Genomic DNA, 144,179 nt, shown 5'->3' with positions numbered 1-144,179 from the left:
AACGAAACCATGATTTTTAAATAAAAAACAAACAAACAAAAAAAGAAAGCTATAGAACAAAGCTAATTTGGATTTAGATACATGGTATCTAGGAGAAAACTGAAGACATCAAATCACAGCAAAGAAATAAAAGGAAACAGAAAAAGTTAATTAAAGATGGTGAGAGGATAACTGAGTTATTTCCAACTAACCTCACAGAAGTCGGATTGCACGAATTTGTGACCAATCCAGACAATACCAAATGCTTCTATTAATCAACACCATTTTACAGCTGGGGAATAATCTGGTATACGTGGAAGAGTTATTGCCCATATTTGTAGGAGGGGACAAAGTTCTGTTTTTAAAATGCACCCAACAAGCAAACCACCCCCTGAACACACAGAGCCAAATTCCCTCACAGCCAACTTCTCACCATCATTTATCATATTTGGCTTCACGTTTATCAATCTGTTCTGGAACACATTTGACCTGGCTTTGATTGTGCATTTAAAGGCGATCTGTTTTGACGGGGGCTCCCCAGCTGGGCTGGAAGATTTCCTGGCATCCGGCCATGCAAAACCATGCAAACAGGCAGCATCTCTACATATCTGCTTACAGAACTGCAGCAAATGTTTTACAATGTAAAAGAGGAAAAGGGTAAGGTGGGTGGGGGAAATCCTTAGGGAAGATTTCTCTTATGTGTTTGATGGCTTCCAGTAGAGTTTGTGGGGACTGCTGTTGATTAGAGCAATTTTGAAGAGTAATTAATTTCTGTTACCCACTGCACTTAGCTAGAAAAACAAGCCTGGGGTTCAAGGTTTTCTGAAATTCACCCAAAATATCCATCAATCTTATCTCTTCTCAAATACTAATATAAATCTCTTTCAGTCACATTGGTTTATTTAATTTCACCTTCACACACCGTAATCTAAAGGAGGCACCCTGTTCACGCAGGAAGTACCCATCTGCCACATGCTCTGGCTCTTTAAATTCTACCTGTTCTGTAAGAGTTGCTTCCTCCCTGAAGTCCTCCAGACCTTAGCCTATTTGTCCTGCCCATATTTCTAAGGCACTGAGGGGAGGAAACAAATGATCAGTGCTTTATCAATCCTCCAATGTATTATTGTCAAAATGTATTGACTAAACTGCTACTAAGAGCCAAGCCCTAACTGGGGGCTAGGATGTGTCCTGCTGAGCAATGTAGAGCAGACTTCCCCCTTTTTTTAAAAGATTTATTTATTTATGCATACAAGAACTGGAGCGTAGGCCAGAGATGGGGGGTATGTGTGTGAGAGGATTCACCAGAGACAGTGGGGAGCAGAACAGGCAAATGTACTGAAACACACTGCTGAGGGGAGCAGCAGGTGAGACAGGAGAGGTCTGCTGCGCCATGTGGGTCAGCTCCCTGGCTGGGGATTGAACTCGTGCTACAGTGGCTTCCAATAGCTTCAAAGTGCTGAGACAACCCCTTGTGCCACCAGAGAGGCACCCTGAGACTTGCCCTCCTGAGGCTCAGACCAGCAGGAGATACCCATCCATCCAAACTATAGCTTTTTCCCCCTCTGGTGTCTAAGTTATACCTCTTATGTACACTTAATATTGACATTTTTTTTATTTATGATGCATGTCTATTCTGCCCAACTAGAATTAAAATCTTCAATAAAAATTTAAAATTAATTTTAAAAAACTCTTCACTGACTATGGCTGTGATATACCACAAATACAGGTTATTTTTAATCATCCCCCAAATCCTGTAATTCTGGCTTTATTCACCTCCTCTGTACATGAGGGATCCAAGGTCCAAGAAAACCAATGCTGGCCCTGGCTGCCAGTCCAGAAACAAGCACGACCTTAGTACTTACTGTGTGACTTACTAAAAGGGTTCGAAAGAAGAGGTGATAATATTCTGCAACTTACAGCTATACAATAACACCCATGGAAATTTAAAAATACAAGTTGTTAAAGACTGTAATCAAAAAAACAACTGGAGAAAATTCATTGTTTCTTCCTCTCCCCAAGCCCCAATATTTTTTAGAAGATTAACTTTTCTTCATTTCACTAAGTTCTCCATTTTTTAATATACAAGTACACACTTTGAATCCCTTTTGCTATATTTTTCCAAGATGATTCAAGAAAGTCCACTGACTACATGCAGTAATTCAGGAAAAAAAATGCAATATATTTTGAGAGCAACAGCTTCATAGGAATGTATCCAGAAATGGCTGTTATGGGCACTTCAAAACACAGAGCATGTCACTTGATAGTGCAAGGTTGTGTAAAAGGACCTATTCTTTTATCTTTATATTGGTGTTTACGGACTACTTAGGAATTAGAAGAAATCACTTCTTAAACCTAGTAAGTGCCTTTCCCTTTATGTTGGAGTTTGAGTGGGTATTAGCCATCTACGTTGTTAAAAAGGAGAATTCTAAAAACTGTGTTGGGTTTCAGGCATTTTCAGAAAAAAATAAATCAGCTGGTACCTTCCTGGTGGTGCAGTGGTTAAAGTCTCAGTGCTATCAAGCTACCACCAGCCACTGCTGCATGAGTTCGATCCCTAGCCAGGGAGCTAACCTACATGGCACAACAGACCTCTCCTGACTCTCCTGCTGCTCCCTCAGCAGTGTATTTCAGTAGATCAACCTGTTCTGCTCCCCACTTTTTCTCTAGTGAATCTTCTCACCTCCCCACCACGCCCACACCTCTGGACTATACCCAGTTCTTGTACGCATAAATAAATAAAAATAACATCTTAAAAAAAATAAATCAGCTGTTTATAATACAATGTAGACATATCAAGTTTTATTTGCATGGATGTTTCCCTGTGGCTATTGTTCATGGTTTTCAGTCCTGAAACAATCAACAACTAGCTGGTTAGAGTACTAAGTCTCTTTCCTAAGTTAGTGGGGCAAGATGGAACTTCACCAGATTTAAGTTAAAATGGGAAATGTGAGTTTGAGAGGCAAGAAGCAGAGTGTAAAGATAGGGAATAATGTACTCCTTCACTTTTCCTCTAAATGGAAAAAAAAAAAGTCAAATTTAAATTTGGCAGGCATTATACCTAGAGAAGAGAAGTGGAAGAGAGAAGACATACCAAAGTAAAGAAAACAGGAGGAAAGGCCTCATTTTCCTCCTTTGTAAAATAGGTGTAATGAGAATACCCACTTCAGGACCATACCATCACATGCAAAACTCAAGAATCCCCACCACTCACATCAGGACCGACCAAACTGTGGCCCCAACTTACCTCACAGGGTTCCTGCAAAGACTCAATAGAAGTTATGCTGAATGGGGCCTCCCCGGTGGCGCAGTGGTTGAGCGCTGGGTTGCGAAGCTGCCCGCGGCCTCTGCACACATGGCGCGCAGACCTCTCTTGCCGCCTGCTGCTCCCCTCAGCAGTGTACTTCGGTCCTTCTGCCTGCTCTGCTCCCCACTCTGGCTCTGGTGAATTCTCTCACCCTCCCGCGCTTCTGACTGTACCCAGTGCATGTGTAAACAAAACAAACAAACAAATAAATAAATAAAACATGCCTCTATTAAAAAAAAAAAAAAAGTTATGCTGAATGTTTGAACAGTGCCAGGAAGAGAATTAATGTTCAACAACTGCTGGTTATTTTCTCTCCCCAGTTACTTCTTCCTACTGCTTGGATGCAGAGTGACCAGTTTCCCATTTCATTCTCCAAGATTCTCAGCAATTCCATTTGTTACCAAAGCCATAATTCTCCAAAACCTCTTGGAGGTTCTAGATCAATGAGAACTTTCCATAGAAAAGTCAAATTCCTACTTCTAATTATCTTCTACCAAAGCCGCTGCCAATTGCTTGTCCATGGAATTAGAGCAATCATCTATCTAGACCAGAGTCCAAATTGAAAGGTACTAGTTATATTCAACTATTGAGAACCTGAAATGGGGTGAGTCCAAACTGAGATGTTAGTATAAAATATACATCAGATTTCAAAGGCTTAGCATGAAAGGAGAATGTAAAACATCTCATTAATAATTTTTCAAATTGATTTACTTTTAAAGTGATTACTCAAGATAATACTGGGGTGTCTTCCTATTTTCTTGAATGTACCTACTGGAAAATAAAAATTGCAGATATACCTCACATTCTGTTTGTATTGGACAACACTGGAATAAACACTTTTTTTAAAGGATAGACTAAATTAACACTTTGAGGCATTTGCTAAAAACATTTGTATCCTCTCCCTCTATTTTTACCATTAACTGAACTCCCCATTCTTGTCCTATCAGTCAGGACATGTCTGGCTCAGCCTTCACCCACTCTCAAATTCCCGAAAGGACTGCCACCCAGGGCTCTCCTGTGCTGATGGTTCAGCAGAATCACCCACACATGGAGCTTTTCAGAATACCCAGAGACAGAGCTCAGCTTTTAAACCTACTATAAATAAAGTATTGCTTCAAGGCCAAGTACCCCATAGGCTAATATTTGAGTGAACATAGTAGCATAGTAGAAAAATATACCAGGGCCTTCCCGGTGGCTCAGCGGGTTGAGCGCAGCACTGTGAAGCTGTCCACAGCCTCTGCAGCGCAGGTTCAATTCCCTGCCAGCCAGAGAGATACCCACATAGTGCGGCAGACCTCTCCTGTCTCACCCGCAGCTCCCCTCAGTAGTGCTTTCAGTCCGTCTACCTGTTCTGCTCCCCACTCTATCTCTGGTGAATTCTCTCACCGTCCCACGCCTCCAGCCTGTACCCCAGTTCTTGTATAAATAAATAAATCTTTAAAAAAAAAAAAGGAAAAATATAGCAGTCAATCAACATACTTTGTGGTACTCCTTCACAGTAATGGAAGAAAGAGCATGTTTACCACAAGAGAAACCATACCTATGGTGGAAAAATCACAAAAGCAATAACAAACTAAGCTTACTTCCTATGCCTTCAGGTCAAAGTTTACTGAACTTGTAAATACCTAGACTTTGTTATCTTTTTTAGGGTAAAGCAAGATAACTTAAATATCAAGATGGTACATATATTTATGAATGTAGAGTTGATGATGTTGCAAGTGGTTAGTTTTCTTTCCCATCAAATATTGACTTCTTAAAACTGTTTGTTTTCCTTTCCTTTAAGTATCTGTCTTTTCCCTCATTATACATCCCAGGGAACTGCTCATTGATTTTACACTGGTGACTACAGAGGATGGTTTGGAACAAGTCCTTTTACAATTGAGAATCAGCCAAAAACTTGTTGTTTTAGAATATCTGTTTGATTTCCTAAGCCAGACATAGCTGGTAATTTATAACAGAGCCTGTTGGAAGAATGCCTACATGAGCTTACAAGATAGGGGAGATTGAAAGACTAACTGCCTCCCAACGTCACAACTAAAGGAAGCTTTGGCATTTAAGAATGTCTCTGCTAAGAAGAAAAGGTAAAGATGATCCAACATGCAAAGTTCCAAAGGGGAAAATCAATATTTTCTCAACCTAAAATTCTCATCTGTTTGTCAATGATTGCTCAACACCTAACACACAATCTGGAACATCATTGCTGTGTATGTAATAACTGTCAGATACTGAGTTAATTCATAAATAAGTTAACTACTTCTGAGAAACACTGACTGATACTATAATAAACTTGGAACATGAATATCATTAAGACTAAAAAAACAGGGGTGGATTTTTACAACTATTTAGATACAATCACCATTTATACTGCTCTGTCATTACAAAAGAGTCTAGTTTAGTAAAATGTATTATAATGTATTATTATAAGTTAATAGTGTGGATGTGACTAAGAAAGTTGGATTTGGCATTAGCTGAAGCATGACAGTAGGCAAATAATTTGATCTCACTTAACTTCATTTTCCCAATGATAATACATTAATTCCACAATCAGAAAAATCCTAATTTTAATTATTATTGATTGATCAGTTAATAAATTTTAATTACATGTGCCTAGGTAAAGGGCTGGGTACCTATTCTTAAAAAGAACATCAAATATGGTTAGAATTATATATAGTAAGAAATACATATGATTCATTTCTATTACCTATGGTAAGAAATACAGTACGAGATTTTAAAAGATATAATTAGTTGAAAAATAAGATATTAACCAGAAATAAAGTCAGCATTTGAAAAACAGAAAAGAAAAAAATGTAAAGGGAATGGGACCAAGTATGAAACACATTTCAAGAACTGTAAATGGTAAACCTAGATATTATAAGAAATCACATATGGAAATTACCTAATATTTTTCCTGGAAGATTCTTTGGTCAGATTTTTCTTCTGTGTGCCTGGCACACTTCATCAGCTGATACAGAAACATAGGGAGATTTTATAGACCATAGGATGCTTCAAGATCTGGACAAAGAGGCCTGTCACATCTCTATTATCAGAATGGACCAATGAACGTTGAGAGAAAAGAAAAAGATCCAGGGCTTCACTGAAGTTCAGACATGGACAGAGTCAGAGGAACAACAGGGCGCCTGAGCTAGTCAAATGAGTGAAGGAGTGTGGCGGACTGAACTGAGGGAGAGTGGGCTGGTCTGGTGTTTGAAGGAGGTAAGATGTCCAGGTTCAGCTGAGATGACCTTGATCCTGATTTAGCTTTCCTGAGTCAGCAAAGAATAAAAGTAGTGGCGGGTACCCTACCATGGCGATACTGATGGAGAGAATTCTAACGTCAGCACAATTTAAAGAATAAATTATTATTTAAAAATAAAAATAAGTAATGCATCTAGATGACCTGCGTGAGTAAATGTCTATGTGTATGGAGTGTGTGTGTGTGAATATATACTTTCTTCTCTTTTAAAAATAAAAAGAGAACAACCATGAATTCTAGTTAAAAATGGTAAGCAGAAGTGCTCCCTCCCAAAATCTGTTAAAACAACCATAAGTGGAATTTTTTTTTTTATTTCAAAGACTAAATTCATGGTATCAACAATAATGGGAAAGGGGAGGCTTTAAAAATTTCAATTGGGGGCCTCCCTGTTGTTGCAGGCGGTTGAGCACCGTGCTGTGAAGCTGGCCGTAGCCTCTGCAGCACGGGTTTGATCCCAGCCAGCCAGCGAGAATCCCACAGGCACAGCAGACCTCTCCTGTCTCACCCGCTGCTCCCCTCAGCAGTGTTTTTCCTCAGTCTGTCTGTTCTGTTCCCCGCTTTGTCTCTGGTGAATCCTCTCACCTTCCCGCGTATCTGGCCTGTACCCCAGTTCTTGTATAAATAAATAAATCTTTTAAAAAAATTAAATTGGGAAAAGCAAAAGGACTTGTACTAACTTACAGCAAACTTGAGAAAACTGAATGCTAAACCAATAGTGAAAGGCTGAGAACAAAACCTGGTTTGTTGCTCCCAGAAAAGGTTTCAGATGGATGGATGGCTTCAGACTTCATTGGAAAATAATAAACTGGAAAGTCAGTTGAAAGCGTGTTTGTTTTAAGGAACAGACACTTCTCAGGGCCTCCCTGGTGGCACAAGAGGTTAAGACACAACCGATGAAGCTGTGTGCAGCCACTGCAGCACAAGTTCAATCCCCAGCCAGGGAGCTACCCATATGGTGCAGCTGACCTCTCCTGTCTCGCCCGCTGCTCCCCTCAGCAGTGTATTTCAGTCATTCTGCCTGTTCTGTTCCCCACTCTGTCTCTGGTGAATCCTCTCACCCCTACCTATAGCTCTGGCCTGTACCCCAGTTCTTGTATGCATAAATATATAAATCTTAAAAAAAAAAAAAAAGATACTTCTCAGATCCTTTCCTCAATTCCATATAGATGGGCAAATTCCCTTTCTTTTACGCCGAAAACTATAAAATAGCAGGTCTCTCAATAGGAGAATGTCAGATACTCAATAAATCTGAAGATGCATAGTCAACATGAAAAATTTAAGTGAAAATTCACATACTTAAAATTTTAGAATTTTGACACTATTCCCTGCAGGCTCATAAGACCAGTTGATTGTTAGTTACAGAAGCAAGACTAGTACCCTCCATGAAGGAGACTGGAAGATTTCTTCACTGAGCATTCTATCAGGCCAATGGAAAAGTGCTAAAGTTATTAATTTGTAGCTTCTTCAAGAAAATGATCAAGGGAGCTCAATTTTCAGTGAAGCTGACAGCTGATACACTTGTACATATAGTACCGCTAATCAGCTTTCCAATGGCTCTTCCTCAATATGATTAGCTAACCAAGGCTCACTCTGACACTGGAGAGTTCTTTACCTGAAAGAATAAGGCCAAAGTCTGTAGAAAGAAACATAAAGTTGAAAAAAACTAAGCCATGCTACAAGGGAGGAAAACTATAAAAATTATATTCTCAGAAAGATAAAAGGAGGTATTTCATGTGCATACAAGAATGGGATTAAAGCTTTTATAATGTAGCAATATAACAAACTAAAAATTCAATAGATGTTTAGAAGACAAAAAATCAAGAAAATCTTTCAAAAAGTAAAGAAAAAAAAAGATGAGGCGATGGAACACAAAATTGTGAAAATGAGGGAAAAAAGTCCCTAGCAGCCCCAGCAGCTAAAAGGTTTTGGTCTTTCAGAGGTGGAAAAAGTGAAATAGAAATGAAATGAGGAAGGGGAGTAAATTATAAAATAAATAATCCTAAGAAAAGTTTCTAGCCCTAAGAGGTATGTTTTCAGCATAAAAAAGCCTATGAAAAAGTGGTCAGCGTAGTGGGTAAATGTAAACCCACATTTAAGGCACATTTTATTTATTGTTTTTTATATTTACAAGCTTTTCTCTTTTTAATTAATATTTTATTTTATATAATTCTTACATCATTTTTCATTTTTGCACACTGTATGCATTTTCATTTGTATATCCCCCATACAATTGCACCCCCCCTGATTTTGACCCTAGTCCTTCCTCTCCCCTTCCCTCCCCCCTCCCCCATAGTGTGTCTCTGGTTTATAGTTGCTTGTTGATTTTGATTTTTACTTTGTATTGATTAAGTCTTTTTCCTGGTCCCTTATTTAGGTTTTCTAAATTCCTGCTATGAGTGAGACCATCCGGTATTTTTCTTTTTCTTTCTGACTTATTTCGCTGAGCATGATCCCATCCAGCTCCATCCATGTTGCTGCAAACTGCATATGTTTATCTTTTTTGATTGCTGAGTAATATTCCATGGTGTATATGTACCACATCTTCTTGATCTAGTCATCTATTTTTGGTCATTTGGGTTGTTTCCAAAGCTTAGCTGCTGTAAATAGTCCTGCTATAAACATAGGGGTACAGGTGCCCTTTGGAATTAATGTTTCTGAAAGGCACATTTTAAAAGCTGGAGACAAAGTGAAAATTTTGAAGCATCCAAAAAATGCAAACCAAAATGAGAATTCACAAATAAAACTTAGCTTCCAAAATGAGAATTCTCAACCACAACACACATAACTAGAAGAAAATAGATCAATGAATTCAAAATGCTGAGGGAATGATTTACAATTTAAACTTCTACACTCAAACTCTCAGTGTACTCTGATAGTTACAACAATTTTGAGATATTCAATGTGACCAATAACTTACTTTCCATGCACATTTTCTCAGGAAGCTACTGGAAAACAGGCTCTATTAGTAAAAGAGAAAACAAAAAGGAGGGTATGGTCTATAGAAAACTCCCAGTCTAAGGAAGGGAAGTTCCAGGACACATTCTGTATTGCAGAAGAGAAAAAAAGACAGGAGCAGATCGGAATAGGTCAGAGGACTCCCCTTATCTCACCCCCCAAAAAATGAAGTTGAATGACTACCAACGGTCTTTGTACTATGAGAAGATTTCAACAATTGGGATAAATTTAGACTGCCATAAGTACACAAAAATTTAAACAAATAAAACTAAGAGACAATTATCAATTTTAGTAAAACCAAAATCTGTAGGAAAGAAAATGTAACTATGTTCTTCTACATAGTTTATTCATGAAAATCTTTTATAAAATATCCATAACAGGGCCTCCCCAGTGGTGCAGCAGTTGAGCACTGGGTTGCGAAGCTTCCCGCAGCCTCTGTGGTGCTGGTTCAATCCCTGGCTGCTCCCCGGCCACCAGAGGAGGGTCCCGCATGGCGCGCAGACCTCTCCTGCCGCCCGCTGCTCCCCTCAGCAGTGTACTTCAGTCCTTCTGCCTGCTCTGCTCCTCGCTCTGGCTCTGGTGAATTCTCTCACCTTCCCGCGCTTCTGACTATACCCAGTGCTTGTATAAATAAATAAATCTTTGAAAAAAAAAAATCATTGCCCTAGTGTTGAGAGGAGACAGACACAGAGGCTGAGCCTTCAGGGAAGGTGGGCTGTCCCACCAGGCTTGGGAAGCACAGCTCAGAAATCACTAATCACAGCCCAAAAATCACAACCCAGAGAGAACAATTGCTAAAGAGAGGCAGTACCTTACAAAATGATTTTACAAAATGATTTTAAATAACTAAGTCACTTCCTACAGCCTCTACCACCACTAGTACTAGAAGAAGGGTGAACTTTTTGCTAATCAATCAAGCTGGGCTGTATTCAAAGTGTGAGAGAAAATAACATCAGCAACAGTATGATTAAAGACTTTATAGGTAGTTGTAAGAAATCAGGGTAGAAACGTACAGGCATGACCTATGAATATACAAATATATATTTTCCCAAATAAAATATATTTAAAAAATTACAAATGGATGTTGTAAGTAACTGACTTCTTGAGGAATGGTCTGATGGACAGATGGTAAAATCTAGACAACTTAAAATATTTCTCCCACAAAATTGCTAAATGTTGACTGTTCCCATTCTTGACCTCGTACATGACATATCTAAGGAGAAACAGTGCATATAACTAACAAACTATAGCATAGTAACAAAGAGTCCAAATCTTAGAAGTTATCAGACTGAGGGCCTCCCCAGGGGTGCAACAGGTTGAGTGCAGCACTGTGAAGTTGTCCACAGTCCCTGAAGCACAGGTTCGATTCCCAGCCTGCCAGGGAGAAACCAACATGGCACGGCAGACCTCTCCTGTCACTCCTGTTGCTCCCCTCAGCAGTGCTTTTAGTCAGTCTGCCTGCTCTGCTCCCCGCTCTGTTTCTGGTGAATCTTGTCACCCTCCCGCGCCTCTGGCCTGTACCCCAGCTGTTGAATAAATAAAAAATAAATCTTTAAAAAAAAAAGTTATCAGACTGAGGTTCAATGTCAGCTTCACTACTTCCTTACTGTATGACCTTACAAAATGTTCTTTAACCTCTCTTTGCTTGCTCTTGTGAAAAATGATATAGTAATACCAATACCAAAAAGTTAGATTGCTTTAAGAATTATGGGGAAATGTATGTAAATCACATAGCACTGTGTCTAGCATACAGAAAATGTTAAATAAATAATATCAGGGGAGGGTTAGATAAAAGCAGAGGCAAGGGAACTAATGCGTATTATGCTCATAGTTCTAGAAATACTATATGTGCTTTTATTTAAACTTCACAATTCAGCCAAGGTCACAAAGATGGTATCTGATAGATTTTGGATTTGAATATAGGCCTATCTGACTTCAAAGATCCTGTACTTTTCACTAAAATTGTCTAACCTGAATTCTGTTAGTGTATCATCAAAGTTAATCTACAGGATCAAAATCCCTTCTCTCTTTCTGATCTACACACATCACTTAGAAAGGAAGAGACCTTTGAGGACATGGCACAGCTGAGAAAAAATGTTTGATCACAAGAATGAAACAAGCAAAGCCCCAGATAATTTGGCCTTACAGAGAGGATCTAACAGAGGGGACCCCCAAGTACCAGGTGAGCTCACCCAGATGCCAAGGGAGTGGGGAAGATGAAGAGGAATGAGGAGAAAATAGAAGAGACATTTCAAAGGATGAAGATGAATTACATAAGCAGCCCTATCCAAATTCACACAGTTCTCATGCCAAATATTTAAATTTGGAGTCACATTAGAAGTCTTAATATTTTATTATTAGTGGATCAAACATTGAAAGTTCATTCTAATTAATTAATACTTAGGGATAATAGTCATGTTCACTGCCTTCCCTCAGTTCTGTAGAGATTGAAAGAAGACAAATATATTCTCTACTTCAGGGAATTTACCAGTTGGTGCTTCTAATAAAACAATCTCAGATAAAAACCACGTTTAACAACATACCACAATGTTTAAGAAGCATGTGATGAGTGGTGCCCAATATCTAAGAAATGAACTCAGAAACCATAATATGTCTACAAGTGGATGAACAAGAGAATGTTACACTTGAATTAAACCTTAAAAATTGATTTGAAATAAAGGGGGAGGCAGGATTTTGAAGGAGGCAAAGTCATGGGAACGCCACAGTATTATGGAAGGGCAAAAATTTGATTTGGTTGGAAATGAGGAACTAGGCTGAAAAGCTATAAAATATAAGCCTGGGATAACAACTTGTTGCTCAGTGATAGACAAGCTTGAGTATCAGGTTATGATATTTGAGTTTTACCTTCTAACAGGAAGGAGTCATTTAAGGTTTGGGTTTTGTTTGTTGTCTTTGTCAAGAAATGATGATCAAAACTCGATTCCTTATCTCTCTTCCCAGTTTGATCTACATCTACAGATTCAGTGTGCAATCCCAATATAAATCCCATGAAACTTTTTTTTTGTATAAATTGACAAGTTGGGGCCTCCCTGATGGTGGAAGGGGTTAAGTCTCAGCATTATGAAGCCATCTATAGCCACTTCAGCATGAGTTCCATCCCCCAGCCAGGAAGATGACCCACATGGCATGGCAGACTTCTCCTGCCTTGCCCGCTGCTCCCCTCAGCAGTGTATTTCAGTGGATCTATGTGCCTATTCTGCTCTCCACTCTGTCTCTGCTGAATCCTTTATCTGCCCTCCCTCCCCGCATCTCTGGTCTACACCCCAGCTCTTTTATGCATAAATAAATCTTTAAAAAAAAGAAATTGACAAGTTGATTCCAACATTTATTTACAAAGGCATAGAATCAGCCAATTTTGAGAAAGAATAAAATCAGGGGTCTCACTACCTAAAAGCAAAATTTACTCTAAAGTTATAGGAATTGAGATGATAGTGAATTATCAAAGTAATAAACACAGATCAGTCAAAAAGAATAAAAAACCCAGAAATAGATTACACAAGTATAGTCAATTGATTTTTGGCAAAGGTTCAAAGGCAATTCAATAGAGAAACCTTTTCAACAAATGGTGGTAGAATAACTGAATATACATATAGGGGGAAAAAAGCACTTTGATCCATACCTCACATATTTCTACAACATAACTTAAAATCATCATGCACCTAAAGTGAACATGTAAAATATGAAACTCTTCTAGAAGAAATCTACATTACATTGGGTTTGACAGAGCTTTTTGATTCAACACTAAAAGCACATTCCATGAAAGAAGACATTGATTGGACTCTCAAAATTTTAAACTTTTTCTTTGTGAAAAAAAACTATTAATAGAATAAAAAGAAAACCCCATGGAATAGGGGAAAAATGTAAGTCACACATCTAATAAAAGTCTTATATAGAGAATAGACAAGCACTCCCAAAACTCAAAACATTTGAATAGACACTTTACCAATGAAGATAGATGGATGGCAAATAAACACATGAAAGGGCCTCCCCCGGTGGCGCAGCGGTTGAGCGCTGGGTTGCGAAGCTGCCCACAGCCTCTGCAGCGCTGGTTCGATCCCCGGCTGCTCCCCGGCCACTGGAGGAGGGTCCCACATGGCGTGCAGACCTCTCCTGCTGCCCGCTGCTCCCCTCAGCAGTGTACTTCGATCCTTCTGCCTGCTCTGCTCCCCGCTCTGGCTCTGGTGAATTCTCTCACCTTCCCACACTTCTGGCTATACCCAGTGCTTGTATAAATAAATAAATAAATCTTAAAAAAAAAAAAATTAAAAAAAAAAATAAACACATGAAAGTATTATCAATCATTAGCTTTATTTTTTTAAAAAGATTTATTTATTTATTTATACAAGCACTGGGTACAGTCAGAAGCACATGAGGGTGAAAGAATTCACCAGAGCCAGAACGGGGAACAGAACAGGCAGAAGGACCGAAGTACACTGCTGAAGGGAGCAGAAGGCGAGACAGGAGAGGTCTGCGCGTCATGTGGGACCCTCGCTCAGCAGCCAGGAATCCAACCGGTGCTGCAGAGGCTGCAGGCAGCTTTGCAACCCAGCGCTCAACCCCTGAGCCATCGGGAAGGCCCTCAATCATTAGTTTTAAAGGAAAAGTAAATTAGAAAACACAATGAGATGCTATACATGACTATTAGAATGGTTTAAAATTTTTAAATCTGAGACATCAAACGCAGACAAGGAATTCAAAGTGGTACAGACATTTTGGAAACTAGTTTGTAAAAGTTTCTTTTAAAGTTCAGCATCTGGGGCCTCCCTGGTGGCCCAAGGGGTTAAGACACAACCTATGAAACCTGCCCCAGCCACTGCTGCATAAGTTCAATCCCCAGGCAGGGAGCCACCCACATGGCTCAGTAGACTTCTGACTGGCCTGCTGTTTCCCTCAGCAGTGTATTTCAGTCCATCTGCCTGTTCTGTTCCCTACTCTGTGTCTGGTGAATCCTCTTACCCCCCACAACTCTGGCCTGTAGCCCAGTTCTTGTATGCATAAATAAATAAATTTTAAAAAATAAACTAAAAAAAATAATAATAAAGTTCTGCATCCACCTAACAGGTGATTCAGTAATCCCACTACTAGGTATTTACCCATGTGAATTAAAATGTGAATGTTTACACGCTTTGTTCATGATTGCCCAAACTAGACAGAACCTAGATAAACAACTTCACACAAGAAATAACTATTGAGTCATGCAACAAGTGTGAAACAAGGTATTTCACCAGTGAGAGGAGACAGATCCCAAAGGCAACATATTCTCTGATATCAGGAAAAGGGAAAACTATTATGATATGAAATATATCAGCGGTTTCCAGGGTGGGTTGACTACAAAGAGCTTAAGAAAACTATAAAGAAAATGAAACTATTCCGTATGTTACATGACTATACATTTGCCAAAATCCATAACTACACAGGAAATGGGATTTAGCCATATGCCAAAAACAAATACTCCAATTCCATGCTGATTTTAATTCTTCAAAGTAGAAATATGCTAATTATCATCAAAGAATAAAATAAAAAATTACCAAAGCTGATTTGTTTCTTTCCAGGTCAAATATGTAGGTCCCCCTCACAACCTCTGCTCTTGTTTTCATCCTTCCTCTTTATCAACGCAGAGGGAAAAGTCAGACACATTGAACTCTACCCATAGTTCCACCGAATCTCTCTGTCTGCCGAAAGGCTGGGTTGCTACGCGTTCCTACGTACTTTGGGTCACACTGGTTTCCAATGAGGCGCTTAAAAGGTCACAAGAAAAAATAAAAAATAAGGGCTCTAGACAGTCATTGAATATTTTTTTCAAGATTTATTTATTTATTTATACAAGCACTGGGTACAGTCAGAAGTGAGGGAGGGTGAGAGAATTCACCAGAGCCAGAGCGGAGAGCAGAGCAGGCAGAAGGACCGAAGTACACTGCTGAGGGGAGCAGCGGGCGGCAGGAGAGGTCTGCGCACCATGTGGGACCCTCCTCCAGTGGCCGGGGAGCAGCCGGGGATCGAACCAGCGCCGCAGAGGCCGTGGGCAGCTTCGCAACCCAGCGCTCAACCGCTGCGCTACCGTGGAGGCCCGTCATTAATTTTCTTAACTTTGATTCACCCAGTTTCTTCCCAACTTAGAATTTTTTCATACATGAACTTTCCTTGGAATTTTAGTAAAATATACTTTTAGAAACAGTATCATGTTGGAACACATTTTTGTACTTTGGATAATATTTTTAAAAATTTATTTGGATTCAGAAAAATTTCAGGTCTTCAGGAATCTGAGAGGCTGGGAGGAACTGTTTTTACAGTTGATTTGGCGACCACGTGATATTCATGAAGCCTATTTATAGACATATAACCCTTAAAAAGCCCCAGCGAGCAATTACAACTTGAAGAACCCAATCCAAGCAACTGAAACTCATTTCAAAATAACTCAAGTTTTTAACTTAATATTTCACTGCCAAGAAATACCAAATGTAGTCCCGGCAATATTTTTTTGAAATCTCCCTCCCTCCCTTTGCACCGCATGTATAGACTAAAACTCCTTCCACCTACCTCTCAGCAGCTCCGGGAAAAGCTCCTCCAAGCCGCGCCGCCGCACATCTGCTTCACCCCAGTCTGTCCAAGAAGTCTGGCGAGGAGAACTTCCTTCCTGGGAAAGGAGAGACGTGGGAAGCAATCAGCAGGCCCAAGACAGTCACCTTGAGGCAGAGAAAGGGACCCCGAGGTCATCCTCAGCGGTGTTCCTAATTCCTGCGTGAACTGGAAAGGGCATTGCCTTTCAGCACAGGCATTTGAGTTGTAAATGATCCGCCAATCAACCTTAGGGTTATTGAGGCCCTCGGTGCTTATTGACTGCAGGGGCAGGAATGGACACAGTGCAGGTTCTCTAGGACCCCAGAGACGCGGTAAAAGAGAGAGTCCTAGAGAGTGCTTGGTAGCTTTTGCAGGCTTTTATTGGGATTTACCAGGTACATGGCAGGCAGGGGTGCTGGGGGGCCAGGAGGCCTGCCAGCCTCTATGCTCTCCTGTGTTCTCTGCTTCTCTTTCACTGTCATTCTCTCTGCTTCACTTGTGGCTCTGCTCTCCTGTTCTTCTGTTTGTTCTCTGCTTCTCTACTCTACTGGCATCACCGTGATGCCGCTCATATAAGCCCAGCCTTAACCCAGGTGAATTCCAGCTACATAGGCCCACACCCTACTCCAGGTGCCCGCCATCAGGCATGCATTCAGGACCGCAAGGATCCATCATCAATCCTAAGGCAGGAGGGCAGAAAAGCCTGAGAATCACTTACCCTGCACTGACCAATTGTGATAGTACGGTCAATTTTAAGCAGAGAGAGGATACAATCTTACTCAAAGTTTGGTCAGCAAATTCTGAGAGGCTAAGTGAGGTGGTTTTTTTGTTTGTTTGTTTTAAGATTTATTTATTAAAAAGAGATTTATTTATGCATACAAGAGCTGGGGTACAGGCTAGAGATGCGGTAGTGGGGATGGTGAGAGGCATCACCAGAGACAGAGCGGGGAACAAAACAGGCAGACTAACTGAAATACACCGCTAAGGAAAGCAGTGGGCGAGTCTGGAGAGGTCTGCTGCACCATGTGTGTTGCTCCCTGGCCATCAGGGATTGAACTCGGGGTGCAGAGGCTGCCGATTGCTTCAAAGTGCCATGCTTAACCCCTTGCGCCACCAGGGAGGCCCAAGGCTAAGTGAGGTTTTAAGGGAGGGGTGGGTGGGAAAGTGATCTAAGGAAAACATCTGTGTAACCAACACTCCTGCAGATCCACTTAGGTAGACAGTGGTGGGCTGCTGGCCGCTGACTCAGCACTTGTTGTGAGCCTGGTCCAGATGGCAAGTTCAGGCCCAACCAGTGTCTGTTTGTTATTATTAGACTAAGACTGTCTGAGGAAAAAATGGCTGTCACAGAGCTTTGGTCTTCTAGAGCTCATGCAGCTCCAGATTCCTTGGCAAACTCTAACACAGAACTATCCCGGGACTTGAAAAATGGTCACACGGCTTTATTCATAATTGCCAAACTAGAAGGAACCCTGATAAACAAGCAGGTAAAGGGATTCCCAGCTTGGGAAATATGGTTCCCAGCTTGATGGAGTTGCACACAGCAACCCATCACAGGATTTAGTAGTGAATGGGAGCGGGGAAGTGGAGAGTTTTCTCCTTTTTCATTGAAAACTGCATTCACTTGATTCAGACTTTACAAGTTTGGGGGGATTCCCACTCAGTGTCAGGCATCATGCCAGTATTTTCTCTCACATGGATGCACTTCTTTATTCCCATCACAGTACATGCTACTTTCCCCATTTCTGCTGACTCCAGTGAGAAAAATATAAAGAGGAACTTGGGCAGATCTGGAACTTAACTGACAAGATGTAAACAGTAACAAAGCTGGAGACAATGTTGTATAATGGCTAGGAGAGACTGCTTCAGAATTTCTGGGTCCAATTCCAAGGTCCTGTCACAAGAAATCTAATTGATCTTAGAGGGAATGCTTAATTCCTCCATTCCTCAGCTTTGTCATTGCAAATATCTGATAATACCCACTTAACATGGGGTGTTGTAATGATTATATGTGATAATATATGTATAACACCCCTGTTAAAAAAAAAATAGAAAGTTCAATTTATGAACTACTGAAAAAATGTTAGTGAGATTCCTGCTTGTGTCTATAAATATAATTTTTTAAAATATTCTATTGCTGAAATTCAGGAATTTTTTTATTTATGTCCTATATTTTTAATGTATGCTTTCTCTTTTTCATTATTAAGCAAAGGTTTATATCTATCATTATTTAATAACATGCAGATAAATAAGTTACATATATCAATCCTAAAATCTAAGATAATTCATGTTAAAGTTATCATTTGAAAAAGAATACATAGGTTAGAACTGAATTCAGTCCAAATGACAGAATTAAAAAAATTTAAATATTTGTGTTAAAGGAAAAATAGGTTGCATTTTAATCACCTAAAAATTAAAATAGGACAGTCTACTTTCTTTCATATTTTAAATCTATTGTATATGTTTGCACAAAGTTCCTTTTAACTTCAGCTTCATGATCTGTATCTTTGCCTAAGTTAATACCAACACATTAGGCTTTCTCTTCATTATTTCCTGATAATCAATAGCAATCTCCTGCTGTTGATTTTACCATTGCAGCTATTTGTCCTAAATGGGACAATCATTCATTTTGCTACAGTAAGTAAGATCCTAGGGCTCTCTAACCATGCCGCCATGGCACTTGGCATTGACTTTCAGTTGTCCAGTTTTAACTCTCTTCTGATATATTATTTTCTGCTATCCTCACTATAGTTTAATATAGGTCTCTTGCTAATTTACAAGAAGTTTAAAAAGGCATATCCTGGAGAGAAAATATACTTTGTTTCACATAAATTAGATGAATTTTATTTCATGCTGAGTATTAGTTCTCCATTATGGTCCAAGTAATTTTGATCAATACTATTAGTATTTGGCATGTGCTTTTTGCCTGGTGTTCAGTACAAATTAGGTAGAAGGTTTTTTTAAAACTTCTCTAGTCTTCTTTTTGTCACATGAAGACATAGGATTATCGATTGATTCTGTATAGCTCATTTTAAATCAATGATTTATTTTTATCTATTCACATTGCTCAGCAAAGTGCAAATAAGATTTAAGCTATTCTTGGTCCTCCATTTCAAGGAAGGACAAGTGGGCATATGCCCACCCATTACATCTTGTATTACAAATCACGTGAGTCCTAATCAAGGGGTGCCCCAATCTAAGAGTAAACGAGTGAGTCCCTAGCAGTGATATCCTCAAAGAATGTAGGTGCTCAGCTAGCATGTGTCAGTATGTGCTAAAATAGATGCCATACTGGACAATTTGCTGAAGTGCACACTTTCTGAGGCAATTTCCTAGTTGGCCAGTAGAGAGCGCTCACGATATTTCAATAAATAGACGGCTTCTTGGGGCGATGATTAGTCTGCCAGGGAAACATTAGACAAGTTCGTTTAGATCAATAGAAGAGGGAGATAAATGCCACCGAATGCTTAAAAATTGGGATTTTTAAAAAAATCAAATCCCAGTGCCCTCTTTACATATATCTGTAATTTATCAGGGTGGGAAAATTAACCCATTTGTTTTCTAATAATTTCTGTTTGAAGTCAAGCAAGGTACCCCTTGTTTGATACAGACTGAAATAAAACATGAAAGCAGCACTTGAATGGTAATGCTGAGGTCCAAAGAGACCACAAAGTGAAACATGCCAGTTTCATTTTGCAAAATGACTCAAAATGCAATGCCTTGTAGTTCAAAAGTCGCATGTATCTCAGTATGCAATGTTTAAATAACTGAGAACTGTAAACAAAAATTGAATCATTATTGCTTGGGGTTGGTGGAGAGTACCTTAGCTTGGTTAACCTACCAGTATGTGTAACTGCTGCTGTTTTGGTAAGTGATGGCTTCCCTGGTGTATAAGGAGCAATTCCTGTCTCTCTAAAGGTAAGAAGTGGAAGAGAGCTGCTTCTGTGATTTGAACCATTTCAACCTCATGTCCCAACCTCTATTCATCTGATACAGCAAGTATGGGTCTGCATTAAACAAAGTGATGGGTATTACGGTGCTGTCCAAGTAGATACAGAAAGCAGAGTATGAGAAGTCAAGAGATGAGAGTCATTCAAGGACCTGTCAAAAAAAAGAAAAAAAATGGAGGCACTAGAGCAAGGAAAGACCTCATCAAGGGAAAAAGGCATCTGAAAAAGAGTCAGTGAAAAACCTGAAGAGACAACTTCACATTTCTTCTACAGAAATTGGTGGTGGTAGGAAGGTGATCAGGTTCTTATAAAAGTAAGGGCCTAAGAGATAGATTATCATCTAATGTTCTCCAGCACCCAACTTCAAGTCTTCTATAGCTATAGCCCCAGCTACTTCAATACTTCAATAGATTTATAAACTTAAGATGGCTGACCCAATGTCCTGCTCAAAAATTTCTTCATTTAGCTTCAAATTGCCTGAAACTGCCTTAAATGATTAAATGTCTTATTCATGTGAGACATTAAATACCTTTTTGTGTTGTTGTTTGACTGGGTTGAGTTGTATTTTGGGCATTTGCAGCCAAAAGGGACTTAGTAATGCACAGGGCAGAGAGGGGATCCATGCCAACCTCTTTCATCCCAGATTTCTATGGTTCCATGCTCAAATTGGAAAATTTCTGTAAGATTCCCAAAGACAGTGTTTTATAAATGTGAATTTCCTTCTCTGATCCTGTCTTACTCATTGTGGATGAGACAGTAGACAGAGTTCCACTCTCCCCCAGAGTAAGTCAAGCGCAGGAGAAAGGGCGACTGGCCCCAGAATTTGGTCTTCTTTCCCATCGCCTGGCTGTGTGACTTTGGGCACACCACCTGTCCTCTCTGGGCCTCAGTTTCTTAATCTGTAGACTGAGATATTAAGCAAGATGTTCTAACCTCTGTGTCTCTGTTCTCCTTTCCAAACATGAAACAGCACCTGAAGCAGGATAAATGGCGCTCATCATGTTGGATACATAAGGAGAAAAGGTAATTACTCAGTCAAACAATAAAGCACATATGGCCAATGCATGGAAACATACATGGAAAGAAAATAACATGTTTATAAAAATCAGTCTGACTTGGCAAAGATGTAACATTAGCCCTCAGGCAGGAGCCCTCTTCTGCCTATTCAGTCATGAGTGATGTTCTCTTCACTCAGATGTCCTTGCCTCAGGAGACACGCTGGGAACCCCAGGCTCCTCTCTTCCTCTCCCGCTGGCCTCTCCTCTTGGCAGCTGACAGTGGCATCATCCATGGACACAGGCCTAGCAGAGTTTTCTAGCATTCACATGAAGAGAAGGTGAAGAGAATATTGCAGACATCAATGGTAGGGGAGATGACAATTTCACTACAGAGTAACTCTTTGATTTGTGTTTGAACCTGGAACATCTGATAAGTTTATGTGGTAAAACTTTATAAATCCTATAATCATGCCTGAGTATTTACAAGGAAAAAGTCCAGTTCTCTTATGAAAGTTCCTATTCAATCAAAGTGTAAAAGGCTCTAATAACATTATGTTAAAGCGTCAGTGTATTCTGTCTTAATCATTAATTATGGTGCTACACTTCTATAGGGATGGAAGGGACAAGGAGAAAAGTAGGAGAAAAAGGGAAGTTTTGGTAGAACAGCTGTTCTCAAGCACTGCTGTATGGTGAAATATCCTGGAAGAAAAACATTCAGACCAAGCCCACTTTTGCAGATATTAAGATCTCCAGTGAATCTGGGTGCAATCAGGGCTGAAATTCAATACAAAACAGCATCATATTCTAATTAATAATAATTCAAGAATATTCGATTACTGAACAAGAGTGGTGACACACCAAAAAAAAAAAAAAAAAAATTTAAGAATCGCTACCAAACAGCCCACCAGCCTTTTGTTACAGAGGACTAAGAGGTTCAAAGCTTCTCTGAGAATTCCCTCTATCCTAGGGGTTAAATAGTGCCATGCTCTTGAGTTCAGAATCTCACATCTCTGAGAGCTGCAGAGTAGTCACGTGCCATGCAATTCTTACATCTCACCTTCTAAAATTACTGGCAGATCGGTGCTGCAGGCTCAGTACAGTCAAGCCTCTTTTCTTGATAATAAGATAGACTGTGGGGCTTCTAGTATCCATAGATCATTTCCACAACTCTTAGTAGCTAAAGGTTCATTCATTCACTACATCAAAACTTTTATAACTACTGGCCAGTTGAAAAATACCTGGCCAAGCTGAGTGATGAATTGGAAAGAGCGCCGAAATAAGAACCTAAGGGCCTTGAATCAAGTTTCAGATTTGCCCACATTCCCTCAGATGACCTGAAGCTAGTCGTGTAACCTTTTGAGCTTCCATTTCCTTAAACGTAAAGTGAGAAAGTTGGTTAATGTCTAATATTCTCAGAAACTCTGAAGTGCTATACTGTATATTATAGTCTTATCTACTTTCGGATAACGATGCTGATGCTAATAAGCAGTAAGGGTGAGGAAGTAAGTAGAGAGAAGCATAAGAAAAAAACAAATGGTACAAACAAGTCACAATCTGACAAGCTTGGTCTCATAGCAATGAAAATATTACTATAAGTTACCTTTTAAAAAGGTTATGGTGGTGGGGCCTCCCCGGTGGCGCAGCGGTTGAGCGCTGGGTTGCAAAGCTGCCTGCAGCCTCTGCAGCGCCGGTTCGATCCCCGGCTGCTCCCCGGCCACCGGAGGAGGGTCCCACATGGTGTGCAGACCTCTCCTGCCGCCCACTGCTCCCCTCAGCAGTGTACTTCGGTCCTTCTGCCTGCTCTGCTCCCCGCTCTGGCTCTGGTGAATTCTCTCACCCTCCCACGCTTCTGACTGTACCCAGTATAAATAAATAAATTTAAAAAAAAAAAAAGCATACTTCTGTACTTTTAAAAAAAAAAAAGGTTATGGTGGCATCATATGGCAGTAAATTAGGTACCTTCCACTTTCTGCTTCTTGTCTACATAAAAAGATCATTTTCACTCCCCTTATACTGAAAAAACCACCCTTGCAAAATAAGAGTCATGATCAGATTCTCTAGTTGTTAAATTGCCTCTAAGAAAGTATGATGTTGGGGTCTCCCTGGTGGTGCAGGTGGTTGAGCTCTGCACTGTGAAGTTGTCCACAGCCTCTGCAGCGCAGGTTCCATCCTGGCCAGCGACAATCCCACATGGCGAAGCAGACCTCTCCTGTCTCACCTGCTGCTCCCCTCAGCAGTGTATTTCTTCAGTCTGCCTGTTCTGTTCCCCACTCTGTCTCTGATGAATCCTCTCACCCTCCCGTGCATCTGGCCTGTACCCCAGTTCTTATATAAATAAATAAATCTTTCAAAAAAAAAGAAAGTAGTGATGTTTAAAACATTTTTTTCTAATATGCCAGGAAAATGTTAAAGTATTCTAACCTCAAGTCCAATTCACTGTTCCTTTATAAAAGCTCTCACAACCGGGCCTCCCCTGGTGGCACAGCGGTTGAGCACTGGGTTGCTGCCCGCAGCCTCTGCAGAGCTGGTTCTATCCCCGGCTGTTGGCGAGGGTCCCACATGGAGCGCAGACCTCTCCTGCTGCCTGCTGCTCCCCTCAGCAGTGTATTGTCAGTCTGCCTATTCTGCTCCCTGCTCTGGCTCTGGTGGATTCTCTCACCCTCCCGTGCTACTGACTGTACCCAGTGCTTGTATAAATCAATCAATCAATCTTTAAAAAAAAAAAAGCTCTCACAACCACTTCTCTCCATTTCCCATTCTTTACAATTACAATGGCCATCTTCTGATGCAACCTTCTTCTCAAGTCCATCCTGTGTGTGTTACCACTGCATCTCTCAATATATTTATGCCTCTTGATGTAGGACTTTTCTACTCCAAAAAAAAGTTTTGAATCTCCTTTCTCCCTGCAGATCCAATCTAAATTGTTTAGCTTGGCATTCCCAGTTCTCTACAATCTATCCCATAACCTACCTTTCCTCTCACTTTCCTGAACACATTTCACCCATTCAGTCTGGTGTATGTGTTGCCCATCCTGCGACTGCGTCACATGAAGTCCCTCCACTTCGCTTTTGTTCATGCTGGCCCTTCCATGTGGAATGACTTTCCCCACACATACTAGTTAATCTTGGTCATTCTCAGAAGAAGCTGAGCCAGCTTACATTTCATTTCTTCCCAAAAGACTCATTTTGGACAAACAGTGATTTTTCCTTTTCCAATTATAGGAGGCAGCACTTATACTTTCCTGAATAATCTACTGTGTTTTGTTTGTTGCATGTTTCCTGGTTATACTGTATGTTCCGAAGAACAGCATCGGTGTATCAAAGGCTTCTGTCTTTCTGCCTATCTTTCCCTTCTTTCTCCTTTCCTTCCTTTAACTTTCTTATATGATGTAGTAAAATATGGGGAATGCAGTACATCATCAGTAATCATTTTATAAATAAACACAGTAATATCAGGCTTTTGTCAATAAGGTCAGTTGGTATTGCCTTACACAGTCTGATCCCTGGCACACAAATTCTCTTGTGTCCCTTAGTTTTTAGCTTGGAATTCAACACCCCTAACCACGCACGTTTCTTTGTGAAAGTGGTTAGTACTACTAGGATACAAAGCCAACTTTAGGATCCACTTTAAAATATTATGTATAAGTTTCCCAAAACCGTGGAAAAGGCTAAGAAATATGAATACATTGAAGGAACAGAGTGAAGTATTCCAGTAATTAAATCACTTAATCACTTATTTTGATTGTATGTTAAGTCATGCACTCCTCATTTAGAAAGTTAGTGATAACAGAATTAGAAACTACTAAGTCAAGAAGGGACTTTACCTTATGGTTTTATAAATGAGTCAGCTGAGACTCAGGCAGAAACACTGAGTCTAAATATGGTAGTGCATCTTGCAAAGATGTTTGCCTTCCTTCCTCTTCTAACAGCACCTCTCCAAAGAGGGGTTCCTCTATGTCTGTCAAACCCTTCTCCATGAAGTCCTTCTCATTTCCCAAAGCTTGTCTGTGACTAAAATGCAGCCCTATCCGGCAACTTAAAGTTGAACAAGGACAACAAGCCATCGTGATCTCTTCTAAATTTTTGAAATTATTCTGGGATAGAATAACATTCTAGAAAGGGGCTCTAAGCTTTGGTTAGGAGAATTTTTGTGGAGGTGAGGAGTAGAGTGTGTGCCCACTAGATTTAGACATGCAGATAGTCATTTTGCTTGTTTTAAAGTCTGTTGCAAGGAATAGGAAGAGTCTGAGGACAAGTGGAAGAAGTGGGATAAGGCCAGTGCATCATGTGTCATAGAGCCCTAAGACTCCATACCCCCCCCCCAAAAAAAAAAAAAAAACCGCAACAGATATGGTAAGGGCTTAAAGGCTATGTGGCCCTGACTTGCTTCTCTCCCATCATATAGGGAATGGAATTGTATTAGAAAGATACCCCATGGGCAGGCTGATGGACAACAGGCTCTTAAAGTCAGCTGAGATCCTGGAACTCTCTGGAATAACCTCCCTTCCCATCTGAATGATCATGGCACCTAGTGAAATGAAGGGCAAGGCTTTGTGGCCACCCAAGTTGAGTCCTCCTGCACTTGGGACCTAGGAATGAAGCTGCTCTGCTTCAAATGTCATCCTGGGCCATTCCTTTCTATATCAGGTTGGGAGGTAGTAAGAGGAGAAGGAAACATTTATTTCTCTAAAAACTTCAGCCAAAACCTCAGTTTTGGCTGTGCTTTATTTTTAAAGGTTGCAAATCAATCATAATACTAGTCCCTGGCCTCCACATGTGGTTCTTCTGAGAGAGCTTTGCTTTGCGTTTCTGAAAGAAAGAACTAGCCTCGCCTTGCTCTTCTGTTGAAGCAGCTGCCTGGAGCATCATCCCTGGAGAATTAACTTTACCTCTCTGAACATTAGATTTCCCATCTGTTCAATAAAGGAGTTGATGGACGATGTCTAAATTCACCGAAGATGTGGGAATCTGCGAATTCCGTTGCCCTTTGACGTTTCCACTTGTGCGTCCAGCACAGAGGGTTAAAGGCTAAGAATCTCTGTAACCGAGTCGTGCTAACATCGGGGTGAGGCTCTAGAGCTGCAGGTTTGCAGTCTCATCTCGCCCAGCCTGGAGGAACCCCTTCTCCAAGACTTCCCCACTGGGAAGCTGCAGCCGGTCTCCTTTGTTTATTCCTGTCCTCCCAGGTAGAAGGTGCCTGCAGCTCGCTCACTCGGTCTACCGGACCCTGAACTGTTTATCCCACCCATGAACCCCAGTAAGAGGGGATGGCTACTTAGCTCGGTCTCTCTTCTGCCTTTACCCCTAAACATCCTTCTCTATTTTCTCTATTTCCTCTACTTTCAACCGCCAGAAACCCTTCCAGTCTTGCTAGCTGCACTTTGCACCCCCGGCTCCGGCATGGCGAACTAGGCTGCGCGGCGGAGCAGGGCACTCTCCCAGGGGTCCGGGGCGCCTACCCCGCCCCCTCTCGAACCCAGCCTTTCCGGGTCGCAGACCCCGCACGCGGGACCCCACGGTCCCCACCACCACTCAAGCTCCCGGCGCACTCCTCCCTGCATCCACACGGACAGACACCCTCCCCACTCCCCCGGCGAATCCAGTGAGGGTCAGCGAGCGCGCTCCTGGCCCAGCCGAGCCACCCGACAGGCCCGCTGCTGGGCGGGGACGGAGGAGCCGCCGGTCCCCGCGGGGCTCCGGGGCGCGCTCAGTTCTGCGGGGCGGTTGCGAGGCGGAGCCAGATCGCTGAAGCCACCGGGCGCGGGAACCCGGCACCCAAGCGCCGGAGCCGCGGCCTCTGGCCCGCGGGCGCCCCCCGCACCCTGCCTCACTCCGACGCTGGGACACAGGAGCCCCGCGCGCCCGGGAGCGCAAGGCTGCGTGCGGGAGCTCGGGCGGCCCCGCGCGCGCCTTTCCAGCCCTCTCCGAGGAGGGGCGCGCTGGGACCCTAGAGGCACCTCCCGTCCGCCCGCCCTCCCCCATCCCCGCCCGCGCGGCGCGGTGCGGCGCTCGGATCCCGGGAGCGAAGCGCCGCGCTGTGTCCCTGGCGTCCTCAGTCCTGCCCCCCGAAGTGGAGATGCGCGAGAGGCAGGCGAGGGCGCGCAGCTCGTGAGACGCCGCGCCAGCCGGCACCATGCGCCTGCGGCCGCTGCCCCTCGTCGTGGTCCCCGGCTTGCTGCAGCTGGTGAGTGCCCGGCCCGCCGCGCCGCCCCGCGCGCCCCGGACGGGTTTCGGCGGGAAAGCGGCGCGGGGAGACCACTAGGAAGCGGTGCTTGGGGGCTGCTTGGGACGTGGGGCTGGGGGCGCGCGGAGTTTGGTGTTACCTTGGGGGGAAAGCGCCGGGGGGATGGAATAGACGGGACCTTAGGGCGAGGGAGGCGTAGCAAGGGCCGGGACTTGAGGATTGGGGTAAAGTGGGCAGAAAGTCTGCGGGAAGAAGGCACTGGAGAAGAAAGAGGTGCACTGAGAAACGATCGGGCACGGGACGGAGGTGGAGGGGTAGGATGAGGATGGGCAGAAAGCCCTGACTCAAGCCCAGAGTTTGAGGGGCTGCTGGTTTTTATTTTTCACGTGGTGTTTTGCCCAGATGCCAACAGACACTTCCAAACCGCAGCATCGTGCACCCTCGTTCGCACGGCCAGCTAGTGTCGGCTAGCTAGGAGAAACTTAGGCAAAAGACCGATTTTAGGGGCAGATTGGAATTTTCTTCGTTTTCCATCTGGCGCTGGCGCCTGGGATGGGATTTTTTGCAGGTGGGGGCCGCAGAATGTAACTTTCGCGCTCAACTCTGCTCAGGAGCCCCCTCTCCGGCATCTCTAAGGAGTGTGTTCCCCAAGACCTCGCTGATTTGGACCTTTCTGGGGGCGCTGAGGAATATGAAGGGTATTGGAAGGTGGTTCGGGGTTCTCCGGCGAGACTCTAGGCGACTGTCTTCGCGTCGTAACTGTTCTCTTTTTACCTGCATGACGCCACGCTCTGCCCCTGACATAGATCTAGATACTCTGTAATGCACGTTGTGCATCGCTAGTTATATTTGAAGGAACTCCAAAGGAAGATCTTCAAGCAGACAACTTTCAAAAATTATAGAAGGGGACTGCTTTGGCTCAGTCCTCCTCTGTGATGGATTTCTCTTGCTCTCTTGACACCTAGTGATACTGTGCTATTAAGAGGGCTTTTAATGGATGCCAACATTTCTTATGTTTGGTCCTCATACTGTAGAGGGACCGGTTAGCTTTGCGCTGGCTGTTAAAACTAAATTAAAGAACCTAAGTTTAATACTTAGAGAGTGATGGTATCTTCAGTCCCTTCTCTCTCCCTACTCCCCGTCCTTTCATTCTATCCTTTACTTTTAGAGGGAAAAATCTAGTAAGTTATGAAAGTTCCCCTATGATATGTATATAATAGAGGCAGAGTACTTTGCAAGTTTTGCACATTTGAAGAGACTGTAAAAGGTCTTGTGAAGAGGAGAGGGCACAGAAAGGCCTGTTCATCCTGATTAGATCAGAGGTTAGCTTCACCTGCACAGCCTTAACTAGAATTCTTCGTTGGCATCAAGAAGAAAATGCAGTGATGCTCCAAATGTCCTTGAATGAGCCAGCACTGGCTACAATACTGCCTGTTAAAGTAATATTTACATCTGTGGCATTATGCATGCAAAATAATCAATATGCAAAATACTACTATCACTTGCTTTTTAAAATGTTAAATCTGAACTCCAATAATACGTGATCTGGCAAAGCAGTATTTGTATGGCGTATGTAAGTAAATTTCTAAAAGCCTAAGATATCAGGTACAGTACTTAAGTAGCGGACCGTCAATACCTTCTTCAATTTCTTAGTTCATTAATTTAACTTTGCACTCAGTGATCATGATGTGTGTCTGTTTCATAAGCATTGTGTTATACTCTTAAAGATGAGGAGATATATTTGGGCAGCTATAGGGGAAAGTCCCTATCAACTACTGTATTGAAAATGTTTGTTTGTTTTCACACCAGCATAGTCAATAGGAAATACATCTTGAAGGGATTATATGCCCTGCTTAAGAGCCAGATTCTAATATTACAGTATGGATTGATTGATTAGTTTTTAAGGAAGCTTATGTCAAATTCTAATCCGTTTTTGGATTGTGCTTGGGTTGTAATGTTTTTTTCCTGGAGCACTTTATCATGGTAAGTGAGGTGGGGAGCTGCAGCTGTGTGATAAGCACACATTCCTTTCACTGCCATCCTTTTGGACAATAAAAAACTGTTTACATTCTCCACATTCTGAGAGCTGTTTCCAATCAGGATGTAAAAGAAAATAGAGTGGCTGAGCTGGGTTGATCTAAATTAAAACATCCCCCAACCCCACCATGAATCCAGCCTAGCAGTATGAAAAAGGACAGATCATAATTTGGTCCTTCAGATTGTTCACTGTTTTGTCCCATGTTTTTCAGCTGATATTGAACTTCTTTGTTAAATCCCAACAGCAAGTAGATTAAATTTTTTCTACATCTGAAAACTAGCCTTAATTTTCTGTTAGTATGTTCTTGGCAGAACTACCCTTAGTGAGGTACAGGGGCAAGGTTGGGGATAGTTGAAATTGGGTTCTACTTTTCCATCTGCACTGCCAGCATGAACAATATACCTTTTAAATGCTAAATACATTTAATGAGTAGTGGATTCATTTGGGGATATTGCAATTTTATTTATAAGAAAATTGCCTGTTTCATCTAAAAGCCATTACAGGGAGTTGGGCCCAAATAAGTCACTGACAACATAATACTGGTTCATATTGGAATGTTTTTACTTATTTTTGTAAAATTTCAACTTTTAAGAAAGCAATAAACTGAGTTGATAAATATTGCAAATATGTTACCTAGCTTAGCCCAATTTTCCTGGCCTGTGTCCAGTTTTTATAACAAGACAGGTTGCCATCACTAATTAATAGAATTACTAGGCATTTGCAGAATTTAAATATCAATCCTGAATGTATTATTTTCTTTGAAATTCTTATTCAGTAACATATTCTTCATAAAATTTCCAACAGCATATTATTTCTTTTCTGACATCTAAAGCAGAGAAAATTAGCATTTGAAATTAATATGATAATAAAATGAGTGCTGTTTCATGACATGGCACAAGGTAAAGACTTTGCCTGTTGACAACTTTGTACAGATTTGCATGATAATTTGTAACTCTAATAAGTGTGAATTTTGCCTTTAAGTAAAATGCAAATTGTGAAAAGATTAAATAGAAATTTAAATGCATGATTAGCTTGAGTTTAAGAAAACCTAGCAATGATTTTTCAAATAAGTTTTTTATACATTTCAACTTGTTTTTCAGTGATATAATGATGAGTTTCTCAAGTAAAATATATATTAAAAGTGCTGTAAGTTTGCAAATTTTTGAAATCCCATAAAATCAGAATATTTGTGACACCAGGTGTTTTAACTTTAAGTCCTTCCTCATTGTATATTATTGATCCACATGAACTAATTAAGGATATTTTTTCCTTTAAAAATTTAATGATTTTATTATTTGTTTAATGTGATAATCATAACATATATTTATTCCAGGTTCTGTATTTACAAGAACTGATAACTCATGACTGTCCTCCATTCAAAAATCATAATTTCCCTCATAGAGTTTGATCAATAAACATCAAAACAGTATTTCCCAGTGAAGGATCAATATCCCTCTGTTGGCTGGATGACAACACGGAGGAGAAAAAAATCCATTGTATCATTGTTATGATGTAGATTTGGCCAGGCTTTAAAAATTAACTCATTATAAGCATCTTTATCTTAGACACTTTTACAAATTTGAATTAGGATTAGACAATTAAGTTCTTTATTCCAATCACTCACCTTCCAGTGAAAGTTGTGTTCCCTTGGCCTAGTCTGAGATGATATTATTTGCGTCAGTTTTAAATACAGTCCAAAGAGGAAACGGACTCTTCTTGGGAACTAATTTTTAGCTTAATAGATTTCCAAATGGGATAGAAAAGCTTTCTTAATTGTTGTTCTGTATTTATTTTACTTAAAGTCTTTATTTTTTTTCTGATTAATGGTTGAAATGCTAAATAAGTTAGAAAGCTTTTTTTAAAAAACATTTAAAGGTTTTATTTACACTGTCAGGTTAAAATGTGTGGCTCTTGCAAATTGAAAGAATTAAGAAATGTTGATTTTCCTAGTACATTGCCCTCCTTTTCTCTATTAAAGAACTAATCAATATATTTTGGATGATTTAGTAATTTAGTAATAACAATCAAAGATAAATGTAAATATGTCACAGGTTTGTGATTTTACAAAAGCTTTAGGACTATTTCTTAGTGTTTACATATTCTGCAAACTCCTTTACCTGAAGCTTTGCTGGGTAAGATTTGAAAAAAGAATTATAGCTACACATTCAAGTACCTACAGATAGGACTGTGTCAGCACTTCTGTAAAGAATCTCATTTCTATCTTAGCCATAAGCATTACTGCCGGTTAGAAGTTGGCATTTAATATCTTGATTTGGGAGTCAATTATTTTAAAGCTGCTTTAAAAAATTGGCTCAAATGATCTTCAGCACACATCCATGCAAGGTGACTCTCTAGGTATCCTTGCAGTATACAGGGTGATGATTTAACTAATTAATTTCTATGTTATTCTTTTACAGTGGCATAATAAATAACCCTTTTCAAATAACCTATTTATTGCACCACTCTAAGATTTTGTAACACTATTTTATCATGTTTTTTTTTTAATTGTGCCAAATTCATATGCCCTAGTCAGTGTTTTTATAAGTATTTACTAACAAGCCATTTGAATTTTTTATTATTTATGATATGACAGATGGTGTTGATGACAACTCCATTCTTCATTTCAAAATCCTACTCAATAAAAAGATTGTAAGCAATTTACACTATGAATTTTCATATTATACAAAGATTCTAAGATATAATTGATTATAAACTTCTGTTTTATATTTAATTTGTGAAACTCTAGATAAAGACTTAGGGGAAAAACCTAGATAAAAGTAACTGTATGGTTCACTGTTCTGTGAGATCAGTATGTAAGAATTATTTCTTTATAGAATTTCTATTAAAAATGAAAGTTCCATTATTCATATCCAAAACCTATAAGATTTTCTTTTTTTCTAGCCATATCACTTAATAAATCAAAAGAATTGTCTTTAAAATTGCCGTTCCTGTAGATTTTGCTGTTCTTAGATTGGTGGACCTAAGTAAGAGTAGTGGGAAATTTTATAAACTCAAAGTAGTGGGAAATTTTATAAACTCAAAGTGCATTGACAATAATGCTATGTTAGATTTGTATACACTTACCTGTTTTCAAGTTTCTTTTGTACAGTTTATGTCATTTTATTTTCCCAGGAAGACTAGGAGATAGAGGGAGACATTTTAAGTATTTTCATTTGTACTGAAAAGAATAACAAATTTGGTGTTAGAAGACTTGGGTTATATTTCTAAATAATTTGCACATTTAACAAATCTTTACTTTTAGTAAAACTAGGCAAAGGGAATTAATTGATAGAAACTTATTTAACACATGCAAATAACAAAATCAATAAACTTTAAAACGGTACATTTAGAGGTTTTTTTAATCTCTAGACGATTTTTAAGTTGTAAACTAATATCTAGTCCTTGCTTTAATTTAAATAAAAGTAAATTAACTTTAATTAAATTCTGATTTTTAAGGTAAGCAGCATTATAGTTTCATATTATACTTCAACCCAAAAACTAGCATCTAACAATGTACTTCTTAATGGAATGAATCCAGCCTACTTAAATCTGGAACACTTTCAACTAATTAGGAGTTCATATGTAAATGAAAGAAAAATTTTTTAAGAAAACCAACAAAAAATTGACATCTGAGACCTATCAAAGTGAAGAACATTGTTAATGCAGACAAGCCATTTGAAACAGACCGACCAGTCCTGGAGTTTGAGCCAGCCGTACCTTAGACAAGGTAGATGTCTCTAGAAACCAACCTTGTCTTTGTGATGTTGCTGGTTTTCGTCAGATAAACTAATCCTGAGGTCATAAATAAACACTTGTGTGATTATATTTATTCAAGAATATGCAAGATTGTTATTTTCAAGCATTGTCATTATACACAATTAAAAAATCTCATCGATTATATCTCAAGCTATATGCCTATTCTGCTTATTCACTCAAAACAGTAAATTGTCTAAATTATTTGAAGTGAGAGACCATATGTGTAACTTGAGTGACTGTTAAAAATCTATGTGACTTCTATTCCATAATTCAAAATATTTGGTTCGTGCAGACTTACCACTGAAAGTTGTTGATCAACAATCTACAACATATTTTGAATGGATTACACATATAATAATAGAATAGGAACTCTAAGGAAGCATTTAACATATGATTACTACATTTGGTAGTAATGATAACAATAATTTTTATTAATTAAGTTTGGGATTGGGAGAATCCAAACAAGATCGTTGGTATCGGAATAAAGAAAGTGACTATACACGCGAAAAGGAAGTGTTTTCAAGGACAGTTTTTCCATACTTGTGAGTTCATCTGTTGCTCCTGTGCTTCCACCATTCATGGAGTCAGATGAAGTTATCACTTTCCTCTTTTTGATGTCTGCTGTCTTAGTGCTCAGGAAAGTGACTACGTGGTTTACAAAATTCTTTCACATATGTGATCTTATGGGTTCATCTCCACATTCTACAGTTAAATAGAATAGTTACTGCATCCATTTTACAGACGAAGAAACAAAAACACTGAAGGCTTCAGGGATTATAGACCTCACGAGACTTGACTTGTCCACCTAGTCCAGCTCTTAGGTAATGGATGTGTCCAGTTGTAGCAGAAGTTTGTGAGCTCCAGCGTGGATATCAGAAACATGGACTGGAAAGGTCCCACTCTGCTCAGCAACCTGAGGTAGACACCTTCCAGCAGGAAAGTTTAAGTTGTTTGTCATAAAGTTAAGTAGGTTATACAGAACATATGGATTCTAAGATCATAGCCGTTAATTGGCAGTTCTATTTAGAATCTAGCCTCATAAAATTTATGTTTGCCAAGTTGCCAAATGCTCCAACTTTTCTGCAACTGCAGGGTCAAGTTGAAGACCCAGTATTGTGGCTCCAGGTAGGATTAGAGGAGGATTGAGAGTTTCTCTAATTTCTCCAGAGTTCATGTACCACTTCAGATTGCAAAGATGAATAAGGAGAAAAGAAAGGCCTTAATTCCTATTAAAGCCACTTAATTCTGGCTTTTCCATAAACAGGTTGGGAATATGAGATGGTGCCAGTGTGGGGGGAGGCTGTCTAGTAGGTGCTCACACTTGAACTTGATGTATTCATATGTGATTTTGCTTTACTAGTAGTATATTTACACTTTCATCCCCCTTTCTTTTATGAAAATATGTATTTTGTTATAAGGGTAAAATATTGTAATCAATGTAGTTGACTCTCCATCCAGATCCCTTTGGATCTGTTTTTTCATGTTTCTGTGGCCTCCTCCCTACCTGGTACCCATTCTAACCTTTGGCATCTGTTACTGTCCTTCAGAGATTGCCCCAGGTGTTGGCTGCCCCTTGCCAGAAGGCACTCAGAGCCAGGTGCAGTTCTCGAACAACCCTCCCCCCAACCTGGTTGGTCTTTACAAATGACAGATGCCAGAGTGTGTGGAGTCTGGGCCCTTGCTGTCCTAGTGCCCCAGCGGGATCAGGCTGACATTCCTCTCTGTGGGACTCTGCCTTTGATCACAATTCCAGGGCTCCCCCATCCTCTCACCTGCTGCCCCCACTCCCTTACCAGACTTCCCTAGAAGCACTTCCTTATAAATCACTTGCGCCCAAATCCTTGTCTCAGTATCTTCTTCTCAGAAACTCAACCTAATATCTCTGTTTAAAATGTTTTTAATATTTAGAAATTTTTACATTTCACTCTTCCCTGCTTTCTGCCTACTTACAATAAGGGATAATCACAACTGAGTGTTTAATACATATCTTTCTAGAAAGTTCTATGTTACATATTTGGCTATATGTGATATTAAACACAGCATAATATTAATGTTGTGAAACTTACTTTTTAACACAGGAATATGTTGTGGGAAGTCTTATACACTGTGGAACAACTTATATTTTTGAGTATTCATAGGATTTCATGACTTTGATAGTCAACACCTTTGTTAAGTATGTTGAGACTTTTAATGTATTTATCAGTATACCTATAAAATAAATTCCTAGAGATAAAAATGCTAGTTCAATGCTGGGAATGTACAAAATGAATTTTTATAAATATAGATTTTTCTGTAAATGACTATAACGGAATTTATTCACTCAGTATATGTGCATGCCTGTCTCCCTGTTGGGTATTGCTTTGGGCTTTTTTAAAATTTGCCAACCTATTATAGGAAAACACCTCATTGTTTTTAAAATGTCTTTTATGTTAACTTATTTAGAAGGAAGTGAAATAAATGTATTTTCATATTTAATAACCATTCATATTGCTTATTTTGTGATTTCCCTTTTTGTAGATTGATAACTTCCATTTTCAATTATTTTTCTATAATCTTTAAATTTGTATAGTTTCTTTTTTATATTGCCCTTTGAGAGTTTTTTTTTTATTATTCCTGGGTATTTTATACATTATGGGATTGTTGTGGATACCATTTCTATGCCTAACACTTTTTTTCATTTTTTAAATTTAGTTTTTGGAGATTTCTCCCCTCAGATGTGGTCACCGTAGTTCTCCCACCACCAAAACACTCACCATCCATCACCATATTCCCTTGTGCTCTCCCTCCACTGTGGACACCCCTCCAAAGCTCCCCTACTATCTCTCCTCCTGGGTGCTTCATATCTATGGTCAGCTTTCAAGATTTGTCTTTGTCTGACCCTTTGTTTGGTTTTTCTATATTTCACATATAAGTGAAACCATCCAATATTTATCTTTTTCCTTTTGACTTATTTCACTTATCTGTGCTGTGCCTAACATTTAATTTTTTTTTGATGGATTATAAGAAAAGTTATTTTAGTGTGTTTATGTTTGTATCACTTCTACTTCTAAGCTGGATTATTAGCTATAGTAATTTTAAACTTGATTTTTGTATAGAAAATCATATCTGTAAAAAATCTTATATTTGGCTTGCTCTATTGCGTATTTATGCTTATTAAATTAAAATATCTCCTTGTGCATGGGACAGAACCTTTAGATTATTGCTGAAGAACAATGTGAAAGTGAGTGTGTAATGCTCATATCCAACTTTCATGTAAACTTTAATGTTTGCTTTTAGTATCAGATGAATAATCTATCAAATTAAGAACATACTTTTTTTAAAAAGATTTATTTATTTATTTATACAAGCATTGGGTACAGTCAGAAGCATGGGAGAGTGAGAGAATTCACAGGGCCAGAGCGGAGAACGGAACAGGCAGATTGACGTAATATACTGCTGAGGGGAGCAGCAGGCACAGCGAGATAGCCCTGTGCGCCATGTGGGACTCTTGCCAGCGGCCAGGGATCGAACTGGCACTGTAGAGGCTGTGAGCAGCTTCGCAGCACAGCGCTCAACTGCTGCGCCACCAGGGGATGCCCAAGAATATACTCTTATATTCCACTTTAAAATAAATTTATGTGGAGACTAGAGGTTGATTTCAGATGTTTTAATCATTACTCAAAATGATCACTTATTAAAAATGTTAACCAGCTTATGTTTCTTATGTATGAATAGGTTCCCTAATAGTGAGCTAATTAAACAAATCTGAGTTATCTGTATTTTAATATACTAATATATTTGTTTTTATGTTATTAATGTTTTATTTAGGATCTCTGTACTTGTAAGTGAAATATAGCAGAAATGAAACATACCCAGTTTTGCATCAGTATTACTAAAGTATTAAAAGTAGAAAGACATTTATTTTTTTCCCTCTCATTTCCGGAAGAAGTTAAAATAGTTGAAAATGGGATTTCCCTTGGAGTTTTGTTGGGAATCATTTTAATCTGTTTGAGTCTTTTTGTTTTAGGAAAGGAATTTTTATAAGCTATCCATTTATACAGATTTTTTCCTTCAACCACTATTGAATCTTTTTTTTTAATTTTAAAAGAAAATAATGGGGCCTCCCCTGTGGCACAGCGGTTGAGCACCACGCTGCAAAGCTGTCTGCATCCTCTGCAGCGCCGGTTCGATTCCCTGCTGGCCAAGGCGAACCCCACATGGCGCAGCATACCTCTCCGGCCTTGCCTGCTGCTCCCCTCAGCAGTGTCTTTGGTCTGTCTGCCTGTTCTGCTCCCCGCTCTGGCTCTTGTGAATTCTCTCTCCCTCCCACGCTTCTGACCTGTAACCCAGTTCTTGTATAAAATAAATAAATCTTTTTTTTTTTTATAGAGGCATGTTTTATTTATTTGTTTGTTTTTTTTTGTTGTTGTTTATACATGCACTGGGTACAGTCAGAAGCACGGGAGGGTGAGAGAATTCACCAGAGCCAGAGCGAGGAGCAGAGCAGGCAGAAGGACCGAAGTACACTGCTGAGGGGAGCAGCGGGTGGTAGGAGAGATCTGCGCGCCATGTGGGACCCTCCTTCAGTGGCTGGGGAGCAGCCAGGGATCGAACCGGTGCCGCGGAGGCTTCGGGCAGCTTCGCAACCCAGCACTCAACCGCTGAGCCACCGGGAAGGCCCTAAAATAAATAAATCTTAAAAAAAAAAAAGAAAATTACGCATTTTGAGCATCTTCAAATTTATTTAGCATTAAAATTTTATATCTATTACCTTAATTTTAAAGAATCTACTTTATGCCTTTAATTTATGCCCTACTAGCCCACCAGCCCAATTTGTATTAATTGTTATGAAATGGTAGCAGCTAGGGAACTGTGTTCCTTTTCTATCTAGGTCTACCCCTGTAAATAGTAGCCTTCTGGAGCAGATTCCATAGTTGATCTCTTAAGCGATCCAAGATGAAATGAAGCCTTGGGTCCGGGAGAGAGTGTCCAGAACACCCCTGTCCCTTCTACCACCTTAGTGCCTACTTGCATTCCAGCCCCACCTTTGCTGAGGTTAGTGGTGGGGAGAAATAAGCTCGTAGGGTACCCCAGCTTACTGCTCAGGTATTCTTCTCATTGGCTTTTGGTCACAGGCTTCAGCACACTTGACTTTTTCTTTATTCTTATTCACTTTTCCTTATATTTTCTAAAGATTCTCAAATGTTGTGACCTCTTGGCATCCTTTCCTCTCAGCATTCATTTTTGTTTTTGTATTCTTAATTCCATGGGAATTTGGGAGAAAGGCAAGGTAAATACACTCATTCAGCCTTCCTCATTGCAACTGAAAATGTTATAGTCATTTTTGGCCCATGTTTCTTCATGTCCTACCATATCCATTCAGTCAAAAAATCCTATGAAATTTCATTCCAAATATCTATGTAAACTGTCTCTTTTTGCCTACTCCCTGCCATTTTATCACTTGGAAGCTGTAGCAGCCCCTTAGCTGGTCTGCCATATTTCAGTATGCGCCTTCTTAAAATCCATTTCACATATCACAGAATCTTCTTTCTTAAGTTCTCCTTTGATTTACTATGCCACTCCATTATTAAGAATGAAATTTTATTTTTCTTAACACATTGAGTTTAAATTCCTCTTCCAGCTTTCCAGTCTTAAATCTCTTATCCAATATTCATTGCATACTCTTAACTACACCCAGATCTTTGTCCTCAAAGCTCCATGATTATGTCAAATAAAGGAAAACATAGGTTTTATCAGACTGAGTTGGATACCTCTGCTTTTTCCAGCATCCAGAAAAGCTAGTAAGTCTACTCAATTTAAGTCCCTTTCCACATAAAATCACAGTAATTATAGCTATCTCACTGGGTTATGATGATGATATACAAAAATGTAAAGTGCCTAACACTACTTAAACAAATGCCAGTTTTCTTTTCTACCTGCAATAGGTTAGGTTCTTTGTGTGCAAGCAACAGAAACTGAGTCTGACCTGCTTAAGCAGAGAAGAAATTCATGAAAACAAGGCAGTTCACAGGAAAGATTGGAAAACCTGGCATACTGGCAATAGAATCAAAGATCTAGTTATCAGGAAAGTATCAGCTAGCCAAGATGATGAATAAATGCCCACTTCTTCTTTTCATCTAGTCCTTGTGTTAAGTCTTTCATTTAAGATGTCATGTTTGGTTGAAAGAGCACGGTTGACTTGGGTCACATGCTTTGTCTTGAGAAGGATGGATGGTTTTGATGAACAGTTCCATTCATAGTAGAGAATCAGTACTAATGTTGCAATCAGCAATTCCACTGAAAAATAGTCCTATTAGAGGAGGTCCAAACATCATAGTGAACTTCTATTTCAGCCCTTTATATTAATCAACATGATCTTTCACTCATCAATAGATGTAAACCAGATCACAAGTCACTTAAGAGAAATATTAGCAAAAATAAAAACTAAAAAAGGAGAAGAAAAAAGAAGGAAACAGAATTTGTCTTGGAGGAAATGACTAATACAGATGACAGACAGCAATTTTAAAAATTCCTAATTAGTATTCTCAAAGAGTTAAGAAAATATTGCACTCAGAAAATACAAGCAAGCCATTATAAATAAAGTTCAACTGGATAACAGAAAAGAAGTCTTGGAAATGAGATATATAACTGAAAATTAAAAAAAGTCAGGGAAAAGAGCAGGGTAAAGGCTTTGCTGGTGAGCTGTCAAAGGTTAAGTCAAGAAAATCTCCCAATGGGAACCAGGGAAAGGGAGAATGTCCTATTCATTTTCAGATGTTTAGCACCATCCCATCCCTTTACCATCTGGGTGCCACTAACACCCTCACCTGGTTGTGATCATCAAAAATGTCTCCAGATGTTGACAGATGTTCCCTGGAAAGCAAACACACTCCAATTAAGAACCACCCACCTTATAGGGAATTCCTGGCTGTGTAGATGAACCAACTGACTTCTTTGCCTTTCCCAGTTAAAGGCTTTCCTTCGGCACTGTTGGAGCTAGGCGGGGGAGGCGGTCAGCATTTTTGCAGAAGCCTGGTTTCTTTTGCATATACCTAGTTTCTTCTTAACACTTTTCCCCATGTCTGGTGGATGTCTTGATGTCAGTTGGCAATTTTTTAAACGCCAACTCTGTCAAGCATGCACATCTCTATTTGACTAATTTTCCTTTTAAGAGAAATGAATGTTGAGTGAACCCTCCCACCCTATATCCCATACCCAAATAAGATTTCCCTCTCTGGGAGAAATTCACAAATTTCATTTTGCTTCAGATAGAGGACTGATGCAGAAAATTTTGGTAAAGTGTTATATTTTCCATATTTTTAAACGCTGTAGTGAGAAAAAATAGTTTGTAGAAGACAGCAAATAAAGTGAAAATTACAATTATAGATGAAAATTAGATAATAAAAATGTGAGCTAAATCATACTTGATGCGTGTATTTGTTAGAGTTAAAATGTAGTAGGAATACATTCTTCAAAGGGTTTATCACAAACCCAGGTTTTATTAAGAATGTTGAAACTGGAGAGCAGCACTTTTGAGTGCAAAATTTGATCCAGTGTTTCTGAAATTTCAAAAAGTAACTTTAAACTATTCAATTCGACTCTTGAGGGCTAGATTCTATTTCCTTTATAGAAAAAATGGGAATTTTCAAAACTTATTGAAACATAAACTGAGTTACTCTATTTTTATAAATGGTCTGAACACTTTCTTCTACATTATAATGCATTTTTAATTAAGTTTCTCCTTTAAGGCAATTCTCATATTAATAAAAAAAAAATGTATCTAAGAAGGTATGCTGTGAGTGTTGCTTCTTCTCCCCCAGAGGTGAACATAGTAATAAAAAAGTAAACAGAATCCTGGTGGTGCTAACATTTGAAATGCATTTTAATGAAACGGTGGCTATGCATAAATCATTATCTTAATTATTTCAATAAAGTCAGAAGCACAGTGGACTGCAGTAGGGCTGCCACTCCATGTCTTTATTTGTATTGAGGGTGAGCCTCGGCCTCCCCGTCACATACAAAGTGACATCTTATCAATCAATAGCAGGAACATGTCTTGTCTCTGCAGTAAAAGTTATAGACCTGAGGTATGCTGTTGTCACTCTCTGTCCTCCTGCCTAAACAAATCATTATTTACTGATATACTCTTTAGCTTCCGTCAAAGATTAATGTAGAAAATAGCGATAGGAAAACATTTTGGGTGTACATATTCCTATTTTCATTCTTTCCCTCTTTCAACAGTTGAAGTGTCTACTGTAGGTATGGCACTATGCTAAGCATTTCCTTAGAATGTATTCCTAGAAGCAAAAATCTTTTCCCTGATATATCAAGAATCCTTATTTAAAAATGAGAATTTCAATTCAGTGTTTCCTTTTTAAATTTCCTACCAGGAAGAACAGCGTTAATTTATGCTCAGTTGCAAAATGTATCTTCCAAAACCCAATTTTCTTAAAGTTTTCTTTCCCGTTATGTAGTTCTTGATCTTGTTTTCTTTTACAAATCGTCACATAATTATTTTTTTATCATATACCTTGCAAGTACTTTCTTGAAAGTATTTGAAGTAGACTAAAACTTTCTTTGCCAGATGTTTCACCATCACTGTCCTAATGTGCCTTTAACACTAATTTTGTGGAGTCATTTCAAGTCTGTGCATATGAATTTTCTCTAAAAATTTCCTTCTGAGAATTGAGGTGATTCCCAAATGCTGGTCCATGAACCAGCTGCAACAGCCATGTTAAGAAGGTTTTCAGAGCCTTCGGGCATGTTATATCAGTGTCTCTGGGCTGGGGCCAAACCACCAGGTGATGCTGGGGCCCAGCCAGATTCTGGAACCCCTAGACCAGATGGTCTCTTAGATGTCCTTTGGCTTTATAAATTTATGATATTGGAGTTCTGGCCCCTGATGGGTGGAATATAAGCCAGTTCCTGGGGAAAGAACTGCAGATATGCTGATTAAATTACCAGTGACAGGAGGAAGAAACCCAGTCATGAGGGCTTTCCCAGCTTTTGCAAATCTATCCTCCAAAGATGTGTTAAGAGCTTGTCTCCGAGTTCTGCACACTCTTTGCACACCTTTGTTGTGACATTTTTTTATGGCATTGTAATTGAAGTACACATCTTTGTATAATCCACTTAATCATAGTGAAATCCATAGGCACAGCGGACTTAATGTTAACTTCTGTATCATCACAGTCAGCCTCATGGTAGGAATGCTATAAATGCTCAAATGAATGAACTATTGAGAGAAAAATAGTCAATAACTCCGATAGGCTATTCTTCAAAGCCAGTAGAAAAGTACTCTGTGACAGATTGCTAGGAAGAAGTTTGGGTGATTTATTAAATCTAAGTCCTGCGTCTGCTGGTTCAGTGTCACCGGCCTCCTTTAAAGTATACCTAAAACCCTTTGTGTTGATACACTACATTTATATAGAACAAGGCCCTTAAATTTTCTCTTAATAGGGTAGTAAGGATCATTTGGTATAAGATTTCTACACTTCAGGTAAGCACCATGTTAAAATAGACTCTCATATGTTTTGTCTGAGTCTCAGAACTAAGTCTGTGTACTTCTATTACAAAAAAAGAAGAACATTCACATTGGACAAGGGACTGGTTAAGTCCATATTTTTTACCCTTTTAGAAGTAAACACAGATAGCCGCAAATATAAAATTTGATGTTTATTCATAAACATCTACTTTATAAGGCTTTCTATCTCTTCCTGTAATTATTGACTCATGTTTGTAATACAGTATGCTATGGAAGTGTCCTTTTTAATATATTGATACTAATGTAATTAGATAAATAAATAATTAAAATAGAAAAATATTTATTTCTAGCTTAGAGGCAGTTTTTGACAGAAAATTATCCTGAGAATAAGGATATAGACATTCAAACAATTTAAAAATTTCAGTCAAGATTTCCGACCTAGTTTTTAATTCTGATATTTTAGTGTTTTCCTATATTGATTTCTTTATTTAATTAATTTTGTGAAGTAATAGGCTTAAATTGCTGATATTTTTATTTTAAGGGCACTTTTTAGTATAATTTTTTTTTTTAATAGAGGCATGTTTTATTTATTTATTTGTTTGTTTGTTTTTGTTTATACATGCACTGGGTACAGTCAGAAGTGCGGGAGGGTGAGAGAATTCACCAGAGCCAGAGCGGGGAGCAGAGCAGGCAGAAGGACCGAAACACACTGCTGAGGGGAGCAGCGGGTGGCAGGAGAGGTCTGCATGCCATGTGGGACCCTCCTCCGGTGGCAGGGATACAGCCGGGATCGAACCGGTGCCGCAGAGGCCGCGGGCAGCTTCGCAACCCAGTGCTCAACCGCTGCGCCACCAGGGAGGCCCTTAGTATAATTTTAATTTACTATCTTTTAAAATAATACTCACCATGTATCAGAATTTTGTTTATTTATTTTTACAAGCACTGGGTACAGTCAGAAGCGCGGGAGGGTGAGAGAATTCACCAGAGCCAGAGCGGAGAGCAGAACAGGCCGACTGACGAAGTAATCTGCTGAGGGGAGCAGCGGGCGGCAGGAGAGGTCTGCGCGCCATGTGGGACTCTCACCCAGGGCAGGGGATCGAACTGGAGTTGCAGAGGCTGTGGGCAGCTTTATAACCCAGCGATCAACCGCTGCGCCACCGGGGAGCCCCTAGAATTTTTTTATTGCTGATTAATGTCATTATTTCCTGGTTGAGAATTTTTTAATTTCAAGACCTGATATGGTTTTCATCATGTTTCCTACCTCTAAGCACTCTAACTTTTTGTAACAATGAGATATGCCCAAATTCTCCCTCCTTATTTGTAAATAGATGTAATATATAAAAAAAAAAAAGTACATTTGATGCAACTTATATAAGTAAACATAGTCTGACCTCAGGAGCCAAGAGTGATTCTGTAGAGAATGGTGCCTCTTCTTATACTAAACAAGCAAATTTCCAGCAGATAAAGGAACAGATTTCCATTCAGTTGAAGTGTATTACCTGCACACAGTTAAAGCTGAAGTGGTACATAGCTCCCTTCCATTTGATAAAATATCCTCTGTTTATGCCCTTCTTCCCTATTTAGGCCATCAGAGAAGATACTCACATTTTCATCCAGGAAAAAAACTTTCTTCTGTGTTCTATTTTTTTTAAGATTTATTTATTTATGCATATAAGAACTGGGGTATAGGCCAGAGAGGTGCTGAAGGGGGAGAGGTGAGAGGATTCACCAGAGACAGAGTGGAAAACAGAACAGGCAGACTGGCTGAAATACACTTCTGAGGGGAGCAGCGGGCGAGTCAGGAGAGGTCTGCCATGCCATGTGGGTAGCTCCCTGGTGGGCCAGGGGATTGAGCTCATGCTGCAGAGGCCATGGATCGCTTCACAGTGCTGTGCTTAACTCCTTGCGCCACCAGGGAGGCCCTCTTCTGTGTTCTTAATGAAAAGAATATTAGGGTATACGAAGCATACATGTTGTACAACATTTAAGGTAGTAGACCAAATTTGACAGGGTGAAAAAATGTGACCCAATAATTAAACAAATTCTTTCCATAATATTTGGTTTTAATGATTACTTGTTTCATTTTTGAATTTATAGTGGGAAAATGTAGAACCAAAGCAACTGTATCCAAGTTGTTATTAAGTGAAATGCCTGCAATGAAAGTATTTTATGTGTGCATGCAGGGAGTAAAAACTATCATCTTTGAATGTCATTAGTGAAAAAATTGAGGATTTTTACTAATTCTGGGTTGCTAGAGGTTTCCAGGTAAAATGTGAATCATGGGGGAGAGATGAGCCAGTATCGGTGTGAAATCTGGTTGTTCCTTTGGTGATGGAACAAATTTAATAGTTTGTGGATTTTATTGATGGTATAAAAATGTAGTTTAAGGCTCTCAACTCCAGATATATCAGAGATAAGCTAAAGGGTATGCTATAAAAGAAGCAAAAACCATGAATCTGTACTCACATCTGCTCCCTACTACCCCTTCAGATACACTCTCAGCTCTGACTGAATCTTCTAAATGTGTTTTACAACAAACCCTCCTACTAAGCACTTTTTCTAGGGACCCAGGTTGCCCTGGCTGCTTCCTCTTCTCTATATACCATAATTCTCTAATCCAAGCAAGAAACTTAATTTCAGTTTTACCTGGCCCTTACACTACTCTGGATTTTAACCAGCCTAATTTAGGATTTTCACCTTTGTCACTCAGTCCTCTCTGAAATATGAGACCTTTTGTGGCTTAGCAATACTCTCACGAGACCCTCTTTGAACACTTAGACTTAGATATCCTTTAAATGGTGAAGTTCAGACACCTGGCTTTTAATTTTCTAAATCTCAAAGCCGCTAGGTTTCTCACCAACTGAATCTGCTAGCCTTCCTTTTTATCTTCAGATAATACATATATTTGAATGCATATGATAAAATGTATTTTGCTTTAGATACATACTTCAAAGTCGTTGAAAGTTAAATATTCTCATATCTGCAAGCAGCCGGATGTAAGCACTTTATTTATCCCAACTTTATTTTAGTGAACTTTGGAGGTGGAGGAAGATGTACTTGGGTATTAAGCCCAAGCCAGGATCCTCCTTTCTCAGCTTCAAATGGCACAGGAAACCCCCTTCAGATTTCCAACATGCTTTCTCAGAATAGCACTCATTTCTGTGCCACAGAGCATGCTTCAGCTTCTTGCTGAAAACCAACAGGAGGCACAGCAGATGTATTAGTAAATCATAGAAATTTCAAAACTATAAAGAAATATAGCTGACACTGTTGAAAGTCTCTGATGCATAATGGGAAGGAATGTGCTGTGGCCTCTTACACTGGGGACTTGGCCAGGAACCTGACTGCCCGCATCGCCCCCATTGCAGGAGAGGAGGAAGATCTGTAATACATATCAAAAAAAAAAAAAAAAAAATTTGGGCCTCCCCGGTGGTGCAGTGGTTGAGCGCTGGGCTGAGAAGCTGCCCGCAGCCTCTGTAGCGCCAGTTCGATACCCGGCCACCTGGCGAGGGTCCCACATGGCGCGCAGACCTCTCCTGCCGCCCGCTGCTCCCCTCAGCAGTGTACTTCGGTCCTTCTGCCTGGTCTGCTTTGCTCCCCGCTCTGGTGAATTCTCTCAACCTCCCGCGCTTCTGACTGTACCCAGTGCTTGTATAAATAAATAAATCTTCAAATAAATAAACAAACAAACAAACAAATAAATAAATAAATTCTATGGCAGTTAGCAGGGGAAACCAAAGAACATTTGGGAGACTTCTCTGGTGAAAGAATTAATTGAGATAATTGAGGTTAAGCAGAACACAGGCAGAAAAGACTGAGCAGGATAGGTTTAAATGGAGTAGTGGGTTAAGGCAGATGTTAGCAGTAGGTCAGACAGGATGACAAAAGCTTTGGACCTTTGTGGGTCTTTGAGCTTTTGGTAGAGTTAACAAGTTAACACCAGCACCCTAACAAGGCCCGTAGGATAGATGTTTAACTTGAAGTGCATTAATCAGTGGATGCTTATACCTGCAGAGCCTGATTATTCAGCTGACTACCCTTGTCCTGGATCTGTGGTTGGCAAAGGGTTCCTGTAAAGAATTGAAATCATTGTTCTTCCACCAGCATTGGGCTTCAGAAGAAGGTCCATATTTGATCTCACTGTGAACTCAGCCAGTCTGTGCACTCGGTCCATGAGTCTGCTATATTAACCTAAGAAAGTAGTTCTCAATTTTCGCTATGCAACCACCTGGAAAGATTGCTAAAAATGCAGGTTTTTCGGCTGCTGCCTGGAGATAGATGCCAGGTGTTTAAGGTAGGACCTGGGAGCCTAAATTTTAACAGCATCTAAAGGGCTTCTGAAAATATTCCTCTGGGGACAGTCTGGTTTTTAATGACAGAGCATTATGTAAGGGTCCTGATGGCATTATTCCTCCAAAGCAGCAACGCTTTGTGTAGTGGATGAGATGTGGTTACCCATATTCTCTATATATAACGTTTCAGGATTTCACGATTGGTGAGCTTGTTGCTACCAGATAGTTCTTTCGGTTTCAAAGGGTCAGGCTGAGTGACCTTAAAAACTTGATGGGATATTTAATATATGGACAGACTAAGAATCCCAGCAGGAAAAAAAAGGAGGAAGGCATATGAATGAATTTATTATTACCCAGTAGTAATTGGGAAGCAGATAACCCATTTAATTTACTGCCGTGTCACCTAGATATATGGCTATTTTTCCAGTGCAGAATTGTGCTTGTTAATTTTCTCTGTTGTCTTTGAGAATAAGCACATTGTAGGTGAGTTTTAACTTTTTAATGTGGAAAAAAATACACTGGACGGGGATAGGAAGTTGAAGCCTTTTTCAGAATGATTGTTAATTTAAACACTTTGTGAAAGAGTACTGGTATAGACATCAGTGGCAGGCTGTCACTATGAACATCTATAGCCTCTCGGTTTTTTGTGAAGTTCTAGCTCAGGATGACTTCTAAGACGTAAGGATGGCCAATGACATATGAATGGAAATTTACTGAATGCTGGTCTCAGGAACCTTGTTCTTTTTAAAATTAAAACAAGGATAAATTTCACTAGAAAAAATTTTGCCCTTTGGCACTTTGTCCCTTTTCTATTTTTTTTTTTTAACCTGGATGATAGACTTAGGGCTCAGAGGTGTGGCAGCCACTCTGTAGACATGAGGCAGCAAGCATGGACAGAGGGCCACATCTTGAGGATGGCAGAGAATAATGATGGTAAAAACTTGGTCCCTTATTGCTTTTTCGAGCCTCTGGTCAGCCCTAGTCGGCCTGCCTCAGAACTCCTTGTCTCGGTCCAGTCGGATCAAGAAGATGTGGTACATATACACCATGGAATATTACTCAGCATTCAAAAAGATAAACACATGCAATTTGCAGCAACATGGATGGCGCTAGAAGGGATCATGCTCAGCTAAATAAGCCAGAGAGAAAAAGAAAAATACCGGATGGTCTCACTCATAGCAGGAATCTAGAAAACTTAAATAAGGGACCAGGAAAATGAATAACTATAAGAAAGTGAAAATCAAAATCAACAAACAACTATGAACCAGAGACACTCTATGGGGGTTGAGGGGCGGGGAGGTGAGGGATTAGGGTCAAAATAAGGGGGTTGCAATTGTATGGGGAATATAAAAATAAAATTTATAAAAAAAAACAAAATAAGGAACAAATGTAGATACTAATTTGAAAATAAATAAATAAATAAGAGTATGGGGAAAAAAAAAAGAACTCTTTGTCTCAAGTGCCTGTCAGTTTAAGCCAGCTAAACTTAAAGCCTACCTATTAAGCTTTTGTTATTTGAAACCACGTACTGTCCTGACCCAGGATAATAAAACATTTTGTGAAATATGCCACCTTTATCAAAACACTCACTATTAAAGATAGTTGTGAATCATTATGAATGGGACATGTTGGTTTAAAATAGGGGGAAATGAAAGAAAGAGTGTCCTTTTAAAACCTGCATCAGAGTTTTATGGGGTTCAGAAGGAGTGACAGGAGTTTTAGATGGCAGTCTATTCCTCCAGTAGCACGCATGGTCATAAATTACTTTATAACTGAGATGGTGACCACAGAACATCCAGGAAATGAGATGGCAACTTTTGGATCTCTCAGAGTAGCCAAAGGAAACACTTACCTTAGAATGTGGATGTCAGAATTGAACCACTTCTCATCCCCTTACAATGGGAGACTGGGGATGGAATGTTTTGAAACAACTGGTGTAGACAGTGTCTGATGACTTCAGAATTCTCGGTCATCAGAGAATTCTGTAAACCAGTAAGGGATGGCAATCCACAAAGCCCGTCTCTCATAAAAAGTGTTTCAAGTTTGAGAACTTGTAAATATAAACATAAGACTTTATAAACTTAGCACTTTTGATAGTGATACAAGGCATGCTTCAGCCAGAAGACTTATGTCAGGAGTTCACGATCAGGGGGAAACATGAGTCAGCCACATAAACAGTATTGTGCTGAGAACTCTGCATTGGAGGACAAGAAACCTACCTTGAAAATTGAACTCTTTTTGTTGACTAGCTGTGTGACTGAGGAAGACTCAGTATCACTAAACCTCAAAGTTCTTCCCTGTAAATGAATCTCAGTGTTCTCTCCTGCAAATAGTATATGAACTTTAAAATTATGCTCAGTCCTACAATTCTATGATTCTATAGTAATTTCACAAAGATAAAGGAATACAGTCCTTTGGGTCAGAACAGATTGCTAGCAAAGGCCTCACAGGACCCTGGATAGCTCTTTGGTAATCATATTTAATATTATTATACATAGAATCCAGGTGATAACTATTTAAAATCACTGACAAGCTTTTTTCAAAAGAGGTCCAGGTTATTCAATTATGACTTCTCATTTTTCTTGAATTATCTGTCTTACACAGACTTTGACTTCTTTTATGAGATTTAGGTGATGATAGAAATTTCCCTAAAAACTTGACTCTATCTGAGATTCATTCATCCTTGCACTTCTCTCTTCTCTCCTCACACAGTTTATTGAAAGTAGCATTCCCGTCTCTCAGCTACGGGGCTGAGGGAGAGAGTTCAGGAATGTTGTGGGGTGGGGTGGAGTGTGTGTGTATGAAAACCAGGTTCAACTGGAGAAGCAAAACAAGTGGATAATCAGATAGTGAAATAAACACAAAGAGAGATACATAGACACACATATAAACACACACACATAAGCATGTCTATAAATAGATGTATACACATCCACATGTATAGATCAATGATATTTATCTATGTGTGTTCATTTGTATACATAAATGGATTTATCATGAGGATGGGACCTTATACAGTTTGAGGACTGGTTAAGCAGTGTCTGTTGTCTCTGCCTCTGTTGCTGGAACTTGAAGTCCAGGGAATAGGCTATCAGGATCACAAGCAGGCTAGAACTGACAAGCATGAGCAACAGTCCCACAGGGTGGACTGAAACCTCCATCTGCTCTTGTTAACTCTGACTTTGGTTGTGTGTCACAGACTTTGGTTGTGTTGTAAGCATGCACACACCATGCCAAGGAATCAAGAGGGGTCCTCAGAAAGGTGGGATGACCACAGGCCCACGAGCTGCTTCATGTCAATGCAGTGGACCACCAACTTCATTGTGAATTACGGAATGGCTGTTTCCTGCCTTCCAAATTTTGCAAGAATCTCTCTTGTGGCCCACCTAACCTAACATAAAATAATGAAATTCTAAGGAATGTAGTTCAGCCTAGTGGAACCCGTTACATAGCCAACACGGAGGGGAATATGAGGAAGTGTAAACCATGTTTCTTCTCCCATAAGTCATTGTAGCCTCCTTAGGTTAATATAAATCTCTCTGTAATGTGCTTGGCATAATTCTTGTAAACTGTCAGTTCCCGTTCGCAGGTAGTTTGTGTTATGGTGGATTTAAACCAGTCTCATTCTTTCCCGTTAAAGTCATAGGCTTAGAGATGGTCACACTTCCATAAAATGGTCATGAAGACAATGTATTACAACACTTTGTTTAGTGTGAGAGTTTAGTTTTTAAAACAGGTGGATCACATACCTTCCGAATATTGCTGCCTTTTCATAGTCCCAAAATTAACTTAATAATGTAATGAATTACCTTTAACCCATTTAACTGCTTTGGCAGCCAAAAGAAAAGTGCTTTTGATTTTCTCTGTCAAACATTCTCTTCCATTCTATGGAACACTGAGAGTCTGAGGCCATGAGATATATTTCTGAGCACAATTAGAGCTGCTATAATCTAGTCAGTTTCCTTTTGTACCCAACAATTCAATTAAATCAGACTTACTTGTTACTGTGATTCTGTAATTTAACTAAATAATATTGTGAATTGATGAAAATTGATTCTAAAGAGATTTTTATTTATAAAAATTCAGTTAAGATTCAATAAAGGCTAAATATTTCTTTTTAAATCACCACAAAATTAGGTATGGGCAAGGCAACTGGAAATAAAGGCAAAAAATTTTCCTTTAAATCAAAGTAGATTCTACACCCAGATGGTTTTGTAAGTATGCTCATTTTGGGGGTACTTAAAGGGATTCACACTGGAAATCTTAGAGAAAAAGTGTATGTTGTAAGAAATTTGACACATAAGTCCTATCAGTGGGCCCCTTATCAGAGAAAGATGGCATATTTGCATTTTGAGTATATTAAAGTGTTTATATTAGAAACATAGCTAGTACAATACAACAAAAAAGAAATAAATGTTCATATTAGAAAGATATGAATAATGCTATCTTTATTCATAGATGGCATGATTATATAATGAAAAAATAAAATGAACCATAAGCCTAAATATAAAATGAAAAGTATAAATATTACAGAGGAAAATATGGGAGAAAATCGAGGTGACCATGAGTTTGTTGCTGACTGTTAAATACAAAATTCAAAGAACAATTTATGAAAGAAAAAATCAAATGCTTCAACTTCATTAAAATTAAAAACTGTTTAGAATAGACAGGTCATTGACTGAGAAAATATATGCTGAGTGCGTGACTGCTAAGGTATATGTATCCAAAATATAAAAAATTCTTAAAACTCAACTCAAAAATAATTTAAAAATAGGCAAAGGGTCTGACCCTCGTTATAGGAGACATAGAGATGGCAAGTTACAGTAAGAAAAAGATGCTCAGTGTAATTTGTAATTAGGGAATTGCTAATTCCTGGGAGTAGATTTGTCACTTTGCGGTCGGAATTGGAGGAGGTCAGAATGATCCATGTGGTACTGGAATAGAGTTGGAGACATTAGTATGAATTCATATGTATAGATATGGATGGTTGAGCATAGAAATATGTATTTTGAAACCTTTGCAGATGTCAGATTATGTGCATGCATATATATCCTTGCTCTGCCAGTGAGAGGGTCTAGAAGCAACCACACCCTGGTAGCATTATGCACACATAACCAGATCTTAGGGTTTTTTTTCCCCAAAGATTTATTTCATTTATTTATGCATACAAGAACTGGGATGTAGGCTAGAGGTGCAGAGGTTGAGAGGATTCACCAGAGACAAAATGGGGAGCAGAACAGACACTGAAATACACTGCTGAGGGGAGCAGCAGGTGAGACAGGAGAGGTCAGCTGCACCATGTGGGTCAGCTCCCTGGCTGGGGATCGAAATCATGCTGCAGTGGCTGGCCATAGCTTAATAGTGCTGAGACTTAACCCCTGTGCCTTAGGGAGACCTCAGATCTTAGCTTCTAATACATTTTTTCCACTAAAAGGAACCAGGGTTCCTTGGAGTAATGATTGATTGTAGAACTAGGGTGGAAAATATACAGTGTGCATCTGGAACATCTTGTAGTGCCAAAGAATAAAAGAAAGTGCTGAAAAACAAATCTTCAATGATGTGTATGTTAAAAGGAAGCAAGAACAACTGAAAGAACTTCCAGTGGTCGAAGCTGGACAATGTGAACTACAAGATAGTGCTGGATTATAATCCAAAGTTTAAAACAAATATTTATGAGTCCCAATTGACATAAATTATTGAATAAACAAACCTCTTCTGCAGGAGAATTCCAAATGATGTATATAGATACTCCCATGCAGAAAAGGCAGCACAGCTCTCTACTCTTTAACCTGGGACTGTACATGGTAACTTCCTTCCAAACAGTACTGTTTGTGAAGGGAAGAATTAATTGTAGCAGAGAAACCTAGCAAACACTATCTCAGTTTAGTCTCATAGATTTGCTCCTAAAAACACTGTCTAACCGTGAGAAATCCCAATGGAGGAGTTTCCACAAAACACCTTACCAAACCTGCTCAGATCATCAAAAACAAAGCAAAGGAGAAACTGTTAGAGCCCACAGGAGCTGAAGGAGCGTTGAACACTAAATGTATCTTGTATCCTGCTGGGATCCTAGAATAGAAAAGGACATTAGGGGAAAACCAAGGAAATCCAAACAGAGTATGAACTTTGTTTAATATGGTGTGTCAATATTGATTTATTTTACAGCAAATACACCACACTGATGTAAGGTGGTGGTAACAATAGGGAAATTTAGGTAGAGAGTCAATGGGGACTCTGTAGTGTCTTCATGATTTTTGTAAATTTCACGCTGTCCTAAAATAAAAAGGTTATTTAAGAAACATTTACAGTGTGCATGATGTGTAATGTATAGGTCTCAGATATAGATGCCTCTTTGGCACTGGCCCAGTGCCATGCCTCATGTCATCAGCTAAGAGGCCTTCTCCTGAACCCACTGCTATTAATTCAGGATGCCTTGCTTTTATAATCTCATCCAGTCCCTAACACAACCCCAGGATAGTGTTTTTCTTCAAATTTTTGAGTAAGGAGGCTGATGCTGGAAGAAAACCCTGAGGGGTTAGGGTTAGGGGTGGGAAGAGGAGCTGGAGGGGGAGTGTACCAGAATTCCATTATCTAGTAAACAAGATTTGAGTGGAAAAGAAATCATATGTGGGCTTTTTTTCCTTTACATTTCATTTTCACATTGTTACATACAGGAAGCCTTTAAAACCTATAGTTAGCTAGAATTAAATCATTCTTTATTGCTCTATTTTCAAAATTTATTTTTTAATCCCTCTAGGCCTTCGATTTTTCAGTTTAATATATCTTTGAGACCAAACCCAAAAGTAATTTAGGCATCTCAAATATTAGCGTAGTTCTCTCCCTACTATCTAAGTGATGCCTGATACTAGATTTAGCATTGTGTATTTCATGTTGAATATTAAATTTAATGTTTCATATGACAATTTAAATTCTGTATTCCTCACAACCCTCCAAATAAATATTGAAGATACCCTGGAAAGAGAAAAATAGTGAAATTAATTTGAAAAATTCTGAAGACAATTATGAGAGGATTAGTAAATATATTAAATAAAAAGTTAAACTTGCAATAATTCATTATAAAAGCTGCCACTATTTTATCTGATGGCCAGTAAAAACAAGGAAATGTGATTAAATCAGATGGCTCCATTGAAGTGGGAATATACCAGTTTCCCAGAAAGGCAAGACTATTCCTTATACCATATTCTGAAGGAATTAATTATTTAGGCTATTTCAAGGGGGGTGAAATTGTTCACAATAGTTCACAGCCAGTAGGACAGTGAAGTTTATATGGTTATATCTAGTAAGACATGACTAACAGATTGAAACATTATTAATAAAAGGCAATTCAGTGCACATGGCCATTTGTAATGATATGGTAATGTACCATGTGTACTATAGTATATTCTGGTTTCCATTTCACTTTGAGGCTGTGTCAGACAACCAACCAGGAGTATATGTAGATGACTTGTTCCTAAAATTATCTTCTCTAAATATTATCTTTCTCATCTGGGTTTCTGTGAATAGCTGGGTCTAGAGAGAACACAGTGTCTTATCTAATATGTGATCTCATTGATTCCTTGCACAAATATGTCTTTCCAAGTACCTTCTTTGTCCCATGATATTCTGGTTCATTTGAGAAACATACGCGCTTTTATGAACATATGTTCTAGTGGGAGAGACAGGAAATAATTTGTAAATTAAGCATCAGGAGGCTGTTAGTCAGTGAAAGGGGCTGTGCAGGAAAAAGCCCTGCGTAATGCAAAAGACAGTGGTGGGGGAGAGAAGAGGAGGGGAGCAAAGATTTTCAGAATTGGTAAGACGATCTGATGTGATATTGGAGCTAAGATGAGCATGAGATGAAGAAGCCAGACATGGGAATACCTAAGGAAAGATCATCTGTTCCCAGGAAGGGAGAAGAAAATGCAATAATGCCTATTTATTTTCTGTTTTAGTTATTAGTAGGCTATATAACAACAACAATGCAATAATAAGACATAAATTTTAAAGGAAGGATACCAAGGCTTATCCTGGCATTACATCACTTAACACTGGTTCAGCATGCAACATTTTTTTTGCATCTCCTAATGATGCTGGTTCTGTTGGATTGCAGAGTTTGAAAGAGTAGTTTAACAGGACTTAATATACTTGAATGATGTATATTTTTATTTTTTTCTTTGAATACTTCTCAGAAATCGAGAAAGATTATAGTTTTGAGAAAGATTATGCTTTTTCTTTAATAATATTCCACGGCCTCCCTGGCCTAGGGGTTATGTCTCAGAGCTACCACTGAGGAGGCCTCGTTCCATCCCAGGCCAGGGTGCTGACCCACATGGCATACCAGACCGCTCCTGTTTCACCCGCTTCTCCCCTCAGCAGTGTATTTCAGTAGATCCGTCTGTTCTACTCCCCACTCTGTCTCCGGTGAAACCTATCACCCCCCCATCTCTGGCCTGCACCCCAATTCTTTACACTAAAATAAATAAAATCTTAACGTTTTCTAAAAACATTCCATTGAGAGACATAAATTTGCTATTTAGTAAAAATAAATTTGTTCTAAAAAGGAATAATAATGAAATGGAATATTAAATCTACCATGGTAAAAACTAAAATATACAGTAACTTAGATTTTATTTTTACTTTATCTACAGGGAATCTTCTCTGAAATAAAGGATAAATGAGGAAAAATCTGTGAATGACCAATGGCTGGACTTAAATCATCAATTTAGAAGCATATTTCCTAGAACTAGAGAGTTTTCTATTTTTACTCTGAAGTTATGTCTCATACCTTTCACTAAGTAAATACATTCCCTAACGTACCATGGTCCTGAGGACTAAACCTAGTGCCTCCCATAGTGGTTTATTATATACTTTGTAAAGTAATAAAATCTGAAAAAATATTTCATAAAATAAACTCGATTTAACTTAATGCACTCCAGACACCTCTTGGTCAGTTTCTTCTGTATACTTCTTAAACAACCTAATTTTTTTTTATTCTTTCCAATTAATTTTATCATGTTCAGGGATACCTTTATCTAGACACACACATACATACACCCCAAAAAACCCTGTTCTTACTCAATGAGGCTTGCAGGTCCTTTAGCTGGACGATCTCTCTGTCCTATGCCATACTACATGGGAGCCATGAAATAGTGTATGGGAATAAAAACCATCATTATTTGTAATTTACAGTGAGGGCCTTTGCACTTTTGCTCTACCTCAGCCTGTAATATTCAGATTTATTTATTTTTTTGTCTTGACATTTCTGGTGCTATGCATACATCTCCTTTCGCATTTCACTTAGTTTTTGAAATAGTCATTTGATTTGTCACCATCCTCTTGCCTGGAAGGCCTTCATAAAAAAGAACTACACCAGGGGCCTCCCTGGTGGTGCAGTGGGTTGAGCGCAGCACTGTGAAGCTGTCCACAGCCTCTGCAGTGCTGGTTCAATTCCAGGCCAGCCAGGGAGATTCCCACATGGTGAAGCCGACCTCTCCTTTCTCACCCGTTGCTCCCCTCAGCAGTGCTTTCAGAACGTCTACCTGTTCTGCTCCCCACTCTGTCTCTGGCGAATTCTCTCACCGCCCCCTCCTATGCCTCTCACCTGCCCCCCTACACTTCTGGCCTATACCCCAGCTCTTGTATAAATAAATCTTTTAAAAAATTAAAAAAAAAAAAAGAACTACACCATTTTTACCTTTGTGTCCCTAACATCTAAGCATCGTTCCTGGCCTATATCAGTGCTCAAAAAGTGCTGACTGAATGAATACATGAATGACCACATAGCTCACTGAGACTCTACCCTTGCTGCTACACTTATAGCTCTGTCTGCTGGGTTCAGTTATTGATGTTCAGGGACCTGGAATATCCAGGTATTCTAGACAGTTTTTCTTATTTCATGAGTGTTTAATACCCAAAATGATAATTGTTTAATTCACTTGCTTAGTTACCAGCTTTATTTGGACTGTATTTTAATGTTTGCAATTAAATTACTTGCTTATATTCCACATTTCTGTTCTTTTCCTTTACATGAGAAGTTCTGAAAACAGAATACATGGATGACTTTTACATTCACAAACTGCTTCTTTTGAACATAGTAAATGGTGAACTACAAAAAGAAACACCATTTCAGTCTTCACAATGGAAAAGAATAAGACCTACATTTCTAAATGTTTTTTTATTAAGGAAACATTTGCTACAACACTGTTTTGAATGCAACAAAGGATTGTATCACTACTTTTATCATTGAGAGCTTCACATTATTGTGTGTGTATCACTTGTGTATTTTCTGTTTAAGACCTACAGGAAAACATGTCTAATGAAATACCCCCTTATCACTGGGATGCCTAATATGCTCCCCCCATCTCCCCTGAGAATCATGGGTAGACACCTGGGTTCCTGGCTGCAGTTTGACTTCTAAGCATCTTTTGAAATGAAAAAAACAAAACAACAAAACAGGCCCTTTATATCAGCAACACATGCCAAGGTATTGATTTAGAGACCAGAAAGCATTTGTACAGGTCTCAAGTTGGTAGAGGAATATTTGCTTGTTTAAATTTATCCCTTATGAAGAATAAAACTTAGATTGTGGTGTTTTTATGAGAGAAATATTGTGTCAGTGGAATTTATTTTTCCTGAAATTATAAAGTATACTCTTAACTATTTGTGATTTAAATTTTCATTTTTTCTCTGTAGTTCAAGCAGCTATCCTCAAGATTTTGAATGTTTTTGCTCTCTTGTTTTTAACTAAGAATTCTACGTGGGATAAAGAGACAGATAAAAGATAAAGTGTAACTAAATCTCTAAGGCTTGAACTTGTATTTAAAATAATATGTCTTTTAATAAAGAATTTATTCTTTGAATATATGTTCAGGATTCATCATTAGAAATTTTAAAAACAGGGCCTCCCCTGGTGGTGCAGCAGTTGAGCGCTGGGCTGCGTGCGAAGCTGCCCGCAGCCTCTGCAGCGCCAGTTCGATCCCCGGCCATCAGGTGAGGGTCCCACATGGCGCACAGGCCTCTCCTGCCACCTGCTGCTCCCCTCAGCAATGTATTTTGTCAGTCTGCCTGTTCTGTTCCCCACTCTGGCTCTGGTGAATTCTTTCATCCTCCCATGCTTCTGACTGTACCCAGTGCTTGTATAAAATAAATAAATAAATCTTTAAAAAAATTTTTTTAAAAACATCTTGACAATGTAAGACAAAGTTTGAAAGTAATTTGATAAACATGAAGGAATATATAAGACATTATCTTAATAACTTTACTAATCAAACTCTAGAACTTAGGTTCTTAAGAAATTCTTAAGAAATTGCAGCCTTTGGAAAGAGAAGTAGGAGAAGTACAGAATACAAAACCACTTTTCTTTTATTCCATTTTATTATATAATCACAGAATAGTCTGTAAGCTTGCTGACCACAATGTATAATTTTCTTTTCAAAAAAAAAAAATCATTCTCAGTCTACCTTGAACAATTTTGTTTTGTATATTGATTTTCTTATTCCTAAGTTTGCAGCAACATGTCATGTTTGATTTTTAAAAGCAAATCCAATAGTAAGTAGAAATTTTATTTCCACTATTTAGATGTGGCAGTTTCATCTTTCTCTCATAAAAATATACATTTTCTATGGTATATTTATGTGTTTATATTTGTTTATATTTGTGTGTGTGTAAATCTCAAATTCAGATATTTTTCAATTCTAATCATTTTAGTAATATATCTTCCTAGCTGGTACCTTAATTTCCACACACCTTGTTGTTTGCATTGCCACTATTGTCCATGGTTTGGACCATGATGGGGAGGCAGCCCCGAGCATAGCCTCATTGGACATCAGGATGCCCTGTTGCAATGCTGACATGTAGAGAATATAAATAACATCGCTCAGATTTAATGAGTTCTCACTCTCAAACTCTGTGCCAGAAACTTTATAGTAGTCCTCACAATTGTCCTCTCAGATCAATAGAACTGTTTTATTCCTATATTACAGGTGAGAAAACTGAGCTAAGGAGGTGGAGCAAATGGTAATTGTTCATCATTGCTCTTTCTTCCTGATGGCTACAGTGTCACTAGCAGCGAGCAGTGTCCAGCACCTAACAGCAGCTATAAAACATTGGGTGAATGAATACATGTGGTAAATGACAATACTGATAAAGGAATCCATGGCATCTGATTCCAAATGCATTCACCTAATTGCAAAAATCATGTCAGAGGGTAGCTGTTAAAATCATCTCAGACAAACAAGTTCAGAATCAAGGATGGAGCATGGAGGACCAGAGGGCAGCAGGATTAAGAACTAGAGGAGGTATGGAGGTGAAATCAATTCCAAGACAAGGTAGATGAAGGCAGTAAGTTGTAACTGGAGAAAAGAAGTCTAAGCAAACTCTGGAGAGACAGTTAATATCATAAATGCATTTCATGAGACGCTGGTGTATGTTTTTGGAGTCGACTTAAGTGAAAGGAACACCTTCCCAGCCCCCTTTCTCCAGCCTCTGGCCCTGGATGGGCTCAGCCACATGTGATCTGATATCAGAATAAAGATCCTAAAGTGCACTAATGCACATACGTACTGGAGTTATAGTCACCCCTCAGACCTACCCTGCAGCTAGAGCTTGCCAGGCTGCAGCAGGGCCTCCATGGTGGACTCACAGTCAGGGGAGGAAAAGATCACAATTTGTAGTTTGATGTACCAAGGGAGGGTGGGGGAGGAGGCTCAGCTGCCTTTGGGATGGCATTCAGAGTTTCATTTAGACCCCCACTGGTGTTCTACAGTGGCCCATCCAAGGGTAGCAAAGCAGTTCCAGACCTCAAATATGAGTCTTTTTGAGTGCTTCCTCTGTGCCCAACAACAGCCAAGACTTGGACACCTTCCACTTCAGCATGGTTCATTAGGCAAGAGCACCAATTTTCTCTCCATGCCAGGTCTCTATTAGGCTTAACAGGAACTGAATTTTCATAAGTTGTCAAGCGTAAGCATGTAAGATAAACATGCACATGCACATATATCACTGCACTGTTTATGATAGCACATGATTAGGATAAACAAATATCTGTCAAAAGGAGGATGCTCAGATAACTTCAGGCTTATGTTCATCATGAAATAGTTAACCCTGGGTGGGCAGGGAATATAATGTATATGGTAGACCCCTCATTTGGGTTGGCTTCTGTATATTTAAGGAGAAGCTTCTTGCAAGAATTTAAAAAGGATACACACGGGACCAGGCACTACATCTATCAGACAAACTGCTTGTATTTAGTGTTTCCTGGTCTAAAAACACCTTTTTATGTAGGAAATCTGTTGGCGGAAATAAAGTAAAGGGAGTATCTGGTAACACTGGTACCTTCTGTGGGGTAAAGACAATACTCATCACAGAATTTCAATGGGAAATTGAAAATGAGGATTAGGTAGCTATAATGGAATGGTGGCACTTTAAGAAAGAGAGACCAAGGGTGAGTAGGATGTGAGCAACAGAGAGCAAGTAGTATTTCGTTGCCTTCCCATGTACTTGGTTCAGTATTTTTGTCGGCAAGTACTACTCACTCCCTCAGGGTTAGCAACAGCCAGTCCTGGTATGGCGGGGATTTGGACATACAGTGCAGGGCTTGGTCATCAAAGTTTCCTGTCACCCTGAGAACTGTCACAACTGATCCTCTGCTCAGGTACAGATGACCTTTTGTTCTTTGTATGACTAGTCATACAACAGATGCAGTGAGGGAGCATGGGAAGCTTAGGCTTGTATTCCCCCAAAGTGAGATCCTTAGTTGTAGAAGTTGCATCCTCGGGTATCTGCAGGCAAAGTGAACCACACTTTCACAGTTCACAAGCTACTCTTTTGTTGAGTTGCTTCTCCGTTCTTAAGGTCCCATCCAGGGACAGTATCAGAGGGAATGATACTGGCAGTATCAGAGGGACTGATGGGGACCCTGATGGGATCTCTATAGGTTTTCAGGTACATCTCTATTATTATGTCAGAACTGATGAGACTGGAGAATTGGGTGAGCTTGGCTGCTGTTACAGGTTCAATGTGCAATATCCCCTCTTACCTGCCCAGAATAACCCCAGCATGTCAACTTAGTCCATCCAGATAGCCACACAATGAGGAAGAAATCAGTTGTGTGCTGCCACCTTTGTCATCTCCTATCCAAGTGACTATCAGCACTACTATCAGAACTGCAGTCTATGGATGGTGATTTTGATCATTTCTTGGTGGACCAGGTCACCAGTCCTGTTGTCCCAGTCAGCAGAATCCTCATACAGTCACCAACTGGAGTTGTGATTCTTGAATCCCTCTGAAATTATGTGTATCAAATTTAATTTAATAAATATGATATAACTAAAGCACTTTATTGCTCTCTTTCCTCCCCATCCCGTGAGAGTTTCTCTCTTTCCCACCCAGAGGTAAGTAACAGCTCTGGAATTGTGAAGTGGCTTTTCCTGATGTATTAATATGTTTAAATATAGGTATATATTTATAATATTTAATCTGTCTTTTAAAAATGCACATAAATTATATCATATGGTGAACATCCATTTGCAACTGTTTAACTTAACAGTGTTTCCAAGAATTTTCTGATTTGAGACATGTATTTTGTTTTTACTGCTACAGTGCATACCCCTGTACAAATATACTACAATTTATTTATCCATTCTCTTCTTGATGAACTTTCAGGTTTTTTTTTTTTTCATTTTTTACTCTATAATAAAGTATTACACAATTAACCTTCTTTTTTAAGACTTCAAATTCATAAGGAAAGGGTCCAAACAATTCTGTTAAAAAAATAATTGATAAAGGATATACATAGACAATTCCACAAACACATAAACTTCAATCGCCAATACACACTTGGAAGTATGTTCAGCCTCACTAAAGAGACTGACTCTTCAGTCTACTTGTCCTTTCTCAACTGAGACAAGAATGACTATTCATTCCATTTATTCAGTACACTGGGTACTTTGTATGTTCAGCCACACTTGAACCGTAACAATAAACAGGGATGTGTGTGAGGTTCTGTCTTAGTCTTTGGAACAGCAAGAGCAGAGATGTGTGTGGGAATCAGGCTTGTGTTGTCATCTTTCAGCAGCTGCAGCTGTTTCCACAGCTTTGCCAAATGTATATTGAAAGGGGACAGCTGGGTGCATATTTCTACACTGGCACCCAAAGGCTGCATGGCAAAGAGTTCTTGACTCTCTAGGAACATGTGACCACTCAATTGCCTGCTGAATGTGGGTGTGGAGAAGGGAAAAAGTCTCTGGAAGCAGCAGTCTGCACTCAGAAATCTCCCACCCGACCAGGGAGGAAGTGAGCCAGACTGATCTGTCCTCATGAGGCAAGACCAGAGTCAGGGAGAGCTCCCACCTGACACAGGAGAAGCCAGACCTTAAGGATCAGAGTTGTGTACAAGAGTAACTAGAAAGAATGTTCTGAATGTTTCAGAAAGCAAGGAAATTTTAAGAAAAAGAAAGGTCTGGACACCTGAGTGGGGAGCCCTAGGGAAGATGCCAGCAGGGAATAGCAGATTAAGGTTTTATTAGCTGTAGCGAGGATCAGATGGACACCTACCCAATGTCAAAGCATTTAGCTAAATAGAAAAGATTATTCCAAGAGGTGATTTGGACACTGGTAGTTTATACAAGCCTTTAAGCTCTAATGTGAAAGAACAGGGCCAGTGCCAAAGATGGTAAAACATTACTGTCCATCCCTCCCTTCTCCTTGCCTGAAGAAAGCTTTTTTTTTGTCCATTATTTCACTTTTCTTTCTTCTGAGAGAAAAATCAATCTATTAAGCCAGTCATCATTTCATAGGTTATTTATCTGTATTATTGATAAAGGAAAAATCCTGTCAGCTATTTTATTCATGGAAATACATTTTTAAGTACATTCTAACACTTACAACATATCCATAATATTGTAGTACTAGAAATATATAGTTGTTATTATGGCCAAATCACTCCTCTAGTAATGTTCATAAAGAGAGTGGGATATTTAAAATCATGATAAAAAGGTAAATTAAAATAATAGAATAGCTCCCAGTCATTTGTATAACACTTTCATTGAGATATAATTCACAGATCATAAAATTCATCTTTTCAAAGTGTACAGTGCAGCAAAGTTGAGTATAGTCATGAGTTGTGCAACCATCACTACTAATTTTAGAATATTTTCATCTCCGCCAAAGAAATGCCATACCCATTAATAGTCACTATCTCCCTCATCCACCTCCAGCCTGAAACACTCTTTAGTTCTTTATGGGTTTGCCTATTCTGGACATTTTATACAAATGGATCATGTTATATGTGGTCATTTGTACCTGGCTTCTTTCATTTAGCATAATGTTGGCAAAGCTCACTACTGTGTTTTCCTTATCCAGTCACCAGTTGATGGAAATTAGTCTGTCTTTTACAACTAAAAGTAGATCCTACCCAGATGACCATACCTTCACAGAGATACCTCATGACATATTTAAAGCCATTTCTCCGTATGCTGGAAAACTTTATTTAATCCAAATGGACTATCTGCTTTTGTCACAGCAATCAAAAGAACCACTTTGACACTGTCATAAATCTCTTGAAATGCATTTGCAAATGGTTTCTTTTAGCCAGTTTTTAAAATATGAGCTACAAACGTCTACTAGAGGAAATTGTCCCACAAATAAGAGAATTTATACCAATTGGCATGGATTTAGAAGTAGAAATGCATGATGAAATATTGTTGTGGTTTGAATTTGCCATATCTAAGCCTAATCAATATTTGCTATTTTTAATCACTACTATATCTCTAAAGTGATGTAATCCATTCTGTTGAAGGTTAGTCTCTCTGTTTCCTGGCCACCTTTGGAACTTCAGCTTCAAAACTACTTTGTTGACATTCAAATCTTGAGTCAGGATTTAAGCTAGATCACTTTTTTTATTTTTTTTAAAGATGCAATTTTATTTATACAAGAACCTTGGTACAGGCCAGAGGTGCGGGAAGGAAAGAGGATTCACCAAAGACAGAGCGGGGAACAGAACAGGCAGACTGACAAAATACACTGCTGAGGGGAGCAGCGGGCACGGCAGGAGAGGTCTGTCACGCCATGTGGGTTGCTCCGAGGCCAGCGGGTATCAAACCGGCACTGCAGAGGCTGCGGACAGCTTCACAGCGCTGCGCTCAACCGCCTGCGCCACCAGGGAAGCCCCCTAGATCACTTTTTTAAATTTGAGTTTCATGACATAAAGTTGACTTACCCAGAGCCCAACAGCAGAAGCAGATGCCTGCTTGTTAAGAGTGGATGCAGTGTTAGCTAAGTGGGAGACTTACATGGTGGCCGCAAGTTCCCTGCTGGTGTCTTCCATATACTTGTGTCACATCCATACATTGATGTCAGTGGATATTCATGGTGTGTCTGATAGATAACTGTAGGTTAAGGTAAAAAAGTATCAGCCTTTTCTGCCCTCCCGCCATTAGGATTGATGATGGATCCCTGAGGTCCCGAATGCATGCCTGATGGCAGGCACCTGGAATAGGGTGTGCACATAGGTAGATGGGATTGGCCTGGGCTGAGACTGGGCTTGTAAGGCAGTGTCACGGGCATGCCAGCAGAACAGCAGAGTGAAAGAGAGACCAGAAGGAGAACCAGCAGAGAAGCAAAGGCCACGAGAGAGTGTCAGACAGCCCAGAGAGAGTGAAGACTCCCAGCCCCCGGCACCCCTGTCTGCTGTGTACCTGGTAAAATCCCAATAAAACTCTGCAAAAGCCATTGAGGGCTCCTAGGACTCCCACCTTTACCCCGCCTGCTCGGATCATAGAGATCCTGCCCTGTGCCCATCCTGCCCCTACAATAAGCTAGGATAGAAACCTATATACATATATATATGTATTAGGATATATATATCACCTATTATATGGTTGCAATCATATCAGATTTTATGAAATGAATGCTCAGCAAAAATATTATTGAGAAAATTCATGTCAAAAATACATTCTTATGCTTTTCCATAAGACTGCAATTCATGTCTTCATAATCAAAAGCAACTACTTTTTTTTAATATGCTATATTCAAAAGCCTTCGATTCAACCCAGGATTCCTCAGTATTTTAACTTCTGTAAGTTCCAGGAAAATAATCCACATGTCTTTCAGAGCTCCAGCTTCTCACAACAGTGAATCACCTGAAGATAGAATCAGGTGTTGGCTCAGAAAATACTATGTCTGTGAGACTGCCAGACACCCAACTCTAAAGTTGTTCAGGATAAGTCAATCTGAATTGTGATTCCAAGACTCATTTTTCCTGGGATTAATACCTTGGTAATGAACTGGTTCAATTTGAGCCGAATTTTGTGTTGATGCTTTTCACGTGGAATGTTGACAGTTGGCTCCAATTATGGCTAATGATGGCATGGGATTTACTTTGCAAGCCCATTAAATAGAGAGCAATATGCTAGCTTCTGTGGAAGGTGAAAGCATGAATTAGCAATAGTTCACTTTACCATGGTAACATTCTCCTCATTAATGCCTAATCAAGCAATACGGAAAATACATGGCTTTCTCTGCTTCGAGGATCCTACAGTTCTGTCTGTTCTACACCTGGTTAATTCTGTAAGGGCGGGAAGGAGATAGAAGTAAATGTAGTTACTATGCAGACATTTCTAGCAGCATTCCAGTATAACCACTACAAAAAAGTACATCAGGCACTAAGTAATCTCTTCTCTCTTCAATTTTTGCTACTTTAGTTGCTTTAGTGTAGTTTTTTCCCCTAATTAATACATTTGTGTCTAGGTCATTTCATTTTAGGATTACAGGTAACGTGAGTAGTAGTACCTCTGCAGGTAGGGAAATCAATTAAATGACAAGAGATGCCATCAACAGTTGAGAGATAAGGTTATTTGTGCAGCCTTTTCAGAAATCATTGGAACTTGGATGATACAATTTCAGAACTCTATTAGTGAGAAATATGGGGGAGAAGCAGGGGGAGATTTTTTTAAAAGCGTTCTCAGGAATTATTTCAAAGAGAAGGTAAGCAAAGGCAGCTCCCCAGGACCCGTGACCTAACTAACGTTACTCCAGCCATATTTCCGACTCCCCAGTGCTCGCCCCTGTCTCAGCCGCTGAATGGATGAGTGTGTTTGAGGCTGTGCAAGCCATCCATTTCTTAGGCTAGTGGTGTCCGCAGCTCTGCCAACATTATCTTGGCTAGAGATGATAATTACCTCTGAATGTCATGGTACCATAGGATAATTCTCCCTCAAGCTTCACTCACTCCCATGCACAACAAAGCAGGAAACGGCATTCATGAAGAAACAGGCCAAGTTGCCAAAAAAAAGTTGTTTTCATTCCTTTTCTCAGATCTGTTAATTGGGTTTTGTTATGTTATATTTTAAAATAAGTAATTTTCACCGGGAGTTCATACAGTGCCTGTACTTGCCAGAAAAATACGAAGGGGGTGGGGGGAATGGAAGGTGAGGGCAGTGTCCCAACATAGCTCTCCACTTCAAAAATCTATTTCAAGGCATATTTTTTCCCACCAACTCTAAGTCACATCCCTACTGATATTGGCTGTTCAGATGTCCAGGAGGAATCGGTGCTTTTTTCCAGCCCTGCTCTAGCAGGATTTGCAGCTTGACTTTATGCACATATTTCAGCTCTACTACATAGCTTCCGCTTCCCCCGTAAGTCCCATTGTAAACTAATTCTTATTGTGATCTATAAAGCAAGCAAGAGACTTTAAACTTTATAATGCAATAAGAATTAAAATTTTGGATGATAAAAGTTATTACACATGAGTGAGTTTGTCTCTCCAAATCAAGGAAATAAATTAGGTTCCCTGCTTTGTAGCATATGGTATCCTCAGAATTGCCTTCATATAATTATAACTGTTTATTAAAAAGAATTATGTAACAATATGGTTGATTTATTCTGATGTGATTGGCTTAGTAACTTAATTGGACTAAGCAATATACCCCAAGATAAAATTAATTTAATTAGCTGATTCAGTTCAGGATGACTAGAACCCCTCATCACACTTTGATTATCTTCAGAGGAGGTGTGCAAGCAAACAAGCAAAGTTCAGGAACAGTTGGGCACCTGTGTGGCATATTAATTAAGAAAGGAAACAAAAAACAGAGCACCTGCTAGAAAGTTGAAGAATAATTTACTCATGCTCTTTATTCTTCTTTTCAAAGGATAGACTTTGCTAGTAATTCTACGTTCCTCTCTCCCCCTAAATTAACTAGGGCTCCTTGGAGAGTGAGGGTAAAACTACAAGGGGAGATCAGGGGCTGGGGTGGGAAGGTAGTGGTGGTGGAAATCAACTCTAGCTCCAGGCTTGCCTTGCCTTTTCTGCTGTAATGTCTCAGTCCTGATCTCCAGCTGCTCTAGACACACATACTGTCAGGTCTCTACTGTAGAGACCTAAACATGAACTTGAAAGCAGCATGGGCCATTTGCAGGATTCTCTTTTGTAGACAGAGAACGCCCTTGTGCAAACTTACGCCTTTTCACACAAGAGGATTTTTAGTGAACAAATACAGATGGACTGGGGCAATATTACCCCCAACTATGCAAAGACAAGTCAGAGTCAATATATCCAAGTTGTTCTAGGGTCAAGGACTACATATTTCCAGCTGCTTCTGTTCCTTCCCCCTTCTAATTTATTCTGAACAGTGGCTTTATGTAGCTTATTCATATATTTTTTGTTTCTTTATACACATTTGTGGTTCCTGCCTTATTCCAAAAAGGAACCCGAGGCAGCCTCACCACTACTAGGAGAGTCTTGCACCATATCCTTGATCATATATCATTTCCCTACATGAGAGCAGATGGTTTTTCATCAACTAAACAGCAGAGGAAAGTCACAATTCCTCAACTTGACATCCAAGTCCCTCTGTAACCTGCTTCATATTCCTCTGGCTTTGCCTGACATCCTCCCATCTTCACACTGGGCACACTGTGTGACAGGTATTTGAAACTTCTTGCCATTTCTTCCCTCAGCCTTCCCTTCCTCCCCATTGGTGTCTTCCATATTTTAGCTCACCCCCTATCTTATTTACAAAATAATTCCTCTCCACATTTCATGCTGTTTCCCATATAAAGCTTTTCCTGATCATCGCATCCAGAAATTATTTCTCTCTCTTATGAATGTGTGGGTGTGAATAAAGTTTTGGTGTGAAGCATGTCTACTACTTTATTTCCACAAGGGCCATAGCCCTTCTCTCCCCTGTGTTTCCTATGGATTCTAAGATGGAAATAAGTGATTATTTATTGCATGAATGAAAGCACATGATATTATTGTTGTTATTGTTATTATTGTGGTGGTTATTATTGTTACTTTATTTTGTTACAGTTACAGTATTTTATACTTCCTGCCCTTTAGGCAATAAAGCATTGCCTGTGGAACTAATAATTACAATCTTATTCACATTCGTACATCCAATGTAGACTTTAACATACTCTTTTAAGGTGTTTCTCTTCTTTAAAAAAAAAAATAACAGGCTCTGTTTCTCAGCAGTTCATTAATTAATGGAGCCAAGATTTTTTTTTAGGCTTTGCTGACTTTCATTGCGCTCTATCGAATCTATGGGTTGCATGCAGATAAGATCTCCAGGATGGTGTTGTAGGTCTGTCCAACCCCAAAGAAGCTGATGAGAGACAAAGTTCCCAATTCACCCAACACCGTGGCACATGTGGCATTAATGATAACATATTTCCCATAAGCAGCCCTAATGGAAAAGAGCAAGGGAAGCAAATTCAGAGAGTCCCCTTGGTTCTGACTCTTTGTTGCAGTGTGGTTAAATCAGAGTTGCACTACATTGCATTGAGCTTGGGCACTTTGATTTCCTTTGTTGTAGGAACAAAACTATAAAAGAGAGAATAGAATAGAGGCACTTCTGTAATGAGTATTGAAGTGATGGAAGAAATCTATATTGGACAAAAGACCCATTTATCAGTGCCATGACAATTCTCTGAATAACCACAGTGTTTTGTTTTTTTTTTTCTTGAAAATCTTTTGTCCTGTTGGCCAAGGTATATAGGTATACCTTGAAAGGCTAGGCAAAGATTTTTGTACACAGTGAGGAAATGAAAATATATTTTCCAAAATAAAACTAGAAATCATAATTACTGTGGGGGATGAGTCTACTAAGTGTTATGCACTATTCCAAGTGTTTTTCTTCATCATTAATTACAAGAAAAGCTTCATGAGTTACATACCATTCCCATTTTAGAGATAAAGGAGAAGAAACTTTACAATCTAATTTGGAACCCAAACTCTGCTTTCTTTCTACTACACTGGATTGTGTTTATATACAATGGAGATATTCTGTGTAACGAGACAATAGAACAATTCCTTCGTGTTGATCATTGGGTTATTAACCACACATTAGACTGGCAATGTCTTTCAAAGGGTAACTCACTATATAATGATTCAAAGAAGCACTCAACTTATTAGTTGCCTAAAAGTTATTTTATAGATGCTGTTTAAGCTACCAGCAATTTCAAGGACTGGAGGGAACATCCAGTTCTGATACATCCAGCATGCAGTGCACTTGACATGCACATGTCCCAGGCAGACAGAGATATTCCAGAAGCAGATTGACTTTGAAATATATCAATATATTAAAATGTGTGAGGACTGGAGACAATTAAGAAATGAGGACACCATAATAGGTTTCTTAGATTCACAATGAGATTCAAAAGTTACTGCAAAAATAAGTCTCAAACTTCAGCTCTTTTTGTATTCATAGAATCATAGGAGACTAATGACCTTTTAAGTTATCCAATGCAACATATTCAACTTCAGCACCCATTGCCATGGATTTTCCAGAATAGCACCATATTTATATTTATGCAGCTTATTTCCTGACACAGCCCCTTTACATGCCTGACCTCAAACTACTGACTTCCCCAAGATTTTATTCTTGGCTTTCTCAGTGAATATCTCTCTAGGCTTTGACTACCACATATAAACTGATGGTCCCTACACTGAATCTCTGACCATGAATATTTTTCTGATGTCCATCTCTTTATTCTATATCTGATGACATGCTTCTCAGCTACCGCAAGCTCAGTTTACCCAATGCTGGCTTCTCCCTCTTCTCTCAACCCTGAACACCCCCTATTTGTCATATTGCCACTCTTTATTATATGATCACCCATCCAAACACCCAAATACAAATCCCTAGGATCCTCCTGGGTGCATTTTTCCTTCACCCCACTTACTGATCCCCGTCAGTCACCAAATCCTATTCATTCTACCTCTGCCAAATCTTCCATTACTGTGGCCATCTCCTTCTGATTGACTTGTTTTCTAAGTGGCCTTCACACCCTCTATTCCATCATACTACAAGTATGTATTCATTTTTTTTAAAGATTTATTTATTTATTTTATACAAGAACTGGGGTATAGGGCAGATGCGCGGGAGGGTGAGATGATTCACCAGAGACAGAGTGGGGAACAGAACAGGCAGATTGACTGAAATACACTGCTGAGGGGAGCAGAGGGTGAGACAGGAGAGGTCTGCTGCGCCATGTGGGACCCTCGCCTGCCGGCTGGGATCAAACCGGTGCTGCAGAGGCTGCGGACAGCTTCACAGCGTGGCGCTCAACCGCCTGCGCCACCAGGGGAGGCCCAGTATGTATTCATCTTTAAGGTTCAGTTCAAGTGCTTTCTCCTCCATAAAGCTTTCCCTGGTTTGGACAAAATTTCCTCTTTACTACCGATCCCATTTAAGTTATGTTGTTTATTTCATTGCCTTCCCTTCTAAAATAGAAGCTTAAGTGCCTTGATTGGATCCTATTTATTTTTGTGGACCCAGTGTTCAGAACATGATAGGTATTTAAGCTTTTGTTGAATTGAATAGCCCCAAATGGAGTTCTGCTTTTCAATAACTTCCATGCACCTCAGACCTACCCTTTAAAACTACACAAAATGCCCCATTCTTCTACTTGATATTTTTTCTAACATTTACAAACAGCTTTTCTATTTTCATTGAAATCTTGCCTTTTCTTCATGAGTAACTGCAAACCCTTCCATTATTCCTGACTTTATGTTTAGGGTAGTTCTAGATATTGATCACCATCTTCTGGAGAAAAATCATTATGTATTTCCCGTTAGGAATCAAGTTAGGGTGACAAGATGTGGTCTGAGTTGGGGGAGTACAAGAACCTCTTTTGATGGCCCTTATGATCTGTACTTACAGTATAACTCAAAGTTGTGAAAGCTTTCTTAGCTGTCATATCCCACTGTTGGATAAATTGTTGCTAAAAGACAATAAATATACAGATATTTTTTCACATGAAATAACAAAGTCCACAGATTTTTTTCAGGTTTAAGCGCAAGTATTCATATTTATCTATTAATTTCAACTCTTGCTTTTCAAAATCTTTTTGATTATTGGTTCTGTAATCCAACATCCAGTAGGTCTTCAAGCAACATTATTTTGTTCAGTCTTTTCTTTATAATGTTGATGAGGGAAAAAAATCCCAGCCAACCTTGAATGAAAGACCAGCTTTTGTTATATGTCATTTAGCTTAATGTCTCCAAGAACCTATTGACAATGTTAAATAAGGATTTACTATATTAACAGCTTCTAGCTTAGAGTCACCTGCAGATATGATAAGTAGTTTCCCTCTAGATTTCGATAAAAATGCAACATCTGGGTTTTCATTCAACACCTGTTCATATCTAAGGTTCTCTCCTAATCTCTGTATTTTTCCATTCTTTCTGCATTATCCCCAGTTAACAAAATGGTCTTCTGTTTATCTTTATTTCTTTAAGTAAACTTACTGTTGGACTATTCATACCAAAAAAAACTTACAGAAATTTTTCAATAAATAGAAAAATCATCTTTAATTTCTCCTTCCAGTCACTTCATTGTAAGCCACATAGATATGAAGAACAAGAAAGAATTCTCAGGACATATTGTATAGGTTACTCCAGTACACTGACTTTTGTCATGTTCACCAAAATGCTGCAAGACATTTGAAGGATTTGTGCTTGTCAAACAGGACTAGAGATAAGAGTGAGAAGTCACAAAAGCCACATGAAAAGGGGGATATGTAGTCAATTGCTTAGAAGTTTGTATTGTACAATATCAAATATTTGTGATTTGCCTCAGAATTTTTTCTTTTACTGGCAGTTTTGACTTTAAGTCAAATATGACATGACCTGTACAACCTCTAAAAGTGGAATAGGAAAAAAATAAGCAATGAAGCCAGAAGAACCATATTATAATTCTGAATAAAACAGATCAGGTATTTGACTTGGGAATAAAAGACCAAGGCCATGAGCTAGCATACCAGGAGAAGGAACATTTACAACACCCTAAGTTCAGAAAAAGAGGTCAGAAAGCCAAGATGACAAGTCCATTTTGAGAGACAGTAATCAGAAGGTTGGTACCATACCTGGGAGAGCTCTAAGCTCTTCCCTAATTTAGAGAGATGTCCATGTCTCAAGCTTGACATGGATGGAATTTTAGAGGGGAGCTCCTGAAAAGAGTCCCCAACTTCACAGTTTAACACTACTTTTAATTTAACCATAAAGGTGCCTTTCTCTATTTACTTATTTGTTTTTGTGTTACAAAGTAAAATAGAGCCAATGTAAAGATTCATTAAAATCTACACGTAGGACAGTAATTTTTTTCAAATAATCTCTTTACCCAGAGGTTATCACAATTAATATTAGAGTGATTTTTCCAATTTGGTTTTAGGTCAGGAAAGACAGATATACATCTTTAAGATATGTTATTCATCATTACCCCACTGTCATCTAGTTTGCACTATTCTGGAAAAATACGATGCCAGATCGATTTTTTGTACAGGTAACATTTTTTCTTTGATGTTCTCAAGGTATTTAAATCCATATTACTGTCTTATCCTTTACTTTAAAAAAAAGAGATTTATTTATTTATGCATACAAGAACTGGGTATAGGCCAGAGGTGTGAGGGGTAAGAGTATTCACCAGAGACAGAGTGGGGAATAGAACAGGCAGACTGACTGAAATACACTGCTGAGGGGAGCAGTGGGTGAGACAGGAGAGGTCTGCTGTGTCAGGTGGGTATCTCCCTGGCTGGCTGGGGATCAAACTCATGCTGCAGAGGCTGCAGATAGCTTAACCCCTCATGCCACCAGGAAGGCCCTTATCCTTTACTTTTAATTTATAAAATCTCTACTGTTTTTATAAATACGACTGTTATTTTCTAAATTATTTGAAATGCACTATACCGATTATGTCTGCATGTCTCGGTCTTATATTTTCAATTGTCTCTGCACGAGTGTGCTCCATTCTTAGATTTGTGTTTTTCTTTCTCATCTTCTCATGCATTCACAGGTGAGAAAAGGATATGTATCTTTTATGTTCATAGATTCAGTCTTCTTGAGTAACACTTCTCTTTTCACTACTCTCAGTTTGCTTCTCTCACATTTTCACATGCCAGGTTCAATTGCATGTTTTTGTTTTCTTCCTATGCTGTAAGTATGACTGGTCACTGGGGGAGTTTCCAAACCCCTCCTTGTCCTGACTTTCCATGGACCAGCTTCCTCTATAGGACTCTAAAAACATGTTTGATTGCTTGCAGTGATTTTGTCCCTAATCACAGAACCCTCTTTCTGACACAGCATGTATGTGATCAGCAAACTTGGAAAGCAATGTAGTTGATAGTTTCTTATTTCCAACTTGACATATTCTGGATTTAAACCAAGATATCTGGGAGCAATCAGCCAGTTCCTAAGTTTACTTGGCATATTAATCACATTTTTCTTATTTCAGGGTCCTCTTGTTTCATGTCTCCATCCACACCTACCCACTCACAGCAGCCTTGGCCAACCCTGGCAGAAGTGTATACGCACAGATCAAAGGTTGAAATAGTGCATAACTGAGAAGAACTGAGAAATATTTAGAAACAACTATGAATTTAGGGGGGCAAAAATACTATTTCAAAAGGAAATGGCTCTTAGGAATTTTGATGCTGAACTCACATGGCAATGTCATATTCCTAGTGATGTTTTGATGGCTCTGCTCACTCTAGACCAGAGTGCTGATGTTGAATCCTGAGCCTCCAACCCTGTCCTCGGACCCTAAGTCTCCAATCTGCTCCACAGATTGACCTGCCTCTAGGTAGAGCAGATCTATCTGTAAATTTGCTTAAATCCTTAATTTTTAGTGTTTATATACTTCTAAAGGCTCAGCTTGGTATTTACGAGAGAATTTTAAAACATCCTCACGAATCAAATGCAAACAGTGATGACCATTTTTAGCGAGAGTTTCATCACTCCTGACTTTTACCTTAAGTTGCCAAAGCCCTGGAGAGACTATGCTAAAAAGCAGATGCACTGCCACAAACAAGGCTATGTTCTTGTTTATTAATTAATTAACTAAGTAATTTATTATTAACATTTGGGTTTTCTTGGTCATCACTGCACCATCATCTCTTAGATTAGAGATAATAAGTGCAAGTACTCAAGAAAAATGTAATGCTTATATATATATATATATATATTTTTTTTTTTTTTACATCATTGTTCATTTTTAAACAATATTTGCTTCCCCCCACCCGCCCGGTGTAGTCCCCATGTCCCCATAGAGTTTCCTTTACCAATGCACCCGTGCACCATCACCTCAGTCCCCTGTGCTCCTCCCTCCCTCTGATCCCTCTCCCTCCTCCTCCCCTGCAGGATGTCTCTGATTTATAATTTGTCTGTTTGTTTTTGTTGTGTTTTGTATTGTTATTATTTTTTTTACACTGATGTCTTATTTGGTTCCCCTATATTCCTGCTGTAAGTGAAACCATCTGATATTTTTCTTTTTCCTTCTGACTTATTTCACTGAGCATAATTCTTTCTAGCTCCAACCTCTTCCTAATCTGATCAGTTCACTGTCAGTGATTTTATTTTTCAATATAAGTAGAGCAATACTGAACCCACAGTCACTTATTTATTCAACAAGTATTCCATGGTCCCCAGTTATGGGCACATAGAGCATATCTTATGCAGGGTAAACAAATGAAAAATGGTTCTTGCTCTTAAAAAGCAGAGAGTATCATGAAGGAGGCAGAAAATGAATAATAAAAAAAAGCAAATATTGTTTCATGTTTATGGAGGCTCTGAAGGGGAAGAGAAGAAAACCCTAGCACACATGAAAGGGGACAGTTTACACTGGTGGTAAGAGGATTCCTCTCTAAGGAGGTGATGGTTATGGTGAGACTGGAAGGATGATGGTTACAGAGAAAAAAGCACTCCAGGGGGTAAAAAGAGCACATGTGAAGACTGAAATGATAGTACAGTTATCTATTTCTGTATAACAAACCATTCCAAACATGTGGCACAAAACAACCACCAAATGATTGTGCTTATCAGCCCTGTGGGTCAGAAACTTTGATGGGGTGGAATAGAAATTTTGATAGGATTGGCTTGTCTTTGTGCAATGAAGTATGGAACATCAACTGGAAAGACTCCAAATATCTGGGTAATTTGGATGTCTAGGACCTGAAATCAGGTGGTGTTATTAAAATTTCATTCCCATTTCATTCCCATGTCCAGCTTCTATGCCAGAATTACTCATGGACTAGGTTCTGGAGTCATGAACCTGAGTATCTACCCATGATCTTTCCTAGGCTTGGTCTTCTTCACAGCATATGGCTCAGAGCCTCAAGAGTAAACAAAAGATAATGCCTGGCATTTTATAACCTGGTCTTATCAGATGACTTATGTGTCCCAGCAATTCAAATGTTGAGGTCCTCAAAATGTGACAGTATTTGGAGACAAGACTTTTAAAGAGGTAATTACAGTAAAAAGAGATCATACATTTGGGCCTTTCCAATATGACTGGTGTCCTTATAAGAGTAAATTAAGACACAGACTAGGGAACAGCCATGTGAGGATGCAACAAGATGGCATAATCTATAAACTAAGGAGTGACGTCTCAGAATAAACAAGTCCTCAACACCCTAATCTGGGACTCCAGCCTCCAGAACTGTGAGAACACAAGTTTCTATTGGTTAAGCCTCCTAGATTTTTGTTATTTGTCACAGCAAACCATGTAAATGTCACTTCTGGTGTTCTCTGTTGGTTAGAGTAGGCACAAACCCACCCAGATTCAAATGGGGGATGGGGACCTCCTTATTCATGACAGGATTGTCAAGAGATTTAGAGTCCTATTTTAAAGCTACAAACATGTTGGAAGGAGTTTGACATTTCAGGAACCCAAAATGCCATTGTGTCTAGGACCTGGTGGGCAAGGCATCACATGGGAAGCAATCATGTCAGAAGGTAGACCGGGATGAACTATTTGAAAACAGTTTGGGCCATGCCAAAGGGAATATTTTGCTCTAATTATAGCAGGAAGATTTTAGAATTTCATTAGGAGATTGACATTCTGAGATATACACACACACACACACACACTTAAACATATCTCTGTGTGTGTGTTATGAAAGTAGGGCTTGTTTCTTATTATAAAAGGAAAAAATTACTCAGGAATTTTAAATCAGAGACATCCTGCAGGGGAGGAGGAGGGATAGGGATCCAAGGGAGGGAGAGAGGATCTTGCACAGGGGACTGAGGTGATGGTGCACCGGGTGCATTGGTGAAGGAAATTCTATGGGGTCTACACCTGAGCTGGGGGGAAGCAAATATTATTTAAAAATGAACAATGATGTAAAAAAATTTTAAAAAATGGAATCTTAATATAGGAAAAGTATTTCACACTCAAAGATGAGACACCAGAATACTAATTATCAATATTTTCATTCTTGTCCTGCCCTCACCTTCTCTAAGAATAGGGAGGAGACAATTGAAGCCAACAATTCTGTAAAATGAAGCTTTGAAAGTCTACACATAAGACTAAAATCTAACCTTGACATATTATTAGATGGCACTATGCTGTTTTGGGAACGTGGAGAAGCAGAGTGAGCATTTCAGGTGAACAGAGCTGTTGGCTGAGATGAAGGCAGTGGTTTGAAGATAGTGATGGATGGGCGCAAAATAGGGTTTGGAAGCAAAATTAAAAAAATCTAATGAAGAACTGATTTTGAGTATAAGAGAAATGAAGGCATTAAGGATTACTACCAGGCTTCTTGCTTGAGAATCTAGTGGTGGTATTTACTGGGGTGGGGAGAAACAGGATATACAGATTGGGAGAGGAAGAGGAATGCAAATCTAAAACTTCATTTTGGATACGTTACACGTCTTTTGAACTCTCCTCAAATTGGAATTAGCACAACTCCCTTGAAACAATCTGGAAGTGAAAAGGCCCCTTAATTATTATTCGCATTTCTTTCATTTAGTACAAGGTGAATAGAAAAAATTATCTAGCGCCATCAAAGACAAATTCCAAGAAAGTCATCTTTAACTTCTATGTCATTTACTCCCTCCACTGATCTCCAGTTGAAGGCAAATTCCAAGTATGCAAGTATGTACCGAAAACTGTGCTCTCAATAAAAAAATAAATAAATAAAAGACTAGACAAGTTCAAGTGTCCATGGATTGATATCCCTGATTTTAAACAGGTCTATAATTTTATGAAAGAAGAAACATCACTTTTTTAATGAAACAAGTAAACCCAATGTCCCTAAGAAAATCACTGAAATAATCTTAGAACTTTTATACATCTATAGAGAAAAATAGAACTCTAAGCAGAATTTCATATCAATCTCATTTTTGTAAGAGGAAATAGCATTACCTTCTTAAGGACAAGTATAACCTGTTCTCTGATGGAATGAATACTCAGGAAAACATAATGAGAGTTCTGAATCTTGGGAGAAGAATGGACCCATACACAGTGATCTGTGGCTTTCTCTGAAAAGCAGATATGTATTAAAAGATTTGTTAAAAGAAATAGAGGTAAATAAAGATCTGATCCATTTAGCCCTAGGAAATTAATTAGAGTCATACGATACCAGGAAACGACTCAAGTCACTTGGCAAAGCTCTTTGTCTGCATGATTCCCAATATTTAGACTGAAAGATGAAATCTAAAGTCACTAAAATGTTTCTTTAAGTCACATGTGGATTTTTAAATTGATTTCACCCATTTTGCTCTGTAATTTCAACTTGGCTAACTAGGTATAATTTGATGATAGATGATGAGAAATACATATAGATAATGAGATGGTATAGATTATACTATAGCTATTATAATACATATAGATAACACATATAGATATAATAGAGAAATACATACATATACATATAACACATAGAGAAATACATATAGATCATGAGATAATACAGATAATATCTATACTACAGATAATGTGTAGGTAATGAGAAATATAATTTGGAGACTGAATTATATTATTATTCTGGCAATATTTTCACATAGAGTTTTTCCTTTACACTTTGTAAGGATTATTTATGCCTGAAAGAAGAATGTGTTTCAGGTCAATGTTTTCTCTTTGACTCTCTGTAGATTAAGCACAATCTGATTTAATATAATAATACCTGACATTTATTCAGATCTTTCTCTATATCAGGTACTATGTTAAATAATTGAAATGCCTTTCTTTTTAATCCAAATATTTCTTGTTATTTTGTATTCAGGTGATTGAAAACTCTGTTTTAGAAATTGTATTAGTCCACTACAACTGCTGTAAGGAAATAGCACGGACTGCATGGCTTAACAACAGAAATTCCTCTTGTCACACTTCTGGAGGCTGGAAGTCCAGTGTGAAGGTGCCAGCAATATTAGTTTCTGATGAGCTCTTTCGTCCTGACTTGCACAGATGTCCAACTTCTCTCTGTATCCTCACATGACCTTTGGGGGAGGGGGGATGCAGAGAGTGAGGGTGCAGTGTCCCTCTTATAAGGGCACAGGTTCTATAGGATTAGGATGCTACTATGCTACCCTTATAACCCCATTTAACCATAATTTCGATTTTAAAGGTCTTATCTCTGAATACAGTCACATTGGTTGGGGCTTCAACAAACGAATTTGAGGAGACCACAGTATAATCCAAAAGAGCCATAAGAAATGCACCCAAGTTCACATACACAAGAAATACAGGAGCCCAGGCAACTTATGCTAGAGCTTTGTGCTTCCAACCACTATTTTATATTTTCGCTCAGCCTAATATAGTAACATCTGTCTCTGTGTTCCAGAAACCTTAGTAGGACACACAAAGACCAGGGGTAAATAGAGTGGACAATCATTTATTTAGTTTAAATAATATGAAATCATGTCTCACATACCAAAGCATAAAATTTGGTCTTTTGGGCTATGTTGGGGATGTGCACATTCCTTTTTTATTTTTTCAAACTGATAAAAAATTAAGCAATTGAGTTCAGTATGGAGTATATATTTTTAATCTCTAGAAATCCTAAGGGAAGTATAGCAGTATAATAATCATCCAATTCAATAATGTACTTTCTACATCTTGGTTAATAACCTAGGGGGAAATATATCAACATTATGTTAATTAAATTCTAAGTTGGCCATACCTTGGGAAATGTTATGAATGGTGCTAAAGAGAAAAAGTCAATATGCAGATGCTTATAATATCAAGATGTAGTCAGGAAATTGTAGCACAGATGAGACGAACCCATGCAACTATGAAAGAAGAATATAAATGGAGATAATGTGAATGACAGAAATTTTAGAAGCAGACTACTGGAAAAATGATAATATTTTTTACCTGCGCTTTTGAAAATTCTTTACACATAGTAAATGTAGTCTTTTTAATCTAGGAAAATAGAAAAGCACAGAGAAGCTGTCAGAGGAAGTCACTGATCACTGAAGCTGGAAAATACAGTTCATTGTCAGAAGACTATTTTGAACTACAAAGAATAACTATATACACAGTTCAGTGGGACAAATGCAGGATAAACTCAAGAACAGGAAGCAGTATATCTACAGTGCCAAATAGTACATGACATTAGTTGATAACCTCCTTTTGCCCCAATCATGAGTTAAAACTACCTGTGTGTGTGTGTGTGGGGGGGGGGTGCTCATAAATTTTATTGGAAACAGTCAATTTAGCATCTATCAATAAATCATTTGCCTTCAAGTCAACATTTATTGAATCAGACACTCATTTCATGTGAGAAATCATAATGTTGTGGAATTATCTTCTCTCCCCCTCCCCACTGCGCCTCAACCCTAGGACTTCTCTATCCCAGGTTGGGACTAACAAAATAGGGTAACATCTGAATTCTGAGAATGGCTTAAATGTATGAGTTTTTATTATCTGCTAGAAGAGGAAATATCTGTTCACCATAAAGCAACAGATGAAAATTTTTATTTTTTTACTTCATTATTTTTTAATAGAGGTGACATTGATTTATAATAATGTGTATGATTCAGAGATACAGGATCTTCCTCTTCAGAGATATGTTACCACACCACAGCTACCGCCAGGCATCCAGAGTCCTCTACTACAGTCATTTGGGCCCCTCCCACCTCTGGTAACCCAAATTCTGTAATCAGACTTTCTAGTACTTGTTATTGTTTTTTACTGACCCTGTGTTTTGTTTCTCTATATTCCACATAAAAGTGGAACTATCGCCATGAAAAATTTTAAACTCAGCTACTTAGTAAATATTTGCAGTATATTACCTCAAATATGTACACATTTAAAAACTTACAGAGGTTTAGAATAGGATAAAATATTCAATAATTAACTGGCCCCTCAACTCTTGTTATACGGTAGACATAATCCATGTTTATATTTCATACTACATTTTCAAAGCAAATACGAATTGTCTTTTAGTCATGAGATCATTTAGCTCATCTTTTTCACCACTTTCATTTGTCAACATAAAAAAATAGTGAGCTGCCCATAATTTGGAGCACAGAAAGAAGAGGATTCACTAATAGTAGCAGTGACTTTCACAACTGCTGTTGTTGGTGTAGCTGCTTCTATTCATAGGTTGATTTTGAACCATGTATAATCCTATTGGGGTAAAGCCTGCTGCATAGTAAATACTCCCACTCCCGTGGTGTTTGCTTAATTAATCAATCATCATATTCCACCTCTTGGGCCACTAACAGACTAATTTGGACAAGAAGCACATGTGCTTTCATACACACACACACACACACACACAATTATCAGTAGTGTGTGTGTCATTTTACCGAATCACCCCCTGCCCCCAATCTTTGTGAGAGTTTGCTTAAAGCTAGAAATAATAAATAATATGAGGGGGAAATGGTTAGAAAAAAAGGGACGGGTATCCAGAAATGAACAACGATCTGCTGATCTCTGCCTCCCAGAGCCATATCCAATGCCATATATGTTTGTTAGAGCACACGCACCATGAGCCCATTGATCTGACGTTGAGTTCCTTACTTATTATAGCCTCATCACACACTGCCAAATCTGAAGACATGGCTGTGAGTGGCAGGAAGCTGTCATTCTAAGTTTAATGCAACATTCCCTAATGTTGATAGAAACTTTTATTTGCCTAAAGTTGCTCCTGATAGACATATTAATAAACATGAGGGGTTTAGGAGTAATGGGGAAATAATCGAGGGGGTCAGAGAGACTGAATCCTAGCCAGTGGTAGAGAATATTCTGGGAGAAAGAACATCTAAGGCCAAAGAGGAGCGACCTTGGGATCTGTCTTAGCTCAGTCTAACCCCACTTCATGATGGAACAGCAGTGAGGCCTGGGGTGAGTGCTCAAGTATTCGCTCTGAGAAATGGAAATAGCCCTAGTCAACCTAGAATAGTGCTGTGAGAATTAAACTGAGAGCCAAGGACCCAACAGGAAGCAGAGATCCAGTGACTATTAGTTTCCCTTTATGATGTAAAATCTAAGGTTCTTTTAGATGCCTCTCTGTAGGAAAGGTGATACAGCAAAGAATGCTTTATGTGGTGATACAGCTAAGAAAAGCGAGCTGCTAAGAAAAACCACAACTCTACCCCAAATGGTTGACTTAACATGAAAACCTCACTTGGAGAAGAGAGACCTTACAACTTCATCATTGAAAACCAAGTTTCAGAGACAGGTTTGAGCCAAATGTGTTGGTTTCTCATCAAATATCAGGTAGTTTGCTAAGTATCTTGAGCTGCATTTTTTCCATCTGTTGCTCAGTATTTATAATGTTCAGTTAATTTCTCATTTTCATTGTTCCCTTTTGGAACTAAATCCTCTGCCACTGTCAATTGTTGCTTTTCAAGACTTCATTAAAGCTACTTGGATTAAGGCTTTGAGTCTTGAGAAACAGTTTGTTTGTTTGATTATGTTGCTTGGCTATGCTTTACTGTGAAAGCCAACAATGAATCTCCACAGTGCTGCTCTGAGAAAGAAAATATTGTGTCTCAAGCAGCTCGTGTCTCTGCTTGCCCTCAGGATAGATTTAAAATAATGCGGTGCTTAACCTTTTCATTTTTTGTTCACCCAGAAAACAAGTAGACAAGGACACAGGAGGACTTTAATAGCTGAAAAAGCACCCTGTGCCACTCTTTGTTTTCCCTTTACTTCATTTTGTTCATCCCTCCCCTGTCATTTATGATTTGGACATTCACAGATGAGAGAACTTCTGGTGAAAAATCTAAATTCACATCTAGCTGATGTAGGATTTCAAACTATTCTTTCGTTCTTTCCCACCCTGTGCCTTTCCTGACTGTGTTCTGCATACACCCGGCAACTGGAGAGTCTAAAGAACCACAAAGGAAAGTGAAGGCAAACTTGTGGTTTTGAGTAACTCAAATTCTAGGCATTTTACTTTGTTTTATTCCTTTTTATTTATATTATTTTATTTTATATATTTGTATGGGGAATATAACCCATACAAATCATACATTGTACAAAAATGAAAAATGATGCAAAACAATATACTTTGTTTTATTCTTCCAAGAACAGTCAGAATTCCCTGAGCCAAAGATCAGATCTTTGCCATCTATCAGTAACTCTTGTGAGCACCACATTGTAAATATATCCAGAATTTGAGTCCCCCACACCTCCACCTACTAGCCTAGTCTAATCCTTCATTGCTTTGCAGACAGTGTGCTCTTGGGTTGATGCCTGCTCCCGACGCCCCCGACAGTCTGTACTCATTTGCAGCCCTGTGATCCTCAAGCCTGGTGCCTGGCCCTGCTCAGGGTGGAAGTACCACTTTTCTGCTCCAGCCACACATCCCTTCTGTATTCTGTCCCCCGTACCCAGCTTACTTTCACATCAGGGTCTTTGTACTTATTGTTTTCTAGGCCTAAAATTCTCTTTTCCCCGATATCTTCAAAACTTAACATCCTCACTTCCTGCTCAAATACGTTATTAAGGATGCCTTCATTGGCCACCTTATATAAAAAGCAGCTCTCGGGCCTCCCTGGTGGTGCAAGGGGTTAGGCACAGCGCTATGAAGCTGTCCGCAGCCTCTGCAGCACAAATTCTATCCCTGGCCAGCCAGGGAGCAACCCACATGGCGCTGCAGACCTCTTCTGTCTCTCCCACTGCTCCCCTAAGCAGTGTATTTCAGTCAGTCTGCCTGTTCTGTTCCCCACTCTGTCTCTGGTGAATCTTCTCACCCCCTGTACCTCTGGCCTGTACCCCAGTTCTTATGTGCATAAATACATAAATCTTAAAAAAAAATAAAAAGCAATTCCTAGTCCTTCACTATTGCCACCTCCTATTGTGTTCCTCTCTACCACACATATAATTTTTGGCATATATTTGTTTACTGATGCCCTAGCTGCTTTCATTAGTATATAAATTCCATGAGACTTACTAACAGATGAAATTGAGTTTGTGAAAGAAATTAACTTAACAGGGTGGAAGTGGAACAGTTAAACCACCACTGCCAACCTGGCTGTTCTGAAGCCTGTGCTCTCTCTGATAAATCAAGCAAATGACTTTAAAGTAAAAATAGCCATGCTCCATCCATTGCTGTTACACATTGAATAAAGACAGGAAAGCACACAGCACACTACACTTTCATATCTACCTGCTGCATCTAAATCCTGCAAACTTACAGTTGTTATCTACTTGCTGACAAGGCTAATCAGCTTGGGGAAGTTTAAGCCTTTGTTGGTCTTTGGTTTGCAGGAGAGAGAAAAAAAAAGGTAAAAGAGTATGACTGAGCCTAACAAGGGATTTTGTAACCCTCAGAGTTTGTCACTTCTCTACTTTTCAACATGTTCTTCTTTTTATTAGGTTTTTTCCCTCCCTGAGCACATCATATCTCTCCCATTGAGACCTAAAAAAAAAAAATTGAAGTCTAATGTATACTTAGGAATAAAATGATCCTCCTGCCTGCAGTGTAACTGCAAAACCTTACCACCTAATTCATCCAGCACATTCTCTGTACTGATGCCAACGAGGAGCTTTATAAAGCATGAATCTTATTATTTTACTCCATTAAAAAAATAAAAAATAAAAACTACTGTAACATGCATTCATGATTCCTTGCCCTGGTAGACTAGCACATGAACCCCTTTTAAATTGAATTCCTGTGGCCCCTCAGCCTCTGATCAGCTTTTCCCTCTCTGGTTTCTTTTTAATTTCACATTACAAAAATATTTAATAATGCTCTGCATACATCATTCAGCTTCTCATGTAAATACGTTTTCCTATGCCACATACTGAACTGCACTGGTTCTGACTGTTATAGCTTTCTGATTATCATTAACATCTAGCATCTATCGAGGGCCCACTATGTGTCAGCTGTCCTTCAAGGTGCTTTCTGTGTTGTCTGATGCTCACAACAGTTTTACTCACAAGCATTTTTATCCATGTTCTACAGGTAAAAGTATTGAAGCTCAGAGAATCCAAAATCCCATAACTAGGGGAGAGCAGGAATCTGAGCCACACTTTCTTGCCTCTGATGCATATAATCATCCTACTATGTGCCACAAATTTTCCCTGTGATTCTATTTCCTTTTAGACCTGCAGGCCCCTCGCCAGCAGAGTTTTTACCTTACCTTTGTAGCTACTGTGCCATACTCATCAAGTCCGCAATCACATTAATAAGACTATGAAAAGACCATAACTGGGAATGACATTTTCACACCCACAGTCTGGTACCTCTTAGCTTCACTCTTGACTTGATCATGGCCTTGACCTTCATCACCCATTGAAAGCTAAGAAGGACCTGCCTTTCACTGAGACTTGTTCATTCAGTTTGGGATGAAAGCAGGTCTGTGAGCAAAGTCATCCATACACACTCAGGTTTTGCTACAGCATAGTGAGAATTTTCTTGTACGTACAAATATGGGGCTCTTTAACACTCATTACTTATGCTTTTCATACAGTTAGTAGGGATCTGCTTTGCATTGTCCTTCTCATAGTGGAAATGGCTGCTGTTGATTTAACCATACTCCTTTTTTAACTTTTGGGTTATTTTTATTATAGTAATTATGCATGTTTCATGTGATCCCCCACAATTCAAGATTTATTTTTTGTACAGGACTGATTTGAAAGCTCATTAAAAAAAAAAGCAAGAATTCTCAAGAATATAAAGAGGGCGAATGAATAATGTGGTGGTACAGGTGGCAGCAGATATTGGAATTTACTTCAAAGCTAATTTAATTTTTAAAAAGGTATTTGCACAAGAATAGAGCAGTGGAATAGAATCAAATAAAGAAATGTATATAAGCAAATGTGGACCTGTACTATATGATAATGATATTGCTTCCATTCCATGGGAAATGGAGAATTTATTTAACAAATAATATTGGCCTGTCAAAAATAGGATTTGAATTTTAATGATATATTAAAACATTCAAAGTTTTAAATGAACATTTATAAATTTACAGTATAATGTTATAACACATTACCATTGTAATTTAAAACTATAGAATTTATTTTAAAGTAATATTGACATATTATATATTACGTATTCCTAACATTAAACAATTCAGAAGTTTTGAAATTAGATGCTGAAAGAATCCTTCCTTTCTCCACGACTCTCATTTTTAGTTTCTCCTTTCTGATATTTTCACAGGCATTGTCTTAGACACAAGAACACAGACATATGGAGATTTCTTTTACCTTACGGGGATAATGACACAGTATTTTCCACACTCCATTTTTTTACATTCCACATTAATTGTGCGGAAACCTTCCATAAAAATATACGTTGACAAATACCATTCTTTCCAAAGTCTTCACAGTATTCCATTATATGATTCAATTTCAATTTATTTAAGTAATCATTTGTTAGTAAAGGGTATCCTTAATACAGTTTTAAAAGCCAAATCACAAGATCAAAAATGAAAAGTCAGGCTATCTGCTGTATTCCCAGTGTTCTTTCCCAAAAATAAACACATCAGAATTTCTACAGTATAGGGCCTCCCTGGTGGCGCAGCGGTTGAGTGCTGGGTTGCGAAGCTGCCCACAGCCTCTGCAACACTGGTTCGATGCCCGGCTGCTCCCCGGCCACCGGAGGAGTGTCCCACATGGTGCGCAGACCTCTCCTGCCGCCCGCTGCTCCCCTCAGAAGTGTACTTGGGTCCTTCTGCCTGCTCTGCTCCCCGCTCTGGCTCTGGTGAATTCTCTCACCCTCCCGCACTTCTGACTGTACCCAGTGCTTGTATAAATAAATAAAAATAAATCTTAAAAAAAAAATTCTACGGTATAGTTTTTCTTGGGTTAGCATTACAGTTTAAATTACATTTTCCCTTTTGGCGTCAACTTTAGCAAGCAGCTATTGACTTCCTGATAAGGAAACTCTACCACCTAAGGAGTTTATACTATGTCTCTCATCTCCTCTGCTTTCCCTTTTTCTGCTTTGTGGCTGCAGTTACACATTCCATGTTTACTCTATAGGTTAGTGCAAAGCTTTCAACCCAAATGTAAGAGACATTAATGAGATTTGATATTTGCTACAGAATAAAGTTATGCTATTGAGCTTACAGAGCAAATATAATACAAGACTCCAGCCAGTCAAAGGACAGTGCCCCAAGCACAAAGGCCTGTGATTTCCCTTTTAAGTTTTCTTTTCCTTTTAAGTCATTTTAGCTGCTACTCTTATGGTTCATGGTGTACTGTTTTTATATTTCTTTCTTTTGCTTTTTTTTTTAATCTGCTGGAGAACCTTTTTGAGTAATGTTTATGAGGAGCTTGTAAAGGTGATAAACTTTCCAAGTATTTGTATGACTACAAATGTTATATAAAATAATAATTTAAATATAGAATTCTAAATTCATAGTCATTATTCCGGTGAGCTTTTTGGGCAGTCTTTATTCCTCTGAGCTTTAGTGTCCAATGTTGCTGACAGAAAATCTATTGTTTATCTGATTCTCCTGCCTATATTGATGACCTCCTTTTTCTTCATCTGCAAACTTAAAATTGTCTTTCTAGGCATTTCAACAAAGAATATTTAAGTATGGCTCTTTTTTCAATCTATCCTATTTAGCCTCCATGAATTTTCAGTACGAACAATGTAATACTTCTTCAGTTTAGGATATTCTTTTTTTTTTTTTTTAAAGATTTATTTATTTATTCACACAAGCACTGGATACAGTCAGAAGTGCGGGAAGGTGAGAGAATTCACCAGAGCCAGAGCGGGGAACTGAACAGGCAGATTGACAAAATACACTGCTGAGGGGAGCAGCAGGCACGGCAGGAGAGGTCTGCGTGCCATGTGGGACCCTCGCTGGTGGCTGGGGATTGAACTGGCGCTGCAGAGGCTGCGGGCAGCTTCGCAACCCAGCGCAAAACCGCTGCGCCACCAGGGGAGGCCCTAGGATATTCTTATTTTATTAATTCTTTTATTATTTTCACTATTCCTTATCTGTTCACTTCTCTTGGAAAACATTTTTTAGTCAATTAGTGTGACTTCATCTTTTTAAACTTCCTCTTTATTTTTGGTCTTTCTTTGTCATATGGGTTGTTTGAAATTTCTTTGCTTAAACTTTAAAATCAATAGTTTGGTTTTTAACTCTATTATCATATGGAAATTGAAATATTAAATTTATTCCAGCAAGTATTTTCATTTCTAAAAATTATTTCTTGTTTGATAGATATAGTAGCCTCTCCAATTTTTGTAAGGACAATATTTTTAGGGTGATTTTGGACCATTTTGTTTCCTCACATTTCTATTATTCTTCTGCTGTCCACACTTGGGCTGTCTTGAGGTGCTATGCCATCAGTTTTTATAAAAAGTTCTTCAGGTGATTCTCATAGAAAATCTAGGACTATCTCTACTGGGTAAGAGGACAGGTGTATGATTATGTACTTTTAACTACATCTTGTCTTCTTTCATCTAGTAATATATTCTGAGATTTTTCTTTACCATTATGTAAAGGGTTTTCCTCCTTTTCAGGGTTTTATAGTATTCCATCGTGTAAAATTATACCATAGTCATTCCTTGTTAATTTAAAAAATTGGAGTTGTTTCAAATATTAAAGCAAGGAATTTTTTTTCCTCTAAAGCTGCAATGAACAGTCTTTATCCATCTGTCAGTTATGCCTACAAGATAAGTTCTCTAGAGATATAGTGCTGGCTGAAAAGTCACATGTATTTTTAATCTTAACAAGTACTGACACATTGCCCTTCAATTTTAAACACGAGAAACAGCCCCCAAAAGGTGACTTGATCATAATTACCTAACAAGATTATACCAGCATGGGGCACAGAACTGTCATCTCAAGACACACAGTCTAGTACTTCTTCTACCATGTAACAATTCTTTCACTGTGTTCTGTCAGCAAGAACTATAACTATATGAGGTAATTTGGTGGAAGTGATCACAAGGAACTGTTTAAGATAACATGAATTAATGTCTGGAAAAAGACTGAATATTTACCTCTCATTGCACATGACCTCATTGAAATAATAAAAAAGAACACACATATCAAAACAATGCAACAATGATATTACTATAAAACAAATTAAAACAAAAATAAAGTTATCAACTGGTCAGAAAGTTTAAAGATAATAGAGAAAGAATGCAGGATAGGAAAATCTGTATCTAGGACACACACACCAGAGATGAAAGCAATTTTTCTCAAGGAACCTTCCAAAGAAACTTCAAGTACAAAGTCAGTTAGCACAAAGGCAACATTATATCAGGCAATCACCAAGACATTTAAGAACTAAATTTAAAACAACCAGTCCAGACACTTCCCAAGCTCTCACCCTACTCCAATATACATAGGCTTGCGTGGGAAGCTTCTGCCCTTAATGAAGAGGTGGCTGATGAGAGATTGGAAAGGGGTTCTAAATAAAAGTCCTGGACCTGAGAGAGAAAAGAAAATGAAATTTAAGTCACTCCATACCTCTACTTCAGAAAGTGATCAAATATAAAGGAAGCAGCTCTGTCTAGGAGTAATAACAGGAAAGGCCCATCTACCTCCAGAATAAAGACCATCTATCTTGATCGTAGAAATTAAGATCACAGATCCTGCCTGCTCTAAGCCAGCATATCCTACAGGGAAGCCTGCCTGTCAATGTGACTGAGCACTATTATAGTTGGATTCTGCCCTCCTCCAACTCAGGAGAGAAAGTACTTGGTAAACAAACCTGCACAAAGGGTGTGTCACCATGTTACAATTTTTAAGAAATTGTGCAATATCATTATATGTGTCATAAAAACATCCCAGATAATTATAAGTGGCAGCCAGGGTTGAGAAACCCTGTTCTAAACAACTGAACTGAATAGTTGTATGTGTCTTGTATAAAAAAAAACTCTGCTCTTTTTAAAGAGTTTAGAGTGAAATTTAAATTTTGAATCTAGTACTAGATAAAACCTTTTGTGCCAAGAGAGCTATTAGTTTGTAATCAATTATAATAAATCTATAAGGGCTTAGGTAAAAACAAAAGTGACGGTAGTGGACATATAGTGAAATGGAATTATTTTCAGAATGTTTAGATAAGTACATATAGAGCTGACAGAACATCAGTGTCTCCATCACTAAAGTATAACTCATATTTTGCTTCAAATTTACTTCCATATTTTATATAACCTCTTTGTCTTTGGTATTCAGTAATTTTACTATGCTGTGTCTGCTCATAATGTTGTTTACTCATCTTTGATGGATTATTATCTGTAGATTAATGTTACTCATCAGTTATGGAAAATTCTCAGTAATTACCTCTTAAAGTATTTCTTATCCTCCATTCGCACTTCTTTCTACCTAAGATTCTAATTATATTCTAGAACTTTTGAGTCACTTAGTATTTTTAAACATTCCTCTCATATTTCTTTTATATTTCCATTATGTCTCTCTAGTTTAATGATGTTTTCTTCATGTCTATCTTTCTGTCTACTAATTTTCTCTTTAGCTGTATCCAGAGGGCCCATTTGTCTTTTCCTTCCCCAAAATATTTTCCCTTTTTATGGTTTTCTCTTTGATTCTTTTGTAAGTCTACATGGTTATTCCTAATAACTCCTTATTTCTTACTTGTTTTTTTTTATTTATATTATATTCTTTTAAGTTGTTCACACATGACTAGAATTTTCTTTTCAAGTGTCCATGATTTTTCCTGATGATTTCTTGTTACTGGCTTGTATTTTTCATGCCTATTTAGTTTTCTTTAAATTGTTCACACATGGCAATTCTATTTTTGGTATCAGACAGTTTCAGTTTCCACAGTCCTTAACGGTCCAGATCTGTTTATATTTCCTCTGGTCCTCTCCCAGAACTTGCTTTCTCTTTTACCTAGTGATCTTTGCCAGCTTTTTAATTTTTCTTCAACTATGGGGATTCTGAGGGGCTACTTTCCTCAGGACAGTGTTTGTATTTACTTCTGACGTGAACTAAAGTCAACCATCCTGGGACCACTAGGCTCCTCTGAAAAATCACAATTCAGTTCAACACAGAATTTCCAGGCTCAGCATCTACACTGTGGTAGATCCAGGGCTCAGTATCTAACTTATCTCACCTCTATAGGGAAACACCTCAGGGAAACTCTGTCCCCTAATCTGCTTCTGATTCTGAACTGTTCAAAGTTTTGAGTTTTATGATCATCAGAAAGCCTGCTCTAACTAGGATCTTTTCTATAGCAGCAGAATCCCTCACAACACCTGTTTCACCATATTGCTGGAAGCAGTGATCTTATAGGATATTTTTAGCAATGTTTAGGGAAGCTGCAAATGTTTGTATGGAAAGTAAATGAGTATAGGGAGAAAGAATTTGGTTAATTGGGATAAACTAAATAGCTGGTTATTATAGCTTGTTATATTAGTATATATTTAATATTTAGTATATTATTACAGTGGGTATAACTTTGATCATTTTGTACATGTTTTTCCTAATATCCCAAATTAATCCCTAAATTAATTTGTTGGGCCACAGTGTTCTGTGGATTTTCATTAAAAAGTGTGAGGAAAATGTGCTAACAAGCCTTTTTACTAACTTTGCAACAGGGTTTACTCTCTTGCACATATGCTTTCTCTGGTTTTCTGTGCTTCTCTAGACAAAGGAATCACAGAGCTGATGCTATTGAACGTCAACAGTTTAAAAAAAAAAGCACCTGTCTGTCTGTCTAGCTGTGCATTTATGCAAATGCTTTTAGATATTACAATATCAGGCGTGAAATCAGATTATTTAGTACCTGGTCTAATTTCTTTTTGGCACTTGACGTTTGTTCTATGCTATTTTTTATAATTCTATTAAACAAATTAGATAATTTGGTGGGATGACATAGTAGAAATAAAAGAATTCAGTTTAGTAAACATCATTATCCCAGAAGTGAACCTAGTTTTTCAGCAGGTCAGCTCTTGCTAGTTCTCAGGCTATTAGCAGGAAAGTGTATTATTTCCAATTTGTGGGGAAGTGAATACAGCCCACTTCCTACTTCTGTGTTTAGAGGAATCCAGCAGACTCCAACGCTCTTTAAAGTGCTGGGACTAGGGAAATCTTGCACTTTATCAAAAGGGTTGCTCCATTTCTAGATATTTAAAGAAATTCAAGATAGGAAGATGAGCTAAATGAGAGTACTTAAAACATCAAGTGGGATAAATAACAGATACTTAATAAATATTTGTTGAAAAAATGAAAAATGAGAATTTTTGTAAAGTTGGGAACCAGTAGCAGAGTTACCATATTAGTGGTGATCTGATGGTGAGGTTTTATCTGCTCATTTATTTAGTATGCCCCCAACTCTATCACATGAACTTACAACAAGACAGAGAAGCCCATATGCAAAATAAATTTATTTTATTCCAGTGTGAATTTTAAGACCAGGAATAACCATTAATAGTTATATTATAACTATTAATTTATAGTTATAATATATTAATTTATTGCTAAATAAATTAATATATTTATTGATATTTATTAATTTATTAATAAAAATATAATTTATTACTCATTTATAGTCCAAATGAGCTATCCTTTGCACTGGGACATGTATTTAAGCTCCTACACTTTTATAACAAAAAAAAGGAAGTTTTTCTTGCTGATTTTTCTGGTTTATTTTGTTCCACTAGCTGTAATATTATATATATTTTACATAATTTGAGAGTTGTGCATGGAATAAAAATGTGCCAATAGAAACTAAAATTTATCTTGTGAGGAGACAAAAATCAGTATCTAGAGGATTGTTTGATAATTCACACTGAAAAAAGAAAAGTTCCATAGAAAACACATTGGGCTCCCCAGAGGGGACTGTTGTGAATTTATGTGAAATAAAAAGCTGAGGAAGGTCCCCTGTGCCCACTGTCCCATCTCAGCCCTATTGTCTAGCCCACGGCCTTAGCACCAAGCCCATATCCTGATAGCATTTCTCTCGGGATCCTGGAAAATGGAGATTTTGATTGTACCAATTCTGCAACTTTTTATAAAAGGTTTCTACAGTTGCATGTAAGTGCAGTGAAAGTCTCTCTTCAGAAAAGGCTTTATATTCCTCATGTTCTCCATTCCTGTTCATTCCATTTACCTCATTGAAACCACGTGATAAATACTGAGGACATTGAATAAACCAGCACCATGTGGCAAAGCTTCAAGTGATGTACACATGGTTTTTGCTTTGTCTCATTTCCTTTGGAGACTTCTAAAGGGGGCAGAAAATGGGGAGGGGAGAGGTTTAGTCTATGACTCTCAAGTCTGAGAGTTCCTCTTCAGGCCCTTTGGGTCATCAATACAGCCAAGAAAATTGGGCACACTTACTGTAGACTTTGAAGCTTGCTGAATTGAAGGGTTGACCCCAATCAGAAAGATAGCAGTGTAGGCCCCAGTCCCAGCCCCAGGCCACCTGGCAGGGTGGCCTCACCATTGTGTTCTCCCAGAAGGAAGGTTCCCACCCCATGGATTTAGCAAGGACTTTCTCCCTGTCAACTATATAAAGACTGGGTACATTAGGCGATTTATTTACATTACATTTTCATTCAGATTTAAAATTGTCTCAAGACAATTACTAGTGGCAGGCATACTGAGTGAGAGACAGAAGAACTGGAGAAAATTTATCACAGAATATTTACTAGGACTGTTCCTGGTTGTTCCTTTTCGCAATAATATTGGCCAAACACCTGCTCTGTGCTAGGCCATGTGGGGTGTAGATACACATGTAAGGACTTTAGCCTACTTTTCCATTCACATGTGGAAATGAGGGCTGAGCCCAAGTACTTATACTACAATGGAGTTTGTCCTTTGTGGCACAGAATAACCAGTGCATGGTGGAATAGTAAAATAACTCCTCAGAATGTAGAAATGTGGGGGATCTTTTGTCTCTAGAGGTTAAAATAGGAAGATATACTTAGACACATTCACAATAGTGGTTGAACTTGATCTGTGAGAAAACCAAAGATAATATCCTGCTGCAGAACTGGAGGAAAGAAAACTACACTCCAAAGTATCTGAATGTCTCCAGTCATGGGGTGAGAGGGTAAAAGTCCTGGTGAACTGTACTTAGGATTTTTAGTACAAAAATAAATCTATGACTTGATAGAAGGTAACCAGCTCAGAGAGGAGGGAACTCCAAGTCCAGAGCTCATTTAACTAAGGAGATGAGCAGTTCAGACACATGATGGAACAGTCCCCATCTTGGCTCACTGAGCCAGCAACTAGGTTCGAGTCTACTGTCACTTAATATTCTGACTATAAATTTGACTTCTAGTTTAAGTCTATATCCATTAGGAAGAGACACTTCTACTGTTGATTTACATGAGGTCATGAGAATGCCACCTGTGTAAGATATAATTGTCATTATAAATTAATGTGATGGCATTCTGCAGTGCAAAGGTTTGTGTGCACTCTCACGCACACATGTACACACATATAAGTTCCATGTGCTCAGGTAATGAGTATCCATTTCTAATAGACAATTCTGTCCAGAATGTGCTGTTCACAGTCAGGTATCCCACCTGACAGATTGAGGGTTACAGTGAAGGCTCCAGTGTGCCTTGATTGACACCATTTGGCACCAGCCATTTGAGCTCTTCTAGTGATGCTCCAAACTGACTGGAAGCTTTGCAGATCAAGCTTTTACATAAGCCAGACGGTACAAACTATGCAAGACCAAGGAGGATATACATTTCACTTTTAACTAGAACCATTGTGGAAACTCTCCTGGAACAAAATGTAGAGATTCATTAGGCAGAAGGCTGTGTTGAATGGGAACCCAAAGGCCAAGTCATGAGCCACAGGCACAGCATAGGCAGGCAGGACCTGCTGGGACATGGAAGGAGACCATGTGGAAAGATGTGTTGGGCCATCATGGGAGGTCTGGACTGCTAGAATCAGGTGTTTGAATCATATTGAATGGGAACTGAGGAAAAGTTGAAGGCTTGAATAAAAGAATCCATGCTCTAAGAGATATACTGTGAATGCAGTTGACAGGATGCATTCAACAGAGGTGCAATTTACAGGCAAAGAGACAAATTTTGAACAAGTTTGGAAGCTGTTGTCATGAGGTAGCTGTGGTGTCAAGTAGGGTGGAGGCAGATGGATCACTAAAAGAAAAGTATAAGTGCTAGAAAAAGGACAAAAGAAATTTCTATTGAAGTGTCCGTTAACTAGTCAGGCTCCTTTCATCGCCTAAGATTTTTTTTTTTCTTTTTGTGGGACCCTCGCCGGTGGCTGGGGAATGAACAGGTGCTGCAGAGGCTGCGGGCAGCCTCGCAGCCCAGCGCTCAACTGCTGCACCACCAGGGGAGGCCCCCATCGCCTAAGATTTTTAAACAGAATCATGACAGTCATAAGTCAGCACCATGAAACATCAGAGTTAAAAGGAGAATCTCACTTCATTTGAATAAATGGGGGAGCTTTCCCTAGGAAGGTGGCAGCAAGAGGAGAATTAACTAAGAAACAGGGAGGACATCAACAGGAAGTGCTGAGTAGCTTAAGTGAGGTCAGGCAATGACTAAGGGAAGGGTCATGAGGATGCTAACTTGAATAAGTGTTGGACTTTGGTGCTTTAGATGAGTTAGTCAGAAGTCAACTGGACGGTTTCAACAGATGGGGAAATGAAGAATAAGTGAATCAAGGCTACTTTATGGGAGAATAATCAGCCTGAGGCACAGAAACAGAGGTCATAGTGAGCGAAATTTCCATGGGGAACTGTGTATGTACGGCTGATAAAGTATAATAGTTTATAGTGAAATTTATCTTAGAGTCTGAAGTTAGGTAAGGGTTCCATCTAACTTCAAGGTAACCCCTCAGTTGAACTAGCCACTCTGCCAGGGTCTCAAAATAAGCTGCAAACTGGAGCTCTGGTATATTGCTGGTGGGATGTAAAATGGTGCATTCATTCTGGAAAACAGTTTGGCAGTTCCTCAGAAAGCTAAACATAGAATTACCATATGATCCAACAATTCCACTTCTAGGTTATAAAAAACAAGAAAATTGAAAAGAATTGGAAACAAAGGCTGAAACAGATGCTTGTGTGCCAGTGTTTATTGAAGCACTTATTCATACGTGCCAAAGGTGGAAATAACCCAGTGTCCATCAACAGATAAATGGACAAATAAAACACATGCATACAATTGAATATTATTCAGTCTTAAAAAAGAGTGAAGTTCTGATATATGCAACAGCATGGAGGACTATTGAAAGGATTATGTTAAATAAACTAAGCTAGATACAAAAGGGTAAAAATTATGAGTCCATTTACATATAATATCTAAAATAGGCAAGTTTGATGGAGCCAGAAAGTAGGTTACCAAAACCTTGGGGAGAATTGTTGCTTAATTGTTACCGTTTCTGTTTGGGATGATGAAAAGGTTTGGGAAATAGTGGTCATGGTTGCTCAACAATATGAATGTCATTAATGCTGCTGAAACGAACATTTCAATGGTTAAAATGTAATGGCAAAATTTACATTTGCCTATTTTACTACAATTTTAAAATATATTTTAAAGAAGTTATAAAGGATGCTTGTAGGGTTAAAAGCCAGAGAAAAAAAATGCAGATTGAACCTTTCAGTGCCTGAGATAGTTCCTCTACCTCAAGGATGTGAACCCCAATGTCCCATTGTCCTGAGAGGATAGAAGGGGCTGCTGTGTCCCCACAACCACCAGTCCACACCCTGGCTTCCTCCCCAGTGACTCCCAGAGTCAGTCCTATGAGGTCTGATAGCTCTGTCGTTGTTTGGAATTAGCTCCCCTGCCATCCCTGCTGCTGGAGTACTCAGGGACCTGGGGATAGGGGAAGCGCTGGTTTCTGCAGCTTTTTATTTGGTAGAATGCCAGAGAACACAGCTTTTGCTGTCATAATTGGTCTAAATTTAAATGCTCACTTGTTTTTGTTTCAAAATGGTTTGTGTGTATGTGGACACAGCCTAGGTTTGTGGGCATAGAATATATTTTGTCAACATGGAGAGAGTGAATCAGAGTTTTTTGTTTTCAGTCTTCATTTCCCTACGCTTGATAAATGTCCTCCAGCCTCGGAGTCAAGGAGAGGTTGGAATTCATCCACTTAATTGGAGGTTTTCCAGTTCACAGTAGTAAGTTAACTTTTCTTCAACTTGTCTCCTTAATTTAGAACAACATGCAAAGAATAATAAGCACTATACCTCACATTTGTTTGGGCCTATTTCTAGACTACTGTGTAAAATATTCAGAACTAAAAGACATGTATTGTCTTTCAAGAGTTCTCAGTAAGATGTTGAAGGAAAAAATAGTTGTCTTGAATTTCGTTAGTGATTTTCAGTCAAATTCTAAATGGGGTGATTTAATATTTTTCAGTGAATGCAGCACTAATTTGCATATTAAATCATATTACATCTGCCTCCATTAATGAAATTATTTTTAGATTTAGGCAATCAATACAGTCATTCGCAATATTCAAATCCTGATGTAAGAAATAGTGCTGGCTCCATTGCACATTCAAATAATTTGTCTATGCTCATTCTTCTCCCAAGTTTAGGTTCATGGCTTTTGTGATGCTGGGGACTGGTTTGTGTAGATGATAGACTGGGGAAAATAGCAGCTGTTTTTGTTTTTGTTTTTCCATGTTGTTCTATGCCAAGCAGACAATGAAATTCTCTGGCTTAAATACATTTATTAAATGCCCAAAGAAGAAAATATTAGGTAAAATGCAATTGTGGATGAGATGGGCACAGCACCACACAGGAGGGCCTGCAAAAAGACAGCCTGGCATCTTGGGACAGCCAGAGTTGTGACTGCAATCTCAAATTATTCCAGAGGAAGGTATCTGTAGTAATCAGCTTGACTGCCCAGGGAGCCATCTGACAAGGTCAGATTTTAAAAGGGCAGACACAAGTCTTACTTATTAAATTAGCTGATGACATGAGGCTCAGAGAGAGAGGGAGGGGATATGTTGGCTGACAGGATTCAAAAAGATCTCAGCATGCTGGAATGATGGGCCAAATCTACAAAGAAGAAAGTTAAAAGGGATCATTTTAAGGTCTGACACCTGGATACAAAAAAGAACACCCTCACCAGAGAATATATGGTATGTGGATAACAACTATAGGAAAGTTTTAGTTGAAAATAAACTAAATTTGTGAGTCATCAATATGGCTAAAGCTTTCCAAATGTGCATAAGCTTTCCAGAACGCTTATGCAAGCCTAGACTGTATTAATAGACTATGGTATTTAGTAAAAGGAAAGTGATAGCATAAAGCATTTGCAGGCAATATACATAGATGTCAGGCAAATGCTATTTGGGGTCAGACAACCTTTTTCAGATCCCACCTCCTCCTCATGTAGTAGAAGTTCTTGTCCCAACAAATCAGAACTAGGAGTGATTCATAAAAATATCAGATGTACATCAAATATCTTAACTATGAATTTTCATTCTTATTTAAAAATATTTTACTGAGGTAACATTTGTTTATAATTATATAGGTTCATTGATACATTGATAAATAGGTACTTAGGGAGGGAGAAAGAAAGAGAGAGAGAGAGAGAGAGAGAGAGAGAGAGAGAGAGAGAGAGAGAGAGAGAGAGAGAGAGAGAGAGAGAAAGAAAGAAAGAAAGAAAGAAAGAAAGAAAGAAAGAAAGAAAGAAAGAAAGAAAGAAAGAAAGAAAGAAAGAAAGAAAGAAAGAAAGAAAGAAAGAAAGAAAGAAAGAAAATTGGTGTATGACATTATAAATCAACATCTGTATATACTACATTATTCTGATCACCACATCTAGTTTCCATTCTTTGCCATGCAATTGACCCCTTTTACCCAAGTCACCCATACCCCTTCCTGTTTTCTTTCTGGTAACCACTATTTATAGTTTAAGAGTTTGTATTTGTTTTGTGTGTTCAGTAATTTCATTTCTTTATCTTTTATTTTTTGTGGGACCCTCGCCGGTGGCCGGGGATCGAACTGGCGCTGCAGAGGCTGCAGGCAGCCTTGCAACCCAGCGCTCAACCAATGCACCACCAGGGGAGGCCCTTCTTTATCTTTTACATAATGAATGAAATCATATAGCATTTGTCTTTCTTCACCTTAAGACTTAATTTACTTGCATAATAATCTCTAGGTTCATTCATGTTGTTGCAAATAGCAAAATCAATCCTTTTTAATAGCTATATAATATTTCATTGTGTATGTATGCCACATCTTCTTCACCAGTCATCTGTGATTAGACACTTAGGTTGTTTCAAAGTTAATGTGAATAATGATATAATGAACATGGGTGCAGATATCTCTTGAAATTATGCTTTTACACTCTTTGGGTAAATATCCAGAAGTAGGATAACTGGATTGTGTGGAATTTCTGTTTTTAATTTTCTGAGGAACCCCTATACTGCTTTTGTACCGATTTACATTTCACCAAGTGTATAAGAGTTCCCTTTTCTTTACATCCTGTCCACTATGGTGGGGTGCCCCTTCAGCCGGTATACACTAGTGTGGCCATTTCTGTGGTTTCTGACTGTCCTCCATTCTTATTTACTACGTGTGGTATTTGGAATATAATCCCTGAGTATGGATCCCCTGACTGGAGTTTTTCAATTCCTCATTGAATTAAGCCCATCCAAAATGAATTCTATAAGAATTGTAATTTTATTTTTAAAAAAGATTTATTTATTTATTTATTTATACAAGCACTGGGTACAGTCAGAAGCACGGGAGGATGAGAGAATTCACCAGAGCCAGAGCGGGAACAGAACAGGCAGACCGATGAAATACACTGCTGAGGGGAGCAGCGGGCAGCAGGAGAGGTCTGTGCGCCATGTGGGACCCTCGCCGGTGGCCGGGGATTGAACCCGCACTGCAGAGACTACAGGCAGCTTCGCAGCCCAGCGATCAACCGCTGCGCCAACAGGGGAGGCCCTGTAATTTTCTTTTTTTTTTTTACGTTTTTATTTATTTATTTATTTTTTAATTTTTAAAGATTTATTTATTTTTTTATACAAGCACTGGGTACAGTCAGAAGCACGGGAGGGTGAGAGAATTCACCAGAGCCAGAGCGGGGAGCAGAGCAGGCAGAAGGACCGAAGTACACTGCTGAGGGGAGCAGCGGGTGGCAGGAGAGGTCTGCTCGCCATGTGGGACCCTCCTCCGGTGGCCGGGGAGCAGCCGGGCATCGAACCAGTGCTGCAGAGGCTGTGGGCAGCTTCCCAACCCAGCGCTCAACAGCTGAGCCACCGGGGAGGCCCTGTAATTTTCTTTTTAATGGAGCAAGTTCCTACAGACATTTTCTAGTCTCTAAATCTTTCTAGAATTTTACATTGTAAAATTGTAAATTGTAAATTCTTTAAATTTACAGTCTTCTTGCTTACTTCAATAGCTATATTTAAGAGACTTGTTTGCATCAAGTTTTTACAAGCACTTGACTTAATTTTTATATAAATAACTCTCATTTTTCTCTCATATTTCATCAGCTTATGTAATAATGTATTAAACTACATAATCAAAGTTACCAATATAAACTGGCATAAGTAGGATGAGGATAAATAGTTGTCTCACTTCCAAATCAAGAAAAGTGGATGGAGACAAGGGAAAATCCCACTAGCAGAGCGCAAGGTGCTGTGTAACAGGATACACAGTGAGTTCCCAGGTGCTTGTTCAACCACAGTGGTACTTATGATTGAAGCAAGTGCAGACATTAGTTTGAAGAGGGGCTGATTCAATGATACAAACATCCTCAGTTGCTTGAAGTTTTGTTATAAGAAAGAATTCCTTACCTTCTTGTGTAAGATCCCAGAGAGAGAGAGAGAGAGAGAGAGAGAGAGAGAGAGAATTAGAACTGTTGAATAATGTTATAGACAGACAAATTTCAGCACATACCTTTATGAATTTTAATGGAAAATTTAGAGATGGCATAGAGCCTGTCTTGGGAGATCCCTGTTATAAGACATATTCGAATACAGACTGGCTGACCAATTTGGCATTGATAGTGTAGAAAAATTTCAGGATAATGTTGGAATTCTATAAGATAATGGTCACTTCTCTTGCATTGTAATGGCAATACTGCAAAATCAGTAACTGGGGAAAATCCATGAGGAAGGATTAGGTGGAAGACAATCCTTGGACTTCTAGATTGCCAAAATGTGATTGCTTCATCTTAACTTTAAAAAACACAGTTATCTCTTTTTTAAGTAACATTGAATTAGGTTTCAGGTGTGCATCATTAAAAATCCACATGTGTAAATACTATATCAAGTTCACTACTAAAAGTTCAATTCCATCCTTCACCATATAAAAGACCCCTCTAACGTGATCTATTCACCCTCCTTTCCCTTTTCCTTTCTGGAACCACTAATCGATCTTAGAGTCTAAAAGTTTATGCACATCCACTACAATATACATAAAGAATCACTGTCATTTCTGTTTCATTATTTTGGCCCAGTCCTCATGTAAACACATCATGCCCCAAACATTACAGCTGGAGTAGAATCCTTGTGATTCTCTTACAGTAAACACTGTGCTTACAGAAAACATGGAGTGGTGAGTACCTGTGCTGGGTATGTGCCACTCAGATGCCTTCAGGGTTACAAGATATTGACCCCCTAGGCTTCATCTTTCGGTTGTACTCAAGTGACTAGAATAGTTTGCTGTGGCACCTCTGCCTTTAAAAGGCACTGGGGATGTATTATTTTAATCCTTGTACAGCCTGATTTATCCCTTCAAACATCTGTCAGCTGTGCTTTGTCTTGAAATTGGTACCGATGCTGCCGCTGATTTTTCAGTAGCAGCTGGGAGACGTTCATTAGTTAGACTCTCAGAGGGTGTGCATGGCTGTAATATTTTCTTTTACTAATGATCTCTGAAGCATTAAATATTATGCATCCCATATCTATAGGAAATCTTGAATTTTTATTTCCCTGCGTCAAGATTTGAAGCATTAGGTTTTACTCAATTAGCTAAATTATTAACAATCCGGTCCCTGGGTCCTAGAGATACAAAAGAAAAATGGACTTTAAGTTCTTAGGTTAAATACTTGTTATTTAACATAGAAGAGAGACCATAGAAGAGAGACCATTTATATCTTCCTGCAGATATAAATAAGAGCTGAAGTACAATTTTTCTTAAACATTTTCCAAATTAATTTGTCACTAGAACATCCCTTGATTTAGCTCTCATTAAGCTTGATGTAGCTGTCATTTGCTTTACCTCCTTCTATACTCAGAGTAAGAGGTTTATTTGCCCTCCCAAACTGTCCCCTCTTCCCTTTGATAGACCATCATTATTTTATTTGTCTGCTCAAAGATTAAAAAAATCTTTTGCTTTTTTTTTGTTCTTAGCCTTTGGAACTTCTCACGTATAGGCAAAGACAACTGCAAATCATAGTGTATTTAGAGAGTTGAATATTCCCTCTCAAAGAAAGAGTCTATCCCCCCAGTGGCCTTACATTTTTGTGCATCCATCATTACTTTTTTCCACCCTCAGGATAGTTTGCCTAGGTTGTTTGGGGTGGAGTAGAAATGTAACTTCAGAAAAATGTTGAATCTTCTATAATTCTAGTAGTGGATGCTGTGGGTGGGAGCCATGAGTTGATAATGATGCTATGGGACAACTGTATAATTTTGCTCAAGTCAGGACCTGAGTCCAGTATGCATTAACAGCTCTGGAAAATGACATTGCAAAGAATTCACCCTGCATTCCTCTATACTTGCCTTTCCCTAGACCAGAATCACACACCATGTCTCTCCATCCCCCCTCTCCTATAATGGGAAGCCAGCAAGACTTGCTCCTTCCAAAATGTCTCCCTACTACCGCACTGTGCGAGCCTGTGTGTGGCACTGATGAAGCAAATGTTATCCAGCGAATTTCCCCAAATAGAGAAGACAGATTCTGTCAGCAGGCAGCAGCACTCAGCTGAGTGAGTAAAGTTTCTATAACATGACACTGCTTTACAACTTGTACTATAAGCCATGAGCTCTTTGAAGGAAGGCTTCATAACTTATTCATCTCTGCATCTTTCTGAAATATTGAAAAACAGCATCACATAATAGAAAAGATAGAGTTTGTAGTTAGGCCTCAGTTGAGGCCTCGGACCCAGAATCTGATCTCTGCAAACCTGTTTCCTCATCTGTACAATGCAAATAATATCCCCCCTGACTCAAAGACCCTTATCACCAAGACAATAATAAGTACTCACTGAATGGCCCTTCCTTTAACCTCCCTTCTGCAGTAATTTGTATGTAATCACTCCTCCAAACATATTGTGCTTGCTACCCAGGAGGGGTTTCATTTCCCTTTGCTCTTGTTCTCTGGCCTATCCTTTTATTCCTATTCCCGTTTTTCAAAGCCATTCTGTTTCCCTTAGTTGCCTTTTTCCCCTCTTTTCTCAAATACTAATACGCTAAATCTGGGAATTGTACCCAGTTCTGCCAACCAACCGGCATTCCCTAGACTGGTTGGTGCCATGCCAGGCTAAAGATATCATTGACCTTTGTCATAAAACAGAATAACCCACCCACCGTATTTCCCACCACTTGAGCCAGCAGATTGCAAATTCTACAGGAGTTAGATAGCTATTGCAGTTAAAGTCCTCGCAACCTGTCAACGGGACTGTTACCTGCTATGCTTTCCATTTCACTGCTTTTGTTTTTCTCCCCAGAGGGTATTATCATGAATGGTTTTACAATTGAGTCTATTTTGCCATATTTACCATTCTTTCTGCCTGCCTTTGTTGCTTTTCTTAAGACACAGTTCTCTATCTCTCTCAAGCTTCCTCCTTTCCAGTGCCAAGGTAACTCTTGCTTGAGGCTCCAGGGGATGAGAACAGATGTGAAATTCTCCTGCAGTTAAAAGATATCAGCGCCACTGTGGTTCAACCACCGATATGAACCAACAGATAATTACAGTTTAAAATTAGTATTTTAATGAACCAGTCTTAGAAAATGTAAAGTGAAATCTCCCAGGCATTCAAGAAACGAGCAGGAGGGAGGACATTAACTAAGAAGTCCAACAGACGGATGGTCAGCAGGTGTTGGTCTGATAGAGTTGAATGTTCCTGTTTTTATGTGCTGCACATTGCAGGGAAAGCCCATATTTAAGGGTGAACAGAAATGCCTATAGAGCAATGTCAAATTCTAATCGATCTTAGACCTGAGGCTTCCATCCAAGAACCTCAAATTAAATATCAGTGCAAAATATAGGGAAATAAATTCCTTATCCATTTAAACCCAACATCAAGGTTCTCTTTTCTCTTTCAGATATTAATGGCATCATTAAATATTTATGTGGCCTGATATCCAGCAGTAATTGTTAGTAATATCGTAAACTGCTTCAGCAAAATAGAAATGTTAGAACTAGATGTTAGTAGATGAAAAGATGTTGAATTATTACAGCTTATTTTTAAAGCGTTTATGATGCTTAATATGTATTTACTAAAAGTTTGGTGTTATACAACCTACTCAATTAAAGAAAAAGCTGTAGATAATGTTAAAATGATTTGAACACTGGGTTAAAATGGACTATTAGATGCATCCCTGGAGGGGTAATAAAAGCAGCGTGAATCTATTTATTTTCCAGGGCTCACTTGCTTGGGAAACTTGGATTAGTTGCTTAAACTCTCTGTGTTCTGAACTCTCATCTGCAAAATGAGGTTATTACCATTTGTTTTTCATAGCTTACTGGTGAATAGGGAAACAGAACTCGGTCAATGTCCTCCAGTGGCACAGATCAGCACAAAGACATATCTGGTATATGAGTGGAACAAAAATGCACTACTTACACAGAGAGTGCATGGAGGCCCTCCCACATGTTAGCATATAAGCTTCAATTTTTATCTTCATATATTTTGGCCCCCAGCCTGATTTTGAATTATAGGTTGCTGGTAACAAACACACAAACATGAACATGTTGCCACAGTGGCACTTTCTTTTTTTTTTTTTTTTAAAGATGTATTTATTTATTTATACAAGCACTGGGTACAGTCAGAAGCACAGGGAGGGTGAGAGAATTCGCCAGAGCGGGGAACAGAACAGGCAGACTGACGAAATACACTGCTGAGGGGAGCAGTAGGTGCAGCAGGAGAAGTCTGCACGCCATGTGGGACCCTCGCCGGTGGCCGGGGATCGAACTGGCAATGCAGAGGCTGCGGGCAGCTTCGCAGTCCAGCACTTAACTGCTGTGCCACAAGCAGAGGCCCACAGTGGCACTTTCTTTCCAGCAGTTGATGGGCTGGGATCAGGAAGGAGTAAAATTGAGACATAGCATAGGTATATCTTTAATTTCTTATAGAACTGCCAGTTATCCCAAAATTGTCTCTTATATTTCTTGCCCAACAGCAATTTACAAGAGTTTTAGTTAATCCACCTCTTCACCACTGTTGGACAATATTAGTCTTTTTAATTTTAACCACTCGAATGCTGTGTAATGCTATCTCACGTGGCTTTTTTCTTTATTTTTGTCAAGACTAATGACATCAGACATTTTGTAATGGGCATATTGGATATTTGTATATCGTTAGTGAATATTTCTTATTTGCTTATCTATGTTTTCCACTTTTAAAAATTAGATTGTCTTATTATTGACTTGTATGAGTTCATTACCACATTCTAGATACAAACCTTTTGTAACATAAATGTATTGTGAATGTCTTTTCCTAGTTTGTGGTTTTCTTTCGTTTTCTTAAGTGCCATTCAAAGAGCAGACTGGTAACATACTATTTTGTCAATATTTTTTCTCTCTGGTGTCTGTTTTTATAGTCTATAGCTTTTTTTATAGCTTATGCTAAATTCTTAAAGATTATCTCAGATTTTTTTCTGGAAGTCTTATAATTTTAGCTTTTATATTTATTTCTATGGTCCATTAGGTCCAATAATTAGATCTACTAGATCTGGGCCTCCCTGGTGATGCAAGGGGTTAAGCACAGTACTATGAAGCTATCTGCAGCCTTTGCAACATGGGTTCGATCCCTAGTCTATCAGTGGAGATACCCACATGGCGCAGCAGACCTCTCCTGTCTTGCCTGCTGCTCCCCTCGCAGGGTATTTCAATCTGCCTGTTCTAGTCCCCACTCTCTCTGGTGAATCTTCCCACCTTCACCACCGCTGCACCTCTGGCCTGTACCCCAGCTCTTGTATGCATAAATAAATAAATCTTTTTAAAAAATAGATCTACTAGATTTATTTATTGTGAAAGTGCCAGATCCTAGCCACTAGCCCACCAGGGACTGTGATTATTGGGTATAGTGTAAGAGGTTTACTTTTTTCTCATTGGATATGCAGATATTTCAGTATTACTGAGAAGATAATTCCTAATTCTGAAAAGCCTTCTTTTTAAAATTTTTCTAGCACTTCTTTGGAAAACCATTTCACCATGTATATGTGAGTTTTTCTGGGTTCTCTTTATTATTGATCTGTATGTTTTTCCTTATGTCAGTACGTTGAGTCATCACTTCACCTTAGGTAAATTCTTAACTGTGGCCTATTGAGTCGAAGTGTGCCACAGTTTTTAAGGCTATTGATTCCTATACCTAAAATTTCTCTCCAGAAAGACGGCCTTTTTTTATTTTATTTTTTTCAGGCACAATCCCAACCTTTAACATTGATTTTTTTTTTCCCACATAAAAATATCTATGCCAGATTAATTTTGGAAAAATATTATGTCAAGTTTAGGTGAATATTTATCACAATATTCATTTGACTTGCTTGTGAATTATGTTTTTATCCTTCATGTATGTTTCCATTTTGATTTTTACCTCTTTTCTTTATGATATGTAAAATCTAGTATGTGATAAGTATATGAAGTTTTTCCTATTATATTCATTCCAAATGGTTCATCAGTATGCAGCTACATTTTAGCTTCACTATTCTGGTTTCTGCTATAAGAGGCTCTTATATTTGTTTATTTATTATTTTATTTCTGAATGTACTTTAAAATCATTTTTCTTATTCTCCAAAAAATACTTCTAGGGTCTTTAGATCAAATTCATGAAATATAGACATTTATTTGGGCAGAAGTGATACCATCACACTCTCCATTCTTCATGGCAAAGTATGGGGTATTTCTTCCTTTAATGTAGACTTCCTTTATTTCTCTTGGTAGAGTTAAGTTAATTTTACTCAGAAGTCCTAAACACTTCTTGTGAAGACTGTTTGTATATAAGTTGAGCTTTAAGTTGCTACCATAGGTAATGTCTTTTTTCAAAATTGCGTTTTAACATTGTTAAATGAAAATGTAAGAAGCTATTTTTGGATATTCATCTTCTGTCTAGCCACTTTGCTGTTCTAGTATCAAATTGAAATCTTTTTCATTTGAGTTCCTATTTCTGCAACTTATTTTTCTCAGCAGGTAATGATAATTTAGCCATTTCAAAACTTCTACAATAATCTAAAATAATGTAATAGTAGGTACATGATCTTAAAACCTCAAAAAGCATTTACAGACCATACAAAAGTATGTTAAAAATGAAAGTAATTTGAAACTGGAAAAAATATAAAGGTTGTCTAGATTAACTCTTTTTTTTTTAAATAGAGGCATGTTTTATTTATTTATTTGTTTGTTTGTTTGTTTTGTTTATACATGCACTGGGTACAGTCAGAAGCGCGGGAGGGTGAGAGAATTCACCAGAGCCAGAGCGGGGAGCAGAGCAGGCAGAAGGACCGAAGTACACTGCTGAGGGGAGCAGCGGGCGGCAGGAGAGGTCTGCATGCCATGTGGGACCCTCCTCCGGTGGCAGGGATACAGCCGGGATCGAACCGGCACCGCAGAGGCCGCAGGCAGCTTCGCAACCCAACGCTCAACTGCTGCGCCACCTGGGAGGCCCTAGATTAACTCTTAGTTGTTTTGTAAATGTCCCTTATAATCTCAGAAACTCTAACATCTCAAGTAATGAGGATGAAAGAATTCACTATATATTTTAGTTTTCTAGGGCTACCATAGCAAATACTACAAACTGGTTGACTTGAAATAGCAGAAATAAATTCTCTCACAATCTGTAGACTGCAAATTTAAGATCAAGGTGTTGGCAAAAGCATGCTCCCTTGATTGACTCTAAGTTGCTTTCTTGCTTCTTTCAGCTTCTTATTTTTAAAGATTTATTTTTATTTATGCATACAAGAGCTGGGGTGCAGAACACTGGTCCAGGGTAGGGGGGTGAGAGGATTCACCAGAGACAGATTGGGGAGCAGAACAGACAGATCTATTGAAATACACTGCTGAGGGGAGCAGCAGGCCTGTTGCATGATGTGGGCCAGCTGCCTGGCCAGGGATTGAGCTCTTGTTACAGTGGCTGCCAATAACTTCATAGTGCTGAGATTTAACCCCTTGTGCCACCAGGGGGGACCTCTTTCAGTATCTGAAAGCCTCCCCACCCCTGCCCCCAGGTGATCCTTGACTGGTGTCAACATCACTCCAATTCTACCTCCATCTTCAGTGACTGTATCTGTGCATCTCTGTCTTGACAGAGTTTTTACTATGCTTTTTTCTTCTCATAAAGACTCAAGTCATGTTGCATGAGGGCCTACACCAATGACCTCATCTTAACTTAATTGTGTCTATAAACACCTATATATCCAAATAAGATCACATTCACAGGTACCAGGAGTTAGGTCTTCACGGAGGCAGGGCAGGGTATGGGGGGCTGTGCACAGCTCAGCACATGACACTATCATAAGAGCACATTCTGTTGATGTGTAGTCCTCATGTTTAGAAAGGCCATCATTTTACCAAACTATCATTGCCTACTTCTGTCTCCACACTTAGATGTAAACAAACCACTAAAAATTTCACCTGGCTTCTGCTGGACAGCTCTTTAAATACATCATAACAGCTCTCAAAGTTCACTCTTTAGAGATAATCATATCTTTGACAGAAAAAAAAAAGTCAGGAAATAGCTACAAACAAGAAGCTTTAAGTTGGGGCCTCCCTGGTGGCGCAAGGGGTTAAGACGAAGCACTATGAAGCTATCCGCAGCCATTGCAGTAGGAATTCGATCCCCGACCAGGGAGGTGACCCACATGGTGCAGCAGACCTCTCCTGTCTCACCTGCTGTTCTCCTCAGCAGTGTATTTCAATGGTTCTGCTCCCCACGCTGGTGAATACTTTCTCCTCCTCCCCCTACCCCTGTATCTCTGGCCTGCACCCCAGCTCTTGCATGCATAAATAAGTAAGTCTTTAAAAAAAAATAACTAAGTTATCTGGCAAACAATTACCACTAGTTCATGGAGGATGCATCAGCAGTGCACCCAGCAAGACCAGACAATGTGCTGGTGAGTAATGGATGCCTTGATCCTGATTCTCAACAGTTGTCTCAGCTGACCCTAATCTTATAAGTCTTATGGCATTACAGTAAGTGAGTTGATCAATAGCATATCTAATCTAACTTACAGGCATGGACCTTACCTTACATTTTTGGCTTGATCAAAGACTAGTTAATAGAAAGACTCCCACACTTTTTAACAGTGAATTCTCTCATACAGGTTCATAGCTGGTGAGGAAATCAGTGATCAATGTTTCTGTTTATTAACCTTCTTTTAACTGATCATGGTGGCTAAAATAAATGGCTGCTCCAAAGTGGTTCAGACACGTTGAGAGACAAAGCATGAGATAAATATATTCATGACACAAATCATGAAGGGAAATCAAGCAAAGACATTAAAAAAGAAATGATATGGAAAACAGGAAAGTGGTGAATTAAGTTATTAATCATTAATTCCTTGTTTGAAACATCTTTCAAGAGATGCATGAGATGAAACTATAACTTACCTGCACTGTATAAGAATGAAAAAATGTCTAATTTATTTGAAAAAAGGCATTTTTGAGTGTCTGACAACTTAAGAAACTAAGCCTTTTAAAAATCTTTTCTGCTCTGCTATCCTCTATTATTGATGTGATTCCTTTATAAATATTACAAATCTAGAAGTATTCTGAGGCACAAACTTTTAGAATTAGGTCATATCAAGATGACAAGTGAGATAAAACTAAAGATCAAATACACAATGTATAAAAATATATTGTGAGCATATTTAATAAATATAAACCAACAATTGTGAATTTCATCTGCTCTCTATTTACCTGATTAAACTTTGTGCTCAATTATTTTCTTCTCTTTATGTGTCCGTAGAATTAACCTTTTAGAATTATCTTCACTGGGGGGGGGGGGGGGAAGACCTGACAAAGACCTAAGAATGCTTAGGGAAAGCAAAACAGAGAGATGGTCACTTAACATTGAAAGATAGTTATTATAGCTTCTTTTATCATTGTAATATGTAAATTGATTAAAGCTCTATAGTGCTAATGAGGAACTAACATTGAATCCTGGCAAATAAAATCAGAACCTTTGAATCATGTAGATGTCATACTCGCAATCTAGACTTGGGTGATCATATTCAATGGAGCTCAGGGATTTAATTTGGACATTTCAGTAACCTGCTTCAATCAGGACTGTGAAATCTTTGAGACCCCAGAGCTTTGTGTGGGATCCATCAATCATAATGATTCATGGCTGAGCCATCCAGGCAAATCCCACAGCTCCTCCCACATACAGACAGCTTTGTCTACAGCACAAAGTTCTGATGATCTCTTTAGCACCTACATATTATGGCTACTTGCCTATCACCTCATAGAGTTATATGAGTTTTCCACATTTCAGCTATCGACTGTAAAAATGTACCCTTAAAAATTGATGTCTTAAAGCAATAGCCATGTTATTATCTCATGATGTAGATCTCAAATTGGACAGGGCTTAGTTGGATGATTCTACTAAGTGGAAATCACTTGAATCACTTGGCAGTACTCAACTGGCACAATTGACCTGAAGATTCAAAATGTCTTCACTCCCACTCCTGGAGCCTTAGAAAGGGTGATTGGAAATTTGGACTCAACTGGGCATCTTTTCTCTGTGTGTAATTTCTGAGCCTCTCTACATACCATTTCCAAAAGAGATATTGGACTTTTTATCTGATTATCCAGGTTTCCAGATTACACATATTAGAGATTTATAACCTTGTGCCAATAGTGAGAAATATCTTCCCTCCTATAGGAGTTTGCAGATGATGGAACATTTACTCAGTGAGCAGTGTTTGTTAGGGAAGCTAGACTTGGGAAAACTATCAACAGCTGTCACACATTCTGATAAAAGACTGTTGATTAATACATGTTGATCATATTCAATCTATGATAGAAGCTGAAAAAAGACATCTTCAGATGCTGGGGGTAATCACGTCTAAACTCTGCCTCCTGGTCTTCATCTGTACTTAACAGTCTATAAAGATACTAGAAAGAGCACTCAGCTGGGAATGTGAGGACTTCAATTCTCAGTTTTTGTTGTTAATTTTAAGGTCATCAATTTCTTCTTAACCTGTATTTTTTAGTTGGACTATATTACTTCATGAAAATATAACAAATAACTATTAAACACTTCATACAAGCAAGACACTCATCAACTTCATGCCTACATGATCTGACCCCTCCCTGCATTTCCAGTATTACCTTGACCCTCCCTTTTCTTGTTCCCACTACATACTTTCATCCAATTTTTGGAATTTACCAAGCCTTATATGGACATGGGGACTGCCTCTGTGCTTACAACACCCCTTTCTGCACTGTCCTTGCAGTAAGCTTCTGCTAATTCTCTCCATGGAAGCTTAAATATCACCTCCTCATGTTATCCACTCTGATGTCCCCCACCTTTTTTTCTCTGCCTCATCCCTGTTGATTTTCTCTCTGCATCCCTCATAGTTTATTTTTTCAAGTGCATATGTTACAAATTTTCTGTCAGTCTCCTCTGCTAGAAACTATACTCCCTAAAGTAGGATCTGTGACTGACTGATTCACCATTGCATCCATTGCATCTCAACCTAGTACTAGGAGCAGAGGTACCCCCCTAAATATGTGTGGAATGCATGTTATAGGAGACTCAAATAATTTGAAGTCTCATGAGAGGAGGTACAAGAAGATTACTGGGTGACCACTTCCTCTCTGCCGCTTTAAAGTATGCCCTACAGGTGCAGGTCCATCCATTGCCTGCATTGCCTTGCAGTTTGGTAATGTTACCTGCATGTCTGAACATGGTGATTGCTTAATAAGTGCCCAAGTGAGCCAAATTTAATTAACAGGTTGATTAGGTCCTATCTTAATACTACTGAGTCATAAAGACTGAGGGAATGATGCTGATTGTTCTTCCTTGCCCCAACAACACTGGGAAGATTTCCACTGATTATTAAGTGCTTTGGTTTATTTAAGAGATCGTTAAATATTGTTAACAAAAGCCAAATGCAGTACAGTGATAAATGGAGCATTTGCCTCTGCAATTTAGGTCCCAAACATTTTTATTCTGAATAGGTCTCCCCACCATATTATAACTTGCCTGTGTAACTTCTTTCTTACTTCTTTACTTTGACATGGACTCTCCTAGAAAAGCTTATTCTCTCCTTGCAAATTCAGTGGATGCTGTCTCATTGTCCTGTGGGCACCTGGAGGACACCTTTCAAAGTAATCTTTCTGTCCCTTCCCCTGTTTAAAAAGGAGAAGCCACAGTAGGGATCCCCGGTGAATCTGACCATGCTCCTAAACAAGTCCAATAACCCTTCTCTTCTGGAACCTAGAATCTGGGATTATACTTAAGTGTCAGAGGGCATAAGAGCTGCATTAGGAACTGTATCATACTCCCCTCTGTTTCCTCCTCAAGCATGGCATTTTTCTCCAGTTATTCCACAATCCCTATAGTCAGTTAAACTTACTGAATTTACTCCCTAATAATTTTTAAATATTACATGGTTATTTGGGTATGGGTCAGAAATGAGCTTTCAATACATGAAATCTCAGGGGGAAATTTAACCAAGTCACTCAGTTAATATTGCAATGATATTGAAGCTTTTATGTATTTTCAGCAATGTATGATTACTAAACATGGGTCCTTTATTTTATACATTGTGCTGGGCCTTGGGAATGCAAGAAAATATAAGAACATTTGGATTACCCATAAAAGTTAAGGATTCCACTCTAATGAAAGCCAACAAGTTCATAGTCTTTTAAAGGAGTCTAATGGTTGCAACCCAAAAGGTGAGGGGTGACTGAGACCATCAGGCTGTCACTTTATGGAGAACATGCTGCCACAAGCTATTCTGAGACTGACAAGACCACAGGCATCACTTACTAGCTCTGATTTCAAGTTTCAGTTTAAGATCTTATTGCTATCTTTCATAAAGCTTATAATAATAATTGCTACACACTGGAACTCATATATAATTGTGCATATATATGTATATATATATATATATAAAATCAGTGTCATAGGTATATCATTTATATTAAGATACCACAAAAACTAACTTTAAGCCAGAAAAAGTTCCATTGTTCTGAAAATGTAAAAAGCACTGCCCTAAGGAATAAAGTGCTTTTTAAAGGCTCACAATCAGATACAAATGAGATCTTGGAAAATTCACTGGGTTAGATGCTTAAAGGGTATGGCTTGACCAAAAAATGTTTACCAGACAGAAACTGAGCCATCTCTGGGTTTGAAATATCTCCTAATCCCAGGACTGTCTTGTCAGACCTTTCCCAGGACTTCTCAGTCAGGTGTGGAAAGAGGAACTAGGAAAGATAGTGGAAGGAAGGCTGCTGGAGATTGTCAGAGAGACAGAGAGACTTTGATTTTGAACTTGTTTGTTAATGATTGTACACTGCCAAGAAAGAAACCACAACCAATCTCCATCCGGTATCAGATGGCTGAGATTCCCCAGTGTGTATATCTAGCTATGCCAGTTGCAACAGAGTACAAAAGTTCATGTGGTTGTGAAAGCAGAATATCCACCAGTTGAGACTGTTAGAGATTATATGAGGAAGAGTTAGAATCAGCTGAGTTATAACAAAGAGCTCAGAGCCTTCTCTTCCTCCCTCCCCATTAAAAAAAAAAAAAAAAAATTGTATACTAATTTTTAACTGCTGTATACACTATCATGGAGAGCCACATTATGTTTTTACAAAGTGTGAAACTGCTGTGGGATATGTCTCATGATTCAATTAAAGTGAACATGCCCATTATAAAGCTAGACATACAGATCTTAAATCCCAGATAAAGTCTGGACTGAAAATGGAATTCTGTGAGCTAGTATCAGTTTATAACATATGTAAAGTATTTGAAGAAATGCTGCCATTTCAAATATTATGGAAAAATGTTTTGTTTTAGGTTTTATTATTCTTCTATCAAAATCAGTATTTCTTATTCAGTTCTAATATTTCAACTTGTATTTCTTCATTCCTATCCCACTATTTTTCCTACCAATTAAATATTAAATCATTTCTCAGAGTGGTCCAAGAGTAAAGCCTAAGGAAATAAAAAGTGCAGGATGTTACACACTGACATTCAGATTCATATATTCAGTTTTGGGGAACACCTATTATGAATCAAGCACTTTGGTAAGTGCTGGAGACATAAAGATGAGCAAAATATAATAACTGCCATCTAGAAGTTTATAAGCAGGGCCTCCCTGGTGGCACAAGGGGTTAAGCGCCGGCACTATGAAGCTATCTGCAACTACTGCAGCACAAGTTCGATCCCCAGCCAGAGAAGTGACCCACGTGGCACAGCAGACCTCTCCTGTCTTGCCTACTGCTCCCCAAAGCAGTGTATTTCAGTATATTTGCCTGTTCTGCTCCCCATTCTGTCTCTGGTGAATCCTCTCACCCCGCCACACCTCCTGCCTGCACCCCAACTCTCGTATGCATAAATAAATAAATCTTGAAAAAAAAAAAGGAAGATAAAAACAGAAGAGTCAAATAAAAGAATTGGAGCTCCATGGGAGCAACATGGAAGACATTTAACTTTAAATCTGTGCCTGTAAGTAAGTCACTGTCAAGAACCCTTATTTTAGGTTCTGTGGGGACTCTTTAACAAAGTCAAAGGTATAATCAAGTCATGAGAATAAGACATTCACAATGTCACCATGATTATCATCAAAAGGTATATCAGAATTCTCCAAAAACACAGAACCAAGTGGATAGATTACTGATGATAGATAGAAGATAGATGATAGATAGATAGATAGATAGATAGATAGATAGATAGATAGATAGATAGATAGATAGATAGATTTCAAGGAAATTGTGATTGCAGCGATGGGAAATCTGACATCCTTCAGGCAGTGTCCAGAAATTCTTGAGCAAAAGAGGATGCTGCAGTCTTGAGGCAGAATTTCTTCTTCCTTGGGAAAACCAGTTTTGCTTCTAAGACAGTTCATTTGATGGAATGAGGCCCATCCACATTTATCAACAGATATATCCTTTACTTCAAGTTAAACTGATTACTCTGGAGAAGACACCAAAGGTGTGTGTGAACAACTTCTGCTAAAGATATGAGGGATTTGAATCCTATTAGATATTAGATACATGAATCCAATCAACCATTCTGACTAGACCAAGAGTAGAGATGCAGTTAACCAGAAATGATATATGAAAGACACTCTTATACAATGTCTTGGGCTCCCCTGTGAATTACATGGAGACTGACAAGGGTTTGAGAATTTCATGTCACTAGATGTGTTCCCAATCTGGACTGAAAGGCAGAGAGAAAGGGTGAAATGAAGACCAAGTGGGCCATGGATACCAAGATCTGGGCAGAAGAGACCTCCTTGGGTTATAAGGGCAGGGTGCTACCCAGCAGCCAGACTGTCATGAGTCCACTTCTACCCAGACCATGATTTGGACTTTTATGACAAAGACTGCGACAGCAAAGTGTGCTTCAAGATTTAGGGAGGAAGTCTAGAAGAAATTCTGATTTGAATTATATTTAACTTAATAATAGCAAGATATTTTTTCTTTCCAAGCATTTGAATTATTATGTATTTTCTTTAAAAATAATTAAAGATAACATATAATATGTATTATTTTTGTTACATGGACAGAAAATATGAGTCAATATTAAAATACTGTTTAATATTAATTCAGCTTTATTTTCTAGAATAAACATTTTAATTTTATGGTAAGATTTTAATTTATAAGGAAAATGTATTATTTATTCTACATATATATATTTTTTAATGTCAGGTCCATTCGAATATTAGTGTAGAAAGAGCAGTGATTTGATACAAAAGACTTGATTTCTAGATTTTTGCTGGTTCTCAATATGGGGACCTTAAACAAGCCACTCAAGGTCTTCTAAAGCTATTTCCTGTCCTGTGTCACCACACAAAGCAGATGTAAGAATCAATGAGATTAATTATATAGATCCTGTAATTCTTAGTCTAAATGTCAGAAATGGTTATCATGAAAATAACTTTAACACTATTATCAGTTTCATATATACAAGTAATTGCATTTATATTTTTTATTAAATAGGCATTTTATAATTTGGAAGCCATCATTGATCGTATAAAACATTCATACTGAATCATAATAAAGTAGCACATTGGGGCTGGATCCTGTACCCAGTACTATGAATGCTTACATTTATGTGAAATACCATATTATGTATTTAAGACAATTTGAAAAATTATTTTACGTTAACAAACGTCATGTTTTGTGAAAGAATAGAATCAATAAATAATTGAAAATGAAAAAAAAAGTCAGCTGAGTGTAGATGTTAAGCACATTACAAAATGTCTCTATAGATTATAATGTTTGAGTAACTGAATACTATGGACGAGTTGGTAATTAAAACTAATCATCTTAGGCAGTTTAAGCTAATTGTCAAATTGATGGTAGTGGGATATAGAAATATCAAACTGTTGCAATGATACAATACAAAGTCATACACAAGTACACTCCTAGCCCTTTAACCCTCACTTCCTGCCTCCCTATCCCCCAAAATGCTTCCTCATCCCTCACTGAAACTCTGCCCAAAATGACATAGAAATACAGTATCTGGCATCTCCACTCCTCATTTGACTGCTCTTCCCTCTGTTGCAACTTTCCTTTTTACATGCCAACTTTTAGGGGTCAAGACACAGATTCATATTGTCTCTTCCAGGACATTCTACTCCAGAAGTATCTATTTGTTCCTATCATGTGAGGCTTTTCTCATTGAAAACTTGGATGGATTTTTCTAAGGACACGTGGATGAAAATAGTGCCACTTACTATGCTGACGCACATCAAAAGTCCTGTTTCCATTAGAAAGCGTACTTTGTTTGACTTTGCAAGCTTGCATTAAAAGCGTTTGAAATCTGTTTTCCTCAGGATACACAGCCAGATCATATCATTTAGCAGCCCCTTAATGTAAGACATACTAAACAGTATCTTCTAGCCTATTGATATTGTGTTAAAGAGCCCTTTTTATTTAACTTTCAAATGTAAAATGAAACCTAAGTTTTCTTTTGTACCAGTTCCCTTAAATATTTGCAGAAATGATGGTATGTTCATACACATGCGTGTTTATACACATATTCTTTTTGTCAGAATGTGTGTGTGTGTACGTGACTTTTTTGCAGAGGTTGTGCCATTGATTTTTCCAGATTACTGTCATCAAGATAAAATAAGAATTGCCATATTTAACCTTAGCAATAAAACCACTGCCAAGCATTGCAATCCAGCTTTTTGGCTCTTGCTGCTAAGATTTCTGTCTTCACATTTATGTTTCCTGTTAGTTCCTGTATCAATTTAGAAAAATGTAAAGGGTAGCTATTAAAAGATATCTGGAAGGTAAAATTAATTTGCCAGTCTCAGCAGAAAGGATGACCACTCTTTAGCTTTCTTCTCCTACACAATCATTTGTTTCTCAACTTGCAAAATGAATTTTGAAACAATGCCATATTGTGCCACAAAATATTAATAGGTACAATTAATACATTGATATATGTTTGATCCTGTCATCCTTCATTCCCTTAATGTCGTTCTTCCTTTAATCAACTGTGACAGTTCTATAATGGAGCACCAGAAATATGACTTTAGGGCAGGTCATACTACTAATCATCGATATAGCTTTGTGTGTTGCCCAGCAGATACGTGTTCCTATTTTGTCAGCAGGGATGATGTTCGGTGAAATTTCTACTCAGAGAAAATGATTTCCAAGATTCGTTTATGAGCAAAACTTTAATGGTATTCTCAGTTTGATCGTGATAAGGTTTGGGGTTTTTGTTTTTTTGTTTGTTTTTCTGTTGAACAGGTCATGATTTTAGGTTTTTTTTTTTTAATAGAGGTATGTTTATTTATTTATTTATTTGTTTGTTTATACATGCACTGGGTACAGTCAGAAGCGCGGGAGGGTGAGAGAATTCACCAGAGCCAGAGCGGGGAGCAGAGCAGGCAGAAGGACCGAAGTACACTGCTGAGGGGAGCAGCGGGCGGCAGGAGAGGTCTGCGCGCCATGTGGGACCCTCCTCCGGTGGCCGGGGAGTAGACGGGGATCGAACGGGCACTGCAGCTTTGCAACCCAGTGCTCAACCGCTGCGCCACCGGGGACGCCCCATGATTTTAGTTTTAACTACAAGATAGAGGACAGAATTGTTGAAGAAATCCAATTATACAAGCTATACACAAGCAACAAAAATGAAGCTTCCAACTACCTTTCATTACTAGTTCTATAATTTTACAGCTGTAATGGATCTACAAACCAGTTCTAGACTGTATAACAGTGGTAGCTTTGGGGGTTTTGACTTAAACTTAAACTCCCAGTGAAATAATCTATAGCTAGCTATATGGATTCCATCACAAATAACAGTATAAGCAGATCTATAAAACAAACCAGTTATTCTATCAAATTCAGCAATGATGATCACTATGAAAAATTAATAAATACTTCCAGGGCATTCAAAAGCTGCAAACCAGCTGTCCTTTAAAAATAATTGTACAGATCTGTATCAATTGATCTCTTCTAACATATGTCAGTCCTGTTATCAAGGAAAAGCCAACTTTCCCAGCTTGCTACAAATCTACATTTTTGGAACATTCAGCTTATTCTGCTTGATCCTAGAAAGTCATAATTTTCTTTTTGATAAATAGGACTACAAATTTTTTGGTGTACCATAAAATAGATAAGGGCATTGCCTTCTTTGTTCATGGTATGTGATCTATTCAATCTATGAATTGTACATTATACACATTACAGCAAACGTTTCGTGGTCAGTGCATAGAGGCTGCACATATTTTATATTCAGTGTAAACACAGGAAACTGAAAACATCCTTATGTGGTGTTGATGTCCCTTCAATAGTATGATTATGAGGGGAAAATGAGACTATAATGTTTTACCTTTCATTTAGAACATTAATCAGTTTTTGTGAAAAATATTAACCAACTTTGTTGTCTATTGGCATATTTTAACACATGTGCAAACATAAAGACAAATCAACATTATTTTAGAATAGAATACTCTTATCCAGAGCATATTTACTGCATTATTAGATAGCCTTAATATTTATTGCATTAAATATATGGGATTAACAGAAAAGAGATATATCATGTTGTGGCGAAGGTATGACTATTCCTGAACCTAAGCCTTCAACAGCTCTTAGAAGGTTTAAGGGTAAAGGCAAGGCCTACTAAAGTGGTCACTTCTGAACACTAGCACCCCAAACCAGGAATTCAGCACTGACTGAATGTTGGAACCTCGTTATGGTTAAGAAATGTGGATATGTTCTTGGGTCTAAGATGAATAAGTTCTGAAGATTTTATGTATGGAAGGCGATTATAATTGGTAACAGTGTATTGTGTAATTAAAATTTGCTCAGTGTTTGAAATTGCTTAAGTGTTCTCACCAAAAAAAAAAAAAGGTAATTGCATGAGGTGATGGATGTGTTAATTAACATGATGGTGGGAATCCTTATATACTGTAGACGTGTATCAAATCAGCATGTGGTACACTTTAAATGTATTTCAATTATACCTCAATAAGGCTGGGGAGGGAAAAGAACAGAAAAAAATTATTCTTTCACTAGAAGAGATACAAATGTTATCTAATAATGTTATCACACACATTAGTAATTATAAACAAATCAATATACCATTTGGAACAAGGAGAAAGGAGTATAAATACCAAGATTGATTGTTTTTTGTCACTAATTTATTTGTTATCAACTATCATCAACTGGTCAATCTTGGATTTAGTTCTCTCAGCAGAATAAAAGTATTAATTACTCAATTATGTTCACTGCTGGTGCTTCCCTATTGCTGTTCAGGCTTAGAATTCCCAACTATACTAACATAGATATTAATGTATATACACACACATATATACAGTCACATACATATATTACCATATACATTACCTGCATGTATATACATGTGTGTATGTATATGAAAATACATATATGCATATATGTGTATGTGTATATGTATAAAAGATAACTAAAAATAAGTGAACTTTTTTTTAAATATTAAATTTTATTTTTATATTCCCCCATACAATTGCAAACGCCCCATTCTGACCCCAATCCTTCCCCTCCCGCCCCCCACCCCCCAAAAAGTGTCTCTGGTTCATAGTTTTTTGTTGATTTTGATTTTCACTTTCTTATATTCATTTTCCTGGTCCCTTATTTAAGTTTTCTAGAAAATAAGTGAACTTTTATTTGTCTATAATTACTTAATGTTTCTTTTCCTACTCTTTTGCAAGTCCCATAGAGACAGACACAGTAGCTGCCCCATTCAACTATCTACTCCCAGTATTAGAACACAAGTGCTGTACTGGAAGGCTTTCAAGAAATGTGTGTTGAATCACACACACATGTGTGTTGAACTACAGGTCTCGCCTCCTTAGGGCTTTCCTACCCATCACCCACCTCACTGTCTGGGGAGTGCAACTCCAACCTTTACTTTTCATTGTTTTGACATTGAGAAAACCAGAGGCAGAAGAGGGATGTAGCTTGTACCAGGTGAGGGGGCCACAGTGACAGTGCCAGTTTCCTTCCAGTGTTCCTGACCCAGTTTTCCCCGGTAAATCAAAGCACTACTGTTTACATCTCCTGCTCTTTCCTACTTAGCTTTTACCTGTTTTGATTGAGTTCATTGGCTCTGCTTCTTTTATCCACTCTTTTTGCTCTTGGCACAACTTTTCTGATGAGTTAGATTCAACCATCGGAGGATGTGCCTTCCTCCACTACACAGATTTGATTGAGATTCTCCACTTTTTTCCCAGTCCAATAATTTGCAAGTGCAATGTGAAAAACAGTAGCTTTCCTGTGATTGCAGGTATAGGCAAAAGTCAGCAAAGCAATAAACTTCTTCCTTCAAAAATAAATATAAGTTTTGGGAAAATATGGCTAAATGATTTTAGGTTTCACACTTTCTCAAACAAAGTGTGTTAATGTCATTTAATCTCCTCTTGCTAAGTCAGGAAAGCTATATTTAGAGCCAATGAGCTTGAAGTGCTAAGTTTCAGTTGCCTAGGAAATTCAAGCCTCTCCTACTCCCCTGGTGCCATGTACATGATGAGTTAATAGTTGCTAAATAAACGTGTTAATTAGATTTCTTAAACACTGGTCTGGGTCAGCAAGGCTAGTGGTGATATCCCTTCTCTTGGTATCTCTTCAAATAAGAAAAATCTCACTTGTTAAACATGTTAGGAGAAAGAGCAACTTGATAATGACATGATATATATTGAGTGGAATTTAAATACAGAAGCTCCAAGCTTTAAATGCCCTTCACTTCCTATAATTTGCTGAGTATGAAGAAATCTCCTGTTCCTTCCCCCTGCCGCTCCCCCACAGTTTAGGATCCAGCCCTACAGTGGAACTACTAGGAAGAAGCAAAGCTAGTACAATGACGGACAAATAGAAAAGAGCTGGCTCATTATTTTGGCAAAGATCTTACTGTCCCGAATCCCAAAGGGAAACCAAGTAGCAGGCATGGCTCTGCGGCACCCAAACTACTAATGAATATAGACAATGCATTGTGGGGGTTTCTTTCATTAGCTCCAATTCCCTTTGTTGAAGAAGTCAACCTGCAAAGGAAACTCATGTAAAGGTTGATACTGGAATCAAGAAAAATGACCTTGGAATCCACTATTGTTACAGCAACTAATTCTAACTCTATTTAAGATATGTATATACTAAGCTCTTCTTTATTGAGCCATCAGTTATCAAAATGGGCCCAATTTTTAAGAAATGTATATTAAATAAAAATAAAATAATAATAATGACACAGATACAGTTATAGCACATAAATATTGCCAAAATAATTTAGAAACAGTTTTCTTAAACAACCCGGAGGTTATTTCAGACAAGTCAGTGATGCAGTAAAGAGTTATAATTTGAAATGTTAGAGAGTTCCTGGATTAAAAAAACAAATCAATCCTAAACCAAGTGCCACTGAATTAAACAGAAAATAAACTCAAGTTATGCTAGCCTTATGAGAATTCTGAAAGTGAGACTCTAAAGCAAAAGATCTTTACTTAAGTCAGAAAATCAAGATTAAAATCAACAGCAATAAATCATGTGGCTAGCCTGGCCCCTTGAGATGAAGTGGTGTTCTTCCTCCCCAAAACACATTACCCCTGTTTAATCATGAGAGAAAAAAAAAAAAAATCTAACTCAAATTGAAGCACATTCTACAAAAGCTATACCCCAGTACTCCAGTCTGAGAAACTGACACAGCAAAGAAAAACCTAGAGCTTCATAACGACCAAGTGTAATGTGGGTTCCTAGATAGAATCCTGGAGCAGGTAAAGGACGTTAAGGAAAAACTAAGGCAATCCAAGTAAAGATTGAGCTTTCAATAATAATAATGTATCGATATTGGTTCATTATTTGTCACAAGGGTGCTATAATGTAAGGTGTTAACAATATAGGAAACTGGGAGCAAGGTACCTGGGAACTCTGTATTATCCAACTTTTCTATAATCTAAAATGGTTTTAAAATAAAATGTTGAAAGATTCATAACAGATACAGTTGAAAAAAAACTTTTGCTATAATATTTGCAGAGGAAGATGCTTTTTAGTTTATAAATTATTTCCATAATTCGTGACAGTTCTCACATCTGCTACTATAAAATTCATTGCAGCTTCTCTGCCTGTTGGGAAAAAATGCATTTAATTATCAGTGAAATTCAACTCCAGCTTGTTATGATGAATGATTTGAACCTGTCAGCTTTTTTCCCTCTAAAAACAAAAGAATTGAAATGAAATACAGTCTTTTTCCTCTACTCCCTTCCTTCCACCTGCTTCATTTAATTGATGAAGGTTTGGGCTTTTATTAATCTTTGTGAGCTCCTCTGTAAGATGCAGAAAAAGCTAATATGATATCATTGTATCTAGCTAATGTGTGTGCTTTGTGAAATTGATACACCCTGCCAAGACATAAATTACTTAAGCTTTGATAAATGTGTTGAAATCAGGGAATGTTCAAACAGATAAAGCACAGCAATTTCTCTTTCTCTTCCCTTTTTAAACTCGTTTTGTGCTTGCAGTTAAATGTTTTTGCATTATTATTGTTATATGATGGGACAAAAGAGAGCAGTGATGCTGATGTTAGAGAGCCCCAGCAAGTGCAAAAGTAACCAGGGGGAAAGAGGCATGTGTTTTGTAGATAACATCTAACAGCCTGGCCCTGGACAGAGTGGTTTGCCTACAGGTTCAGAGCCACCTACAGTCCTCTCCCAGTATGTTGTATCACAGAAATTGCTCAGGAATGAGGCCGACTGCCAGACACTTTGTACTTTCAGCTCCCTTTGCTGACTCATTTGGTAGGTTGGAATCAAAGATCCACAAACACATTTTGTTAGCAAAGAGAGCTCACCTGTGTCTGTGATCTAGGTATGAGTCATATGGCAGGGAGACTGGGAACATAAGGAAACATTTGATTGATGTTCTGGGATTGAGGTGGCTATCTATTGGGTCATTAATTTATCATATGGCACAGAACAAATTGACTATTAATCAGTTTCCTAGAGGCCTAAGAACTTATGCAACCCTTTGAGGACACTTCCTGCATAGGAGGCATAGGACTGTTTATTGGACAATAGCCATAGTCATGCCTGCCTTTTCTCAGAGATGGGGCTCAATTACTTCCATCCATTTCTTTTATTTAGTCTTTACAACCAACCAGCAAAAGATACATAGGTGAGAAAACTGGGGCACATGTCAGACTCTTAAGTGAGGGGTGATGAGGTCATTAAGTATCATATGTTATGCCCTCGCTAACATGCAACTTCTATATTAGGAGTGCATGGATGAGTGGAGGCAGGATGACTCATCAAACCTCCCAGTTATCCCCCAGTAGGTCTTCTGAGGTTAAGCATTAACCTTGCAGATTTAGGTCATAAATCCATCTATGTCAATCAGATTTAAGAGAGGATGCCCTCCTAGCAATGATGCACGTTAAGAATGTATTCCAAGAGGAAGGTTGAACAGGGGGCACCAAAGGGAGAGAAAATTAGGAGAGGAACTGCAATTGGCAGCTTTTTAAGACAACTAGAGCTATACAGTTGACACTTGGAGAACACTAGGGTTAGGGTCACTGGCCCCTGAACAGTAAAAATTGTGCACATCTTTCACTCACCAAAAAAACTTAACTAATACTTGTTGCTCAACAGAAGCCTCACCAATAACATAATTGACAGATATTTTATGTTATTTATATCATATTCTGTATTTTTACAATAAAATAAGCTAGAGAAAAGGAAAAGGCATTAATAGAATTTTAAGGAGAAGAAAATATGTTTATAGTACTGTATTATCTTTATTGATTCCCCAAGTTCACATCAGCAATTTGCAAGAGCCACATATTAAATCAACCAAAGGAGTTCAAACCCCTGCTGTCCACTCTATTTATCCTTTTAATTCTGTTTTTCTATTGACACATCATCTGATAATATTTTGAAATTTGGGTTTATATTTAGAAATCAGTCCTTATGAGAAACCATCCTTATATTTTAAATAATAAACAAGTAGAGTTATATACAGTTCTTCACAACTTGACTAATGTTGGCAAAGCAAGATAGAAATGTGATGATCTAGACCAAAGCAAAAAAAAAAATTAAATCTTAGTGCATGTACTTTTTATCTAAGAAGGCTTTGGGGAGCATTTTCATTGGACAAAGAACAATTATAGAACTGTGTTATGTTAGTTAAATTTTATTTTTCTTAAATAAACAATCTTTAAAATCAAGGGCTCCTTTAACAGGTTTGAAACCGAACAGTATTGCATTATAATATGTTTTTAGAAATCAGATTCCTTTTTAGTTCTTATAGGAGAACCTTTTCTGAAGATTTAAAGAGCCTTTCTAAAAGCAAATAATCACATCCAATTTATTTTTTGGATATGTGTTTATACTCATATTTCTTAAGGTGATTCACATATTTTAGTTGAGTTGTTATGACAAATTACTACAAATATAATGTTGAGACATTTAAAGCTTCAGTGAGTGTCCATTTATCATCATCATCATCATCATCATCATCATCTCAGGACCATCAGCAGACAACTCTATCTCATATGGGGTCAGTCATGTATCTAAAATCCACCAGTATCTCCTAACTTAAGATTGCCATGACTGCAAACTTACTTGTTGAATCATGAGTCAAATACAGGTTTTCAATAGGGAAAAAAACAAAGAGAAAATCAGGCAAAGCACTAAATCAAGAAAAATTATCTAGCCAGAAAAAAATTTAGGAAAATATGTAATGTAAAATAAACACCTTAAACAAAAAATGAGCATGCTATTGCTGATAGTGAAGAGTGTCATCATGCTTGTGAGTGAAAATAAAATAGCTTGGAAAATGGATTTTAGTTCTGCTAATAAAGTATTAATCTACAGCATGGTATGTAAAGATCAGAAATGAGTTGTTATATTTCTTAAAGCAAGATAAAAGGAAGGAGAGTCATAAGCAATTTATCCTTTGAAAGAGAGCGAGGCAGACAGGAGTAAGGGAAGAAGCTAGGGAGTTGTACACTTGGGAGAGCAGAGAACAGGAAGTAAAGGAGTCCATGAGATTCTAAGTCAGTGGTGCATGTGTCAGTTGGCACTGATCAAGCAAGATATAACTCATGAAATTCTGAAAATGGGTGGGAAATAAGCAACAGACTTTTCTCTACAAGAATCATAATCACATGGAAGAGAAATTGGATCTTGCTCAGTAGTTAGCATCATACCTGCCCAGCTATCCTTAACTGTCCTGCTGGAGAGAGGCCAAGACTCTTGGACCAGACTGAGTCCCCAGGAAACTCATGCAGTAACTGGAGCCAGCACTGAACTCCGTGAGCTGAAAAAAATCCCTTTGTTCCCAGTGTATATACTAGTCTTTAAACACTAGGAGAGAGAAAGAATTACCAATTCAGAATGTGTAAACCCCTAAGAAGAGGTAGGACAGGTTTAGGTCAAGAAAGTAAGGATGTCCATCAGATTAGTTTGCCAAACCTCAGTCATTTAAAAGAATTTTTAAAAATACTAGAAATGAAGAAAAGTCTGGGAAATTTATCAAAGGCACCAGTATATATTAAGAGCCTCTCCAAGCAAAAAAAAAAAAAAAAAAAAAGATAAAGAAAAATCCACTTAAGTCCTTGGAGTCTTATTCTAAAGCCATCTTGGCAGGCCTCATCTGGTGGCGCAGGTGGTTGAGTGCAGCACTGTGAAGCTGTCCGCAGCCTCTGCAGCGGCGGTTTGATCCCGGCCAGCCAGCAAGGGTCCCAAATGGCACTGCAGACCTCTCCTGTCTCGCACCCGCTGCTCCCCCCAGTAATGTATTTCGGTCGTCTGCCTGTTCTGTTCTGGTGAATCCTTTCACCCTTCCGCACATCTGGCCTGTACCCTGGTTCTTGTATAAATAAATAATCTTTAAAAAATAAATAAATAAAGTGATTTTTGGGGACAAGTTATAGGTGAAAACATTTCACACAAAGCTCTTCTAGAACATAAACTTCTAAACTTTTATGAACCCTCGTGTTTTTAAAATACCAGGTGATCAAGTATAATGTTTATAATTCAGGCATTTTTCCCCCAATATTGGATTGAAAGCAGTAATTTTTGTAATAATCTAAGACTAGTTTTGCCAGGTGCTTTGCCAATTTTGAAAGGGTTGGGGAAACAGAACATAAATAATAGCCTCACTTCTTTCTCATCCTTTTCATCATGCTGACAGTTTTCCAGAGAATCATTACAAGAGTGGTTTGTGCCATTAGAGATAAGAGACTATCTGTGTTTCCACTAGAAACCTCTATTTTCCAGACTGTATAACTCATCCATAAATATTCACTCTAGGCAATAGATTTCATATATAATGATTCTGTCCCTCAAAATCTGTATTGACTTAACCAGATGATTTTTAGATATCATGGAGACATTTATACTACAGAAACATTTATACTACAGAAAGAATAAAAAGAAAAATTAAATGCAAATAAAATGTTATGTTTCGTGGGTATGATTTGAACCAAAATACTGTGGAATCTACAAAACATGGACATAGCTCTTTCTTACCAATTCTTTCAAAGTATAATTCAGTTGTAATAAGAATTATAAAGTGGTACGCAATCTGTTAATTCAAAATAGTCACATTCAATTTATTTCTGTTTCTATAAAGGAAACTAACTTTGAAGTTGTATTTTTCCAGCAAATAGTTTTATGGAACTTTCAAACACTATTCACCCCATTCTCTGTGGCAGAGTCTGAGATGGAATTTTATCAAAAGCTATGAAATTTTATGATATAAACCTTTGAATAAAATAATGCCCTTATCCTTCCAAGATATATTTGAGATGTATCATTATCTTATGTCAGATGATTCTAGCTCCTTGATAGAAACTTTCACCATTTGTCTCCTACCTGAAAGAAAAGACCTCACAAATGTAATGTTTTTATAATACTAAACTAAATATTCTTCTATCTGGAAAGATAGACATGTAAAAATTAGGAAATGGACTGGAGCTGTATTGACCCATTGAAGTGAAATACTTTTACTAATCTCATTTAATTTTTTTAAAGATTTATTTATGCATACAAGAACTGGGAGACAGGCCAGAGGTGCAGGGGGTAAGAGGATACACAAGAGACAGAGTGGGGAACAGAACAGGCAGACTGACTGAAATACACTGCTGAGGGGAATAGGGGTGAGACAGGAGAGGTCTGCTGTGCCATGTGGGTAGCTCCCAGGCTAGGAATCGAAGTCATGCTGCAGTGGCTGTGGATAGCTTCATAGGTTGCATCTTAACCCCTTGCACCACCAGGAAGGCCCTTATCATTTAAATTGTTGTGTTCATGGTTGGTTTTACATTGTTTGAATTAAATACTCATCTTGTTGCACTGTTGACCCCAGCTGTGTATATATGAAAAATGCTGTTTAGCAAGACCCGAAATGTTGTTGCAAGAATTTCCCTGTGCTTTCATATGTGTTCATTCAAACCCTAACCTAAAGTTTATCTCTTCTTTTCCAACAGCTATTTTGTGACAGTAAAAAGGTGGTTCATGCCACGGAGGGGCTGGATTGGGAAGACAAAGATGCTCCAGGGACACTGGTTGGAAATGTGGTGCACTCAAGGATCATCAATCCTCTGCGCTTGTTTGTTAAACAGTCTCCCGTGCCAAAGTCCGGACACTTGGCTTATGCAGACAGCATGGAAAACTTTTGGGATTGGCTGGCTAACATCACGGAGGTTCAGGAGCCATTGGCAAGAACTAAACGGAGGCCAATAGTAAAAACAGGAAAATTTAAGAAAATGTTTGGATGGGGCGACTTCCATTCCAACATTAAAACTGTTAAACTCAACCTCCTCATCACAGGGAAAATTGTTGACCATGGAAATGGAACCTTCAGTGTTTATTTCCGACATAATTCCACAGGCCTGGGCAATGTTTCAGTGAGTTTGGTTCCCCCTTCCAAAGTAGTGGAATTTGAAGTGTCCCCACAGTCTACTTTGGAGACCAAGGAATCCAAATCTTTCAATTGTCGCATTGAGTATGAAAAAACAGACCGGGCAAAGAAGACCGCCCTTTGCAACTTTGACCCGTCAAAGATCTGCTACCAGGAGCAAACTCAGAGTCATGTTTCTTGGTTGTGCTCCAAGCCCTTCAAGGTCATTTGCATTTACATTGCCTTTTACAGTGTTGATTATAAACTTGTGCAAAAGGTCTGTCCTGACTATAATTACCATAGTGAGACACCATACTTATCTTCTGGATGACTCCTTCCACAGTGATAGAAATGACACACAAGTATATATTTAATTAGAATGACCAGGAAACAAGCCCAACTCTTCATGGTAAAGGATCCCTTTTGTTTCTGGCAGTGAATCTTAGTTCCCTACAAGGTTTCCCAATTAAAAAATGAAGAAACATCTTTTAATGTGAACTGTGTTTGTTTCAATCATAAGTACCTTAATCAAAAGAGTTAACTGTCTATGAAGCTTATGCTTTCAAGTAGGATGGCTAAGTGTCCCAGAAATGTTGTTTCTCTAAAAGAAGCATCAGTAGGAGCCACAAAAGAAAACAAGAACGAACCAAATTATGCATGTGATACATTGCTCTTGAAATGAGCCTGCCTTTGAAATATGTTTTGGAAGGTTACCATAAAAATAGCAATTTCAGTCAAGTAACTGAAAAGATTGTATTTGATAGATAACTCACATTTCTGACATCGAATTCTTTTTTCATTGCTGTCTTTTTCCTTACATCTGTGCTGTTATTGATATCAGAGATGAGGGATTAAAATTTGTTTCAAAACTCATGTGTGAAGTTACAGTGCCAGAGTGGAACGAAATACATTATTATTTGAGCTAGAGTTGAATGGAATGTGATTTAAACACTTAGCTCTGTGTTGGTCACCATTCTTATGATTCTCATCTGACTAGGAATATTGGTGTGTTAGGGAAGCAAATCTGGAAAAATTATAAGTCAGTTCAACAGTAATGAAGACCATGTTTTATATTCTTTTGCCAAATATAATGCTGTGAGGTGGCTTAAAAATAATAAATTTGTATTTACCCTATAACTTCATTCTATTCATTTGATAGTGTGATTTTACATACAGGAATAGAGCAACTCTGAAACTGAAAAAGAACGATTGTTTCCCAGGCTATAATGAGAAAACAATTATAAGTAAAGGGAAGAACTTCCAAAATTATGGATTTATTTCCAACCTTTCATGTTAAATTATCTTTTCATTGAATTATTTGAGTATCAAATTATATGTGGGAATAAAGAGTTATATACAAACATTACTAAATGTTATTAAGTATTAATAACCAAGGTACTTGCCAGGTATTTGAGCTTATTTTTAAATTAATGTTGTTTCCCAATCAGTATTCTTCTCATCATCCTTAAAGGGGCGATGTGCTAGGGGGAGGGGGTGGGAGCTGTCATCCAATGTCACAGAGCTGAATCGTCTTGTATTACAAAAAAGAGGGTCTCACTGACCAGTAAAGTTTCTAGAACTTGTGAAGCGGTTACTCCTTTTTACAAAAGATGTTAACTGCCCCCTTCTTATCTGTAAAGTCAGTTACATTAAGTTGAGGACTAAAGGAAAACCAGTCCCAACAAAAATGCTCTTACCACAATGTTCAAAAAACTGACATCTCTATAGTGTCTACTTAACATCTCCACTTCTTTCCTTTTATGGTGATATCTGCACAGTGTTTGATTTGTCTTTTGTAAAAATTGTACTAGACTTAGTGTATGGTAGTATAAGCTTGAAATTTTTGCTCTGAGTTCATCAGGTGCTTTTGTAATTTTGTGGTTGGTGTGAAATATTTTGAGACATCTTTTATTTTCATCTAGAAACAAGATTGAAATACTATTTATTGTAAAATATGTGGAAACCATATATGTATATATACTTAGAATTTTCTGTGTACAGGGAAATATGTGTACACATTTCTATGTAAATAAAAAGATCTTTGGTAAATCTGTCACATGACTTTCAGGGTGCTTTTTCTAAAGCCTGCTCTGCTTGTTTCTTTATTCACATGAATTGTGTGTGTGTGTATGTGTGTGTGTGTGAGTAATGCCAAGTAAGCATTAAGATTTCCTGAAAATACATAAATAAATAGATCATCTTGGCTACGGAGATTATAAAGCAGAGTAAAAATATAATTTATATAAAGCACTTGGCATATAGCCTGACATCTAATAAGAACTCTATCAGTATGAATTGCCATTATGATTGTTATTATTGTTACAACATAAAAATGAGATTTAAAACTATCTGGTGTACAAAAGTTGAGTGATAAAAGCATTATATCCATGCAAAGAAAAAAGGAACTATAAATCAGTTTACATGATTCTTAGACTTAAGCAGGGTTTGTGGAATTAAAAAAAAAAAAAGTTTCCCTAGGCATATTTTTAATTGGGATAGAACATATGCCACATATATTTTTAAGTCATAATTTCATTTCAAAGCCTACATAATTGTCAGTAATGGTACTTGGCACAATATAAATCAGATTCCATTTAGACTTGCAAATGCACACATTTCTACAAAACCATTTTTGCCTTTGAGTACTGCGGTTGAAGAAAGGACATTTATGATAGCTAATTTTATATGTACTATTAAAGGAACAGACTCTTATTTGATAACCAAATAAAGAAAAGTGGCCAACCCAGTTATTAACACATAAAAGAATAATATTTCTAAGAGGGTGCAGTCTACACTTAATCTTCCAGTTCAGGCCCCTTATTTGACAAGTAAAACTGAGGTCATATCAGACTAAAGGATCTGCCCCATAGCAAGTGACAAACCCAGCTGAAATGTGTGTCTCTTGACTCCTAGTCCCAGGTCTTGCGTCACATAAGAAAGGTAAAATTAAGTCAATACTCCACACAAAATAATGAATGTAAAGCAAGACATGATCCAGAAGCCAAAACTAAACATGAAAATAGCTGGAAATGTAATTTCTCTATGATCTCAATATTTAATAAAATTAAATTACAGAAAAATAAAATTAGGATAGAGCAAGCACATCCAAACTAAGAGTCCTGGAAAACATTGGAGGCCTCACTGTCTGAATGAACAGAGTAGAACACTGTATTTGGCAGAATTTTGAAGGGATAACACCTGAGAATATTTTTTCATAGAAATAGTCAAATTGCATGGAATACTTAAGTGCCTAAAGGTCTGGATTTACATGATTAAAAACTCTTAACTGTCCCTTAAGATAGGATGGAATCATGTATCTTTACTTGCAGTAAAATTATAATTACACCCAGGTCAATCAATCAGAACTTTTTATGAATGGACATTTAATATCTCCAATTATAAGAGACACGTAACAGCAAAACAAGCACATTTTAAAGATATTTTGTCAATAAAAATCTTGTAAGAAATATTCTAAAGTCATTTCATAATTACCTAATCTTTCCCCTAATATTGTGGGGTCTGGAGCCTGACAACTTATTCCATTCTGCTTCATTTTTAATTTTTCCTTTTTGTCATCCAACCTAGCTCCTTATAATCTCTTCTCAGAAAAAATGAGTTAACATTTCTGTGTCTCTGGATCAAGAAGATGTGGTACATATATACCATGGAATATTACTCAGCATTCAAAAAAGATAAACACATGCAATTTGCAGCAACATGGATGGCGCTGGAAGGGATCATGCTCAGTGAAATAAGCCAAAAAGAAAAAGAAAAATATCGGATGGTCTCACTCATAGCAGGAATCTAGAAAACTTAAATAAGGGACCAGGAAAATGAATAACTATAAGAAAGTGAAAATCAAAATCAACAAAAAACTATGAACCAGAGACACTTTTTGGGGGGTGGGGGGCAGGAGGGGAGGGATTGGGGTCAGAATGGGGGGGTTGCAATTGTATGGGGAATATAAAAATAAAATTATTAAAAAAAAAAAACATTTCTGTGTCTACAGAATGTACTACAGTACCTGACATGTTAGTAGATACTTGATGTGTTCTGTAATGATTTGATCTGCCACTTAATTTTTTAAAAAATCTTCCTCTCCCTGGTGGTACATGGGGTTAAGTCTCAGTACTATGAAGCTGTCTGTAGTCACTACAGCATGAGTTCGATCCCTGGTCAGGAAACTAACCCACATGGCACAGCAGACCTCTCCTATCTTGCCTGCTGTTCCCCTCCAGCAGTGTATTTCATCCCATCTGCCCGTTCTGTTCCCCGCTCTGTCTCGGGTGAATCCTCTCACCCTCCCACTTCTCTGGCCTACATCCCAGCTCTTGTATGCATAAATAAATAATTCTTTAAAAAAATATCTCCAGTCCCTTGGTGATTTTTAGCACCTATTCCACCCACTTAATAAGAATTATCTTGCACCATTTCCAACATCAACATTTTACTACAACTCAACACAATACCCATTGAATGCTACTTGTAACTACAGAAACTTAAAAACTGAAAACAATGTTAGAATTCATCTTAGAATAAGTATACAAAAACGAATCCTAGAAATTTGACTTTAAAATTGAGGCTACCAGACCAGAGGGGATGCAGTGGTAGAGGCCTATGGGTGCCTTGGTGGTGGGTAAGGTGTGGTAACATACATCTGAAAAGGTAGGATCCTATACTTTCTGAATCATCATCAGTGTTGTAAACCAGTATCACCCCAATAAAAATATTTATAAAAAATATTTATGGCTCTTCCCTTCTTTCTCCAAATTACTAATATTCAATTGTGGTAATAGAGACTGTCAGTTGTCCACCAGAATGGACCTTGCTTTTTCTACCAATGCTATGAACGTCCAGTTTGTGGCTGCCAACTATCAATAGATAACATACCCCTGCCTCTAGTGCAGTGAGGGGCGGCCTGGTTGCTGAGCTACAGTTAATGGAATGTGCAGGCTTTTAGGAAAATGTACATATCAATGTATTGAGATGTGCTGGTGCTTCTCTGTGATCTTTATCCTTATATCTGGGTAGATGTCCTAAGGGCCTGCAATCTGCATAGTGAAGGAAGCAGACCCTCTAAATGCCTTTCTTCCATGCGAAGAGAGCCATCAGACTAACTAAGAACCCATCCTTGACTGCAGTATGAGACGAAAACATTATTCCTTAAGTCACTGAATTATTAGGATGAATTTGTTACCTAACCTAATACAAGTTTTGCATAAAACCTCTCTCTATTTAAGGCCACGCTGATCTCCATCTATTTGAATTGTTTCCTTCAGTCTATTTCAGTAATAATTTTATATGCACAATTTTCAATTTGCGTTATTATTTATAATACTTCATGTATTTTATCATCCAAAGAAAGTGGGGAAATTTCCTAAAAAACTGAAATTTAAGAGTAATGTTAATTCTCCACCAACTAATACAGGGAAGAGTGTTTATTTTCTTTATTTTTTCTTAAGTAATACACTTACATGGAGCCATAACCCCAATGGTACCAATTTGATAAATAGGTGTTCTTCCCACCCCTTTTATAGCACCCTGTTTTCCTCTCCATAGTAAGAGTGTAGTATAATTTCTTTCCCTATCATGGCAGAGATAAATGAATATTTATAAAAATTGGGGTTTTTTAGATTTATTTTATTTATGCATACAAAACCCCAGGGTCTAGGCCAGAGGTGATTCACCAGAGACACAGTGGGTAGACTAACAGGTGGGCTTACTGAAATACACTGCTGAGGGGAGCAGTAGGCAAGACAGGAGAGGTCTGCTGAGTCATGTGGGTCAGCTCCCTGGCCAGAGATGGTACTCAGGCCACAGTGGCTGGTGATAGCTTGATAACGCTGAGACTTTAACCCCTGTGCCACCAGGGAGGCCCTGTATATTTATAAAAATAATTTTAAATGGTTAAAATCTTTTCTTCAATTTTCCAGGATGCTTACATGGAGCATTATGAACCTATTATTTATCACTGTTTTCTATTTTAATTTAGTAAATCACTTTCAAATGTCAAATGTTTATTTAAAAATGCTATCCCTAATGCCCATCACTAACAAATTAATATAATTATTCTTATATTTTCCTTCTCACCCTTATCCACATATAAGGAAATGTGTATACTATATAGTTTCATATATGTAGTTTTTATGTAGTTGCAGTTTTATGCAGTATGGTAACACAATGATGCTATCATATTATCTTATATATTGCACTTTTAACTCGTATAAAAAAAAATACTAAGAAAAGTTCCTAAAAAATCATGTGGGAAATAGTATGACTCAATATGAACTCAGAAATGGAATACCCACTTTTCTCCCTACCTAGTCTTTCTTGTCATCAAGACTGTGACAAAGTTCTCATAGAATTATTCTAGTCCCTGAAATATAAAATAATTTTGCAGAACTTGGTGAGTTAAACAAAAATAACAAATCTTAATCAATAGGATTTAGCTCAGATCCCATTTCCAATAGAATCCAGGGAGCCAATCTCAGAGGCCCTGTGGCATCTAATGTGGTAAATGGAGCCTATCATTAACATACTCCCACTCCACTCACTTTCTGAAAGTACCATTTAAATCATAGTATTATAAAAGGGAAAGAGTCTTTACAGGGAAAGGAAATTAAGTTTATACTGTGGGTAGAACACTGTCCTAGACACTTTACAAATAAGCACAGACTTTAGAGTTAGTCCAACCTATATTTATATTTTAGATCTGCCATTTAATAGTTGTGTGATCTTGATCCAGTTACTCACTCAACCTCTGTGAGTTTCATTTTCCTCAACTGTAAATCAGAATTATAATATCTATCTCATAGTGTTGTTGAGATGAAAGTAAATATCACGTAGATTATACATAGCAAGGTATCTCAAGAACCTTAAAGTACAATACTATTAATTATTTCTTCCTGTTAATACTTTTATACAAAGTGGACATACCAAAGCCAATGCAAATAATTAGAATTCATTTTTTTTTTTTTAAATAGAGGCATGTTTTTATTTATTTATTTCTTTGTTTGTTTGTTTGTTTTGTTTATACATGCACTGGGTACAGTCAGAAGCGCGGGAGGGTGAGAGAATTCACCAGAGCCAGAGCGGGGAGCAGAGCAGGCAGAAGGACCGAAGTACACTGCTGAGGGGAGCAGCGGGCGGCAGGAGAGGTCTGCGCACCATGTGGGACCCTCCTCTGGTGGCCGGGGAGCAGCCGGGGATCGAACCGGCGCTGCAGAGGCGGCGGGCGGCTTCGCAACCCAGCGCTCAACCGCTGCGCCACTGGGGAGGCCCCTAGAATTCATTTTTTTATTCAAAATCCTTTCTTCCAAAATTACCTGCCATACCAGTGAAAATTTACTTATTACCAAGGTTAAAGCTATATATGGAAGTAGACAGATAAACGGACTTCTCAGATTATCTTCAGAGAGATGTCTACTTAAAACACATTCTTTCTTTTTGTAGAGGAAGAAATTGAAAATTTAGACATAGTGTCTTACAACAAGAAAACCAAAGGGACAATTGAGTTCGTATAATAAAGCCCAAATTTCCTCTTAGTAGAAAAAAATATTACACTAAACCAAAAATAAAATTCAATTTAAAAATTAAAATAAAATAGTTTCTCTGATATGTGAACATGCAGGTGCTAGACAGAAATACAATTTGGAAGACCATAAGTGGAAAAATCCACCAACTAGTTCAAAGTACAGTTTTAAAAACTTTGCATTTTTAAATGATTTCTGATTGACAAAAAGTCACTGGACTAGTAGAAAGAATTCTATGCATGTCACCAAAATTTCCTAACTTTAACAAAATTGTTTTCTCATTCCCCCCTCCCTCCTCCTCCTCCATTTCTTTGTCTCTTTGTCTGTCTCTCTATAGATATAACTATATGTCGAGGAAGTTACACATAAGAAACACTTTACTTCTAATCATTTCTGATTTATGTACTAAACATAAGCACATTTCTTACATGACCACAGTATAATCTAAATCAGGAAATTAATATAACACTGTTAAACAATTAGGCCTTATACAAATTGGGTCATTTGTCCCAATAATGTCTTCCATAACAAAAAAAAAAAAGAAAAACAAAGGCAAACTCATTTTACTTGGTTCATAAGTGTTATTTAACAAAACAATGATCCCAACAGGAAAAGCTATGACAAAAGCTATGTCCAGATGTAGTGGGTACCTAGTGGGTGATTTTCCAGCTCCTTTTCTGGTCAGTTTTACTTTAGCATAAACAATGTAGTGCTATAGTGATTTGCTGGATCTCAGCAGCTATTTTGTGCAATATGACCTTGTCCATTATATTATTTTGTTAGCACAGGGAATGAGCATCTCTTCACACTGGGTCAGAAGCCTTCTCTGGGAATTTCAAGTTAGGATCAAGAGACAGTACATCATACACTATTCTTAGGGACTGTTAGTCATGATGTTTCCAACTTATAGGAAAGAAGTGCATGATGCTCTCCTGCAGAAAAAGAAAAAGGGAAACAAACAGAAGGGAGCAGAAATGAGAAAAGGCAAGTGCTGAAAGTACTCATGTCTCTCATTCTATTTCATTCCCAAGGGCTGACTGTAATCTTGCCTTTGGATACAGCCAGACAGCTCTGTAAATCATTGCAATAAATATTCCTTTTTTTTTTTTTTTTTTTTAGATAACTGTATTAGTAGAGTCTTAGGAAATAAAGGCCACGCACATAGTCTGAGAATCCTGTGGGAGTAATTAATTTCCCCACTCATTTGACTTTAGGCTTGACCATGTTATCTACTTTTGTCACTTAGATGGGACTCGATTTGAAATTTGTCCTATCCAATGTGTAATTGAAGGGTCTGTATTGGGCTCTCTCAAGTTTCTGTCCGCAGCTTGGGGTATAGAATGAGAAAACAATCTAAGCTGAAGCTCACTTATACCCCCCAGGTTAATGAACAAAAACACATGCCTCTTGTTTAAGCTACTTAAACTTTGTAGTTGCTGTGGTTGCATTACAGCGCAAATACAGTGAGACACACATAAAGGAGTGTGAGCTGGAAACGAATATCATTTTTAGGGGCAGGAAAGGGAAGAAATAGCATAATAAAATCCAGTGAGAGCAGAGGTAGTAAGATAAGGCAGCCTAACCTACTGGGAGCTGTGGTCAAGGAACATAGCCACTGCTCAAAAAAGACAGAGGAAAGAAATGAATAGCCAGATCTCTCCCTCCTCTGGCTCTCATATATGTCAACACTTCCCACTGCCAAGCCTAATCAGAAATCAATCAAAAAGATGGTCCAAGAAAATGAGTTACACAGAACTGAGCATCCCAGAGCATAGAGCAATGCAGTGACAGACCTTGGCCACTAGCCAAAACGGAAGGGAATAGATGGAGATTGGGAATGGCAAATGTAGCCTAACTCCAAAAATAGTTCAAGTAGATTTATGTTACATGTAACCAAGAGTCTTAATGTGAAAGATAAATTTGACTTACACAAAGAATTAATGAGAGAAACATAGCAATTTGAGAGAGTCCTCTCAATTCAAAAAACCTACAAAGAACATATGTTACTAGTTAGCTATAAACTACTTCACTGGGGGCAAAATAACTTAATGGTAACAGGAATCACATTTTATTAAGCATATCCTGCCATATGTAGCTTTGTTCCACATACTTTGTATGTAATATAAGCACTTGATTTGGACAATGACAATGATAGATGTATTTCTTTTCCAGCATCAATTTAGATAGTTGTGTTTCTGTTTCCCCAGTTATAAAATGTAGGAAAAAACAAAACAAAACAAAACTCAGTACTAGCATTCCCAAAGGTCTTAGGAAAATAAAAAACAAAACAACAGAGTACTATTTTGCAAAGGACAATACTGAGTTGTGGGATTCTCCAAGTGATTTATTCTGCTACGTCATGAGAAAATAAATGCCCTTTCCAACTGACTGAGACTCTTTTCATTTGTCAACTATTGATCCCCTCCCACAACCTCTCTTCTTAGCTCCATGATTCTTCTAGAGGTTAAACCAGTAAAGACTGGTCCCATTTATTTCTTCCTACTTTATGCTGTGATACCACCATCGATAACTACAGAGCAGCCAACCACTCATTTTCAGTGAGTAGCACAACGGCAGACACTACCTAAAGGGAAACTTTTGGAGGTTGTCTAGGCATTTCCTGTTATGATCCTGAAATAGAAACCAAATCTTGAAAGTAACTATAGGATATATATTGTAAAAAATTATTTCCTTGTGGAGAGGTGGCCCAACAGACTGAAGTGGAGGACTGTGGGTAACCTTGGTTGTGGAGATGGAGTAATAACATACATCTGAGGAAGTGTGAGCCTACACCTTTGAATTATATATCATGTCGTTAACCAATATTGCCTCAGTTTTAAAAATTATTTCTTTGTGTCATAGGTGCTTTGGTTGGGGAGTGGAATGGTGACTTACATCTGAAGAGGTGTGAACCTATCCCCTAAATCATATACAGTAGTGTAAACCAATGTTACTTCAATTAGAAATCATTTAAATAAAAAATAAAACATTTAAAAATCATTCCCTTTAAATTTTATGTGCATCCATAACTGCAGTGACCCATTGTCATTTTAAGGAGAGCAAGAAGGAAAGTCAGAATAATATCAATCAGCATATTGCATGTTAAATAGGAGGCAAGTGGCCTACAAGACAGAGAAGGGAGTGGGCTAAGTTGAAGGTGAAAGAAAAATCTCCATTACTCCTAAATGCCATACTCTGCATCATTTGTTTCCCCTTTTAGTTCCTTAAATCCTAAAGATTTTCACTTACTGTGTCTAATTAATAACTATTAATTTCTGAACTATGTAAAGAGATGCTCATATCCCCTTAAGTTCTCCAAATTAAATCAGCATGGTCTGAACACCCCAGGGTCCTAGACTCCTCCACAGAAATTTATAATACTCAAACACTATTCTTTATGGTGGAAATATGAAAACCCCCAAAAAGGTGTTTAAGTGATTATTTGATTTCTTTAGATGAATAAGTGATTTTTGTCATTTGAGAGATATCATCATTTGAATTTTGCTAACTTTTTTTTTCAGATTCATACCATACTACTTGTTTATTTAAAGCAGACTTCTCACTTGTTTTTCTAGTCTATTAAATATTTATAGCAGTCATATGGCCTCATGGTACTCAACCAAGAACACTATTAAATGTTTCAATAGATTGGTCTATTTTTCTACTTATGATCTGTCTTGTCTAAGAAATTATTTAAAGTAGATTGTAAGACTAGATTTTTAAAAAAACACAAAATACTGTGAATCAAAGATAGGAAATGAGTTTCATGGACATGAATCTTTATTATTTTGTCATGTTTGCCCAAGATTATTTTGAAAAGGTTATGAAGCCCTAGGCGAGTGCTCACTAAGAGTGAGTGACACAATCAATTAGCAGTTTTTGCCATGATTGTGAGAGAGGTAAGCCATGGATATGCTATTCTAGTTTTTTAGTGTTAAAAATGAAATGAAGTTTGGGTCTTCCCTGGTGGCACAGGCAGTTGAGTGCAGCGCTGTGGGGTTGTCCGCAGCATCTGCAGCACGGGTTCGATCCTGGCCAGCCAGCGAGAATCCCACATGGTGTGGCAGACCTCTCCTGTCTCGACTGCTGCTCCCCTCAGCAGTGTATTTCGTCAGTCTGCCTGTTCTGTTCCCCGTTCTATCTCTGGTGAATCCCCTCATCCTCCCGTGCGTCTGACCTGTATCCCAGTTCTTGTATGTGTGAATAAATAAATCTTCAAAAAAAAAAATGAAATTAAGTTTTAAATGAAAATATATGTGAATAATGACATACCATACTGGAGATTTTCCCAAATAATCCTCTAAGTCAGAAACCATAAAACCAAAGGCTGAGAAATTGAAGGTTGAATTTTTAATATCAAATAAAACATATTAAAAAGAAATGAGAAACTGGAAAATATTTGGCAATATTGATTAAATAAGGTGTTCATATCCTTTAAGCAAAAATCCCTCTAGATCAATAACCAAAATATGGTCTCCACAACTAAATATGGACAGAGGTTTTGTTATGTCATTGCCATCTAGAAGACCCAACTTAGCATGGCTTCAGTAAATAGTGGTTTTGTTGCTCTCATGTAAAATAAATCAAAAGATAAGATGTCTAGGACTGTCACAGAAGCATGATGATATAATCTTGCCAACAGGGACCGAATTCTTCCTACTGTGTCATCTTTAGCAGATGGATTTCATCTCCTCACCTCATGGTGACAAGACCTACAGCAATGCAGTCTTAATCAGGCAGTAGGACACAGGGGAAACATTTCAACGAGCTGGCTTATTTACCCCATTTTAATGGACTTTCCCCAAAGTCCTTCCCAGCAACTTCCACATACCTCTCATTAACCAACACCTGCATTATTCTCAACATTATTCAACTAAATGCAAAGTAAGGATGAATTTTAATTAAAAGAATTGGGAACATAAAAAAAAAATTGAAAGGTACACAGAAAAGCAAACTTTACTGTCTATTTTCTCAAAGGTTCATCTTTACGAATCTGACGGTTTTCTTATTCTTTGGCCCCATTATTGCTCTACTAAGGAAGTAGTAGATCTCAGTAGTATAAAGGTTGAGCAACAAGGGTATTTACTAGAACATCATTTATTTATATGAAACTATTAAATACAACTGAAATTTTCAGATAGGAGACCAGTTAAGAATATGGTGGTGTGTCTATGCCAAAGAATTTTGGGCAATCATATAAAATGTTGATGTGAAAGAAAATCCTGTTGGGACAAGCCTTGCAAGGGCTGGTTAGCAGTGGTTAATGAGATTATTTTAAATTCACCCCAAACACATAAAATAGTGATTTTTGGAACTCTTAACATTGTATTCCACAAAGCAGATTTGCAATGGCTTGAACCTGGAAATAATTTTTAAGGCTGGGAACCAGACAACTATCCTACCCCAGACTCTCAATAGAGCACTTATCGATCATCCAGCTTTCACTGAGGCTATTTTCTGATGCACTCTACAAAACAATTTCCAAATGATATGCCAAGGAAAATAGTTATTTTGCAGTGAAGCATTTTTATTCATTGAAGACATTTACCAAAAATAACAGCTTTCGTTAAGAAATAAGCTATAGCCTTTCTTTCTGGGAAAAACCATATACTATTTGTTCAAGTCTTTTCTAACACATATAATAAAACCATTAAAGCTGCAAATAAAAGAATGGTCATCTTTCGGTTCACTACAGTGAGAGGGGGAGGGTGATGGGCAGGATGCAATGAACTTACTCACAAGTAATAGGAAAGTGTACCAAACAAGTGAAGACAAAAAAATTTTAAAACACAACCTAGTGTTACCCAACTGGGAATTTTTAACTGCCTTATTCCCATACCTTCCCAAACTGACTCATATAGATGCTCTCTGAGTGTCAATATAGAGTGTTCCATGCTGAAGGTAGCACCTTAGATCTATTAAAGCACAAATCATCACATATTATTGTTACATGATGTTCTTATGAGGTGGCATTAAATAGCAAATGGTCCACGGCAGAACCACTGTGTCTAATGTCCATGTATTTTTAATAGATGCTTGACTTGAGGCTTAACTTTAATTATATGACATGTGGTCAGGGTACTATGTGTACATACAGGTATATAATCTGTGGAAGCAAAGAGGTGCCCTTAGCTCTAAAATGTCAGTTTGTACAGACCATAGATCTCTTGTCCATTATTCTTACTCAGTTGTTCTCTGTCCTTTCGCAAAGTACCTGACTGCTGGTATACCCAATAACATGTGTTTAATTCTATTGAGTATAAGAAACACTACCGCTGGGTCCATCCATTCCGGGTCACAATTGAAAAATTATCAAATGTTCACCTTTTAAAATGGTTATTTAAAAGCTTAGGTGACATATCTATTAGCCAGTGTTGCAGCAGGAACCAGAATATACCCTGAAGAGGTATTTTGAAGAAAATAAATAAAAAGACTAATTTCAGGACAAGGGTAGAGGAACTATCAAAGGATGTTAAGACACCTGGAGAAGGCATCGGTGGGAAATCTCTACAACTCCTAGGCCTGAAGGGGAAGGGAGTGAAATAGTGCTATAAAACCCAGTGGATGCCAACAAGCACCTTAGTCTTAACATGTCCAGACTTAGTCTCCAATTGTTCTACTCAAAGCTGTTCTTTCCCACAGGCTTACATCTTTCTAGTCGCTTAGCCGCAAAATCTGACCTTTTTCCTACATATCATATGGAATCCAAATGCAGCTCCTGGTGGGGCTGCCACTCAACTGTACAACCCTGTTCCAAACCTCCCCCATCTACCTAGCTATCTTATACTTCATTCTCAAGTACCTGGTAGATTGAGTTCTCAAATATTAGTCCCATCATACTACTGCCCTCAATTTCTAGGGCCTACCTTCTCATTCAGAGAAAAAAAAATGAAGTCCCTGCATTCACCCCTCACCTTCCAACTCCCCCATTTCTTTTCTCACGTTGTTTCCTCAAGCTCCACTCCTCTCTGTTGCTCACTCAACTGCAGGTATGTCCATTACTCCTATTCTGCAAACTCAACAGACATTCTCATATCTGAGGAATTTGCCCCTTTCCCCTGTGGATAACTCCCCTAGAGAGCCACATGGCGATCTCTGTCTGCTCCATACGTTCTCAACTCAAATGTCTGCTTCTCAAGTGTGGTTTTGGTTTCCCCTAAAACCTTATTCTAATATCTATACCTACTTTCACTCTCTCTACTCTTTCCTACTTTATTATTTTTTTTCTTCACAGCATGCCTCATCATTAACATTTGATATATTTTTTCCTTTCATCTTGATTTTCACTCATTGCCACTCTTCTCCCACTCCCAAGGAAAAAGCTCTAAGATGAAGGGGGGTTTCTCCAACTGATTCCTTGCATCCAGCCCTGTGCCTGACATACAGTATGTAAACCATAGACTATGCTGCAGCTGGAATAGAATTGGGTGATGGGAGCAGTATAGGTGGCAATGGCTAGAGGACACTGCAGGGAGGAGGGGGACCCTGAAGAATTGGGGAGGTTTAGACAGGTGATGGAGATAGATGAATGAAAGTCTAAATGAATAGATGAATAATTGTTAGATGAATGAAACACTGTATGAATAGTGGACTAACTGCTGCATTAACGAGGTGGATAAAATTTCATTTTGTTCTGTATCTGTCATGTAACTCTTCAAATTCTGTCTAGTAAAAAGTCTTGAAATATTTTTTTTATGTATATCAGTATATTTCTTCCTAAAATTTTGTTGCACTAGGAAGTAAGCGTCTCATTCCTCAGATTATCTAGATTGGGGATGAGCAGTTCTTTCCTTAAAAGACAAGATAGTAAATACTTTAGCTTTGCATGCCAAAGGGGCTGTGACAGCTTCCCAATGCTACCACCAAACAAAGGAGTCATAAGAAATACTAAATGGGTGGACATAAGAGCGCACCAGTAAAAATATTTAGAAAATCTGGCTGTGGATCAGATTTGAACTTTGGACTGTGGTTTGCTGACCCCTGCTTTAGATGAAATCCCAATAGATCCAGGACATAGATTCCTACAAATCACTAGCTCTGTTGAGAGAGGCACATGCAATCTTTTTAAATACATTGGATTCAGAATTTGAGCAGAAACCAACTTGATTCTTTTTCTCACTGCTCTCCAGCCTGCACTATATTTTTTCTTTTCTTAGCTAGATGAGATCCTAGCCTGGCCCCATGACTTTTTCAATATTTCTCAGATTAAAAAAACAAACAAAAACTTCCCTTTGAGTTATTTCACTATGATATTTTAATCATATACCTCCATCAACTGTCCCAATCCCCCCATTCTTTCTGGGCCCCTCTCCTTCCTGAGGTCTCCTCTGGCCATTACCATCTCTACTGCTCATCACTCAACTCTACTCCAGATGCAGAGTAGACTATGATTTGCATATTAATTGTGTTAGCAGATCCTGACATATATTTCATGTTTTTTTAACTTTCTCTCATTATTGACATTAAGTTCTAAATATTGCAGATGCCACATCTCCAAATCTTGTCCACTGGAAAATCTGAATGATTTTACTCTCAAATATCTATACTTCTCTCTCTCTACATATTGTACTGTGGTCCACCTGCTCTCCAGTGAGATTAGTCTTTTCAAAATGTAAA

The 144,179-nt window shown here is 38.3% G+C and overlaps 1 protein-coding gene across 1 annotated transcript; it reads left to right on the top strand.

Annotated features, from left to right (window-relative positions):
• Positions 1-27,150: 27,150 nt before the first annotated feature.
• NXPH2 (neurexophilin 2) lies at positions 27,151-128,362 on the top strand (the record flags this gene model as incomplete). Its single annotated transcript, XM_084236370.1, has 2 exons — positions 27,151-27,201; positions 127,619-128,362. The coding sequence occupies 2 exons, from the start codon at positions 27,151-27,153 to the stop codon at positions 128,360-128,362; spliced, it is 795 nt and encodes a 264-aa protein (XP_084092496.1).
• Between the last annotated feature and the right edge of the window lie 15,817 nt (positions 128,363-144,179).

The sequence above is a fragment of the Talpa europaea genome (genome assembly GCF_964194135.1).
Source record: "Talpa europaea genome assembly, chromosome: 1".
NCBI classification, from domain to species: domain Eukaryota; kingdom Metazoa; phylum Chordata; class Mammalia; order Eulipotyphla; family Talpidae; genus Talpa; species Talpa europaea.
This window is presented reverse-complemented; position numbering and strand designations above follow the sequence as displayed.